Raw genomic sequence first — 144179 nt, 5'->3', positions numbered from 1 at the left:
TGAGTCTCTCAGTTTGAACCTCTTGGATTGTAGCTAGCGGAGTGCGCCTGCTACATTGTCGGAGTCCACTTGGCCTACTGTTTAGTATCGGCCACATAGTGTGGTTTGATCTGGTCGATGGACACAAATCTTTTCTCCTTTTTACTAGCAAGGGGTGGCAAAACTACTGTTCTTGATCTGTGGATTGCTAGGATAGGTACTGGTTGTCTGTAAGAAGGCACAAATTCCTTCTTGTCCGTGATCTTTTCTCTGACTAGATCACCAAGCTTTGGGATCCAGAGAGGCCTTGCTGGGACGGACGGTTTTTTCCCCAGTGATGGTTGGCTTCAGGAGCACGTTGCTTTGTTTCGTTCTTAGTTCATTTAAGTCCTGTAAAACAGCCAAACAATCTTTGATATCAAATTTCTTATTTTCCATCACTGTGCCTTGCATATCAAGGTCTGGTACCAACATTCTAGTTACAAATAGAACTTCATATGGAGTGACACCCCCTAGAGAACTTCTTGGCAAGTTAAGTGCGCGCTGGACCCCATAAAGGTTTTGACCCACCCGTCACACAAACCTAATACCCTAGCTGTTATAGACTGTTTTATGTCCCGTTTTTTTTTTTCCACAACAGAATTTCCTTCAGGATGGAATGGAGAAGAATACCCCGATGCTACACCCAAACTGGCCATGGCTTCTTTGTAAGCTCGAGAGCTAAACGCAGGACCCTGGTCAGAATGTAGTGTGCCAATTGCGTATGTGCCGATAAAGACTCGCAAATCTTTTATAACAGTTCGAGCGTCAGCCGAGCGCTGAGGACACATCCATAGAAACCTTGATTTAGTGTTTGTTGAACTGCATTCGTCCACAGGGATGGCTGCATGTAGATAGTCTAATGCTGTCTAACAATGGTGTCTGTACTGGGCTGGCTACGTTGTAGACAGGTGCCTGGTGGCGTTCTGTATTGCGATCTCTATTGCAGTCTATGCATTCATTGATAAAAGTGTGAATCAGTGTATTAATTCCTGGCCACCAGTACATCTCTTTTAGTTTTAAAATTGTTTTAGAGATCCCCTGATGTGTCAGACCCTCTGCCAGATGTGCTTCGTAAATCAAAACTGCTCTTCGTTCCATATTTGGTATTACCCTGTCCCCCACTCCAGGGATTTGAGCAAACGGAACGCTGTTCGCATCAATTATATATGAGTGGACATTTTTTAAGTAACACTGCACCGCTGCCTTTGCTTGAAGCATTGACAGCCAGGATTATTTCACTGTCTATTTTTGTTTTTGAACGAGTGATTGCAGCTACGGAAGCCGTTTGCACAGCCCCTTTCGCTGCTTCATAAGCCAATGAATTCCCTTCAACGTGAACGCCATCACGTTGATGACTCAGCGTGTGTATCACGTGAGTGTTTTGTAGTCCGTTTCGCAACTGAACTACTTGTTCCCAAAGCATTATATGCTTGATTGTGCCACCTTTTGCATCTTTGAAACCATTTTGAAGCCAATTCTTTAAATATTCATTGTAAGATTGAACACAGTAAAAAGAATCGCACAGTATGAGTGTGGCAAATAATTGTCTCTGGGGCTGAAGCGAGAATTTCCTGCCTACCTGCCTGGGTCCCCCCTATCTCGACGTCCTTGTTGCAGTGTGGGTCTCCCTCCCGCCGCCGCGTCTGGTGTCCTCGCGGCCGCTGTGTGGAGGGGAGACCACAACTCCCAGGATCCTTTGCCCCCAATACCGGAACCTGCCATACCGACATTCGCACCTGGAGGCGCTTTAAAAACAACTACACTTTCAGTGGAGCGGGTGCTGGCAAATAATTGCCTCTGGGGCTGAAGCGAGAATTTCCTGCCTACCTGCCTGGGTCCCCCCTATCTCGACGTCCTTGCTGCAGTGTGGGTCTCCCTCCCGCCGCCGCGTCTGGTGTCCTCACGGCCGCTGTGTGGAGGGGAGACCACAACTCCCAGGATCCTTTGCCCCCAATACCGGAACCTGCCATACCGACATTCGCTCCTGGAGGCGCTTTAAAAACAACTACACTCCCCGCATCGCGGGACCGCGCGCGGGCTAAGCCCGGGCAAAGGGCGGGCCGTCTGTGGCCGTCAGGGGCAGACAGAGGCAGGGCTGGGCCATTCCTCTTATCGCCCCAAGAAAGACATTGAGTTGCAGAGCGTTGACGACCGCCCGGCCAGCGAGAACTGCATTCCCTAGGAGCCCTCGGGGCAGGACGTTGTTGGTGCTGTGCGCCAGGAGGCTAGGAGGCGCTCAAGGCCACGCCTGTAGCCGTTAGGGGCTGAAGGAGGTTGGGCTGGGCCTGCTTTCTAACACATAAGTTTAATTAGGACTAGTGTGAAGTGGAGGTGTGTTGTTTCTTGGAGGCTTCTGTCTTCTTGCTAGTCGTTATATAGCGAGTTCTGATTATTGCTCCTGCCCTTCATATACCATGGTTAAAAACAATAGTAAGTGCCCTGCAATGGGGGGTACGGGGACATAAGACGCTTTTAAAAAAAAAGCAGAAACTGTTGTTTCCAGGGAAATTGAAATGGTGGAAAGGAGGTTATCTTTGGAGCCATTAACCCAGATTAATCTTGTAAAACAACCTGGTGATATTACCTTAGGGTTAGGCGCCGTACAGTCTGTATGTCATCTCTCCATTGGGTCTGTGTTAGAGCCTAGCCTTGTAATTTCTACTGCTTCTACGAATATCTCTAGTCCCCCTCCTTCACCGCCAGTCACACGTACTAGGCAGTTACACGCCCCGCCTGTCACTGTTACTAAAATAGCCAAGGGGAAAAGAAAAGCTAATAACGCCCCCAAATGAAGTCGGCAACAAGCCAAACAACCCAGGAACAAAGATTCCGTATATGGGTTGGACAGACAGGAAGGTAGTGTGGTTGTCCAGGCCACGGTTGATAAGTTTCACGGGTGTAATGAGTGTACTGACCAGGGGGAAGTAGATATTACGGGGGTTAAGACGGCCGAACTGTTAAAGCTTATGGATGAGCGATTGAGAGCGTTTATATTGCCAGTCATGGATAGACTCAATAAGATTGACGACAGACTTGTTCTCATTGAACGTCATATAGCGGGCCAGAATGCATCGATGCCAAGGCAAAATCCACCCGAGATGCACCCTTTAAGTGTAGTAGCAACTAGAGTTTCTGAGTTGGTTGAGCCTATGACGACCCCTGTCGTAGGCCCTATAAATCCTCCTCCACCTGCTTTAGGAACTAATGGTGGTGATAGTTCGGGGCCTAGGGGCCCGACAGGGAGACTAAGTCCTCTTGTTGAGTATCCTTCAAGGGAATGTCCTCTGCACTTGCCACCGGAGGCCTGTCCATATACTGTAATTTTGGCAAATGTTCCGAAAACTCGTGATGGTAGGGAAGAGCATTGGTCCTCGTTAAAAAATAAAGCCCTCCACTACTTAGCCGGTAAGACAGTATTAGGGAGCCACCTTTTAAAATGGTAAGAAGGGTCCCATGGGTGGGGAAGACCAACAAGTCGTTGAAGGGTGACTGCGTTGTTGTGAGCTTTAACTCTCCCAACTTAGTAGACCACATCTTGAGGCAGGCAGGGTCGATCAGAATACATCAGGACTATGTAAATGTTCTCCCGCTGGTTTTTTTTTATCCACCTCATAATTCGGGGTTTGCTGGAAATAGAGGGCACATCTCTCAGTTTGTCCCTGCAAGTAGTACATTGGTTCTTAGTAATAGATTCGAGGCCCTTAGCACTTTAGATGTCAATGATTGACTCAGTGCTGATAGAGTTCAGGCCCATAATAATGAACTTAGAGTGGTTTTTTGAAATGACTCTGGTTCTCTGTTACCCACGGTGTTGGCTGTGAAAGACAGTATTGACCTTAATGGCTTCAGCGACAGAATTTTACCCCTAAAGAGAGCTTGTGGTAAAGGAACTAGCCAGTTGACCACTGAGGAGGTTCAAGTGGATGGGAGTGATATAGTTCCTCCTATCGTAACTGGTAATTTGACTGTTACGGTACCTGTAAGTAGAGAGGATGTTGATTTTCAACTCCTTTCACTGAATTTGGAGAATATCGTGTCACAAGAGATGGGGCATGGGGGGGGGAACCCCAATAACTAATAAAATTATGATTTTATCATGGAATATTGCTGGCTTGCGATCTAAAAGAGGCGATATAAATTGGAAGGCTTTTCTCTCCACCCACCATATAATTGCCCTCCAAGAAACGTGGGAGCCTAAAGACCCCTATTATTTGGATGGGTACCAGTCTTTTAATAAATATGCCGTGCCTTCCACTATGGGGAGATCACGGGGGGGTCTTTTGTTATTATTTAGTCTCAAGCTATTATATAGTACAGAGTTGTTAGTGACTAGTTCTCCAAATATTTTGGCGGTTAAACTTGAAGGTGCCAACTTGCCGTCATTATTAGTGGTGAATTTTTATAACTCATTCACTAGGTCTGATGAACTGGAGCACCTAAAAGCACTGTTTACATTCTTCGACGAGTATGATGCAAATAATGTTACACCTTATTCTCTTTTACTTTTTGGCGATTTTAATATCCATGTATGTCATCTCAATTGTTTTGAAAATATTAATTATGATCTTTGTCCTCAAGAGGTTACCCATTTTGAACACTCTAAGGGTGGGATGTACCTAGAGAGTATTGTATCCGCCCTTCACTTATTTGCCCCTGTACAAGAATCTTTGTCTCCTGCCCCCACGTTCACCGGACAAGGCCATTATAGTACGATCGACTATATTTTTGTGTCTTGTCTTTTGAAGGACTTAATAGGTGCCTTTTGTGTCACTCAAAATGCCTTAAGTGATCACAATCCTCTCACTATGGAAATTAAAGTCAAGGCTCTAATAAGGGATAATCCATTGCCCATGAATTTAAGGGGGGCAATAAAGGCTGCAGAATAAATCTGTTTTGTATTGGTTAACATATTTTTTGTTCCTGTCTTATTCACATTTTTAAAGTAAAATGTTTCTGGATTAGACAAATTGTATCCTGAAAAATATGTAAATTTCATTGCAAAAGTTTTCAAACTACCCTTTGGAGGTGTAGGACAATGTTCCCATTGGTTATACATAAATACATGTCTAGGTGATGCAGTTTTATGCAAGAAATGATGACCATAGTGGTTATAACAATACATTTGTTCATAGTCTGATGAACCCTCTAAATATTTATGATTTGTGAATACTGTAGACATCTTTAGATCAGACATCATGTTATTAACAGTCTCGAAGTCTCAATCATCAGTAAAGGTACTGGAGGTAATAAAGTCACTCAATGAAATCTTACATAAATGTGGAATCTTCAAAAGCTCCGACGGGCCAAAAATTTCATATTCAGTTTGGCCCCAAACTATACCATCATGTATAGGAACGGCTGCGATGTTCACTGCTGACAAGTCTGTTGCTTCACAATGGGATGATTTGTGTGGCTGGAGAAGTAAGTTCACTCTTTTACTTGCTGTGTCCATTTGAATATATCTTCCACTTATCAGCATACCCAAAGTTTTTACCAGAACTAACCATAGTAGAAAGAATAATATTCCCAAAACAATCCATAGTTCAATCCATGGTGAAACCAGATAAGTCTTTTTCAGGAGATGAAAAAGTCTGTTGCTTGTTCTTTGAAAGTTCTTTGTGCTGGCGTGGTTTCAGGTTCGCCGGGATCCTCAGAAAACGTATCAAAGTTCATGAAATAGCCAGTGGCAGTTCTGTCAATGGTTGGAATTGCATCAGGATTTGTTGAATTCGCTGGAACCAGTTGATCACTTGTTACTTTGTTGTAGACAGGTGTATCAGGACGAACTGTTATTTGGGTTTCAAGAGGGACGAGTTCCATAGCTCTGTTGCTTAATCCTTCATTTCTCACTGCAGAATCTTCAAAGGTGATGAGTCTCTCAGTTTGAACCTCTTGGATTGTAGCTAGCGGAGTGCGCCTGCTACATTGTCGGAGTCCACTTGGCCTACTGTTTAGTATCGGCCACATAGTGTGGTTTGATCTGGTCGATGGACACAAATCTTTTCTCCTTTTTACTAGCAAGGGGTGGCAAAACTACTGTTCTTGATCTGTGGATTGCTAGGATAGGTACTGGTTGTCTGTAAGAAGGCACAAATTCCTTCTTGTCCGTGATCTTTTCTCTGACTAGATCACCAAGCTTTGGGATCCAGAGAGGCCTTGCTGGGACGGACGGTTTTTCCCCAGTGATGGTTGGCTTCAGGAGCACGTTGCTTTGTTTCGTTCTTAGTTCATTTAAGTCCTGTAAAACAGCCAAACAATCTTTGATATCAAATTTCTTATTTTCCATCACTGTGCCTTGCATATCAAGGTCTGGTACCAACATTCTAGTTACAAATAGAATTTCATATGGAGTGACACCCCCTAGAGAACTTCTTGGCAAGTTAAGTGCGCGCTGGACCCCATAAAGGTTTTGACCCACCCGTCACACAAACCTAATACCCTAGCTGTTATAGACTGTTTTATGTCCCGTTTTTTTCTTTCCACAACAGAATTTCCCTCAGGATGGAATGGAGAAGAATACCCCGATGCTACACCCAAACTGGCCATGGCTTCTTTGTAAGCTCGAGAGCTAAACGCAGGACCCTGGTCAGAATGTAGTGTGCCAATTGCGTATGTGCCGATAAAGACTCGCAAATCTTTTATAACAGTTCGAGCGTCAGCCGAGCGCTGAGGACACATCCATAGAAACCTTGATTTAGTGTTTGTTGAACTGCATTCGTCCACAGGGATGGCTGCATGTAGATAGTCTAATGCTGTCTAACAATGGTGTCTGTACTGGGCTGGCTACGTTGTAGACAGGTGCCTGGTGGCGTTCTGTATTGCGATCTCTATTGCAGTCTATGCATTCATTGATAAAAGTGTGAATCAGTGTATTAATTCCTGGCCACCAGTACATCTCTTTTAGTTTTAAAATTGTTTTAGAGATCCCCTGATGTGTCAGACCCTCTGCCAGATGTGCTTCGTAAATCAAAACTGCTCTTCGTTCCATATTTGGTATTACCCTGTCCCTCACTCCAGGGATTTGAGCAAACGGAACGCTGTTCGCATCAATTATATATGAGTGGACATTTTTTAAGTAACACTGCACCGCTGCCTTTGCTTGAAGCATTGACAGCCAGGATTATTTCACTGTCTATTTTTGTTTTTGAACGAGTGATTGCAGCTACGGAAGCCGTTTGCACAGCCCCTTTCGCTGCTTCATAAGCCAATGAATTCCCTTCAACGTGAACGCCATCACGTTGATGACTCAGCGTGTGTATCACGTGAGTGTTTTGTAGTCCGTTTCGCAACTGAACTACTTGTTCCCAAAGCATTATATGCTTGATTGTGCCACCTTTTGCATCTTTGAAACCATTTTGAAGACAATTCTGTAAATATTCATTGTAAGATTGAACACAGTAAAAAGAATCGCACACTATGAGTGTGGCAAATAATTGTGTCTGGGGCTGAAGCGAGAATTTCCTGCCTACCTGCCTGGGTCCCCCCTATCTCGACGTCCTTGTTGCAGTGTGGGTCTCCCTCCCGCCGCCGCGTCTGGTGTCCTCGCGGCCGCTGTGTGGAGGGGAGACCACAACTCCCAGGATCCTTTGCCCCCAATACCGGAACCTGCCATACCGACATTCGCGCCTGGAGGCGCTTTAAAAACAACTACACTTTCAGTGGAGCGGGTGCTGGCAAATAATTGCCTCTGGGGCTGAAGCGAGAATTTCCTGCCTACCTGCCTGGGTCCCCCCTATCTCGACGTCCTTGCTGCAGTGTGGGTCTCCCTCCCGCCGCCGCGTCTGGTGTCCTCGCGGCCGCTGTGTGGAGGGGAGACCACAACTCCCAGGATCCTTTGCCCCCAATACCGGAACCTGCCATACCGACATTCGCTCCTGGAGGCGCTTTAAAAACAACTACACTCCCCGCGTCGCGCGACCGCGCGCGGGCTAAGCCCGGGCAAAGGGCGGGCCGTCTGTGGCCGTCAGGGGCAGACAGAGGCAGGGCTGGGCCATCCCTCTTATCGCCCCAAGAAAGACATTGAGTTGCAGAGCGTTGACGACCGCCCGGCCAGCGAGAACTGCATTCCCTAGGAGCCCTCGGGGCAGGACGTTGTTGGTGCTGTGCGCCAGGAGGCTAGGAGGCGCTCAAGGCCACGCCTGTAGCCGTTAGGGGCTGAAGGAGGTTGGGCTGGGCCTGCTTTCTAACACATAAGTTTAATTAGGACTAGTGTGAAGTGGAGGTGTGTTGTTTCTTGGAGGCTTCTGTCTTCTTGCTAGTCGTTATATAGCGAGTTCTGATTATTGCTCCTGCCCTTCATATACCATGGCTAAAAACAATAGTAAGTGCCCTGCAATGGGGGGTACGGGGACATAAGACGCTTTTAAAAAAAAAGCAGAAACTGTTTTTTCCAGGGAAATTGAAATGGTGGAAAGGAGGTTATCTTTGGAGCCATTAACCCAGATTAATCTTGTAAAACAACCTGGTGATATTACCTTAGGGTTAGGCGCCGTACAGTCTGTATGTCATCTCTCCATTGGGTCTGTGTTAGAGCCTAGCCTTGTAATTTCTACTGCTTCTACGAATATCTCTAGTCCCCCTCCTTCACCGCCAGTCACACGTACTAGGCAGTTACACGCCCCGCCTGTCACTGTTACTAAAATAGCCAAGGGGAAAAGAAAAGCTAATAACGCCCCCAAATGAAGTCGGCAACAAGCCAAACAACCCAGGAACAAAGATTCCGTATATGGGTTGGACAGACAGGAAGGTAGTGTGGTTGTCCAGGCCACGGTTGATAAGTGTCACGGGTGTAATGAGTGTACTGACCAGGGGGAAGTAGATATTACGGGGGTTAAGACGGCCGAACTGTTAAAGCTTATGGATGAGCGATTGAGAGCGTTTATATTGCCAGTCATGGATAGACTCAATAAGATTGACGACAGACTTGTTCTCATTGAACGTCATATAGCGGGCCAGAATGCATCGATGCCAAGGCAAAATCCACCCGAGATGCACCCTTTAAGTGTAGTAGCAACTAGAGTTTCTGAGTTGGTTGAGCCTATGACGACCCCTGTCGTAGGCCCTATAAATCCTCCTCCACCTGCTTTAGGAACTAATGGTGATGATAGTTCGGGGCCTAGGGGCCCGACAGGGAGACTAAGTCCTCTTGTTGAGTATCCTTCAAGGGAATGTCCTCTGCACTTGCCACCGGAGGCCTGTCCATATACTGTAATTTTGGCAAATGTTCCGAAAACTCGTGATGGTAGGGAAGAGCATTGGTCCTCGTTAAAAAATAAAGCCCTCCACTACTTAGCCGGTAGGACAGTATTAGGGAGCCACCTTTTAAAATGGTAAGAAGGGTCCCATGGGTGGGGAAGACCAACAAGTCGTTGAAGGGTGACTGCGTTGTTGTGAGCTTTAACTCTCCCAACTTAGTAGACCACATCTTGAGGCAGGCAGGGTCGATCAGAATACATCAGGACTATGTAAATGTTCTCCCGCTGGGGTTTTTTTATCCACCTCATAATTCGGGGTTTGCTGGAAATAGAGGGCACATCTCTCAGTTTGTCCCTGCAAGTAGTACATTGGTTCTTAGTAATAGATTCGAGGCCCTTAGCACTTTAGATGTCAATGATTGACTCAGTGCTGATAGAGTTCAGGCCCATAATAATGAACTTAGAGTGGTTTTTTGAAATGACTCTGGTTCTCTGTTACCCACGGTGTTGGCTGTGAAAGACAGTATTGACCTTAATGGCTTCAGCGACAGAATTTTACCCCTAAAGAGAGCTTGTGGTAAAGGAACTAGCCAGTTGACCACTGAGGAGGTTCAAGTGGATGGGAGTGATATAGTTCCTCCTATCGTAACTGGTAATTTGACTGTTACGGTACCTGTAAATAGAGAGGATGTTGATTTTCAACTCCTTTCACTGAATTTGGAGAATATCGTGTCACAAGAGATGGGGCATGGTGGGGGAACCCCAATAACTAATAAAATTATGATTTTATCATGGAATATTGCTGGCTTGCGATCTAAAAGAGGCGATATAAATTGGAAGGCTTTTCTCTCCACCCACCATATAATTGCCCTCCAAGAAACGTGGGAGCCTAAAGACCCCTATTATTTGGATGGGTACCAGTCTTTTAATAAATATGCCGTGCCTTCCACTATGGGAAGATCACGGGGGGGTCTTTTGTTATTATTTAGTCTCAAGCTATTATATAGTACAGAGTTGTTAGTGACTAGTTCTCCAAATATTTTGGCGGTTAAACTTGAAGGTGCCAACTTGCCGTCATTATTAGTGGTGAATTTTTTTATAACTCATTCACTAGGTCTGATGAACTGGAGCACCTAAAAGCACTGTTTACATTCTTCGACGAGTATGATGCAAATAATGTTACACCTTATTCTCTTTTACTTTTTGGCGATTTTAATATCCATGTATGTCATCTCAATTGTTTTGAAAATATTAATTATGATCTTTGTCCTCAAGAGGTTACCCATTTTGAACACTCTAAGGGTGGGATGTACCTAGAGAGTATTGTATCCGCCCTTCACTTATTTGCCCCTGTACAAGAATCTTTGTCTCCTGCCCCCACGTTCACCGGACAAGGCCATTATAGTACGATCGACTATATTTTTGTGTCTTGTCTTTTGAAGGACTTAATAGGTGCCTTTTGTGTCACTCAAAATGCCTTAAGTGATCACAATCCTCTCACTATGGAAATTAAAGTCAAGGCTCTAATAAGGGATAATCCATTGCCCATGAATTTAAATTTAGTCTCTAAAAATCAGGGAAGACGATTGAGATGGGATGTTATTACCCCGGATGATTTCCTCGAGAATTTGTATAACAGTAATAACGAGGATCTAAGTCTATGCTTGTCGACAGAGTCACAATCAGTGGAAATCCTTGGTGCTTTCGAGAGAATAACAAAACAGGTAGTGGGTAAATTAACCTGCCACGGGAGACCAAGGCCTAAGAAACTAAAAAATTGGTTTGATCATGCTTGCTCTAGTGCTCATACCGCACTCCTGTCGGCACTGAAAGAAAGTGGAAAAGACTTAAGTAAGATTGTAGAGGCAAGAAGGTCCTATAAAAAAGTAATAAAGGCAAGGAAAATCCAGTTAAGAAATATGGCATGGGATGAATTGTCAGAGGCAAGTGTTTTGAAAAATAGCATTCAATTCTGGAAGGTGATCAATAGTCCACTTTTTGATGAGTTGGAGAATACAAATAAAGACTGTCTTATCCCGCCAGATAGATGGGTGGACCACTTTAGTGGCCTTTATTCTGAGATTCATCTACTCAATCCAGTAAATCACGGGGATACTAAACAGGCCTCAAAAATTCATTTTTAAGATGATGAAGTCCTGGAGGCCATAGTGTCAATGTCAAAAGGTAAAGCTCCAGGTCCGGATGGCGTCCCTGCGGACCTTTATAGGGCAGATCCAAGGTACTGGGCAAAGATCTTAACTTCTGTTTTTAACGCAGTATCAAAGGCGGGTGCTCCTATGTCATGGGGCAAAGCAATTATAGTCCCATTATTTAAAAAAGGGTCAAGAGAAGATCCGGCATGTTACCGGCCCATCTCTCTCTTGGACTCTGCTATGAAGATAATGGGTAAAGTAGTTCTCGTTCGTCTAACAAATTGGTTGGAAGATAAACTCATAATTTCCAACTTACAATACGGGTTCAGACAAGGAAAGGGCACAGTGGGTCAATGCCTCAATTTACATCTTATCATTGGGAAGTACACGGTCGCTAAGCAGGGGGACTTACATCTAGCCTTTATGGATTTGTCCACTGCTTTCGATCTTGTAAATCGTCAAAAATGATGGGCCTCCCTAGTGGTATTGGGGCTTGATCCCGTGTTGATATCATTCCTGGCGCTTATTCACGAGGACACTACCGCAGTCGTCCGCTACAAGGAAGACGGGAGTCTGTCAGAAGCATGGCAGGTAAAGCGAGGGGTAAGACAGGGGTGTATTCTTGCCCCCTGCTTTTCTCGCTCTACATTCTTAATCTGGGTGTGGCTCTAATTTCGATCAGTAAGGATATTCCCAGAGCCGGCTCAAAATTGATTCCCGCATTATTGTATGCCGACGACACGGTTCTGCTGGCAAGAACCGCGAGAGGCCTACAAGCTCTTTTAAACGGATTTCATGATTTTATGGTCTCTTTAGACTTAATAATACATTTTTAAAAATCACATTCCATGTCAATTGGTTGTGGGAGGGTGAAAAAGGCTAAATTCTACTGTAATGAGCAGGAGCTCACAAAAGTGCAGGCTTTCCCATATTTGGGGATTGTCTTTGATGACAGGAGATCGTGGGTCATGCAACGCGCCCAGAAAAAGAATATTCTTGCTAGGGCGACAGGAGCGTTGTTGGGCTTTGCAAAACGTTTGGGGTGTAAACCCCTACCCGCTCTTATGAAGATATATAGAGCTAAGTGTGTTCCTATGGCCCTATATGGTAGCGAGGTATGGGGTTACAAGGCTACGACTGAAATCCAGACAGTAGAAAATGCCTTTTTTCGGAAATTGTTGTCACTCCCCCCATCTGCTCCTATTTTTAATATACACGAAGACCTGGGGGCAGGCTATCTTATTGATCAAATTTCTGTGGCTCCATTATTAGGTTGGTTGAGAATTTGGGCACAGCAACCTCCGAATTTAAATCAACTTATTATCCAAGACTGTTTGTCTCTTGACAAAGCCATGTCTATTCCATGGTTTCGTTATATTAAAATCAATTTGGAGTCACTTGGCTGCCTCGAATTGTTTGACAAACCAAGTGCGTTGAGTAAAGTGGAGATAAAGGCCTTTAAGACTCAGTTCTTGAGTAGAGCAATGTCACTGAGGGAAGGAGGTGAACTGGGAAAGCCGGCAGTCAGGAGGTTTGTCACGCTAAGTATAGGCAGAGAGATCCAGCCATACCTGACCTACATAAACAAACCATTTCATCTGTTTTTGTTAATAAGGTTTAAGCATGGCATGCTTCCCTGGCTATTGGCTTACCCTAAGGGTTTTTTCAAAGAGGGAACCCTGGGGCCCTGTCCTTGCGATAATACCTCAGAACAAAACACGTTGCATTTGGTATTTTTTTGTAAGTTTTACTCTTTGCAGCGCAAGAAATTTATTCTTCCTATTTTTAAGAACTGTAATTTTGAGCAAGTGAGGCCCGCACTGGTTTATCTGCAAATGCTTGGGTCACCACTGGTATGTTTCGGGGTAGCCAGCTACATCACAGGGGCCATTAGGTGTAGAAATAGGGCGCAGTCCTTTTAGTAACCTCCCCATATTTTATTAGTATTGTTTTTAATAGTTGGAGAATGTGGACTGATGAAGCAGTAATGGTTTTATGGTTTTGTAAAAATTGTAGAATTATTCGGATGATATACTTTTTATTGTGACCAGGTGCCAATCGTACTGTATTATTTATTATTCATGAAATGTTGTAAATGGTGTTTTAATCTGTTTTGCGTTAGTGGTCTTATTTGACTTTTGTAACTGTAACTATTTGCACTATGAAACATTGTTCTGTGCTTTGATGGTTTTAAAATTTTTAACCGAATAAAGCAATCTTTTGACTTTGACTTTGACTTTGAGTGTGGGGAATTCGCGAACCGTGTTTTCAAGTGCCATCTTGAATGCTTGTAGTTCAGCTCGCTGAGCTGTACAATCTCCTAGAGATTGCGTTTTTGTGACCATTGGTCTGAATTTTCCATTACACATACGACCTTTAACGATCGTGCATGCTGCACTGTAAGCTTGTTTACTCTCCGTAGCGGGTTGTGCAAATCTGTCAGTATAAATTATAAATTCGTACTGATCAAGAGGGAGAATTTCAGTAGCCAGAGGACATTCGTGTTCGTATTGCAGGAATGCTTGTGTTTTTAAATAAGGATCAAAAACATTTCCAACATCAGTTGCAGCAAGAGAATTAACCCATTGTATCCATCTTGGATGTAAAGCTTTTGCATTCGGAATGCTAGCTTTAGTAACTGTCTCTAAGGCTGGTACAGGAGTCACAACCATAATGCGTTTCCCCTGTGCTAGGGCTCTTTCTTTTGCTACAGCGGTTTGAACTGCTGTCAGAATCTTTTCTGTAGAAGTGAATTTCATTTCTGCTTGTGTATACAAGTGTGATTTGTACGCAATTGGTACTTTTTCACCTTCGTTAAAAGTTAAGTAGGTGAATCCACATTGACCCGGAATGATTCGGATCACTAAGTTGCGTACATTTACACGTGTTTGCAAGTGTTTAGTTGCTAACATGTCTGTTTGAAGAGAACGCAGAATTTATGTGTATTCTTGTGTCCAATTTGTGGCTTTGAAATCAGGTTTGATTAATTCGTAGAGAGGTTTAACACTCTCTGCGTAGTTTAGAATGTATGATCTTCCAGAATTCAGGAAACCTATAATCGACTGTAAGTTTTCAGCGTTTTTGGAGGTTGGAGCAGCGCACACTTTTCTAAAAAGTTGGCTTCCAGTCTTTTGCCTTCACTTGAAAGTTCATATCCTAGGAAAAGGACGTTGAGATGGGCAATTCTTGACGTTTTTAAAGTTGAATTTGTAACCCTCAGAGGCGAAGCCCAATACAATGGTGTTCACCCTGTTCAAGTGTCTGTCCAGGTCATCGTCTGTCAGATATATATCATCTACATTTTTTAATGGACCTGAAGCACACCCTTCATTGTGCACAAGTTCCTTTACATCAGTTTCTCAATGTTGGCGTGCATACACTCTTTTTGCGCTCCGTCCCAATTGCGCAAATTTAAAATTCATCGAAGAGTAGTGATACGCAGTTTTCCGAATCACCGAAGAGTTTCACAGCGAGATACACATTTGTGAATCAAGTAAACACGTAATCAGTAGTGTAGCAAAAGTTTATCCATTTATTTCCAAAAATTTACAGTCCTTGTCCGTCACGTCAAAGGTTCAAATTTCCATTATTTCACACATTTAATTTGCACAAGAATTGCCCATCCAGGCCTATTCACAGGCATGTTTAAGAAACTTGATTCCTCTATCTTAATAAATCCACCCAATGCATTTCGGTCATTCAGTGACCTTCGTCAGGGGTATCTATGATAATTAAAAATATGCGTCAACTTCATAATGCTCTCATACGGCAGACATTCCACTGTAAACCTTTTGTTATGAATCTAATCCCCTTAAAGTGATTTGTGCTCCATACTCCTGAAACTAGTGTTTTCAATACCATCAGCTATAAACGTGCTCCCCACTCCTTCCAACCCAAAACCTCATATTCAAATATGCTCCCCGTATCACCCCCAGTAATTTGCAACCTTTTGTACCTCTAACACCTCATCAACACACTGTGACATAAGTGCTACACACCATTACATTCCCGATACTACTGAAATTCTACCCCATTATTTATCCTGCCTCCCTACAACCCACACATTATAAACACCCCTAAACTACTATGAAAAGACGTCTCCATCCCGAGTTTTTACCTGCAATATTCGTACGTTCTTCCAAATAGTGTGACTACACCAGTTCAGTTAAAACACCTTTCAGACTTCAGTTGTGCACAGGTGGGGAAGGAAACGCCCGATTCAAAAACAGTTACGTTGAGCGATTGTGCTCAGAAAGGTGTTTTAACTGAACTGGTGCAGTCACACTATTTGGGAGAACGTACGAATATTGCAGGTAAAAACTCGGGATGGAAAAGTTTAGGTGTCTGTAATCCAAAACTAGACGATATGTATTGTCTGGTTTGGAGACAGGAAACAAAGGATTGTTCATTGATGAGGTGCATGTTTCAATCACCCCTTGGTATTCAAGTTTATCTAAGATCTCCCTGACCTTTTTTAGCTTCTTGCTTAACCGGGCACTGCCTTTGTGCAGTTGGTTGATTTTTTTAATGGATTTTGTGGTCAGGTGTGTCCTCATCCCATCCTACATAATTCTTACATAATGCTGGGGCCTGGGCCACTGCCCATTTCCTGGCATAAGTATATTTTAATCGCATTTTCATCGGTTTCATCAAAACCTGTATAATCAAAAACTGCTGCGACTTCGTCGGGTACAGCTCCACCAGTATCGGTGTTTCTGCTGTTTCAGAGCAAGTTTCAAGGGAACAAAGATAAGGTGCACAATATTTTGGAACACTGTATCCTTCAACGTTGAATAAACCAAATAGCTAATACATAGGATTTTTGTCCTACTCAGCTATGGCGGATATTATCCCTACCCACTCCAGACATCCTATGGAGTATTATGAGCAGGGGTCTCTGAGAAAAGCACGACTACGTTACTTCAGTATCTAGCAATAAATTAGTGCCTTACCAAATCGTTGGGCGCCATGTAGTGTAGTTTCTATATCCCTGAAAGGCTCTGTGCATTGGAATAATATACACTATAGTTTTGACATAGGACTGAGGTCAGTATGTCTCTATCGAGTACATTAAACGTAACTACTTGCGTGTGCCAGCTAACTCAGAGGTCACTAGAAACTTCTCGAATATACAAGAAGGTATTAGTTTCTGACAACCGCATAAACATGACAACTTTGTTTCCCTTAGAGTCGGAACAATCTCAGAACCGTGGAAACAATAGATAACAGTTTCACTCAGTCAATCGTGTATGCTTAGTTTCTACAGAGTTGCACAGAAATAGAGAGACGGGCGCTTCAATAAAAAGGGGGTTTATTGAACAGTCTTATTTCTCATGCAAGAGATATGAACTGCTACAATCGTAAGACAGGATGCGAAGTACAATACGTATGTGGTTAGCAGTAAGATAAAATAATACTGCAATAGCATGGTTTGTAGGTATGACATATATTTATAAAATACATACATAAATAACACAGGCTAAAATGTGAATACTCATCTGATGCTTTTAAATAGTTCTACCCCAATGTACCTAACCTAAGTGTAGTACGAGGTAAGAAGTAGGTGCTGTTTTCTAAAGTATAGCTAGCTATAGTTTTAGTTTTGCCAAAAGTTGCCAAAAGTTTCTCTAAGTTCTAGTCTGCTCCATACCTTAGAATGTGTGAGGTTGGAATCTCTTTCCGGGACTCGATATCTAACACCTCGCAAGGGGAGTCAGAAAGACTGGAGCTGGATTCTCTGCAAGGAGGATGACAGCATCTGGTCAGTGTATCAGGCGGGAACTCGATCTCCTTCTGAACTTGTCGTGGCGAACCGCAAGTAGGCAGTCGGACTGGACCGTACCGGAACCGTATTTTGCCAGGGCAAGTGCAGGTATATTTATACCTTGAAGGTGTTTAGGAATGCCTGTATTGACATAAAAGTCGGGCATCGGAACTTCATGAATGAACCCCTAAGGAATAGATGTTCATGCATAATAAATGAGTTCTTGGAGAAATCAATATCCATGCAAGGTAAATACCTAAAGGCTTAAGAGTCTGGTTTTCCAAGAACTCGTTGTGACGTGTATTGACGGATGTAGGAGACCATGCCTGTATTTGGTTAGCATGGACAATGCCTAAATAAGGGCTGGATTTTCTATGCCTAAATAAGGGCAATATGAATTGTACCTATATAAGGGCATAAATCGGGAAACCTAAATACGAAATCTAAATCTACACACAACAGGGGAATCCACCATCAATTTTATTCTATTTTCTTCTCACCTATCCCCCCTTTAGTTCTGGAATCAACAATCAAGTCATCAAATATCAGTGATTGTAATCCCGTTGGTATTTGTGTAACTTGTCCTACTATTTAATTGCCCACTCTCATGGGCCTTGCCACTTCACAACAAAGAGGAAACAATGGGATACCTATCATATGGAAAAATTTAGATCAGGAAAAGTTTTTTGCTGACCTCCTAAATGATAGGAGAGAGTACGTAATGTGTTGTTTTACTGAGCTAGCTGAGCCACTCTTAGTTCTGGGTTGTTTTAATGATCTGTGTAAATCAATGTTCAAATTGATGATTTCCAAGAAAACTTCAATTGAACCCCTCATCCACAGATGGTTTAATCACTCCTGTTCGGTTGCTTCCAAGAATCTAAAACTGGCAGTTAAGATTCTTCCCGGAAACACTGAGGATGTTAGACAAGCCGGGAGGACCCACAAGACAACTCTTGAAAACAGGAAGAGGGGAATTAGATAGAAGGCTTTGGATGACTTACTTTCAGCTGCAAAATTTAGGGATTCTAAAGCCTTTTGGAATTTGATAAATCACCCCTATTTCTCAGATGAGAAAAATTTGAAAATGTATTTTCATGTCTCACCTGAAGCCTGGCCGTCCCACTTTTGTGATATCTTTGAAGATAAGCTATCCAAGCCCCCCCCCGTGTTAGCCCCCCTCACCGCTCCCTTGGCAGCGATATTTCCTTTGTTTCTCTCAAGAATATTTGTAATTCTCTTTTTGCCTCTGTTCATGTGGTGATGTAACACTGCCTATTTTAAAGACTACCCCTGGTAAGGCATTGGGCCCAGATGGGATTATAATTGACGTTTTTAGGCAAAACACAACTTTCTGAGCTCCCCTACTTCCGAATGTGTACCGAGCTACCCTTTTCTTCAAAATACCTACTTCTTGGAGGAAATCCATCATAGTCCTGATCTTTCAGAAAGGCGACAGAGGGAATCCAACATGCTAGCATCCGATCTTGCTGTTGGACTCCTCTGTCAAAATATTTGGTAGGGTGATTCCTGAGAAATTGGAGGATTGGACAGAAGATAACGGTTTCCCGTCTGATGCACATTTTGGATTTTGGCCTGGGCTCAGTGGGGCAGTCGCTTAATCTGCTCCTGCTCACTGGGAAGTACGCTAAGGCCAAGGGAGGATCATTGCATCTTGTTTTCATGGACCTTGCTAGTGCTTTTGACCTTGTGGACAGGGGCAGGTTGTGGGACGTAATGGATAGAACTGGGGTAGATAGCTCCTTGATTGATCTCCTTAAGTGCCTACATTGGAATACCCTGGCCTAGGTTTGGTACGGTGCCCTTTTAAGGTCCAAAAGGGGTTTAGACAGGGGATACATTTCAGCCCCCTTTCTATTCCTCCTTTACATTAATGCTTTGGAACAATTTTTGCTGACCAAAGGGAGGGACCTGCCTAGAATAGGGGATAGATCAGTGCCTGAACTCTTTTATGCAGACAATGCTGCCAATGGGCTTCAGCTTCTCCTGGACTCTTTTAATGAGTTTATGGGGGACTTGATGCTAAGGGTCAACCACAAAAAGTCAGAATACTCCCTCTGACAGGTTTGCCATCAATGAGATTCCCATTACCAAAATTACAAATGCTTCTGGCCTAGAGGGGGCTTAAAATGGAAAGCGCAGTCAAAGCTATTTTCATTTTTAAAAAAACAAACAAAAACACATTAAAGAGCTGATTTCCCTCTCTATAGCTAAATGCTTGACAATGGGTACTTACAGGGCTGGAGGAAGTCTGGGGTATGTGTACTGTGGCCACTTACAAATCATTGAAAATTAAATTTTCGCCAGACTCCTGGCAGTCCCTAGAAGTATTGCCATCATTATCACCCACACTGAGGTTGGTATTTCTTACATTGAGGATGTGAACAATATGGCAGCACTCTTACTGTGGGCAAAAATCTGGAGTTCCCCCTTCATTATTATTATTATTATTATTATTATTATATTATTATATAGGATTTATGGAGCACATGGATACCCTAAGGTTTCCCAGCGCTAAGAGACACGTAGCTGGTGGGTTCATAAACTGTTTACGCCAAGTCCTCGCTGACTGCTTTAAATTAGATCACAGAGATAAGATTGTCTGGCTTATATTACAAAATCATTTGTAGACATTGGTGGCCCACATTTATTCCATTCAGCTAATGAAATTCATGGTAACTTGAGGACCCTCATATGCTCCCTCTTTCAAACCAATAAGGATTTAGAAACGGCTAACATATCCCAAGAAATGGACACTGTACGCCACCATCTGGAAATGACATCCACCAAAAGTCCTGAACTATATTTAGCCTGGATCCCCAATCAGGAGAACACATTTTACTTAACTTGTTTCAGGTTGTGTACAGTTCACTTCCTAACCACATTCCCACAACAGAGCACATGGTTATCTTCCCTGCCCTGTTGTCCTTACCATAACACCAAACACCTATCTCTTATCCATTTTATATGTTTTTGTAGTTCTTACATTACACCCAGAGTTTAATTTTTACACCCCATTTTATGTATTACTATTTCTGTAGTGTTTGAACATCGAATTAGTTAAATATCCTACTCCCTTGGGATTAGGTGAGACGTAAGGGTCTTGGTAAATGGCTAGTGTTGACCTCCTTTTCTTGTGCCTTTTTGCACCATTATTGTATTGTTGCTCTACTCGTACTTGAATTGTATGTTATTATTTGTTTTTATTGCACCATAGTCATATTTTATTGATGTCTTGTTTGTACTGTTCGCATTTTGTTATTGCTTGTTTTTACTGTGTTTTCATCTTTTATGGCTATGTTAGCTGAATAAAGTATACTGACAGACTGGTGTTGGAATAGTAAATGTGGCCCCTTTAATATTCAACACCTTCCCCAAGATGTGTTAGATTAGTGCAGGAATAATAAATATTGCCCCGTTAGTGTCCAACACCTTCCCCAAGTTGGTTTACATTGGAGTGACAATAGTAAATATGGCTAATTTAGTGTCCAACACCTTCCTCAAAATGGCTTAGATTGGCGTGGGGATAGTAAATGTCACATCATTAGAGCCCAATTAGGATGGAGGCCGGACTGCCACTGACAGACCATCGGTGGCGGTCCGACCGACATCCAGCAGGGCGGTTTGACCATCGCATTCTGATGCGGTCGGTCAGACCGCATCTGTCGGAGGGACAGACCGGCGCTTCCGACAGGTTCAAGGTGCTTGACACACGGTGAATGGATGTTTAACAACATGCCTTTTTCAATTGTGGCTTGTGCTGCGGCCCTTTCCGGGCTGCAGCAAAAGCCGCAATTGAAAACTGCATGTTTCCGACCACCTTCACAGCGGTTGCATCATAATGAGGCGGGTGGAGCCGCCAACTACATGTCGGGTGGTCTTCATCCTGATACGATGGTGGTCTGACGCTTGTCAGACCACCATCGTAATGAGGCCCATAGTCACATTTGAAAGTTGAGTGAAAGGCAAAACAAAGCACTAAAAAGTACATGTAAGAACACACATGTAAAAGAAGAGATGAAAAGGTAATATTTTTCCCGTTCACTTTCAAACTGAAATAGATAATGAACTTTTTAACCAAAGAAATGTAAAGAAATGACAAATACTTTAATATTCAGCAGTGGGCTCCTTCTCAAAACCAGGAAAAGAGCCACAGATGCTCACTTCCTAATGACCTTCAATATCAATCACAGGTCTAGACTCGCAATACTCATCACAGAAAAGTAGTGACATATGTCTTGGATTGCCTCATCTGACCCTATGAACCACTTTAAGTCTCCTCTGTCATTCATGCAGGAACTCGAGGAGTAAACCAGATTTCTGTTATTAAACATTGACTGACAGCAACCTATTTTTTGTCTAAGGAGAAGAGCTTTGGAGATGTTTCCTTCAAAGATATTCTTGACCTAATGCCCAATGCTTTGAGGCTTCCTTCAAAGACACATGGATATTGTACGAAAAAGGAGTCACCGTGATGGCAGCCAAACATCCCATGAAGTGGGGGGGGGTGTCATCATTGCAGCAAGCAAACTGAAAGCTGCGAAGATGCATGAGAGTAGGCCTTTCTTCTTCCCTGACCTAAGACCCGTGATGCTTTCAAGAAAGACACACAACCGTCTGGAGATTCACGAGCCCTTGGTGTCTAAAGGCCTGAAATCCTTGGTAAGCTTCCTGTAATACTGAATGTACAACAGTAGGGGAAGCATACCTGTTCACTCAAGTTGAGGATGCCAAAGTATTTGATGAGACACAAGGTGACTAATTTTGTGGTACAAATGACGCTGTTGAGGGTGTCTGTAAATTCAAGAGATCTGAGTCTACATTAGGGGCCTCTCTTCTGCGGGAGGTTGTGGGTAACGTTTTGTTGTGCTGAGAGAGTGTGAGTGTTTTTTCTTTTTTACGTTGCTCCTCTGCTTTCCATTTTCACTTTCTGGGTCATCTATGTCCATGTTATTTTATTGTCTGGGATTGTCTGGTATCTATTGCAAGATGTAGTGGTTCTAAAGCGAAATTATTATTTTTTTACTGTGAGTGGTGTACCTAAATAGACTGATGCCGACGCCTTGTGGCAATTAATTGTGCTTCACACACTTTCCCCATGGTAACTTGATCACAGAAAAAAAATATTTAAATCTAAAAATGAAGAAAACGTTTCACATAAATCTGTTGATTCAGTCAAGAAGTAGACAGTTTCAATAAAAATTGTGGAGCAGTCATCTATCATTGTATACATATATTTAACCATTTTATTATTTTGCTAATTTCGGACCATGCCAAAGTTGGCTTACAGAGCGTTATTCAATATAATAAGTAAAAGTATTTGATAGAAAATTGTAAAAGAAAAAAAAAAGTTTCAAATTCCTTTCTAAAGGAAAAGTGAGAAGGTCATACAACAATGTCAGAGCAAAATCATTCCAAAAAAATGTGGCTGCTAATGAAGCAACTTTAAAGGAAGTATGGCTTTTGGAAACTGTCAATTTGAATCTCCAACTATCACAAGCAGAGAAGTCAGTCATGCCTTTGTTTTAGAATTAGAGCTTTAAAAATCAAGTAGCCTGTAAAATAGGACCCATAACTTAATCAACAGCCAATGAAGTGAGATAAGGATGGGAGTGTTTTAATCAGTCCCAAAAGAATTAGATGATATTTCCAACATGATCCTGGAATCAAGCGAAAATTCTAGGGATCTTGCTCAGTTTACCAAGGTGTGGGAGGTTCCTTCCTTGGGTCGAAGAGACAAGATTTGTCTGTGAAAGGTGTAAAAAATCTGCCTTTGTCCAACCCTCATTAAATAAAAGGCAAACCTTCAGGCCCTGGCAGTCAGTTTCAGATTACATTCGAAGATATAATGGAGTGTGATCATCATCCTGATGCCTGAACAACCCACAGCTGGCCACCATATCACCAGTGGCTCCATATAAAGTCATTCTTTCTTAATGCTGAGTAAATGTTGGTTTGGCCACAAAAAAGAGTTTGCACATCAATTTTTATTCCGAGTTTTATTGTAAATGAGTGCATATCAACAATTTTCCCCAGACAGATTTCGCTAGGAAAACCTGCCAAAATGTCCTTAAGAAAAACGGTTAGAAAAGAGGTCAAGCGAGCAGTAATCAGGTGTGTAAACTCCAAAACAGTACCCTGCTTGATTAATATGTCTTGGATTATTCTACTCAATAGCTTGAGGCACTTAGAATGAAGCCCTACCATTTTTATTTATTCTAGAATATTTTGAAGCCCTAACATATTATCCATGAACGCATCTCATACACCATTAGCTATCACAGTTTTGCAGCGCTCTACAGGGTATATTCACAAGAACGTGTTATAACATGGGATTCACAACAAGGCGGTAGCATGCGATAGTCTTTCTAAATTGCGAACAATGTCTGCGATACAACCACCTTGATGGAGATAAAAACACAAACCACAACACCAAAAAACCTGCGATGGGCCAAAGCGCGATGAGGTAATCAGCGATAAGCAGTGCTAGGCCCGCAACACACACCTGGCAGGTGGGAAAAATCTCCAAAAAAGCAGAAAAAACACCCACACCTAAACTGACCTACACCCAAGCTCCATGGAAGCAGCTGGAGCAGGCGCAGAGGACGAGCACAACCTCACAAGCTCCCCGGACAACCAGCCTGGGACCTCGGGGACAGGGAAGGGCAAGGACAAGAAGACGAGGAAGACGAAGTTCAGTCCACAGGCGAACAGGATCATAGTCACGGAGGTGATGGAACACCATCAACAACTCTTCTTCACATCCAACGTGTCACTGGGTACCAAAACTGCAATATGGCGGGACATCGTCGACAAGGTGAATGTCGTCGAAGAGCACAAGCGGACAATGGACGAGGCAAGAGGCGATGGAATGACATCATGTGGAAACTCTCTGCCAACCAGAAGGCAGCAATGCAGACTGGAGGTGGGGGCCCAGCACCACAGTTGGAGCTGGATGACATGGAGGAGCTGGTGTCGACAATCATCAGTGTTGAGACTGTGGCTGGAGTCGGGGGACTGGACACTGCTCGACAGAACACAACACAACCGCAACAGGGTGAGTGACCACCAGGTACTGGGGGGATGGGTGGAGATGGGCACAATGGCACACATGCACAATTAAGCAGACCACAGTGCACATCCACAATGACTCTGGGTCATCGCCCAGATCTACAGACTGTCACAATGTACAATGCCATTCTGTCTGAATGTCAACCTGTACCTTGCGTCTACACACATGTGGACACATTGTAATACACCATCTCCCCTTCACATCGCAGGGGCACCGTCAACACCTCCTGCAGAGCAGTCCCAGCCACTCTTCACGGATGGCGAGGAGGACAACGCCAGCATCGACACCCAAACCATCCAAGACATCATTGACCTCATCCGCCACTCACCTCCAGGCTTAGGGCAGCCCAGCTACATCGATGAGACCCCACCCACCACCCAAACTACCCAGCAGGAGGCATCCACAGCTCCGGCATCCTCCCAAGACCTCCAGGAGCAACACATGGCCTTCCAAAGCCGAATGCTGGAGTGCCAGATGGAGACGGCTGAGCAGGTGTGGGTGGGCTTCGGCATCATGGCTGCCAAACTGGACGCCATCCTTGGGTGGCTATGTCCGCCCCATGGTCTCCAACGAGCCCTGACTGACATCGCTGGAGTCATGATGTGGAGAGAAGAGCAGCTGTCTGCTCAGAGTGTCTCCAGCGATGCCAGCCGTGAGCTGGCACACATACGAAGGCTCATGGAGGACATGGTGCAGATGGAGGCTGAAAGGATGACAGCTACCGCTGAACATCATCGAAATGTAGCTGGGATCTATCATGCCCTACAAACCTCCACCATGGCATTGCTGCCACAAGGCGTGGCGCTGATGAATGCTGCTGCCCCCACACCATCCACATCCCTGCCCCCTGGTGTGTCAGTGCCACCCAGTGAAGCAGCCGGATCCACTCAGGCCCCTGATGTGTCAGGGGGACGAGGATGTGGATGGGACTGTGGTCAGAAGGACCAGGCACCAGCATTCATTACCGCTACCTGGCCAGTTTCTGCTTGGTCCCGCACATGGCCTCATGACCTTCCACTGACCCACGATACACTCTGATGCACTCACCTTGGACAGCGACATGGACTGTGAAGAACCGGGGTTTAACCCAGCGGCGTCAGGGACACGCCTAAGATCTTCGAATTCACCTGTCTTGGTATACAGAGACACAGAATACTTCTGGATGGCATCAGAGACCAAGTTTATTAGCTGCAGCTAGTAACAGTGATCCTAGAATTACATCACGGTGTAAATTCTCAGGAGACTGCTCGTTTTACTAAGGCGAGACGTCTCCTTTTATACCCAATATTCACATTATAAATGTACACCCACTGCACAAAATTCTAGCCAATAAGGTACATTTTCAAACAAAGTGTCACATAACAAAAACTCAATTTACAGTCTCCCAACCCAAAAGTTAATTATTAGGAATGTCCCAAATTCAATCTCCACAAGCCGGATAAACCTATAATTGAAAGTATAACCCATGTAATGAAGAAACATAAAAGAAGAAACGGTAACAGATGCTGAACAAGATAAGGCATGTGCAAGGAAACTAAAAGTTAACGATGTCCTGAACATTGATTGGCAATCTCAGACAAAGATCGATCAGGGTAATTGACTTTGCGGGTCAGTTTTGGGTGCAGAGGTCAGTTTCTTACAGTTCATTTCAGAGTCAAAAAGAAACCTAGTTAATGTATACATGAACTAAGAAGGCCAGGCCACTTTATTCGCCAGGCTACCTTCACAGGCCTACATGAGGGCAACACAAAATGGTGGCACAGAACAAAATGGAGTCAGACTCGAGAATTACAGAACCTCAACTGCCACTTCCGGATTGAAGACCAATGACACGACGACCAGGCTGCGAACTGTACCCTTCCCTTCAGCAGGACTTGTCCTCCCCGGATGGACTCTGGCTGGCCCTCCACTCGCCCATATTGTGTAGTGTGCTGGGCATTGCCCTGAACCGCTCCAGCTGCATAACTGCACTGGATGTGCAATAAACATCCATTGATGCACTGCTTCATCATGTCTTTCATCAGTCATGCATGCATGTGTGGATGAATGTAGGGGCAGTGATTTCCCTTGCATCAATGATGCTCATCCTGTGGGATGCCAGTCAGAGGGTGCTACATTGCATTTTGTGTACTGGGTCTCGTGGACACTACAACAGGGACACACGCATCACTCACTTCCTTGTCCGGACATGGACTGAACCATGCCCAGAGCCCACGTGTCATTGTGGCAAGCCCTGCACTGGTCTGGCGTATGGCAGGCCAGACCACTCTGCTTATGCTCAGAGGGGGGACCTCATTGCTCCCTGTCGCAGGCAAACTCGCTGCTGGTGTGCTGGTCACTGGTCTAGTTGTCAGCATGTCACAGCCACTCCCTGAGGGAAGGTTTGCACGCACACCACACCCATCCGGCACAGGCGTCACTGGCCATGTGACTCTGCCAACATAAGGGGACGACGACGTTACATTCTCCTCTGCCCGTGGTGACTGGATGGCGGACGCCACGGTTCCCAATCATGAAGGGCACAAGAGTTTTGTTGCGCACAGGGTTAGTGGGAACCCAGGCCTGCGTACGGCACGGGCCGACCACCACGTAGCGCTGACTGGGGTTGCACAGGGTTACTGGCAACCCAGGCCTGCGTACGGCAAGGGCCGACCACCACGTGGAGCTGACTGGGGTTGCACAGGGTTCATCACACCCAGCGCATGGCGGCAGGCACAGGCACCCCGCCACGGGACGGGGACTTTGGGTGCACTGAGTCAGTGGCACCTTAAGCTGCTGAGCGGGTGGGCACCCTGCGATGATGCCCCGTCCCAGAAGTCTGGGCAACTCCGGTTTCGTGTGCCCTGCTTGACCACAGTGTAGGCCAGAGCCAGCGGGCAGTGAGGGCCTACCACCACGTTGCCTCGCTTCCGGGTCACTGACTTAGTGGCACCCATTGGGCTGATCAGGTGTGCAAAAGACACACAACTGATGTACGTAATGCTGAACAAATCAAAACTGAGCGGGTGTGCAGCCTGCCATGTTGCCGGGTACGCTGGTATGTCCTCTGCCATGGAGTATTCAAGACCCAGCACCAAACGTGAGACCTGTTGGCCTGCGGAGCGTGGCTGCATGGTGTGGAGGGTGCCATGTCCGTGGGCCCCGGGCTTGTGGCTTGCAGCGGCACGTGGTGGGACATCCAGTCTACACGCCGGTGGCGGAAGGTGAGCAGTGAGGCCTGGGTGTGCATGGGTGAGCATGCTCAGTGGGCAGCGGGTGCCTTTGTGATGCCTCTGCTTGGGTGTGCATGGGCGGGTAGGCAATGTTATCTTGTGCAAGTGTGTGTACTGTGCCAGTCATGTATCTGGACTCTGTTTCAGATGACGGCTCTGAATCAGATGTGTGTCCTGGTATACTGCTATACATACCGGCAAGTGGTTGGAGACACACCGGTGGCAGCAGGTGAGCAGTGTGGCCTGGGTGCGCAGGGGCAGCTCTCTCTCTTTCTCTCTCTCTCTCTCCCTCTCTTCTTCTCTCTCTCTCTCTCTCTCTGTCTTCTCTCTCTCTCTCTCTCTCTCTCTCTCCCTCTCTTCTCTCTCTCTCTCTCTCTCTCTCCCTCTCTTCTTATCTCTCTCTCTCTCTCCCTCTCTTCTTCTCTCTCTCTCTCCCTCTCTTCCTCTCTCTCTCTCATTCGCTCTCTCTCTGTCCTTTGATGTGCGCAGGACACACCTTCTCATCATGTTTTTTGTCTTGCAGGCTGTGACCTACGGACTGTCCCGCAGGGAGCCACCATGTGTTAATTTCAATAAAGTTTTATTTGTTGCTTCGAAAGTGAATGTTTGATGCTCATTTCTGTGACGACACATGCATTTCAACTGTTGTGATTGTGCGACATCATGCAGATTATTTTGTACATGTTTTTATGTAGCTGATGTGGCATGTCTTTGTTGGGGGGGTGCCAGAGAGGGGTGGTCCAGGGGGTGGTGTCGGTGGTGTTGTGGCCCTCTTGGGTGTCCGGGCCGCATGATGTGTGGCTCCATGACATCTGTTGATCTTCCAATGTGGCCCTGGGCTGGTCTCCCTTTTATGGTGCTGGCTGCCATCCGACTTAACACCAGGTCAGAGCAGGTGTAGATTTCTTGGTGCTAACGTGCCTTATCGCCGGTTTTGTGTTTTTATCGTCGATCGGGCTGGTCATTGAGAATGTTGAGGTGTGGTGTTGTCGCGGCTTTTGGCACAGGAACGCCTACTTTGCATCTCATTAGCGATAGTTGCGGAGATCCTCTGTGGCGATGTTTTTCCAGCTGCTATTGTGGGTAAACTGGTGCTGTGGGCTTTTAGCACCAGCTTGTGAATGGGGAGGTACATTTATCATGACTTTGGCTGCTATAAAATGCCGTTAATTCGGCGACAGCTCCTTGTGAATATGGCCCTAAGTCACATGAATGCCCAAATCAATGGCTCTCGTTTTATCCACCACAGAAAGGTAATTCTCTTGGGTGGTCTTGCCACAAAGAATTCAGGTGTTACACATATGCCAGCAGTGAATACTGAATTTGCCAACCCTCTTAAAAGCCAGATAAACGTAGGTTTTCTGTGGTCACTTAAACTTTTCAGACCCTTCTTACTTCCGTCAGCCATCACTCCTGCCTCCCTATGTTAAAGGGGACATCTTGTGAATGATGTCAGAATAGGTTAATAACTCAAACTTGTGTCCTCGAACAAAGAAGGACCCCAGAACTCCCATTGAAGATGAGTGTTGATGCTGTAAGATTAAGTAGGACCAAAACATTTTTGCGTTTCTCTGGATGGCCTTTTAGCATCTACATGTCAAGTTCAGTGCACTTAAGTTAGAAGTGAAAGATAAATCACAGGGAAGGGAGACAGGGAAAGGGTGTAAATGCACACAAGAAATAAAATCTTTCCTGTGAGCATTTACCAGTACTAGTATAATCTTTCATTCTTCCTGTCACTTGTGAATTTGTAAGGTCAACTGCCCTGCAGATAGGCTGCTGAGAAAGGCGACCCCGTAGCAGATTAACTCATCAAATAACCAGATGAGTTGATTACATTCATGCATTTTTTACATTGGTTTGGAATACGTCAGGGTGGTTATTTATACCAAGACTCTAACTTTCATTTAGCTAATATATCAGCGCGTCAGGATTATTTATAAAGCTTTTTCACATTTTGAATGTTTTATGTTTATTGATGTGTTTGGTTAAGAAACACCTAAAGGACATGCTCGGTTTTCAGAAGACAGCGGGATCGATATATCCTACACCTGAGAACAATACCTCGAGCTTCTTAGCTCACAGTAATGACTCCCTGAGTAATGTCCTCCGAGACTCGGAGATAATTGCTATTCCACACAGTCAACACTCTGTTTAGATGCACATCATCGCAGTCTTTAGATGGCTTCCTTTCTTCTCTGGCAGCCATCTTTGCGATGCTCAGCTTTCCTTGTGATCAAAGGCTGTTCACTCGCTCACTTTAGCACTCACCCTTGGAGGAATTAGGTTGAAATTCCATGTACATTCGATACCATCCCAGGCTTTGAGTAGGCTGGGCAATCACCACCAAAAGAAGAAAAAAATGAAAAGGGAAGCAATGGTGACATTCCCTCATTTAACTACATATGAACGATATGTGTGAGCAACATTTCCAAATGACACATTGATCTAAACACATTGCCCAAGACAATAAAATATTTCAGTTAATCATTAAATGAGAAGGAAGGCAATGCAAAATAATCCCCTGAAAATGATTTAAAATTGTAAACCAATATAGTGCAATTGTTTCATTTTTTTATTTAAAGTTCATTAGCGCGCTTGTAATGGATGACTTGTTCGAGACTCTTTAACATATGGCATTCCCCTCCCCACCCTGCACCATTTGCCATGCACCAAGCACCACTCCCCCTTACATTTACTTACCATCTGAGCAGACCAAGTAATAAATGTGAGCCTTAAACCCAACAGAAATGTGCAGAAATCCGGCCTTAAAAAGGGTCAGTACAGTCATTTATCATTCCATGGGGTTTAACTCATTGTAGGGAGGACATATGTGTAGACATATCAGTTGCAAACAGAAAATCTGGACATCAGCTATCTCCACATGTATATTTGCCTGTGTAGTAATCAGTCCCAAGGTGTGTTCAGAAAAGATAGTTTTTAAGCGCTTGCTGAAGGCTAACGGATTGGAGTTAAGTCTAATGTAAATAGTTGTGTATATTATTCACTGCAAAAATGCCATTTACATCCAGTCGATAGGTTATTGTTATTCCAACTCTGGCCATCACCTCGTGTAATTGAGTCTTGCCCAGTGTTCCCTGGGGTGGATTTAACTTTGTGAAAAGAGATAGGTCACGAATGCGCGAATTAAGGACCCTACAATAATTTCCTCCCGCTTCTTACATTACACACATGTTACAGACTGTATTGTGCATAAACCAAGTGAGGCATTTGCCAGCTAAGCATGGTTTCTCAAAGAATGAAAAACATCCCACTTATAAATATTCAGAACTTCCCTGTGTGTACTTGCAGTTTACAAAATAAATCGAAAAGAAGTTATGTGCCTTTTTATTTCCAATCTGCGAGGAAACATTGGCAGGCATGTTCTCAGTTCCACTTTATGGAGGACTGAAGTAAGATTGCAACTGGAAAGCAAACGCAGTGACCTTTAAAGGAGCCGAGAAGAAGCTGTTCCCAGGCCTTCACTAAATGCTATATGTTAAAGGTGCTAACCTTATTTGCTACAAGTGTATAATATCTGGAAACCCTTGCAAGCAAAGCTCTGCATTCAACATATGGCCTTAAGTCACATACAGGAAGATGGGAAAAGTTATTACTCTCTCACCTTACTGCAGACACCAAAGTTCAAGCCCATTCCCGCTGTGTGTTGTTGCATTAAATAACGTTAAAAGCACTTGGGGGAATTGGAGTTCTTCCCGATGAAACAAACTGTGAAGTTTTTTGAAAAATCTAATGGAGTTCCTCTTGGAGGAGAACAATTTATAATATAATGTCACACGGGGCAGGTGCCCTCTAAAGCTTACATAAATTGCACATTTTATGTTTTTGACTTTATTTCTACCCATAACAATGGGAGAGTACATTGAGACAGTGCTCGCTTTATTGTGTGGACCCTGAAAAGTGATATTATCAATACAAATCCCCCCGAACTCTATCTGACAACCTCATATATAACCATTAAAACCCGTTCAAAATATTTTAGTCAACACTTCCGTCCTCAAAGCACTTAGGCCCTGGTAATAAAGCTATAACATCATAAGGCCTATCATCTCCCCACCTTTGACTTTCTTTCTCATTCCTCTCCACTTTCCTCCCTGCACTCCCTCCCATGCCATCCTTTGCTATTGCAATATAGAATTCAAGACTGTCAATTGATATTGTAGATAGTGCAGTCCTTAACGTGCTGTTGCATGCTGTCTGCCACGCTGCTATGGAATGTGTTTAGCGCTGGGATGCCTTCGGGTAACCAGACGCTTTATAAGTGCTTCCTCATTCATTCTGCAAAACCGCTGTGCTGTTGTATTTGCCGTGTCTAACATAACGTCTGCATAGCCTTCGGCTTCCCTCTGCACAGTGCTCTTGCCTGTTGGGAGCTGGTTACGAAAAAAGCATAACAAATAAACAAAAAATAAATGGACACTGAATCAGCAAAAAAAGAAAACCGAGAGAAGAAACAGTTATTCTCAGTAGCCCTTGGGATTGTATGAAAATAGATAAAAACATAGGATCTGAAACTTCTCAGAATGTTGGCATACTAAAGCCAACTTCTTTCTTTGGTGTCCCCACCAGATATAATATTTATATTTCCCATCGATGCATGGAATTTTTCGAATGCTTAAAAAATTATACTATTCAAACAAACATTTGACTGTGTCTTGTGAAAGTACTGTAAAATATACAAACACAAGCAAAATAATAATACAGCAGATAAGGTTAAGAGGCAACATAAATAATGATAAAAAGTCCATTCAGGAGCTATATTAATGACGAAAGTTACATTGTTACATATAACGTTTAGGCCAATCATATATCTGGCCCTATGTATCCTTTGGAGTCATCTTTCTGGAACCCCCTTTGACCAATAAACAGCAGCTTCTTTTTCATTTGTGTGCCATAGTATGGACCACCATTGCTCAAACTTTGATGGTGCCTGGCTCATCCATATTTTCACAATGTGTAAGTGCACAGTCGTGATTACATTCACGTAGAAACCACCAGGCCTTGCAGGAATATTTTCATCAGTACCCATTACAATTGTGCTTATTGTCAACACAAAAACAAATTGCATAATAATCCTCAGTTTCTCTGTCACCTTTTTTTCAAATATCATACAGCAGTTCAGTTGGCAAACACATAAATCTCACCTGGGCCCTTGGCCAGGCACCTAACAATTTTTTTAAATTCCATAAAAAAAAAATCAACGGCTTAATATATAATCTGCTACTAAATATATAGTGTTGTAATGATAAATCATCTACTTTAAAAAAGTAAGCCCAAAATGCATAGAATATAATACATTTCTTTAAAAATCTCTACGATCATATCTCATGACCGCCTAATATCTAATTGATTGAGATCAACACCAATTGTTAAGAGAAATAATTTTTGCAGAACACAAATAGAGGTTGTTAGACCTGTCATCCTTAGGCTAGTCTTTCCCTAGACTTTGTGCCTTTTACCTCTTGTTTTTGATGATTCTTGTTGGCTTTAAGACTCTGAGCACTTTACCACTTCTAACCCGTGCTAAAATCCATGTGCTTCTCCTCAAAACGTGATGACATTGGTGTATACCTGATTGGCATATTTGTTGTACTGGTAAGTCACTTGTAAAGTGGTATACCATATACCAGGGCCTGTACTTCAATTGTTGCTAGTGGTCTGCATCACTGATTGTGCCACCCAAAGAAGTAGCCTTTCATACCTGATTCAGACCTGCCACTGCAATGCCTGAGTGTGAGGTTTAATGACACTTTGATTTGGCATTTAAAGCTACTTGCCAAGCCTCAAACCCCCTTTTTATTACATATAAGTCACCCCTAAGGTAGTCTCTAAGTAACCTGAAGGGCAGGATGCTATGTAAATAAGAGGTAGAACATGTGTCGTTCTGTTTTTCATGTCCTGGTAGAGACAAACAGCCTATTTAGTTTTGCACTACTGTGAGGCCCTATCCTCTCATAGGCTAGCATTAGGAATTACTTAAAACACTTTAAAGCTGTAATTCCTGGTCAGAGAGGAGTCGCGTTTTCATGTTTTATATGGTTGGAATAGTAACGATAAATATCCTTACTGGTGAAATTGGATTTAACATTACTGTTTTAGAAATACCACTTTTAGACAGTGGACATTTCTCTGCACTTACTTCTCTGCGTGTCTGACAGTCTGTCTCCAATACACATTTGGGGTGGGTAACAGCCACACTTTGTACATTCCCAGTAGACAGCCACAAAACAGGAAGGATAGGTGTGTCTGAATACCCATCTATATTCTGATGGCCTTGCCTGGGCAAGATGGAAGGGAGGGGCTAACACTTCAATTGAATAGGCAGTGTCCTATCTCCACACAAAGGACTAATTACCCCTCACAGATAGCCTGGCGGACAGGACTGGGTTGAAAGGGATACTTCTGCACTTCAGAGAGCTGCTTTAAAGTCACTCCAATGTCAAAGGCACTTTTGGGTATAAGTACTGGGTCTCTGACCCCCTAAAATCAGGCATTACTGTACTTGCAACTGTAGCTCCGTCAGAAGAACTGCTGTGCTGCTTAAAGAACTGAACTGGACTGCAGATCTGGAAGGACTGTTTCTATGTTTGTTGCTCTGCTGCCTGTAGTTCTCTGACGCTTCTGAAGGAGAGTTGGCCTCTGCCTTCACTCCAAGTGATCTCCAAGGGCTTGCTGGCCTGCCTTCTGTTGCTGTAGACTAATGGATATCAAAGTCTCTACCCCTGGAGGTGGCCCAGATACTTGTAACATGGATTTAACTGCATCCCCTGTCTGCGTGTCGCAGAACCCGGTCATCGACCCAGTTGCGGGAATAAAATCGGCGCATTGCATCAAAATCAGTGCTTTGCCTCCAGAGATCAATGCATCAAAAGCATATCGGCGCTGCTGCAGCTTGGTGAGATCAACACATCCCCTCAACTGCGTGGCAGAATCTGACGCATCGCTCGATGTCTCTTGACTCCGCCACCCGTCTTCAGAAATGACATATTGCCTTCACTGCATTAAGAAGATCGGCATGTCTCATTGTTTCCGACCAGGAAAGGTACTTTGTTCATGGGTCTTGTAGCAGGCTGGCGCTCAATTGTGGTCAGTCAAAACTTTGACTCAGTCCAGCGTGACCTAAAGTAACCTTTTTAGAGCTACTTGCTTATAGGCGCTTTACTTTTATAATTCAATATCTCAACTTCTGTACATTGGAATTATGTCTTTTTGGTCTTGTTTTGTTCAGAATTTAATAATCTATTTTTCTAAACCTGCGTGGAGTCTTTTTGTGGTGTATTCATTGTGCTACTGTGTTTGTGTGTTGCACAAATACTTTAGCAATGACAATATATCCAATTTAAACAAGGTTAGACATTCATATTCAAATCTTCCATATTTTATTGGCAATGTGGTGATTCCAAGGTGTAAAACTTCACAATGGTTGATTCATACATTTGGATGAACACAACTTTCATCCGTAGTTCAATGTGCCCAATGCATTTTGAGAGGAATCTCTTCTTCAGGGGTAACTACAAAACAAAAGGTTTAAAAATCCCATTATAATCAATGCTGTTAAACATATCCCAACTCATAAAAAACATTCTATGTAAACTTACATAATGTCCCCATCCCACCATACTCAAAATTACCTCTAGTTACCATATAAAACAAAAAAATAAAATACAACCAAACTAAAGACGTGCATTATCACCTGACACTTATCAAAATTAAACTAAAGCATTCATATCTTTAGTGAACCACGTGCCGGTGTGTTAGACCCGGCCCTCGTAACATAGTCAGACCTGACCCCTGCACCTCACACCAGCCCGAGCCCACGGCCTAGCCGATCCTTCCCACCAGAACACACACACCCGACCCGGACTTCCCCCGTCCATGGCCTTCCTCCTTCGGCCACCCCGGGCCCGCGTGCCCACTGCATGCACCAAGATGGCCGCCCGGCCCCAGCGCGACCCTAGCCTAGAGGCGCCACTCCGGCTGGAGGACATCGTGCTCCCCTTGGGATGAGAAAGGGAGGAGCAGTTTCCATCACACCTCTGCGCTTCCCTGGGAAGGTGGGTTTCGATCGACCCGCCGGCCTCCCCGAGGGCTGGCTCCGCGCCTGCTGGGTGTCTGGGGCTCCTCCCGACCCGGCCCTGAAAGGATCAAAGGACAATGGCAGGAAACCCCCAACAAGCGACCCCCAGGTGACAAGACCCCTGCCTGCACAGACTCCGGACATCAAAGAGGAGTCGCCCTATAACAAGGAGTGCTCTGGGACTGTCCGGCAGATTCGCCTTGGAAACACCTGAGCCCTGCTGAGTGACTCGCGGCTCCCTGAAGATCGTAAGACCTCCGAACTTGTGCTTGAGCCCTGCTGAGTGACTCGCGGCTCCCTGAAGATCGTAAGACCTCCGACTTTGCGCTTGAGCCCTGCTGAGTGACTCGCGGCTCCCTGAAGATCGTAAGACCTCCGACTTTGCGCTTGAGCCCTGCTGAGTGACTCGCGGCTCCCTGAAGATCGTAAGACCTCCGAACTTGTACTTGAGCCCTGCTGAGTGACTCGCAGCTCCCACAGACTCTCTTGGTGCCGCCGGACCCCACGACGACCAGCGTATCCCCCAGCTCGAGGATTGTGAGCTGTGCGCCGGGTACGCTCCTGCATTTGATTCCTATCCCCAAAGACTGTCCCGCTACCTCCTAACCCCCCTCCAAGACTTTGTGAGCCCGCGCTCTACTTGTATATATTTTGCCTTGCTGATCATAAAGATCCTACCACTCCGATCTGAGAAAGATTTGCTCTTAAGAACTCCTCGTGTAGTGTCTCTCTGTCGTGTGGTGCCGAGTGTACAATCCTAGATACGAGGTTCCTCCCCTGAGGAGTCTCCCGCCAGTGCCCGGCTACGATACCTCGAGGGTGGGTCTCAGGGCAAACAGGGCCCCTTCCGGGCCCCTCTGAGGTCGCCTTCTAACATTGGTGGCAAGCGACGGGATTCGGGCCCATAATCTAGAGATCGTACCGTGAACGGCTGACGCACTACCGACAAAGATGGCAGAAGGAAACGCCGTGGTTCTCAAAGAAGACGACGCCAGTACCGTGTTACAGGTGGAACAGCTGGAAGAGTACACTCACAAAGAACTAAAACAATTCTGTAAGGAACTCAGAATCGCTACCACTGGTCTCAACACCAAAGAAGACATGCAAAAGGCATTGAAAGCTTGGGTGGATTCTGGAGCCTCCCGCCCAGAAGGAGCGGGGGAGCCCCACGACGAAGCTGGACCCTCCCAAGGAGAACGAAGCAGCAACCAGGTGTGAGGCTTCTTACCAGACGAGGGCCCATCGCCGGAGGAACTCGCAGACAGAGAAAAAAGTCAACATCACGAGCTCGAATTAGCCAAACTCAAAATTGAGGGCGAGTTGAAATTAGCCGAGAAAAAGCTAGCAGTAGAACAGTTGCGAGTACAAGGAGAACTAGAAGAGAAGAAACTCCAACGAGAACACGAGGGAAGGAGACTTCAACTGGAACATGAACGTAGCTTGAAGGAAATAGAACTGAAAGCAAGAAGCGAAGAAGTGCGGCCCCCGGGGAACCGGGAGGCGGCCGCCCCGACGGAGCAGAAGGTCCACATCCCCAAGGATGTGGTCAAAGAATATTACAAGAATGATGACATTCAGCAGTGGTTCCGGGCCTATGAGGTCACCATGACCTCCCATCGGGTCCCGCAGAAGGATTGGGGGGCTGGGTTATGGGGACAATTCCTGAGCGAAGGGAGAGACACCCTGCTCGACCTACCCACCTCCATGCAGACCTCCTATGAACACATGAAAGCGGCCCTCCTCACAAGGTACGGCCTCACCCCGGAGATGTACCGCCAGCGGTTCCGGGACTGCAGGAAGATCCCGGGTACCACCTGGGTGGAGTATGTGAATTTCTTCAGCCGCGCCTTCGATGGGTGGATCAAGGGCAGCAAGGTAACCACCCTGGAAGAACTAACCGACCTTATGCTGTGGGAGCACCTGGCTGCCAACTGCTTTGTTGAACTACGCCAGCATCTGCTCGACAGCAAGCTCACGGACCCGAGAAAGCTGGCTGTCGAGGCGGATCGCTGGACTAACACCCGGGTCTCCCGGGGCCCTGTAGGAGAGTACCCCCGAGCCAGTCAGGGACCACCCCGCCAGAGAGGGGGAGGGAACCAGGGAGGGCAGAGAGAGTCCCAGGCTAGTCCCCCGAAGTCTCAACCTCCACCTTTCCCGGCACCCCCACCAGCTGTATCCGGCCCCCCCCTGAGACGGGGGCACCGGGTAACCATCACTTGTTTCCATTGCCAGAAGCCCGGGCATTACGCCAATGACCCTGAATGCCCCATGGCCCCACGCACCACCCAGGCAGCACCCCCCGCTAGACAGATAGCCAATGTAGCTCTGGGGGAGGAGGTTGAGGAGGCCGAGGAGTGGGAACCCGCCGCTATGGCCCTAGTGTCCTTAGGAGATAGAGAGATGGTCCCTGGGAGCCTCCTGCCCTCTAACACAAAGAAATATGGGCAGCTCGTAACGATCAATGGCCACCAAGTAGAAGCCCTCCGTGACACCGGGGCCAGCATCACCGGTGTCCTCAGCCATTTAGTCCACGAAGACCAGGTCCTCCCCAACGTATTTTGCCCTGTCATTTCAGCCGACAACACAGAAAGCCTATGTAAGGTAGCCCTGGTGCCCTTCGAGTGGGGAGGGGTGGTCGGTAAACTGAAGGTCGCAGTGAGAACCTCCCAGCCCGTCGACTGTCTTCTGGGGAACGACCTGGAAAGTTCCCTCTGGGGACAAGTTGAGCGCAAAACCCACCTAGGGATGATGGGCCTACCTGAGTGGGTGTGCGCCACCACTCGATCCATGGCGGCTCGACTGACCCCCCTGAGGGACGTCGACGACGCCCGACCCCTGAAGATGGGATGGTCCCGGCCGAGGGTCCCCACATCCCCCCACCAGAAGAGTCGATCGCCAGTGACAAACACCCGCCTTCCGACTCCACCCCAGACACCGAGTTAGGCGATCTGCCCAAATTAGCCCAGTGGCGCCACGAGGGGGGCCCCTCCCGAGAGGAGTTCTGCCGAGAGCAGGCTACCTGTCCCTCCCTGGTCGTGCCCCGGCAACAGGCAGAGGCCCAGGCAGCAGGCGACCAAACGGGGACGCACCGGGTGTATTGGGAGAATGACCTTTTGTACAGCGAACAGAAGTCGGTGGAGCTAGGGTCCGGCCGGGTGCTGGTGGTACCCCTACGCTTCTGAAACCTCCTCCTGGGCTTGGCCCACGACGTTCCCCTCGCAGGCCACTTGGGTCAGGACAAAACATACAGTCGCCTCGTGACTCACTTCTACTGGCCCCGAATGAAAGCGGATGTGGAAGCCCACTGCAAGTCCTGTCCCACGTGCCAGGCCAGTGGGAAGAGTGGAGGGAAGCGCAAGGCTCCCCTCCAACCCTTCCCTGTCGTCAGTACCCCTTTTGAGCGGGTCGGGATCGACATTGTAGGACCTCTGGACCCCCCAACTTCCCAGGGGCACCGGTTCATCCTCGTCCTGGTGGACCATGCCACCCGTTACCCTGAGGCCATCCCCCTGCGCACCGTCACGGCCCCCGTGGTGGGCCGGGCGTTGATGGGGATCTTCTCCCGCATGGGTTTTCCCCGCGAGGTCGTGAGCGATCGCGGTACCAACTTTATCTCCCGATACATGAGGTCCTTATGGCAACAGTGCGTGGTGTCCTACAAGTTCACCACCCCGTACCACCCCCAAGGAAACGGCCTGGTAGAGCGGTTTAACCGGACTCTGAAGGGGATGATCGTGGGCCTGGAAGAGCCCCTCCGGCATAAGTGGGACCTCCTGCTCCCCTGCCTCCTATTTGCATACCGAGAAGTTCCCCAGAAATCCTTGGGTTTCAGCCCCTTTGAGTTACACTACGGGCACCCCGTCAGGGGGCCCCTCAGCCTGGTCAAGGAAGAGTGGGAGGCGGCGCCCCGAGGCCCCCCCCGAGATGTGTTCCGTTACATCCTGGCCTTCCGAAATCAGACTAGGAGGTTCCGGGAGATGGCAGAGGCCAACCTGGAGGCGAGTCAGGAGGAGATGAAGTGCTGGTACGACCAGAACGCCACGCTGGTCGAGTTTCAGCCGGGCCAGCAGGTATGGGTCATGGCCCCTGTGAAACCCTGCGCCCTCCAGGATAAATGGACCGGGCCCTTCAAAGTGGTTGAGCCGAAGAGCCAGGTCACGTACTTGGTGGACGTCCAGTCACCCCGGGACATCCTCCGGGTCCTCCACGTGAATCGCCTCAAGCCCCACTTTGTGCGGACGGAGCTGAGCCTCCTACTGGCAACTGACGACGGGTCCGAAGAAGAGTCAGATCCTCTCCCTGATCTCCTGTGCACCAAGGAGAAGGACGGCTCCGTAGAGGGAGTGAACCTCTCCCCGTCTCTCACTCCCCAGCAACGTGAGGATTGCCGCCATCCGATCTCTTCCTGCCGGGTCCCATCTCTCCTCTCTTCCCACATACAACACCCAAGAACTAAGCACACTAGTCCAACTTCAAGTTATAGGACGTCCATTCCATCTCAAAAATTCTATCCTCCTTAAATACGAATAACCACTTTAATGACCCACTCCCCTCCAGCTGTGTGGTCGCGACCTCCCAATTTATCATTCCCATTTGGACTACAATAATCAACGCTTCCCTACTACAAGGTTCCATAACTGACTCTCTAAAAGCCGGTCAAGTCGTCCCCATCTTAAAAAAACCCACCATGAATCCTGCTACTCCAGACAATTTCAGACCAATATCCCACTTCTAGCGAAAGCTCTGGAGAGATGTGTGCCAACATATCACCAACTTGAATCTGCTAGACGAATTCCAATCCGGGTTCAGGCCTGGGCACAGCACGGACACTACTATTCTCCATATTGTGGATGATGCTCTCTAAGACCTTGACCAAGGCAAAACATGTCTCCTAATTCTACTGGATTTATCCTCGGCATTCGACACAGTCAACCACGAGAAACTACTTGAATGCCTCAAATTCAGGATGGGAGTAAGGGGAACCGTTCTCGAATGGTTTAGATCCTTCCTCCAGAACCGTCTTAGTCAACAGTAATCTATCTGTTCCTTCCCCAATAAAGATCGGAGTCCCCCAAGGTTCAACTCTTTTCCCAACCCTCTTCAATCTCTAACTTGAACCGAGCTGAATTACTACGTAGCGCCAACATCTCCTTCCACATGTATGCCGATGATACCCAGATCTACATCAAAATCTCATACCTAGAGGAGATATACTCTTTGAATGAGGCCCTAAAGCTGACTGTTCAATGGCTTGCCTGCAACCAACTCAAACTAAATGCACAAAAAACAGAGGTCCTTCTAATCTCCCTCCCTAAAAGTAACACTGATATCCGGGAATGGAACAAGTCGATCACAGCACTAAACTGCACACCGACCATAGTATAATCTGCCAAATCGCTCAGAATAATCCTAGACAGCAACCTGAATATGCGAGACCACATCAACTCGATGACTAAAACTGCCAGGTTTCATCTGAGCTACGTGAGGAAACTGAAACCTTTCCTTGATGCCTCGGACCTAAAAATGGCAGTCCAGGCATTAGTTATCTCCAGAATCAAATACGGATGCTCAACCCTTTCAGGCCTGCCCAAGATCTCCACAGCCGCCCTAAAAGATTGCCTCAACGCAGCCGCCAGACTCTTAACAGGCTCAAAAAAATTCTCCCACATATCACCGCATCTGAAGTCGCTGAACTGGCTTCCTCTTGAAGCCAGAAACCAACTCAAACTGGCATGTATCACCCACAAAGCACTACACACAAAATCCCCAGAATATCTCGCCCAGAAAATCACAGTTTCTGGAGGAGCCAGAAACTTCAGGTCTGCCAGAGACTTTGTGCTCCAGTCACCCCGCTCTTCCGAAAGGAAAAAACGTACAATTGTGCTTTCTCTGGGGCCGCACTAAGAATCTGGAACTCGCTGCCATCTTTTATCAGAAAAATTCCCTCTCTGTCAATATTTAAAAAGGAAGCCAAAACCTTCCTAATGAGCAAGTTTCTCCCATAAATCATGCATTGCACACACCGTTCAGTGGCTTTGCTTATTTTTGTTGCCACTAGAGTTTGGACTGACTGGCTGCTATCCATCTTGTACTGACCTTGTACTCCCACAAATGTTTTTGCTGGATTTCTCAGCATTATGATCTGAACATTGTATACACCCTCTTATTCCCCAAATGTTTCATCTCCTTCTACTCCTACTTATGGTATTTTTTTTCTTTGACTAATGCATACTTGTATGCAACGTGTTATCCCTGTAAAGCAATCTGATACCCTAACGGGTCAGGTTCGCGTTCAATAAAACACTAAATAAATAAATAAACATCTTTACATGTCTTCCAGGCCAGATCCATGATGCAGACTCTCATTTGGCTGGAGGGAAATGTTGATTCTACCAATGTAAATTCCAGCATTTTGCATTTCAGCTATTTCTCAAAATGCCCAAGATTCCACGTTCTGGCATTCCAATCATTAGTGTACCATAAAATATACTGTCATGCAATTTATATAGCTGCATAATGCAATAGTTTTTTTTTATTGATTCCTCTAAAACAGTTTCACAAGAAAAGTGCTAGGAGTCAAATTTAAGATTATGGCGGAACTCAGTGACGATACCTACCTCTGTGCTTAGAAATATTCTCAGAGACTGAAAGAGTGAAGTGGTACCAACCGGTTGAAGGTATGCTTGCAGGGTTGCTTGACGTTATGATATATGACGTGGGAGCCCTCAGTGAACCTTTGTTGTGCCTAAGTGGGTCAAGTGGACTAAGGGAGGCTGACGTAACATGAATGGAAAAGCATGTTCCCTGTTGTCTCTATAATTATTTTCAGGAGCACAATAGCATACCTCCCACCAAATTAACACTACACACTCCAGTACATTGCAAAACATACACAGCATACTGTGGTTTGAATGTTGGTTTTAAAAGTATAAGTAGTCAAAAATCATAGAGATAAGATTGCATGATCTAATGCAACAAAATACTCAGGCCTAGCAACACCACGGTGTGTTCGTCTCTGGGAAATAGCAATATTTGTCTTCTAAGGAGATTCTTGCCTCAGAATGTTTAGCTACATGCAATGTCGGCTTACTTTTTTATCCATAGTCCTAGTTGTCCACATCGCAAAAGGAGGAATGCCAAATCTAGCAAATAGTCCATGCTGCCTTTTTCCTTACTCTGTATTCACTAATGATGCCTGAGTAAATTAGAGGAATTACAGAAATCTAAACATGCATAAACATATCAGAGCCACAACAAAAGGAGCAAACGTACAGATGAACATTCTGAGAAAATTAAAACCCTTCCTTCCTGCTGATGACTTTAAATTGGCAGTACAAGCTCTAGTAATCCCCAGACTGGATTATGGGAGTGCAACTCTCTGCGGGCTTCCCAGGTCTACAACGGCCCCCCTAAGAGCCTCCCTCAATTCAACTGCCAGGCTCATCATGGGTACTAAAAGAAACTGCCACATTTCCCCCGACCTTAGAGCTCTCAATTGGCTCCCATTCGAAGCAAGAATTCAACTAAAAATTGCTTGCATGACTCACAATGCCCTTCACTACAAGACCCCGAGATATCTGTTACAGAAACTGGAGCTCTCATGTGGTGACAGATCCTCCAGAAGTTCCAGCACTCTTCTTCTGAAACCACAAATATTTGTCAAAAAGAAAACATACAACCGAGCCTTCTCTGGAATTGCCCGAAGGATCTGGAATGCACTGCCCACAGAAACCAGACTGAATCCCACTACTGCCTCTTTCAAGAAAAAAGCACAGTTTCTACTCATGAGTAAGCTTACATGAACAACGAATTTGATCCGCATAACGGATGTTGTCTTACATTGTTTTAGATGTCTTTGTATTTTATGTCTCTGCACATTCACCTTTGTGACTATCAAAAGCAGGATACATTAATGGCAAACATTGTACTTTTGCTCTATGTTTCCCCCTGTAAAGTGCTCCGATACCCGCAAGCGTCATGTTCGCGCTATATAAAACCTTCAAAATAAAAATAAATAAATTATTCAACAAAATACTCAGGCCTTTGCAACACCAAGGTGTGTTCGTTTCTGGGAGATAAAATTTGTCTTCTAAGGAGATTGTTGCCTCAGAATGTTTAGCTAAATGCATTTTCAGCTTACCTTTTTATCCTTAGACCTAGTTGTCCACATTGTAAAAGGACGAATGCCAAATCTAGCCCATGCTGCCTTTTTCCTTACTGTGTATTCACTAATGATGCCTGAGTAAATCAATGTTAGTCCTGTTCTATAAACCAATGCAAGTCAGGAGTCCGAATATGAAAGAAGTAAGTGGACAGTTTGTGACCTATTGTTGGGACTGATCCAAATACACCCAATCACAGAAAATGAGGCCTTATCCATTGAATCCTAGACCAGAAGAGTGCATATTGCACCCATCGAAGCTGTCCCAGGAGTGAAGTTACTCATTTAATAGGTAATTGGTGCATATACAGGTATAACATATTTTTCTGCCAAACAGTAACAATAGTGCTCTACTGAAAGCCGTACAGACATATATACATACAACCATACTTTCATTAACATTATCTGCACACATACACTAATGACCCACCATGGTATATGACAAATAAACCTTTACATTTAAAAACAAACCATGAGTTTCTCGATTGAGTAGTAAAGGATTTTATCCCCATTTCTGATCTAATCTTTCCAGTTTCTTGAATTAGAGGAAGGCTAAAAGAAGAAATTGTTCTATATGTCTTTCTTCTAAAAGAGAAGCACCTGTTGGCTGAGCCAAAAGAGCTTTTCAGCAGCAAGTGGTCGTCTTCATTAGCCACATTGTTAATATGATGACATAACAAGTGAATATCATAATATGCAGTTCAGAGCACAAGGGAAGTGTCAATCTTCCTAATGAGATTTCCAACATATTCGCAAAGTTTTATGGCAAGTTATAAGGCCCTCCATATCCCTCTCTGCATTAAACCCTGGTTGGATACTTATAGAGCATTCATTTACCAGGTGCCGCGACTGCAAAGAAATAAGTCTTTGATAAAATCCTGACCAGAAGAAGTCTTTTTGGGCCAATTCACAGCTGTCATTGAACAAAACATGGGGCTTCCATGGATTTCTGGTCAAATTCTTCAAAGACCTCTTGAATTATCTGGTGCAGCATTTGAATTACTTGAATTTAAGAGAGGGTTAGTCACTTGAGATACCTTGAGAAAAGCCCACATCATCATTTTGAACACAGATTGCCCAGCAGATCGATACTCATTATACAGGCTAATCTTACTCTTCAACATTGAAGTGAAGAAAGTTCAGAAAAATCGCATCACTTAAGTGATCACAGATCTGTTCCATACAGACAAGTCAACCAAACACCATATCAGATGAGTGTTCAAAGCTTTGGCACTCTTTGAAAAGTTGGCCATTTATTAATAGACTTTTAAAAGGCTATTGATAGCCTCTCATGGGATGACCTATTTTCTCCCATAATATATTTATGGTTTGGCCCCAAATTTATCTCAGACACTTGACCACTATGTAATGGCCTGTCAAAATGAGTTGAAGGCACCCTCTCAGAACCCTTACCTATTGGACAAAGAATAAGAAAGGGCTGCCCAATAACGCCTTGCTTTTTGCCTTCCCCATCGAGCCCCTAGTGCAGAAAGTGAAACAAGATAAATAAATTGCAGTATTTAAATGGTTCGAATACATTAAAAATAAAGTATTCCTGTAAGATGATAACCTCGTAATTTACCTAAGCAATCAATTCTAAATTAATTTGGGGAATACTCCAGAGTAAGAGTAAATTGGAATAAACAAGATTGCTCCCATTTGGTCAGGCACTTAGTGATACGATCTGGTCCAACCAAACAGCAATATGAACAAATACATGCGTTTTCAAATATCTGAGCATGCAGGTAGACTCAAATAAAACAATAGAAAGAATAGAAAATATACAAACCAAGCTTGAGGAAAGACACACACCACTGGTCCACACTTCAATTTCTATACTCAGGTGAATTGTCTCAACTAAAATTATAACTCTCATAAAAATCATATATACACTAAACAATTAGCCATAATGACTACCCAAAGTGTCCTCAGTATGCTCACCTCTCAAATGAGAGCTTCCATCTGGTAAGATGGATCCCCTTGGTTTGCCAATGCCAAATTCTGCAAGTCCACGTATGGCAGTGGACTTGGAATGGTTGATCCACAACCTATTACACAGCAGTATACTTGTTATTGTTATTGAAAATATGATTGAGTGAATATATAGATTGCAACAGACCCAGCATACAGAAGTGAACTATGAGCCCTATGCAGTACATCTATCTTGCACCACATATATGGAGGCAAACTCCCTCAACAGATTCAATCCTCCAACTAGGGTTTTGCTTGTTTCTGGGAAGACTGAACTCATTAGCTAGGTAAACAATTCCCTTAAGTAGCGGTAGTCAGTGGCTTTTGAGAATTGCCCCATCTGTGTATTTCAGCCTTTGTAAACACGGTTGTGCCTAAAGTAATGAAATCCTTTGCAAAACTAAATGAGGCCTGGAGAACTCTCTATGCTTACTATACTTCCAAGTAAGACATACCTTGACACCATACTTTGCAAACAATGAAGAGATCGCAGACTTTAGCCCTCAAGACGCCAAGCTATCAATATCTCAAGTGACCTCTCGGGGGTCAAATAATAGCTTTAAAAAGACACCTCATTACATATATCACCAACATCTTTGATAAACTGAGATTGGCATGGTAGACAGGTCTGGCCCCACTGAAAGATGAAGAGTGAGCATTTGCACCAAGGGAAAACACAATATACTCTAGATTGCACTTTATGCAACTTAGATTTTAAATTCAATGTAACACCATCATGTCTGTGGCTGATGCAACGTAGCTCGGACCTCAGCATGGTATCAAACAGAGACCTTGTGGAACAGAGATAGAGGACTTCCTATACATGGCCTGGACATGAAGAATTATCTGCCGTTTTTGGGAAGCTGTTGCAACACTCTATGGTCAGTTTTGGGCGGTCAAACTGACTGAAATCCGAGAAGGCCCTATTAAACATCATAGAGGGTGACATTTCACACACACACACACACACACTGAAAAAAACAGGTTGAAACTGGGCTTTGTCATTGAGAAAAGAGATGTAGCACAAAACTGGAGAAACCTGGCTGCCCCAGTATCTCAGAATGTAAAGCAAGCCCAGACACAAGCTACACCCTAGGACTGCCTACATATGAAGTTATTGGGGGTCCCCAAAACAATTTACAAAAATCTGGAGAGCATGTTTGCAATTTAGGGAGGGAAGAGAGACCCAGATGAGTGAGGAATCCGATAGTCAACCGTGACCTGCAAAAATAACTCTATTACTTTCCTGGGTGAGGTCGTATGTTAATGCAATAATGATATAAGTGAGTAAACATATTTGTGGTATGGTGAATATACCTGAACCGTGATGGATAATGATCCTCATTGATATACCATCATGTTCCCGTTATAATTACATTTCAAACGGCAATAAAAAAATTGATTAAAAACACAGTGAGTCTAACAAATTCCTAGGGAAGGATTACAATCCCATTTCTATTCTAATTTTCCCAATTTCTTCAAGTGAAGGGTGGTTGCAAAAGATACTGCATGTCTTCTTTAGAAATTGATAAGCCATAAAGTCTTTTGGATTTATATTGTTCTATAAGAACTTCTAGACAGTAAAGAAACAGACACAATAATATTAAAGGTATTTGTATTTATATAGCACTTACTGCCTCTGACGAGGCATTGAATGGCACCTCTTTAACTAGCTCTGAGGGAGTGGTGCCATTTCTCATAGATCCATGCATCTATTTCCCAGATCTCCTTTACTTTTTCTTTTTTGCTGTAAAGTCCAACCACCCAAACCATGAACTACTACTTGCACATTTGTTACTAATAACCTAGTTTATCTCAGGGGCGGTCAGTTAGTTTCAGGATGTTTGGAAGTCATGTTGCCCATTATAAAAATACATTTCTCTACAGATAGCCAGACAAATTATAAATCATCCAGTTCACTTTGGTTTTGGTGGTGGATGAGATGTTGTTTGTGTGCCTGCGGTAGAAAAATGCATTGTATTTTTTCTTTCTATAATGATGGCCAGATTCATCAAACCATAAGCATTTATCGATTTATCATTGGTCTATACTTCAATAGCCAAAGTCTCAAACGTATCTCAAGCAATCATGCATTTATGCCACATTTATTTAATTTCAGCATGTTATTTTTGAGTTTAGAATTTCATGCAAGCTTTATTTGAGCTTATTATGATGACTTTACTGCAGAAAAGGCGGATTTTTATATTCATGAAGGAAACACAATTGCTTTATTTATAATGTCTATCCTGACACTAAATTGTGTCTGGTGTGATGCTTGCGAACGACTTGAATAGAACAACAGAGCCCGCCAGTTTCAATACAGAAGCACCAGCCCGAGTTTCTCTCATTTCTTTAGCAAGACGAGTTTTAACAGAATAAAGAGCCAGCTTCCACTGAGACATTTATTTTTAGGACACGTTCAGCTTCAGTTGCCATATCTTACTAATTATTTCCGGTTTCTGAAAGGCTATCCGATAGTCTCCCATCTGCTGACTCTCACAATTCTATTTTAAGAATTTCAATTGTAAACGAAATAGATATATTGTAATCTGTTTGGCAGTTAGGCATACAGTATGAACATTATGAAACTATTGGCCTTGTGCTAAAATACCCAGATTGTTAATATAAGGAAGGAAGGTTGGTAGCAAAATTGTAGCTCTTAATGTTGTCCGTGTCCTGTCCGTTTGTTGTGTATTTTTATGCATCACAACTGTGAACATTCCAAAGGATACTAGAGCATTCACAGGAACAGCTAGCCTGCTCTCGAGTTCTATACCATTGTGAACATTCCAAAGGATACTAGAGCGTTCACAGGTGCAGTTAGCCTGCTCTCGAGTTCTATAATGTGAACATTCCAAAAGGATACAAGAGCATTCACAGGAGCAGCTAGCCTGCTCTCGAGTTCTATACCATTGTGAACATTCCAAAGGATACTAGAGCATTCACAGGAGCAGCTAGCCTGCTCTCGACTTCTATACCATTGTGAACATTCCAAAGGATACTAGAGCATTCACAGGAGCAGCTAGCCTGCTCTCGAGTTCTATAATGTGAACATTCCAAAGGGTAGCAGAGCATTCACAGGAGCAGCTAGCCTGCTCTCGAGTTCTATACCATTGTGAACATTCCAAAGGATACTAGAGCATTCACAGGAGCAGCTAGCCTGCTCTCGAGTTCTATAATGTGAACATTCCAAAGGATACTAGAGCATTCACAGGAGCAGCTAGCCTGCTCTCGAGTTCTATACCATTGTGAACATTCCAAAGGAAACTAGAGCATTCACAGGAGCAGCTTGCCTGCTCTCGAGTTCTATACCATTGTGAACATTCCAAAGGATACTAGAGCATTCACAGGAGCAGCTAGCCGGCTCTCGAGTTCTATACCATTGTGAACATTCCAAAGGGTACCAGAGCATTCACAGGAGGAGCAGCTAGTCTGCTCTTGAGTTCTATGCCATTGTGAACATTCCAAAAGGATACTAGAGCATTCACAGGAGCAGCTAGCCTGCTCTCGCGTTCTAGGCCCCTCCATTCGGGGGATAATACTCTGGAAAACTTCAAGTGGTTTCGTGTTTCTGGACCCGGTAATCCTGGTTCTGGAAACAGTGGATCCGATTTTACTGGGTTTTAACCCGCACCCTGCAAAACCGCAAATGAATCCGGATAGAGGTTGGAAGCAGAGGTGCAACCCGGCTCTCACCCATCAATCACCCTCTTGAGCCAAGAGAGTGGAGATAATGCTCCCCAGCATGGTTCTACCTTGCTGTGCCCTTTCCTCACATCCTGACCTCCACCGCCAGGCCCCAAACTCCCAATAAGGCCATTGGTAAATGACATTGGTGGGAGTGCTGGTGACCAGCGGCCTGCTTCTTGGGGGTCAGGATGCACAAAGCAGATGGTAAAAGTTAGGGGTAAAGGGCTCATTATTGGGTTTGGAATTTGGAATGACTTGCAGAAGAACATCCGGAAATCACGGTCTAAGTGTTTTTCCGCATTCTTGGGTATCCCTAAATAATGGGCTATCTATAATGAGACCCTCAGCCACTCATGAGTCAAAACATGTAGCCCATCATGAGTGCTGCTTATCCACACACACTAAGCGAATGAACTGCCAACACTCTCCAAATCCTCTATGTATGTTGTAAAACTAGTTATAAAATGTGTGCACCAGATATAGGAGGTTTTCTGGTTTCAATAAGAGTCAGCGTTTACATGAATGAAAAGCAATCGACAAGGTCTAAAGAGTCAGCTTTTCGTTATTGCACTTTAATTTGCTTAGGGCCGGATTACAAGTATAGGTGCTATTTATTGCAACTGGGTCAGCAATGAGTGGGTCAGCAAATCCCGACTTATGCTTGAACCCCTGTTTACCGCTGTTTACACACAGATCGGAATTTCTAGCTTGAAGGTATTTAACAAATACGGATGCATCAAATAACTCAACCTTTGTTTGAAATTATGCGATTCAAACCTGCTGAAATTTAACAGTGGAAAAGCATATGATATTTACCATATAATGCATATTTTGGTGCGTTACACACCAAAGTCTGCATGCTATTCCCCACAGATTCGAAATAGATGTTATTTATCACACCCGATAAATAATGGACTCTGTGGTCTTGTCATTTATCAGGTGTGTTAAATAACACCTAACCTCATAATCAGGCCCCTGGTAAATAATGTTACCACGGGGTTCGTTATATATCGGGGGGTGATAAATAACACCCATTATGAATATGTGGGGAATAGCATGCAGATTTTGGTGTTTAACACTCCAAACTTTGCATGATACGGTAATTACTGTATGGTTTCCCCTGTTAACTCTTTCAGCTTTGGCATGCTGAGAACATTGTCCAAGGGTATTGGATCATTTTACATGCGCACCAAATTACATTACAGAAAGTCAAAATTATTTATATTTTTTCAAATACAGGAGATTACTGATTTTCTCAGAATCAGAGAATGTTGTGACAGCACCTGGATTCCAACCTGGTTCTTCTGTTTCAAAGTCAGTAGCTCTGGCCTTTAGGCCACATCTCCTCCATGGGATAAGTGACGTGCAATGCTAAAGTAATGTCAGTGTCATTCAAGATGGAAATGGGGGAGGGCATGCTGCAAACACCAAACCTATTACCTACACCTGAGCACATCCCAGGAGCAAATAGGGTCGCTGTGGGTCCCAGGGGACTGCATGGTGGAAATAATACACGGTGATGCAGAGGCACTTGGGTGAAGACAAGAGGCACTTTTAACATTTAAGGCCTGATTACGAGTTTGGCGGTCCAATCACCCGAACGTTGCATCCACCAGTAGAACACAGCACTGGCGGTCTTCAGACTGCCATATTACAAGTGTACCATGCTGCCAGCGGTGTGGCTGTGGAGATCTTGCGGCGGTGGTGACTATTTTTCCAAATGTATCAATGCCTGTGTGAACATTTCAACCACATAAGTATTGAATGCACACATATGCATAATAAATGTGGACAAATACCATCTACCCATTACTGGAGTCTGGCCCATATGTGTTTAGTCCAGGCAATGGGTATATGGCACAAAAATGACTCACTAATATATCACCGCAAACAGGGTCGAAATCCTTGTGGTGAAGATGTTGCTGTGAAGGGGGGCGTGAAGAAAGGGATCTATGTCAAACTCTGATGGGAAGAAGGAGGTGAGTATGCACCTCTAATCCTTAGTTTCTGCCAATTTAAAGTTGGCGGTCCCACTACCGCAGTCGGCTATTTGGAAAGCCAACTCGTAATAGGGACGGTGGTGAAACTCCTCTGCACCGTCCTATGGCCGCTGCTTTTGCCCAACCGCGACTCCGGTGCTCTGCGGTGTGCTGGCACTGTCAGTGGTTCAGCCACAGTCTTTGCAATAGCAATCTGCCCAACTCGTAATACGGCGGTCAGACCACCAAGCTCGTGACAGTTGGACTGTGACCGCAGGTACTGTAATTCACGGATCACCATACTTGTAATAAGGCCCTTAGTGTTTATTGGTGTAAGATTTAGCAGATTTTAAAAATGGAGAGGCCTTTTGGAAGAATGTGGAGGACCATTTGACTGTGTGAAGGGAATCTGAGGCTGAAGTTGAGGCATATCTGGTATGCATGTGTGGATAGCGTGAATGGTGAAGGTAACTAGTGGAAGTAGTTTTTTAAAGAGATACAGGCAACTGTGAGATGTCTGTAGAAAGTGTCTCTGGCACAACTGGAAAGTGCATCTGGTTTGTTTGTGATCGGGCATCAGGGTTCACAGTGGAAAAGGAATCTCAGGAGTAATGCAAGTGGGCAACTCAGTTGTAAGTGAAGGATCTCTATGTTGCAGTTGGGAGGGAGACTTTGTGCACTCCCTCATGTACAAACACATTCAAAAGTAAGTCCTCAGATGGAAAGTTCCTTTGCTTTGAGTCCCAAAACCAAACCGGTGCATTTTTCACCATGAACCTCTGTTATAATGAAGCAACCTGTGCATGTTTACAGCTGACGTACCCTATTCCATGTTGGCTGATATTCTGTCAATTATATCAAAGATATTGTTACTTGCAACATACAGGACAATCATAGAAAATAACCGTTAGTGTTATTTGTTCACCTTGCATACTTACATCTGCAGCAAGGCATGCTAAGATACACATGCAGTAACACACACATACAAACCCATATACACAGACAGATTCACACATGTGATCGCACTCTTGTACACTTACACCGACTTTAACACAAATACAAATGCACATAAATGCATACACATAGACACACAAATACATGTTTACGGACACAAACACCATCTCGCTTACAAATACGGCCATATATACACAGACATACTTGCATATGCATTAATTCACATACACACTTACACAAATATATACACATTCATACAGAAGCACGCATCCACACAAACACAGACACACCAACATAAACACACTTCAACAAGCTTTCACACTCATAAACAAACAGCGGCGGTCCGGCACAGGTAAATGCGGTAGGGCGGAGCGGGAGGGGTGGAAGTTGACAGACGACGTAATAGGTATAATTAAATAAATTAATAATTCCTATTCCGTCATCTGTCGGCTTCCCCCCTGCTGCGCCCTGCCCCTCCCCACCACCACACTGCACTTACCTGAGCCGGCCGTTTTAAACAAATACATCTAAAGAGACACAAACACCCACACCCATTGCATGTTAGAAGGGTAAGTCAAATTTTTATCAGCCCGCACTACATCCATTGAAACTATTGTAATAACATAGGAGTTTTCCTACTTTACCGGTTTTAGTAATTTAATTGGTAATGTAGGTAGAGTGCTGAGTCCACTTAGTGTCTATGTATGTGCACAGGTGAAGTGGGCCATGGCTAGCTCTACCACACATCACGTACTCACCTCTGTGTGGTCAGAGCTAGAGAGCAGAATCCATGGCTTCAACCCTCTTTTTAATGTGCACAGGTGAAGAGGGCCATGCCTATCTCTGTCACACAGCCCTCGGCTCATCTTTGTGTGGTAAGAGCTAGAGAGCAGCACCTATGCCTTTAACACTCTTTTTAATGTGCACAGGTGAAGAGGGCCATGCCTATCTCTGTCACACAGCCCTCGGCTCATCTTTGTGGGGTCAGAGCTAGAGAGCAGCATCTATGCCTTTAACACTCTTTTTAATGTGCCCAGGTGAAGAGGGCCATGCCTAGCTCTGTCGCGCAGCACTCTGCTTACCTCTGTGTGGTCAGAGCTAGAGAGCAGCACCTATGCCTTTAACACTCTTTTTAATGTGCACAGGTGAAGTAGGCCATGCCTATCTCTGTCACACAGCCTTCGGCTCATCTTTGTGTGGTCAGAGCTAGAGAGCAGCATCTATGCCTTTAACACTCTTTTTAATGTGCACAGGTGAAGTAGGCCATGCCTATCTCTGTCACACAGTCCTCGGCTCATCTTTGTGTGGTCAGAGCTAGAGAGCAGCACCTATGCCTTTAACACACTTTTTAATGTGCACAGGTGAGGAGGGCCATGCCTATCTCTGTCACACAGCCCTCGGCTCATCTTTGTGTGGTAAGAGCTAGAGAGCAGCACCTATGCCTTTAACACTCTTTTTAATGTGCACAGGTGAAGAGGGCCATGCCTATCTCTGTCACACAGCCCTCGGCTCATCTTTGTGTGGTCAGAGCTAGAGAGCAGCATCTATGCCTTTAACACTCTTTTTAATGTGCACAGGTGAAGAGGGCCATGCCTAGCTCTGTCACGCAGCACTCTGCTTACCTCTGTGTGGTCAGAGCTAGAGAGCAGCACCAATGCCTTTAACACTCTTTTTAATGTGCACAGGTGAAGAGGGCCATGCCTATCTCTGTCACTCAGCCCTCGGCTCATCTTTGTGTGGTAAGAGCTAGAGAGCAGCACCTATGCCTTTAACACTCTTTTTAATGTGCACAGGTGAAGAGGGCCATGCCTATCTCTGTCACACAGCCCTCGGCTCATCTTTGTGTGGTCAGAGCTAGAGAGCAGCATCTATGCCTTTAACACTCTTTTTAATGTGCACAGGTGAAGAGGGCTATGCCTAGCTCTGTCACGCAGCACTCTGCTTACCTCTGTGTGGTCAGAGCTAGAGAGCAGCACCTATGCCTTTAACACTCTTTTTAATGTGCACAGGTGAAGTAGGCCATGCCTATCTCTGTCACACAGCCCTCGGCTCATCTTTGTGTGGTCAGAGCTAGAGAGCAGCATCTATGCCTTTAACACTCTTTTTAATGTGCACAGGTGAAGTAGGCCATACCTATCTCTGTCACACAGCCCTCGGCTCATCTTTGTGTGGTCAGAGCTAGAGAGCAGCATCTATGCCTTTAACACTCTTTTTAATGTGCACAGGTGAAGAGGGCCATGCCTAGCTCTGTCACGCAGCACTCTGCTTACCTCTGTGTGGTCAGAGCTAGAGAGCAGCACCTATGCCTTTAACACTCTTTTTAATGTGCACAGGTGAGGAGGGCCATGCCTATCTCTGTCACACAGCCCTCGGCTCATCTTTGTGTGGTAAGAGCTAGAGAGCAGCACCTATGCCTTTAACACTCTTTTTAATGTGCACAGGTGAAGAGGGCCATGCCTATCTCTGTCACACAGCCCTCGGCTCATCTTTGTGTGGTCAGAGCTAGAGAGCAGCACCTATGCCTTTAACACTCTTTTTAATGTGCACAGGTGAAGTAGGCCATGCCTATCTCTGTCACACAGCCCTCGGCTCATCTTTGTGTGGTCAGAGCTAGAGAGCAGCATCTATGCCTTTAACACTCTTTTTAATGTGCACAGGTGAAGAGGGCCATGCCTATCTCTCTCACACAGCCCTCGGCTCATCTTTGTGTGGTCAGAGCTAGAGAGCAGCATCTATGCCTTTAACACTCTTTTTAATGTGCACAGGTGAAGAGGGCCATGCCTATCTCTCTCACACAGCCCTCGGCTCATCTTTGTGTGGTCAGAGCTAGAGAGCAGCATCTATGCCTTTAACACTCTTTTTTATGTGCATGGGTGAAGTGGGCCATAGCTATCTTTGTCACGCAGCAGTGTTCTTACCTCTGTGTGGTCAGAGCTAGAGAGCAGCATCTATGTCTTTAACACTCTTGTGTATGTGCACAGGAGAAGTGGGTCATGGCTAGCTCTGCCATAGAGCACTGTGCTCACCTCTGTGTGGACAGAGCTAGAAAGCAGTATCCATGGGTCAACACTGAACTAGCAACGGACGTCGCATGTTCCCCCTACAGCTGGGAGGAAGTAGCGTACACTCTTCATATAGCTTAAAGTGCAGTGCAACCCAACAAAAAGCAGCATTCAAGGACAACCCATCCTGTGGTCTCTGAAACTCTCAGTGGGTGGAGCTACTTCCCAAGGCTCCAGGTAGTAGCTGCAACTATTTAAGCTTTCATTTGTCAGTCACCTGTACTCTTATCCATGGTGCAAGACTACAGAGCGAAGGCTGACATTGGTAAATGGACAGGTGCCAACCATCATGGATGCGTGCACAAATGAGTAAGTAGGAGCTGTTGAACCAATACAGGGCCTGGGGCCTGGGCAGAAAGTGTGGACTACCGCAGGCTCTGTAAGATAGCACTGTAGATGCATTGTATTTTCACGCATTTGGTTGCCAGATTTATTTTCGGCTGAAGAGGATTTTATAGACCTACCAGTTCATTCATTCACCCAATCTGGGGGCCTTCATTTTAGTCTCCTCTTTCCTGGTCAGATTCGCCGATTAATCCACCCTTGCAGTCTCTCTCATCTATTTATCTGTTGAATCATTCCCAAATTCGTTTACTCACCCATGCAAATAACCACACACACAGACTCGCTGGTCAATGCAAAATCCAAGATGTTGCCCACAGTTTGTTAGACCGCTTTTCCCAAACTTTACATTCATTCCTTCATTTTTTGTGTTTTTGCTACTGGGGGTTGAGGACTTCAATATACCACACAATAGACGCTAGACGCTGGGGCATCATTCATGAGATCACAGCTTCCCTTCCCGGGAGTTACGAAGAATGTGAAAGATCACCTGGCAGCCAGACGGCAGCCGAGAAAGCAGATCCCCTATGTTCTATCTTACCGTAATATACTGCATACGAGAGGCCACGGTTCAGATTGCAGTTCTTTGTTTGGCGTTTGACAGTAGGACTGCGAATGCTGATTTCAAACAAACACTGCTGTGAAATTTAAAACTTCACTCTATCTAAGTTATCTTCAATAAACATAATCGCTAGTGGCCCTGCGGGCTCAAAACGTTGGGTATCGCCTTGAAGGCTGCAACAGAACACCGTAAATCTTCGAAAATCCAAGCTGACCTCTGCTTCATTGTGCAGTGTGTCCAAACAAAACCCAGGCCCATTGTTCGTGTTTTGAATGTTACTTGAAGTGCAACAGAGCACCTGCTGGCTGTTACCTCTCTGCATGCAGCAACACCGGAGACTGCTGCTGGCTGATATTTAGGTTAACTGAGATGTTCTAAAATGCATTAGATGAGGCCCTGGAGCAGAGTATCTGGTAATCGCTATTAGCTCGCTAATTAAATAAGGTCCTCTGTGGAGGATTTCACTAAATGGTTTTGCACTTCATGATTTCTGATGTGATGCAACTAATTCACACATCAGTCTTTGTCTTTGCAGTTATAGGTTGCCTGGTGTGGACGAGCAAGTACTTGAGATGTTTCATGTTTCTGGAAATGTTCTGTGTGTTGTAGGAGGGAATACTTCTTATTTAACAATAACCAACATGGAGTAGTACATCAGCCGTTGTTGGAGCACTGGTCCCTTCCTGATCCAAGAGCTGCTGGTGAATATATATAAAATAAAAGGATATACGACATAAATTATGTTAAAAGAAGTTATAAAAGCGCTCCCACACCAGTGGTTTCATTGTGCAAGCAAGATCATCACGACATATTAAGGCGCTCATTACGAGTCACCCAATAACTTTTTAGATGCAGTGCTTAATTTGTGAAAGAACGAGTGCGAGTGTCCAAAGATCTTCTCAAAAACCAGTGGTGGCTGGCATCTACAGGGGTTGGGGAGAGTGGGGCATGTGCATGAGCAAATAAAACAAAATAAATAAAATGAAACACTTAATGAGGTCTTCCTCTTCTTTCTTCATCTGCAGCCAGGAAACTCCCTTGACCAATCCTGGCACTGCTCTTATAACATTAGAGCAGCACCTTGATTGGAGGGAGCAGGATCACTCAGTGCTCCACAGGGCTCTGGAGGCCTGCACTTGCTCTAACCCAACTGTCTTAAGATGTTCAATCATGGTATCGCTTTCTATTTGGCATTTGTAGATGTGTGCACTTGAGGAACTATACTTCTTCAGACTTTATAAACTTTGCATTCTTTTATAACAAATTACAGATAGGACAATTTTCAAAAATAATTTTTGCGGAAGACAAATTCCACGCATTAAGTTTTTGAAGATTGTTTTACATTAATGTAAATGATCGATCTTTAAGAGTGACTTCACCTATTTTGCTAAATCATCCCAGCCTGATTCAACAGCAAAAACGTTTTTTACAATATTTAACAATCCTGATCTCTCACGGTATTTTGTCTGGATACCCTACGTGAAATGGTTTAAAAACTTTTGTATTAACAATCTGAATCCAGCAGGCTGATGATCAATGGTTCTATCTGTTGCAGAGGTCTCTTTTGGCAGCAGGTCAAGTCTTCATGATTCTGTGTGACGCAGCAAACACTGTGTACCAGTAATGACAAACGCTTTCAGAAGCTCAAAATGTACAGATTAGCTTTTTTTGTGAGTTAACCAGCCATGGGGCCATTGTTTAAGTTCTCCCCCAGGTATCCAAGTACCAGCTTTTATATTCATGTGATGGACAACCCTACAGCACTTCCCCCTCCCTTCTGCTCCAAATTACTACTTAGTAAGCATGTCACTATTTCTGTTCGGAAGTGTATTAAATCTACAAAGCTTGCAATACTTTTGCAAGTAATCCTAATTGTATAAGTTTGGTTCTTTAGTTCCCCAGAGCAGTCGTGCTTTACTGTCTATCCAGCAAGTGAGTTTAGCTGATCTACTGCTTCAACTTAAATGCGGGGGAGTGCTTCCATGGGCGGGGTTCTGATCAGGCACATCTGACACGTGATGTGGTGATCCGTGCAGTATCTTAGAAACAAAGAATACGGTTATTTGAGCTGGTGCTCATGCAGAGATACATCATATGAGTTTGGTAGTACATCAGTTGACACTCAGAACAGAAGTAAAGGCTACAGTGAAAAGAGATAATAGCATAACCATAACCATGGAAGACAATGTCAACCAACTTGTTTTATAGGGCACACTTAGGTATCCCTTTCACATGCATTGGAATACATTGTAAACATATATCCACAATATGTCATCAAAGCTATAATAGGACATAAAAATATTAGTTTAGCAACTTCATGAAGAGATAAATGATACATTTGCCCCAATTCCACTATGAGAATGAACATTTTGCACATACCTAGATTGTAGAACACCCAGAGCAGGCTTCTCTAACGAGTAGCTCGTGAGCTTCTGGTGGGCTCTCCAACTACTTGTAAGCAGCTTTCCTATGTGAGTCCCAGCCTACTAAATTAGAACTTTTTTGAATGAATGTATGTAAGTCAAAACAGTGCATTCAAGACAAAAATGAGTGTATTTCAGAACTTATATGCTGACGGTTGGAGAAACATTGCTGCATTTCCAAGATAATATTAAAGCTGATTTCTCAGTGATAAATCACGTGGGGAGACTTTTTACCACTATTATTACTTTTTGTGCCAGGGATAGTAGCACTGTGGCTGTTATGTATACCCTATGTAGAGCCATTCAAAATTGACAAATCATTTTTATAATAATTGTGGCAACCATCTCTGATGCACTGAGGTGATCACTGCTAACAATCCTGCATACGATAGGCACGAATGTAAGCTTGCCTGAAATGTTCACTATTACAACACTATCACTATTAGTAGCTTACAATGATTTTCATTCATTGTAGCTCTTATTACCGAAAACGTTGGTGACCCCTGACCCAGACTCTTGATAACAATAGAGGAAAGTCTACAAATGAGTTAGGAAAAGTAGGTTTGTAACAATTAGTTGGTCATATAGATGTTGGAGAGGTAGTCTTTGTAAGTAGGCTATTGAGTTAATGCCCCCCATCGGGAGCCTGAAGGTTGGAATCTTAGCAAGGCTAACTAAAACATTCATTCATCTGATTCTGATACGTTGAGTACAATTGAGTTGAATCATAGCAAAACGTATTATCACATTGCAATAATATAGAGCACCCTGTATGCAAGAAAAAATGTGTCTTTATGCCAAGAGATTGATTTTTGTTCTGAGCTCTAGGTCACTGCTCTAAAAGCCATGATATTCTCAATAATTGCAGTTTAATTTAGAAATTGCCAGTTTGAAGACAGAGACTTGATGGCAGTTGTTTTACAAGATAGTTGCAATAATCTATTATTTAGATAATTGTGGTCTTCTCTTTTGAAAATAATTAGGAACCAAAACCAATCTTGAAAAGCAGTCAGTGGTTGTGTATCTTTTAAATCAGATGAATTAGGGATACTTCAGTTGTAACATATATGAATGATTGGTCTACGCTCCTGTTATTGTATTTTGGTCCACTAAGGATAGATCAAAAATGCGATTTATTAAGTCAGTGGACTCAACACATATTACAAACATTATTTTAAAGATCTTGATTACTCAACAAGCAACTTTTCAAGAGTGTTCAAATTTGTTCATAGTATTTTTGTAGCAGGTTTTCATAGTATCTTCAAAGCTCATTCTATATGTTTTGCATAATTGTGCAGGCCTAATTTACTGTTCTGCTTTTCTTGTTTTTTGGTGAATTTTATTTTTTCATAACTTATTTTTGCAGTTTCTCAAATAAGATTTATACCAAAAGTGGCAACTAATTCATACAACCACTTTCTAAGAGCTTCATAAAGTGATCACTGACTGCATGGATAAATTGGATATGTCCTAAATTCAAAATGGTTAGCCCTCTCTCTATCCCAATGTAATCCCAACATGTTAGCATTGTTGAAATGTAAAGCGCTCTCAAACCGTTCAGTTTAGGTGGGCTATGTATATAATACTATATATAACTGGAGGTACAACATACATAGTATAAAAATGTTTTCAGCTGAACACCTTGTCAAAATTTCATATCCACAAATCAAGCCCATAGGGCGCGATTTTCAAAGGCGTTTCCACTTTTCTTGTCATAACTATAACTTATGTGTGGTTATCTCAGAGTAAACCATACTTAGCTGTTTAAATATAGGAATAATGTTTGTTATCGTACCGAATAGCGTATGTCTAATAGTAGAGACTCTAGTCCCTGTTCTTGAAAGTGGTGAATAAAGGTATTTGTTGGAGTTCAGGTGGGAGAGAAGTCTAGACTTTCGTGCAACCCGTTGAACCGGAATGCAAGAAACCCAAAATCAGCTTCACCCTAATTAGGGCTCATCAGCCAGATATAGGTTGGTCCAAGTGACATAGTTTGCACGGGACCCACGGCTGGCTATACTCATCCTTCTTAGGGTGACACACTAAAGTACAGAAAAAAGGGATGGATGGATTGCTTGAATTAATCTCAGCCACTGGTAATCACTTTGACCACATCTCAGGACATTGTTATTAGGCATATTTCAACATTGTTATTTTTTTTATGCCCTTGCACCGTTCAACAGCATGATATCATTCCATTCTGTTGCTTTTATCTAACAGCCTCCTTCCCCACTGCATTCTTCTTCTTCTTCTTTTTTAAAGATAATGTTCTTCAGTGACAGATGTGAAATTAATTAAAAAAGGCTTAATGTTTTCAGACATGGAGGACATGTTTTTTCTTGACAGTCTTTAACCATGTAATTTAATACTGCTGCCATATCAGCCCAAAATCATCTCTGTCCTTGATCAAGAGTCTGCTTAATTGATCAGTTGCCATTGTGTTCCACATTCTATGATGCTGCAGTTTCCGTGTGGCGGAGGGAATGTTGCCTGTTTCGATAGCCGGGCGATTACTATCTTTGTGGTCAGCAATAGCTAAGAAATTAAGGGCCATTCCCTTGCTGTGACTCTTTCCCATATTGTTGGTTTCATGGACAGAACAGTTAGCATTGGGTCTGCCAGGATAGGGAATCCCACGATCTTCCTTATAGTGGCTAGTGTTTCCATGTAATAGGTTGATCATTTTGACCTTTAATAGGTTGATCATTTTGACCATGTCTGCCAGATATGTGTAAGAGTTCCTCTTTCGACACATGTGCCTATCAACAGCTTCTTTAGTTTTTTGAAGTTGAGAATCAATATGTCATTATTATAATCATTGAAACTGGTGTAATACTATTTTGTTAAACCTCACTGTGAGGCTTATTAACAAGCTCCTTGCGCCACCTGTGCGTCACTTTTTCCCATATAAAAAGGGACATACCGGCGACGAAAGAGGCTTTTAAATAAGCCCCTGGGTCTGTTCAAGATGGGTACGGGTCAGTGGTTATTTTAGCGAAATTTGTGTTCAATAAGAAATCATCTTAATCTTGGTTGTGCAACAATTGTGTGTGATTCAAAATTATGATTACCCATATTTTTGAATGTGTGACATGTTCTAGCAGGCCGCCACACATCAGTAAAATGTCTATCCTTGAAAATGATATTCATACATGTGAATAGAAGGTGTAGGCTCTACCGTCTGGGTCCAGTTCTCTTCAGGAATCTGTTAAACCTAAATCTTCCATTTTTTCAATCATATCTTGGGACATCTGGTTTGATTTGCTACTTCTTAACCTGAAACTGTCTTTATTTACATCGGGTATCTGATTAAAGTCTCTTCCAACAACAATTCATCCTTCAGCACAAATTGTCATTGTTCTAAATATTACCTTGGTGAAACTATCCTTGTTTTGGGTAGGTGCGTATATTGTGACAATTGTGCATAACTGGGTTCTTAACTTGCACTTCGCAAATGCCTATCTACCCAATTTGTCTACTATGATTTCCAAAATTATTGCCTCCAATGTGTTATGAAGGATTATCCCTATTCTTGAGTTTTGTTCAGTGCTGAGGAATGAATCTGGGCTGTGTAGTGTTCAGTATCTTTACATTAAATGGCAGTATTCTAATCCTCACAGTTTTCTCAATTTGCCATTTAAGACTGTTTGTCATCTGGGCAGAGTACCCTGTGCACCGAACTCTCAGTCCTGTCTCATTCAGAGCAAGGTAGACCATAAGATTTCCATCAACAGAGTCCCAGTTGGCTCAGTCGATGGAAAGCTTAATTCAAACACCCCAAAGAGTAGCGGCCATCGGAGAAAGGGTATTACACCACCTGCCCTATTTAGGGTGGACAGTTTGATGTATTATTTTCTGGCTGCCACCACCAATATAATCCTTGTAGTGCTGGGGAGAAAAGAATAATGATCTTCACACCCCGGAAGTAAAAACCCCCGGGCTATGGGGCATGCAAGTGTTCTGTTATGTTCTGTTTGGTGGATGGCCATCAAATCTGAAGGCGGACATCCAACAAACATTTTGTGCCTTGAAGGGAATGCTATACCCACCATTCCGCTTAGCTTACAGAGATGACCACAGGGCCAGTCGTCATCTTTAAATTTGGCTGACAGCAGTCCATCAAGGTGAAGGTGCTAATGTCCTCTTCCATCTTGGCGGACTGTACTCTAATTTCCAAAATCTAAGTTGGCCTCCAAGTTCTCTCCGGCCTTGCAGGTACAGCCTGTGAAGCTCATTGCGCTCCTTAAACACACACCCCTGTCCCCTTTTAATCCTTTGTTCTATTCTTGGTGAGTATAAAGCAAATTTCCCAACAATACTTACTGCTTTTTAGTCCCACACTTTAGTTCTTTGCTGATCATCACACTTCTTTTGTTGAATGGAGGGACATTGTCTTTCTTGCCTTTACATGGCGCTGCATTCCATCAAAGGTCCTTTCTGTGTTGACTGTTACCTTTATTGTTTCTCTCTGGTCTGCCTCTAAGCTGCTCATGCTTCCTCTTCTGTGTTGTTTGCCTCTTGTATTGGCTAGTCTTTCTTCAGGGCCTTCCATCCTCCTTTCTCCAATTTGACTTAGTAGTTCTCTCCATGTACGTGAAACTGGATGCCGGACTGAAAGGTCCATCAAAATCTGATTCCTCTTTTGGAGAGCTCGTCCACTGTCTGGTGGACTGTTTTTGTTTTCACAAGGGTTATTGGGGCTTAGTCGTGGACGGTGCTTCTGTTGTGCTGCCCATATTAAGCATTCTGTTTACTTGTAAGAGGAAATTTCTGCCTTTATGTCTCTTGGGCTAGTGACTGATTCTTGTGTTTTAGCTTTACTCTGTGTGCTCCTCTACCATTACCAGTTCTTCCTTTTTGCGGTCTAACATTTGAGAGTAACAGGTGTGTATGGTGTCCATCACTTCAGAGTCCTCTGTTTCATCCAGGAAATTTTGGATCTGTATATTTTCTTTTTGGGCTCGATTTTCTAAATCTTTGAATTTGTCTTGCAGCAAGTTTGTGCTCTCTTTCACAGTCTCTGTTTTCCCTTGAACGTCATTGTTTCTGCCAATGATATCCTCATTTCATCCAGTGATTGTTTTAAAACTTTCTTCCTTTTGGAGTGCAGGGTTTGAAGCAAGGAACACAGTTCATGATTGGTCAGCATGTAATCTTCTTTTTTGCTTTCCATTTTAGCTGATGCCAACTCTTGCTTATTTAAGACTGCAACTTCCTGGGTTGCATTGGAGTAAGGCTTTTGTGGGCCTCTATCTTTTGTGAGTGTGACATTTAGCAAATGGGCTCCAAGTAGTTGATATGGGACCACGTATTCAATGGATGTGAACTTTCATGTAGATGTCTCTTTCTGAGAGTCTGGCTCTGCCTTTGCTTTGTGTCGCATGCAACTTATTGAGTCTCCAAAGTAGAACCTATCATATAGTCCTCCAATTTCCTTGCTGTTATAGGTTTATTCAGCAGAAAGAAACTCACACTCCCTCTCTCAACACTGTGCTGTTTTGTGGGGGAACACAATTTTATAGTTTATGTTGCTACGGTTATATTATAGTAGAAAGGTGTTATTTTCAACAACATTGCTTGTGCACTTTCGTATATTCTTGGTATTGCCTAGGTGGGATAAACTGGCCGTAGCGGGTATCAGGCGTTTCCCCGGGAAGCTAGGAGGGTGGGGCTGGTTTTGGAGTGGTAGGGGCTGGTTTTGCTACTGGGGACCAGTGTTGCAGCGGTGCTGCAATATCGGCTCCCTAGTTCTCAGTCTAGACCTGTGCCTAGGGCTCTAGTACCTGGTGATGTATTGTGCTAGAATTGTATTCAACTACGTTAACCTCAATCATAAACCATTTAGAATACTGTTTCATATTCCTTGTGGAGCCAGGGCAGTAAAGCTGTTGGAGAAGCAAAAGAAGAGACAGCTAAGGGTAGAAGATCCAATAAGATTCTCACAAAGCCATTTTTTATCTGCATTCTGTGATCTCAGTTATGATCTCTACTAGACCAGAGTTATATACGCACACACGTATATATATATATGTTTAGTTCTAGGAACTATAACTCGCACCCTCACCATGTACTGCCTAAGACCTCACTAATTACATCACTCATGACATGTTCTATCACATCCTTCAATTAAACAAATTTACACACACAACACGACTCTTAACAAACGCAATCTTATATAAACATAAATAAGAGTAATTTCATCATATTTATAGTCTTCAATCTTTTCTTTAATTGAGAACGGATCCTTCTGCCAACCAACACGTGTTTCGTGAGTTGGTGTTTCACCCTAAGACTTCCTTGGGGCTGTAATCTCTACTCTATGTCTCAGAATAACCAGTAAGTCCATGTGTGTAAAATAATAGGGATTCCAATTTGCCAATGATATTCTTAGTATAGATATAGTCAGTATAGTCTGATTGCCATCTGCACCTGTGTACGGGTCAGAAAATGTCTTTCGGCATGTGCGTCTGTATCCATGTACGGTCCACAGAAAACCACTGGAAAATAAGTTTTTTGTCAGTGGGTGTGTCACCCTAAGACTTCAATGGGGCTGGAAAATTAAATTAAGGTCTGATTTTACATGATTGTGTATCGCAAATATATTAAAGTTTACATACATTGTATGTCCTAACCGATTCCCAGTGTACAATATGGAGTGATGGTGGAGATATTAGTTTATTACATTTAGAGCATTGCTTTTTATACCATGTGAGTACATTGATTTGTAACATGCCTGGTGCTTCTAAAAGCTTATCCTTTTGATTGCCCCTAAACCCAGTGAAGCACCTTAATTCGTGTGGTGATAGCCGAGTACAGTATTCTCACAGCCATGCGGCATCATGCAAATCTTATGTAAACTACACCATGCATCAATATCATATCAGTGAATTCTAAACTCCCATACCACTGATAACCAATGTATTAGAGAATCAAGAAGAGTCAGGTTACCTGTAACTGTAGTCTCAGTCTGTAAATTAATAGTACAAATATACTTATTTCTAATGGAATATTTTCATATAATATCCCTTCAGATACCCATTATTTGTAATGCAACATACTTCAGAATAACCAGTAAGTTCATGCGTGTAAAAGAATATGGTTTTCCAATTTGTGAATGATATCCTTAGTACCAATATAGTCAGTATAGTCCAATTGCCATCTGGCCAATATAAGTACAGGGAATACTAAGTGCCGTGCATATCCACACACTGTCTACAAACCAAAATCACAAATTGATCAATGCATTGTCTAGCTTGTTGCCCCGATATTAATATCTTACCCATGTACGGTTCAGAAAATCCTCTGCCTGTCTTTTGGCATGTGCGTCAGTACCTGTTAAAAAAAAAATCCACTTAATCCAGAGTTCGTACCACTGGTTAGTATGACCCTAGCCCTTAACCATTATATAAGATTGCGTGTGCTAAGAGACTTGTTGTGAATGTATTTACATCTGTGTTAGGGATGTAGGGATTACATCACCTCTCTTATAGCACCGCACCAATATATCACACCTTAAAACTTTGTGTATTGTGTCACGAGCACTTGATCGCCCTAATCTCCCCCTAGTTGACAAATATATACACACAGGTGTGTATATATATTATATATATATATATATATATATATATATATATATATATATATATATATATATATATATATATATATATATATATATATATATATATATATTTCCATTACTCCGTCGACATCCATTCCAAAAAGACGAAGATAGACCCAGGTTTGTGTGCTCATTCAGAGATTTATTTTCCAAAGCCCCTGCACCATCGCCATTACGCGTTTCATCCTCACGGAGGCCTTGATCACATGATACGCTGATAGAGAGTTTTTTTCCATTTTTAAAGTGCCAGTGCGCAGAAACGTGTGTTTAGACACTCCAACATAGATTCATAAACATAGAGAACAGATCATCCCCACGTATGCAGTGTGTTCCCAGGATTGTGCAAATAAAGCAGCGTAATACAGTACTATGATAAAATACCAAAGTGCAAAATGACGCTGAACATAGTAAATATATACAGATAAATATATATATATAAATACTCATGGATAAAATCATAGCATTGATAAAATATCATAAAAATGCTAAAAATGATCCACTGCTAAAATGTTATACTCGTTAAAACCAATGCACCTTGTAGAGTTTGGCAGCATAATGCCCAATCCTATCTCTATCTAGGGTGAACAGTTAAACATAAACATCATATTCATTTATCAAGGAATCGATTATTAGGCCTGAATGCCCCTTGTGAATACCAACAATTAGGGAACAATAGTCTCCGTCTTACAGCATTGTGAGCTCATTGCATACAAAGAATGTCCAGCTGTCTGCCCCAGTGGGCCTAGATCTTCAAACGTGGGAAAGATAAAGTGCAAAAATGTGCTGTGCAAAGTATAGCAAATTACATCCTATCACAGCCGTGATTGGGGTATATAAACATATACAGAAAGGAAATGAGAATTTGATTTCATTTTCCCGCAACTTATACACAGAATTGAAATCATCAGTTTCATTAAAAGAAAGTTATCTACAATCAAGAAGCAGCAGTGTTTTTCTATATTGATATCAGCCAATAAATATTCATTTTTATAGACAGGTAAAAAAGTCTTCACTTGCATTTAAACCCTGTGGTGCCTTACTGTCCAATTTGAGTATATACCTGGTTTCCATCTGTCGTAATAACCGTTCTCGGTTACCGCCTCTTCTTAGTGGCAACACTGAGTCAATGACATAGTATTTGAGGTGTGCCAAGTTATTTTATATATATATATATATATTACCTACTGGCAGTTGCCAGTAGGTAATTATAGTTAGTACCTATTTTCCATAGGAAATCCGCAACATTCTATTTGGAATAACATTGGTGCAGATTGACGAATCTTCGCAACATTTTCAAAACTTTTGCCCAGCTCCGGTCCACTCCTATCCTGAAAATTTCACGGTGATTCGTTGAACGGGGGTCGAGAAAAAAGGGGGGTCCCAAAACACGTTTTCCCCATGCATTTTCGCATAGGACCTGTTGACGCAGCTACAGCCCGAACTGCTGAACAGAATTACACCAAATTTGGCAAAGAGGTAGTCCTCAGTTCAGACTCGTGCCTTTTGCTTAAATGGTGTAAATCCATTCAGTAGTTCCTGAGAAAATTAGAGTTAAAAAGATAGAAATATCTGGGCGGAGCCTAACCACACATCTCATCGTGAGATCTGATTGGCTGTCAGTACTTCATCTAAGAAGTGTTGGCAGCCATCTTGGGACCAATATACATGATAGCACCTCATTAAAAAGCATTGCAGTTAATAGAAGGTTTTAAGACTTTAGTTACATTATAAATCATTTGTTGATGGTACCATACTCATTTTAGGAAATGTGGTGTGTTCTAAGTTGATTTTACCATGTGAAAAAGCCTTCTGCTGTGATATCATGAATCATGTTTGAGAGAAAACTATTTTCTCATGCTTTTCCCACAGAGGTTTGGAAGGTGATCCATAAGCTAAACTGAGAGCATATTTTCTGTAAATTCACATTATCTTTCTCAGTCATGTGAGAATGAAGTCTGACATTCTCAGTAAAACATGTACATCCAACAAGGGCAGAGACTGTCAGTTGATTCCTTTGTGATCTACTGCAGCTTCCCAGAATGTTCTAAAGAACAACTAGAGCGCTAACAGTCCTACTTATGACAAACGTATTGCACACCTGAAGCCACCTTGATTGGAATAAAGTGGTAACTCTTAAAACATTTAATTTAAAAAGGAACAAAACGAGGGGGTTCATTTTGCCATAGAAAGTATGATTAGTTCTGCAGAAAGAAAAACTTAGGGCACATTTTGAGTGACTTCTCAAATCCTCTTCTATTTCATTAAAAAATTCTGACATGCAGACTGAAACATGCACTTTCAATACCAGCAGCAGACTTCCCTGGTGAGCAGTAGGTTTACTACAGTGATCTAATGAGCAACTAAAGTGCTAACATTCTGAATTTATGGCAAATGTGTGACACTTCTGAATGCCTTCTTGATGGAATCAAAGTAAAAAACTGAAAGTATTTCCTACTGAGGAGACTGTAGTAAATGAGGAAATTAGGAAACTTCATAACAAATAAGTCTCCCAAAATGGCCACCAGAGACAAAAGAGCCCAAATGTAGCACAAATATCACCCAGATGAAGCCAAGTATAGCCCAATGACAGAATGTCCCAGAGTGTTCTAACGAACAACTAGAGCACTAACAGTCTTACTTAAGTCAAAAGTATGGCACACCTGAAGCCATCTTGATTGGAATAAAGTGGTAACACTTAAAACATTTAATTTACAAAGGAACAAAATGAGGGGGTTCATTTTGCCATAGAAATTATAATTAGTGCTGCAGAAAGAAAAATTAGGGCACATTTTGACTTCTCAAATCCTCTTTTATTTCATAAAACAATTCTGACATGCAGACTGAAACATGCACTTTGAATACCAGCAGCAGACTTCCCTGATGAGCAGTAGCTTTACTACAGTGATCTAATGAGCAACTAGAGTGCTAACATTCAGAATTTATGGCAAATGTGTGACACATCTGAATGCCTTCTTGATGGAACCAAAGTAACAAACTGAAAGTATTTCCTACTGAGGAGACTGCAGTAAATGAGGAAATTAGGAAACTTCATAACAAATAAATCTACTAAGATGGCCACCAGAGACAAAAGAGCCCAAATGTAGCCCAAATATCACCCAGATGTAGCCCAAATATAGCCCAATGACAGAATGTCCCAGAGTGTTCTAATGAACAACTAGAGCGCTAACAGTCTTACTTATGACAAAAGTATGGCACACCTGAAGCCATCTTGATTGGAATAAAGTGGTAACACTTAAAACATTTAGTTTACAAAGGAACAAAATGAGGGGGTTCATTTTGCCATAGAAATTATGATTAGTGCTGCAGAAAGAAAAATTAGGGCACATATTGACTTCTCAAATCCTCTTCTATTTCATAAAAAACTTCTGACATGCAGACTGAAACATGCACTTTAAATACCAGCAGCAGACTTCCCAGGTGAGCAGTAGCTTTACTACAGTGATCTAATGAGCAGCTAGAGTGCTAACATTCTGAATTTATGGCAAATGTGTGACACATCTGAATGCCTTCTTGATGGAATCAAAGTAAAAAACTGAAAGCATTCCTACTGAGGAGACTGTAGTAAATGAGGAAATTAGGAAACTTCATAACAAATAAGTCTCCCAAGATGGCCACCAGAGACAAAAGAGCCCACATGTAGCACAAATATCACCCAGATGTAGCCCAAGTATAGCCCAATGACAAAATGTCCCAGAGTGTTCTAAATAACAACTAGAGCGCTAACGGTCTTACTTATGACAAAAGTATGGCACACTTAAAGCCATCTTGATTGGAATAAAGTGGTAACACTTAAAACATTTAATTTGCAAAGGAACAAAATGAGGGGGTTCATTTTGCCATAGAAATTATGATTAATGCTGCAGAAAGAAAAATTAGGGCACATTTTAACTTCTCAAATCCTCTTCTATTTCATAAAAAAATTCTGACATGCAGACTGAAATATGCACTTTGAATACCAGCAGCAGACTTTCCTGGTGAGCAGTAGCTTTACTACAGTGATCTAATGAGCAACTAGAGTGCTCCCATTCCGAATTTATGGCAAATGTGTGATACATCTGAATGCCTTCTTGATGGAACCAAGTAAACAAGCACTGAAAATGCAATAGGTCTCGCCCTCGTTTAAGTTAAAGCAATTCTGTTTGTAATTAGGTGGCTTTTTAGCTTTGCTTGTATTAGTGTTTTTCAAACTTTCATGTACATAACATGTATATGCATGCATATATGTATATGTATGCATGCATTTATATTTGTATTTATATAGATATGCAGATTTTATTTATGTTTATAAATGTATGTATATGTATACACATACATATATATACATGCATATGCATATATATGCATATATATATGTGCCTATGTGTGTGTGGAGAGAGAGGTAGAGAGGTAGAGGTGTAGAGGTAGAGGTATAGAGGTAGAGAGTTAGAGGTAGAGAGGTAGAGATGTAGAGAGTAGTAGAGAGAGAGGTAGAGAGGTAGAGAGTGGAGAGTGAGTAATAGAGAGTAGAGAGTGAGTAGTAGAGAGTAGTAGAGAGAGTAGCAGAGAGTGAGTAGTAGAGAGTAGTAGAGTGAGTAGTAGAGAGTGAGTAGTAGAGAGTGAGTAGTAGAGTGAGTAGTAGAGAGTAGAAGAGAGTAGTAGAAAGTGAGTAGTAGAGAGTAGTAGAGAGTGAGTAGTAGAGAGTGAGTAGCAGAGAGAGAGTAGTAGAGAGTAGTAGAGTGAGCAGTAGAGAGTAGTAGAGAGAGAGTAGTAGAGGATGAGTAGTAGAGAGCAGAAGAGAGGGAGAATTCGAGAGTGAGTAGCAGAGTGAGTAGTAGAGTGAGTAGTAGAGAGGGAGTAGTAGAGATTAGTAGAGAGTAGTAGTAGAGAGAGTAATAGAGAGTGAGTAGTAGAGAGTAGTAGAGAGTGAGTAGTAGAGAGAGAGTAGTAGAGAATGAGTAGTAGAGAGTAGTAGAGAGTGAGTAGTAGAGAGTGAGTAGCAGAGAGAGAGAGTAGTAGAGAGTAGTAGAGTAGTAGAGAGTGAGTAGTAGAGAGTGAGAAGTAGAGAGTGAGAAGTAGAGAGTAGTGGAGTAGTAGACAGTGAGTAGTAGAGTGAGTATTAGAGAGTAGTAGAGTGCGTAGTAGTAGAGAGCAAGTAGTAGAGAGCAAGTAGTAGAGAGTGTGTAGTAGATAGTGAGTAGTAGAGAGTAGTAGAGAGTGAGTAGTAGAGAAAGTAGTAGAGAGTGAGACGTAGCGAAAGTAGTAGAGAGTAGTAGAGTAGTAGAGCGTGAGTAATAGAGTGAGTAGTAGAGAGTAGTTGAGAGTTAGTAGTAGAGAGTGAGTAGTGAAGAGTGAGATGTAGAGAGTGGTAGAGAGCGAGTAGTAGAGAGTGAGTAGTAGAGAGTAGCAGAGAGTGAGTAGTAGAGAGTGAGTAGTAGAGAGTAGTAGAGTGAGTAGTAGAGTGAGAGTAGTAGAGAGAGAGTAGTAGAGAGTGAGTAGTAGAGTAGTAGAGAGTGAGTGGTAAAGAGTAATAGAGAGTAGTAGAGCTAGTAGTGAGTAGAAGAGAGTGAGTAGTAGGGAGAAGTAGATTAGTAGAGATTGAGTAGTAGAGAGTGAATAGTAGAGAGTGAGTAGTAGAGAGTGAGTAGTGGAGAGTGAGTAGTGGAGAGTAGTAGAGTGAGTATTAGAGAGTGAGTAGTAGAGAGAGAGTAGTGGAGAGTAGTAGAGAGCGAGTACTAGAGAGTGAGTAGTAGAGAGTGAGTAGTAGTGAGTAGTAGAGAGTGAGTAGTAGAGAGTAGTAAAGTGAGTAGTAGAAAGTGAGTAGTAGAGAGAGAGTAGTAGAGAGTAGTAGAGAGTGAGTAGTAGAGTAGTAGAGAGTGAGTGGTAGAGAGTAGTAGAGAGTAGTAGAGAATATTAGAGAGTGAGTAGTAGAGAGTGAGTAGTAGAGAGTAATAGTAGAGAGTAGTCGAGAGTGAGTAGTAGAGAGAGAGCAGTAGATAGTGAGTAGTAGAGAGTGAATAGTAGAGAGTAGTAGAGAGTGAGTAGTGGAGAGTAGTAGAGTAGTAGAGAGTGAGTAGTAGAGAGTAGTAGTGAGTGAGTAGTAGAGAGAGAGTAGTAGAGAGTGAGTAGTAGAGTAGTAGAGAGTAGTCAGTCAGTGTCAGTCAGTGTTAGTCAGTGTCAGTCAGTCAGTCAGTGTCAGTGTCAGTCAGTCAGTGACAGTCAGTCAGTCAGTGTCAGTCAATCAGTGTCAGTGTCAGTCAGTCAGTCAGTGTCAGTCAGTCAGTCAGTGTCAGTCAATCAGTGTCAGTCATTGTCAGTCAGTCAGTGTCAGTCAATCAGTGTCAGTCAGTGTCAGTCCGTGTCAGTGTCAGTCAATCAGTGTCACTCAGCGTCAATCTGTCAGAGTCAGTCAGTCAGTGTCAGCTAGAGCAGCTCTGCTGACCTGGTTCCCTGGCTCTACAGCAGGTCTGCTGACCTGGTACTTTGGCTCTAGAGCAGCTCTGCTGACCTAGTTCTTAGGCTACAGAGCAGCTCTACTGATCTGATTCTCTGGCTCTACAACAGCTCTGCTGACCTGGTTCTCTGGCTCTAAAGCAGCTCTGCTGAACCGGTTCTATGGCTCTAAAGCAGTTCTGCTGACATGGTTCTCTGGCTCTAGAGCAGCTCTGCTGACCTGGTTCTGTCCCTCCAAAGCAGCTCTACTGACCTGGTTTCTCTGGCTCTACAGCGGCTCTGCTGACCTGGTTCTCTGGCTCTAGAGCAGCTCTGCTGACCTGGTTCTTAGGCTCTAGAGCAGCTCTGCTGACCTGGTTCTCTGGCTCTACAACAGTTCTGCTGACATGGTTCTCTGGCTCTAGAGCAGCTCTGCTGACATGGTTCTCTCCCTCCAAAGCAGCTCCACTGACCTGGTTCTCTGGCTCTAGAGCAGCTCTGCTGACTTGGTTCTCTGACTCTAGAGCAGCTCTGCTGACCTGATTCTCTGGCTCTAAAGCAGCTCTGCTGATCTGGTTTCTCTGGCTCTACAGCAGCTCTGCTGACCTGGTTCTCTGGCTCTAGAGCAGCTCTGCTGACCTAGTTCTTAGGCTCTAGAGCAGCTCTGCTGACCTGGTTCTCTGGCTCTACAACAGCTCTACTGACCTGGTTTCTCTGGCTCTACAGCGGCTCTGCTGACCTGGTTCTCTGGCTCTAGAGCAGCTCTGCTGACCTGGTTCTTAGGCTCTAGAGCAGCTCTGCTGACCTGGTTCTCTGGCTCTACAACAGTTCTGCTGACCTGGTTCTCTGGCTCTAGAGCAGCTCTGCTGACATGGTTCTCTCCCTCCAAAGCAGCTCCACTGACCTGGTTCTCTGGCTCTAGAGCAGCTCTGCTGACTTGGTTCTCTGACTCTAGAGCAGCTCTGCTGACCTGATTCTCTGGCTCTAAAGCAGCTCTGCTGATCTGATTTCTCTGGCTCTACAGCAGCTCTGCTGACCTGGTTCTCTGGCTCTAGAGCAGCTCTGCTGACCTAGTTCTTAGGCTCTAGAGCAGCTCTGCTGACCTGGTTCTCTGGCTCTACAACAGCTCTGCTGACCTGGTTCTCTGGCTCTAAAGCAGCTCTGCTGACACGGTTCTATGGCTCTAAAGCAGTTCTGCTGACCTGGTTCTCTGGCTCTGGAGCAGCTCTGCTGACCTGGTCCCTTGGCTCTAAAGCAGACATGCTGACCTGGTTCTCTCCCTCTAAAGCAGCTCTGCTGACCTGGTTCTCTCCCTCCAAAGCAGCTCTACTGACCTGGTTTCTCTGGCTCTACAGCGGCTCTGCTGACCTGGTTCTCTGTCTCTAGAGCAGCTCTGCTGTCCTGGTTCTAAGGCTCTAGAGCAGCTCTGCTGACCTGGTTCTCTGGCTCTACAACAGTTCTGCTGACATGGTTCTCTGGCTCTAGAGCAGCTCTGCTGACCTGGTTCTCTCCCTCCAAAGCAGCTCTACTGACCTGGTTTCTCTGGCTCTACAGCGGCTCTGCTGACCTGGTTCTCTGGCTCTAGAGCAGCTCTGCTGACTTGGTTCTCTGGCTCTAGAGCAGCTCTGCTGACCTGATTCTCTGGCTCTAAAGCAGCTGTGCTGACCTGGTTCTCTGGCTCTACTACAGCTCTGCTGACCTGGTTCTCTGGCTCTAAAGCAGCTCTGCTGACCCGTTTCTACGGCTCTAAAGCAGTTCTGCTGACCTGGTTCTCTGGCTCTAGAGCAGCTCTGCTGTCCTGGTCCCTTGGCTCTAAAGCAGACCTGCTGACCTGGTTCTCTCCCTCTAAAGCAGCTCTGCTGACCTGGTTCTATCGCTCTAAAGCAGCTCTACTGACCTGGTTTCTCTGGCTCTACAGCAGCTCGGCTGACCTGGTTCTCTGGCTCTAGAGCAGCTCTGTTGACCTGGTTTCTCTGGCTCTACAGCAGCTCTGCTGACCTGGTTCTCGGCCTCTAGAGCAGCTCTGCTGGCTTGGGTCTCTGGCTCTAAAGCAGCTCTGCTGATCTGGTTCTCTGGCTCTAGAGCAGCTCTGCTGACCTGGTTCTCTGGCTCTAAAGCAGCTCTGCTGACCTGGTTCTCTCCCTCCAAAGCAGCTCTACTGACCTGGTTTCTCTGGCTCTACAGCGGCTCTGCTGACCTGGTTCTCTGGCTCTAGAGCAGCTCTGCTGACCTGGTTCTAAGGCTCTAGAGCAGCTCTGCTGACCTGGTTCTCTGGCTCTACAACAGTTCTGCTGACATGGTTCTCTGGCTCTAGAGCAGCTCTGCTGACCTGGTTCTCTCCCTCTAAAGCAGCTCTACTGACCTGGTTTCTCTGGCTCTACAGCGGCTCTGCTGACCTGGTTCTCGGCCTCTAGAGCAGCTCTGCTGGCCTGGGTCTCTGGCTCTAAAGCAGCTCTGCTGATCTGGTTCTCTGGCTCTAGAGCAGCTCTGCTGACCTGGTTCTCTGGCTCTAAAGCAGCTCTGCTGACCTGGTTCTCTCCCTCTAAATCAGCTCTGCTGACCTGGTTCTCTGGCTCTAGAGCAGCTCTGCTGACCTGGTTCTCTGCCTCTAGAGCAGCTCTGCTGACCTGGTTCTCTGGCTCTAGAGCAGCTCTGCTGACCTGGTTCTCTGCCTCTAGAGCACCTCTGCTGACCTGGTTCTTTGGCTCTAAAGCAGCTCTGCTGACCTGGTTCTATGGCTCTAAAGCAGCTCTGCTTCCTGGTTCTCTGGCTCTAGAGCAGCTATGCTGACTTGGTTCTCTGGCTCTAAAGCAGCTCTGCTGACCTGGTTCTCTCCCTTCAAAGAGCTCTGCTGACCTGGTTCTCTGGCTCTAAAGCAGTTCTGCTGACCTCGTTCTCTGCCTCTAGAGCAGCTCTGCTGACCTGCTTCTATGGCTCGAAAGCAGCTCTGCTGACCTGGTTCTCTGGCTCTACAGCAGCTCTGCTGACCTGGTTCTCTGGCTCTAAGGCAGTTCTGCTGACGTGGTTCTCTCCCTCTAAAGCAGCTCTGCTGACCTGGTTTCTCTGGCTCTAAAGCAGCTCTGCTGACCTGGTTCTCGGCCCCTAGAGCAGCTCTGCTGACCTGGGTCTCTAGCTCTAGAGCGGCTTTGCTGACCTGGGTCTCTGGTTCTAGAGCAGCTCTGCTGACCGGCTTCTTAGGCTCTAGAGCAGCTTTGCTGACCTGGTTCTCTGGCTCCACAATGGCTCTGCTGGCCTCGTTTCTCAGGCTCTACAGCACCTCTGCTGACCTGGTTCTCTGCACTCACGATGCATGCACCCGACTTCGCGAAAATTCATTTAAAAATAATATAAGTTTATTATAAGTACAAATATGTTATTTTTATGACTATCTTAGATAATCTCTTGCCCTAATATGTATATTAAAGACACATACATATAATTTTGGAACATAATTTTTTTTTGCGGGAGTTGCGCACCCAGCGCGCCCCAGCACGTATATGACATCACGCGGGACACACCACCGCGCAAGCATCTCATACCGTAATGTGCATGTGTCGTGAATGCGCTGGATGAGGAGTAGAGAGTGTGTAGTAGATAGTGAGTAGTAGAGAGTGAGTAGTAGAGAGAGTAATAGAGAGTGAGAAGTAGCAAGAGTAGTAGAGAGTAGAGAGTAGTAGAGAGTGAGTAGTAGAGCGAGTAGTAGAGAGTAGTTGTGAGTAAGTAGTAGAGAGTGAGTATTGGAGAGTGAGAAGTAGAGAGTAGTAGAGAGCGAGTGGTAGAGAGTAGTAGAGTAGTAGAGAGTGAGTAGTAGAGAGTGAATAGTAGAGAGTGAATAGTAGAGAGTGAGTAGTAGAGAGTGAGTAGTAGAGAGTAGTAAAGTGAGTAGTAGAAAGTGAGTAGTAGAGAGAGAGTAGTAGAGAGTAGTAGAGAGTGAGTAGTAGAGTAGTAGAGAGTGAGTGGTAGAGAGTAGTAGAGAGTAGTATAGTGAGTAGTAGAGAGTATTAGAGAGTGAGTAGTAGAGAGTGAGTAGTAGAGAGTAATAGTAGAGAGTAGTAGTGAGTAGTAGAGAGTAGTAGAGAGTGGGTAGTAGAGAGTGAGTAGTAGAGAGTAGTAGCGAGTGAGTAGTAGAGAGTGAGTAGTAGAGAGAGAGTAGTAGAGAGTGAGTAGTAGAGAGTGAATAGTAGAGAGTGAATATTAGAGAGTAGTAGAGAGTGAGTTGTGGAGAGTAGTAGAGTAGTAGAGAGTGAGTAGTAGAGAGTAGTAGAGAGTGAGTAGTAGAGAGTGGTAGAGAATAGTAGAGAGTAGTAGAGTGAGTAGCAGAGAGTATTAGAGAGTGAGTAGTAGAGAGTGAGTAGTAGAGAGTAATAGTAGAGAGTAGTAGTGAGTAGTAGAGTGTAGCAGAGAGTGGGTAGTAGAGAGTGAGTAGTAGAGAGTAGTAGCGAGTGAGTAGTAGAGAGTGAGTAGTGGAGAGAGAGTAGTATAGAGAGTGAGTAGTAGAGAGTGAATAGTAGAGAGTAGTAGAGAGTGAGTAGTGGAGAGTAGTAGAGTAGTAGAGAGTGAGTAGTAGAGAGTAGTAGAGAGTGAGTAGGAGAGAGTGAGTAGTAGAGAGAGAGTAGTAGAGAGTGAGTAGTAGAGTAGTAGAGAGTAGTCAGTCAGTGTCAGTCAGTCAGTGTCAGTGTCTGTCAGTCAGTGTCAGTCAGTGTCAGTGTCAGTCAGTTAGTCAGTGTCAGTCAGTCAGTCAGTGTCAGTCAATCAGTGTCAGTCAGTGTCAGTCAGTGTCAGTGTCAGTCAATCAGTGTCAGTCAGTGTCAATCTGTCAGTGTCAGTCAGTCAGTGTCAGCTAGAGCAGCTCTGCTGACCTGGTTCCCTGGCTCTAAAGCAGCTCTGCTGACCTTGTTCTCTCCCTCTAAGGCAGCTCTGCTGACCTGGTTTCTCTGGCTCTACAGCAGGTCTGCTGACCTGGTACTCTGGCTCTAAAGCAGCTCTGCTGAACCGGTTCTATGGCTCTAAAGCAGTTCTGCTGTCATGGGTCTCTGGCTCTAGAGCAGCTCTGCTGACCTGGTTCTCTCCCTCCAAAGCAGCTCTACTGACCTGGTTTCTCTGGCTCTACAGCGGCTCTGCTGACCTGGTTTACTGGCTGTAGAGCAGCTCTGCTGACCTGGTTCTTAGGCTCTAGAGCAGCTTTGCTGACCTGTTTCTCTGGCTCTAAAGCAGCTCTGCTGACTTGGTTCTCTGGCTCTAGAGCAGCTCTGCTGACCTGATTCTCTGGCTCTAAAGCAGCTCTGCTGACCTGGTTCTCTGGCTCTAAAGCAGCTCTGCTGGCCTAATTCTCTGGCTCTATAGCAGCTCTGCTGACCTGGGTCTCTCCCTCTAAAGCAGCTCTGCTGACCTGGTTTCTCTGGCTCTACAGCAGCTCTGCTGACCTGGTTCTCTGGCTCTAGAGCAGCTCTGCTGACCTAGTTCTTAGGCTCTAGAGCAGCTCTGCTGACCTGGTTCTCTGGCTCTACAACAGCTCTCCTGACCTGGTTCTCTGGCTCTAAAGCAGCTCTGCTGACCCGGTTCTATGGCTCTAAAGCAGTTCTGCTGACCTGGTTCTCTGGCTCTAGAGCAGCTCTGCTGACCTGGTCCCTTGGCTCTAACGCAGACCTGCTGACCTGGTACTCTCCCTCTAAAACAGCCCTGCTGACCTGGTTCTATCGCTCTAAAGCAGCTCTACTGGCCTGGTTTCTCAGGCTCTACAGCAGCTCTGCTGACCTGGTTCTCTGGCTCTAGAGCAGCTCTGCTGACCTGGTTTCTCTGGCTCTACAGCAGCTCTGCTGACCTGGTTCTCGGCCTCTAGAGCAGCTCTGCTGACCTGGGTCTCTGGCTCTAAAGCAGCTCTGCTGATCTGGTTCTCTGGCTCTAGAGCAGCTCTGCTGACCTGGTTCTCTGGCTCTAAAGCGGCTCTGCTGACCTGGTTCTCTCCCTCTAAATCAGCTCTGCTGACCTGGTTCTCTGGCTCTAGAGAGCAGCTCTGATGACCTGGTTCTCTGCCTCTAGAGCAGCTCTGCTAACCTGGTTCTCTGGCTCAAGAGCAGCTCTGCTGACCTGGTTCTCTGCCTCTAGAGCACCTCTGCTGACCTGGTTCTTTGGCTCTAAAGCAGCTCAGCTGACCTGGTTCTATGGCTCTAAAGCAGCTCTGCATCCTGGTTCTCTGGCTCTAGAGCAGCTCTGCTGACCTGGTTCTCATGCTCTAAAGCAGCCCTGCTGACCTGGTTCTCCCCCTCTAAAGAGCTCTGCTGACCTGGTTCTCTGGCTCTAAAGCAGTTCTGCTGACCTTGTTCTCTGCCTCTAAAGCAGCTCTGCTGACCTGGTTCTATGGCTCTAAAGCAGCTCTGCTGACCTGGTTCTCTGGCTCTAGAGCAGCTCTGCTGACCTGGTTCTCTGGCTCTAAAGCAGTTCTGCTGACCTGGTTCTCCCTCTCTAAAGCAGCTCTGCTGACCTGGTTTCCCTGGCTCTACAGCAGCTTTGCTGACCTGGTTCTCGGCCTCTAGAACAGCTCTGCTGACCTGGGTCTCTGGCTCTAGAGTGGCTTTGCTGACCTGGGTCTCTGGTTCTAGAGCAGCTCTGCTGACCTGCTTCTTAGGCTCTAGAGCAGCTTTGCTGACCTAGTTCTCTGGCTCCACAACTGCTCTGCAGACCTTGTTTCTCAGGCTCTACAGCACCTCTGCTGACCTGGTTCTCTGCACTCACGATGCACGCACCCGACTTCGCGAAAATGTATTTAAAAATAATATAAGTTTATTATAAGTACAAATATGTTATTTTTATGACTATCTTAGATAATCTCTTGCCCTAATATGTATATTAAAGACACATACATATAATTTTGGAACATAACATTTTTTTGCGGGAGTTGCGCACCCAGCGCGCCCCATCACGTAAATGACATCACGCGGGACACGCCACCGCGCAAGCATCTCGTACCGTAATGCACATGTGTCGTGAATGCGCGGGAGCAGGAGTCGGGGACTGGTCACATACCAATCGCACACATCACGTAATATTAAATGTATATGATGTAACTGAAAAACACGCAGCCATCGCACACCGTATGCGGATCCTTCACGACTTTTGTAAAACAGCGGCTAGAATCCGCGCACCCACCGTGATGTGTACGCTTTGAGTGCGCAACTCCAAATTTTTTTTAAAAAAAACATTTTTTTAAACAAAATAATATAAATATATTAAAATCATTTTTTAATGTTTTTTTGGGCAATTTTGAGAAAAATATATAATGTTATTTAATGAATAAAATATTTATAAATTAACAGTAAAAAACTGTAGAAAATCAGTACAAAAAAATAGGTATAACTACTATCACAATTAAAAATTAGCATTCAAAAAACCTTTGAAATTCACTGAAAAAAACGATAGGTTTCAGAGACGTTATAGATAGAAATTAGCATTTAAAAAAGCTTTGAAATTCACTGAAAACACCATAGGTTTCAGAGACGTTATAGTTAGAAATTAGCTTTTAAAAAACCTTAGAAATTCACAGAAACAAACATAGGTTTCAGGGTTGTTATAGTTAGCTGGCCATTTCACTCGTACAAAATCATAGAAATTCCTCTGTTATAGTTAGTTCTGCTAACTATAACTCGCACGCCCTCAATGGACTGCTGATGATGTCACATATTGCATCATTCATGACATGGTCAGTGACATCACTGATGACATCTCAAATGACATCACTGATGAAATCACTGATTACATCATCCACGTGACAATCTGATACACCTCGTCATACACTAGTATAACCTTTTATCACTCACTGTAAAATACAGCGTACCATATTTGAAACCATTGACACACCAATACCAGTTACTACATACTCACTCACTGATTCCTAAGTCTACACACACAACTACACATTACACAACAGAATCATTTATACATGCAGTCACTAATTAATAGAACACTATCAAATGCACTTATACACATATATAGACATTGACACATCAGCATTCATCTTAGTCGGTTATGCAGTCATCCTACTCACTCACATTTACATTTACTTACTTACACAATTATCCAACAACACCTCCTTCATTCAAACACATAGTAACTCATAGTTAATATGTTAAAAAATCACCATCACAATTATACACTCATTCATATAGTTACTCTCACAATCACTGACTCTTACACATACTTATTTATATACACCAACTCTCACATACAATGCCTTTTTTTTTTTTACTTTGTTGAAGATGTAAGACTAAAACATATATTCACTCACCAACACACAAATAAATACACTCAGTCACCCAAACAACTGTTTCCACATGCACTCTTAAACCTATACACCTAGTCAATCAACCATTCACACATCTATGCATAGAGTTAGACACACCCCATCCAACCACACACAAACTCAGTGTCCCATACAAATACTCACCCAACTAATCAATAACTAAGATACACACTCATGTAGTTAGTGAGCAACTGATGCAGCATGTTATACAACAACAGAGACAGTGATGCACACATTCACATAGTTTAGTTACTAATCCATGTATTAAGTGAGACACTTTTAATTACTCACTTAGACAGTCAGACAGCTACTAATTCCTCCATCCAGACAGTTATATATCCACTCAATCTTCAATACAGATTGGTATATATATAATACATATTTCAATTTCAAACTAAACTACACTCACTGGATGATGTCATCAGTGATGTCATTTGAGATGTCATCAGTGATGTCATCAGTGATGTCACTGACCATGTCATGAATGATGCAATATGTGACATCATCAGCAGAGGAATTGAGGGCGCGCGAGTTATAGTTAGCAGAACTAACTATAACGGAGGAATTTCTATGGTTTTGTACGAGTGAAATGGCCAGCTAACTATAACACCCCTGAAACCTATGTTTTTTTCTGTGATATATATATAGATGTGTTTGAAAGAGGGGTAATGAATGAGTTCAAGAAGTGGAAAAGAAAAGAATCTTCACCCACAAAAATCTAACTTCACAACAATATGGTGCAATCAGTGAATTACGAGAAAATAATTTAATAGTGATCAAGAAGTCAGACAAAGGAGGAAATGTAGTAGTTTGGCCTTTAGAGATGTATTTGAAGGAGGACAAAAGACAGTTAGATGATGTAAGTATGAGAAAATCGATAGAAATACATATGAGAAATCTAATGAAAGTTATAGAACAAACCTGATGAGGTGGAGAGATGAATGTCTGATTGAATGTGATGAGTTCAAGTTTCTGTGCTGTGATTTCCCCAAACTGTCAGCAATGTATATGCCACCCAAGATACACAAGGACAAAAATAATCCCCCAGGTGGACCTATAGTTTCCTTGAGAGGAAGTATGTACGAAAATACAAATTACATTGACTACTTTCTAAGACCTTTTGTACATTCACTTCCATCATATATAAGAGATACTGGGGGCTTTCTGAGGCTAATTAATAACATAGTATGGGAGGATGACATGTTATTAATGGTTCTGGATGTAAACAGCCTCTATACATGTATACCACATGAGTTAGGTATGCTAGCATGTCGACACTTTTTAGGAGCACTGTCAATATCATATTTATTGCACACTGAGATGTTGTTAGGCATGATGTACACATGTCTTACCAATAATTTCATCATTTTCAATCATGAGCTATATCGACAAATCCAGGGAACGGCGATAGGGACCTGCTTCGCCCCCAGTTATGCTGGTCTGTACCTCAGCTGGTGGGAGGAGAAGTTGGTCAGTAACATTGACGAATTTGAACAACATGTCATTCTCTGGGTTCGATATATATCTTTTGTATCTGGAAAGGAACAGAGAGGAAAGCACATAGATTTGTAGAAATTCTAAACAGGAAAGAGTTGAATCTGAGATTTTCAAGTGAAGTGCATTCTGACGAAATAGAGTTCCTTGATGTCAAGATAAAAGCTTGTAATAACTAGGGGTGGGCGGAATTTGCGGAATTAACCTTCGCAAATTATCGCGAAAATGTTTAAAATTATCGCAAACAAGCGGAAATATCGCGAAGATGCGGAAGTTTTTTTCCGGCATGTTCGCGAGATTTTCTGCATGGTTGCGGGTCGCCAACTTACCCATGTGGTTGCTTGCGGGCGCGGCCATCTTGTTTTGAGTTGTTCTCGCGGTGCATGATCGCGAGAAGAAAGACGTGATCGCGCGACGCATGACGTCACTGCGGGCGCGAACTGTCGCGAGACAGCGCAAATGGCTAAAAACAATACAACATCTCATGGAGAACGCGACCGGATCAAGAAAACTTGTCGGCGAACGCAGGGATTCAGGTAAGGCGATCACGCGCGCGCGAGAATGTATTATTTTACAGCGCGAGCAAGAAACAAATTATCGCCAAGCTGCGGAAACCGGAATTTTTGACATTTTCGCGCTCTCCGCGGAACGCGAAAATGTCAAATTATCGCAATTTCCGCGAACGGAACAAAATTTTTGCCCAGGCCTAGTAATAACAGGTTGGAAAGTACATTATTTTGTTAAAAAAACAGCTGGCAACAGCTTGTTGCATGCAGGAAGATGTCACCCCAAAAATACGATTAACAGCATACCACACGGAAAACTTCTAAGAGCAAGAAGAAACTGTAGCTTAGTTGTTGCCTTGTTTGATGAAATGAGCAATATGAGAGAGAGGTTCAAAGAAAGAGGATACTCTGGGTAAGTTATTGAACAGGCCTGTAGTAAAGTAAGAGATGTAAAATGGGAAGACTTATTTATTCCGAAAGCTAAGGACAAGACTGAAGAGCAATCAGTTAGATTTATCACCGCATTTAGTAACCAGGCATGGGAGGTAAAATGAAGCCTTAAGAAATTCTGGCACGTTTTGAGAACTGATGAGATTCTTACAAAACATGTAGGTGAGAACCCACAGGTCACTTTTAAAAGGTGTACATCATTAAAAAATGTTTTAAGTAAGAGCATGGTTCAATCAAAGAGCAACATAAACACAATACAAGGGTTTTAAGTGTGTGGGCAATGCAAAGCATGTAGGCACAGTACCAGCTGTAAATCAATTGAAATATTGACGAACAAAAAAACATATGTGATTACAAAACATCTAACCTGTAACTCTGATTTTTGTGTGTATGTGCTAACCTGTCCATGTTCATTGTTGTATATTGGGAGCACAATCCACATAGTAAATAAAAGAGTTTTGGAGCATTTGAGAGCAATAACAAGATAAGACACATTATATCCCATAGCGAAGGGCACTTTTTAGAATGCCATTATAAGGATGCGAGGTTCCTCAAATTGTTTGCGAGAGGAGGGAATAGAGTTCAAGAATTCCGAGGTCTAGAGTCTAGACTGATTATAAAATATGAGACAAAGCATCCTACAGGTTAGAATAAAGACGAGGAGCTATCTGTTCACTGAGGTTAAACTTTAGAAGTGGAGTAAGCGTATCTGCAGAAGAGTAATTTTGTATTTTATATGCATCTCTAAGTTTCAGGTTTGTCATTTTTAATGGTAATAGGGTTGATCTTAATTGATCATGCATTATGTTTTACTGTTGTAGGAAACATGGTGATCGTCATATGAAGAAGAGGAATGCAAACGAGCTGGATATATCTGGGTCGATCTTGTGCAGTTGGTTGACCAATTTGATAAATTGTTTGAAAATTAAGATTTTGTTTTGTGGTACATGATCAGAATGAATAGAGCCTTCTGGGGCAAAACAGAATATCAAAAAGGACCCTACCCAGGGTAATTGAAGTTAATTGCTCACTGGGGCATGAATATAGAATCTTAAGAGAGAACTAAAAATATGAGGACATGTAAACCTTGAGGTAGTCTGTCTATATTATGAAATATTATGGTTTAATGCTGTACAATTGAATCATGTATTTGAAGATCTCAAAATTAATGGATTATCAATTGCTTTAAAAATAAGCATGGAAAAGATGTTATGCTTGATTTTTTAGAACAGAAATTACCCTTTCAAAATGGCTGCTGAGTTGCATTATGATGTATAAGATCATGTAGTCCTACCTTATTTTTTTTTAAATTGTACACTATTTACCTTTGGAGATAACAAACGTGATTGACCTGTGAACAAGGAGCAGCCAGCTCCGAAACACGCCGGGCATTTTCGCTGCAACAAATAAACATATTCATGTCTAAGGTACTGGGCTGCAGCTTGTTTTCTTCAAGATTCATACAAGGGAATGATCGACAAAATACGGGGAGGGTCGCTACATCGCCGTGAGCCCGCTGCCACAAGTGACAGTATAACCAGCGATTTGAAGTGATTGAATATATATATATATATATATATATATATATATATATATATATATATATATATATATAATTCCAGCCACGTCTACCAAGTGGGGATGGTGCGGTTTCACGGGTCCGGGTCCCGGGTAATCAATACAACTATCGCACCTCCAGACATCCAAAGGACAGCGCAGAACTGCACACAGTATTCTTCAATCAAAGAAATGTATTGCTGCAGTAAATCTGTTCAATAGTTTGTGAGATAGTAAGGGAAATCCAAATTTGTATATCTAGACACGACTAGTTTGCAATTATTTCTCAACAATTCGCAAATGTGCACGCCAATAGGAATGTTGTAATTGGCCAGCAGAGATTTGTGGCCGCCATTTTAGTTTACTTGCACAGATCCCAGGGCTATACTGAAATGGTACAAAATTGTATAAGGGGTCATGATAGATGTACCCTGACCCCATGGGTGGGATATAGGGGAGTTTCTGGGGCACAGTATGGGCAGAAAATATAAAGAAACTGTTTTTTCTTTACCATATGTGACATTCATGAATACTTCACGGTGCTTAGCGTGGCCCAGTGTAACTTCACAAAGAATTCACAAATATTGGTAATAAAACTGAAAATATAGCACACTCACATAGACTCTCTTGCAGTCACTCACAGACCCTCTCAGACACTCATGCATCCACTCACAGAACCACTCAGACACTTACACACCCATTCACAGACCCACTCAGACACTTATGCACCAATTCAAAAATCCACTGAGACAGTTATGCACTCACTCCCACTCCCATTAAGGTGGTCATGCACCAACTCACAGATCCAAAGTGTTTCTCATGCACCCACTCACAGACTCACTCAGCAACTGATTCACTCATTCATAGACCCAGTGTGACCCCTATGAAGCGACTTACAGACCCACTCACACACTTACACACCCAAAGATCCACTGAGACACGTATGCACTCATTCACAGACCCACTCAGATACTTACGCACCAACTCACAGACCCACTGAGATATTTATGCACCCACTCACTCACCCACTGAGGGTCATGCATCCACTGACAGATTCCCCCAGGGACTCATGCAGCCATTCACAGATGCACTGTGACATTCATGCAGCCACCAATAGACCCACTCAGACACTTAGGCACCAACTTACAGACCCACTGAAATACTTATGCACTCACTAACACACCCACTCAGAGACATATATATGCACTCACAGACCCTGTCACACATTCACGCACCCAGTCACAGTCTCACTCAGACACTCACACACCGTCTCACAGACCTACTCAGAGACTCGCACACCCAGTCACAGTCCTACTCAGACACTCAGGCACCTACTTTTAGACCCACTCAAAGACTCACAGACCCATTTAGTGACTCATGCACTCACTCGCAGATCTACTCAGACACTCATGTACCCACTCACAGGTTCACTCAGACTTGTGCACCCACTCATGGACCCAGTCAGACACCCTCACACACTCTCATAGACCCACTCAGAAACTCAAGCAGCCACTCAAAGATACACTTAGACACTTTAACATCAACTCACAAACCCACTCAGGCACTCATGCACCCTCTCACAGAACAACTCAGACAAATTGACAGCCACTCACAGATCCACTCAGACACTCACTCACAGACTGACTCACACACTCATGAAGGCAGTCACTATCCCACTCAGACACTCTCACACCCAATGAAGGACCCACTCAGACACTCACACACTAACTCACAGACCCACTCAGAGACTCCCACTCACAGACCATGTTAGACACTAATGTACCCACTCACAGAACCAGTCAGTGACTCACGCACCTATTCATGGACCTATGCAAAGACTCATGCTCCCTTTTCACAGACCCACTTAGAGACTTATGCATCCGCTGACATTGAGATACACATGCACCCACTCACAGACCCACTTAAAGATTCATGCACCCACTGACAGACCCTGCGAGTCACTTATGCACTCCCTCACAGACCCAGTCAGACACTGATGCACACACTCAGAGACCCAGTCAGACATTTAAGTACTCACTTACTGACCTAGTCTGAGACTCATGAACCCACTGATACAACCACTCAGAACTCATGAACCCATTCCCAGACCCATAGACTCACTGATGCACCCAGCCACAAACCTACTGAGACAGTCATGCACTCAATCACAGACCAGTAAGACACTGATACACCCATTCCGAGACCCAGTCAGACACTGATGCACCCACATACAGACACTCTCAGAGATTCATGCACCTGCTCACATACCCACTTAGAGACTCATGCACCCACTGACAGACCCACTGATGTTCTCATGCACCCACCCACGACCCACTTAAAGACTAATGCACCCAGTGACAGATCCTGTCAGACAATCATGAACTCACTCACAGACCCACTCAGACACTGATACACCCACACAGAAACCCAGTGATACTCATATGCACCTACTTTCAGACCCAGTCACAGACTCATGCATTCTCTGATACACCCACTCAGACAGTGATCCACCCACTCACATACCCATTCAGATACTCATGCCCCAACTCACAAACCCACTGAAACACTTATGCAACCCACACACATGCTTACCCAGGCCCACTGAGATACTCATGTACCCATTCACAGATCTACTGAGGTACTGATGCACCCACACACAGTCCCACTTAAATACTCATGTGCCCATTCACAGACTCTGTCAGAGACTCATGCACTAACTCACACACCCACTAGACACTGATGCAGCCACTCAGAGACCCAGTCAGACAGTCATGTACTCACTCACAGACCCACTCCTTGATGCACCCTTTAGAGACCCATTAAGAGTAATGGGGTCACCCAGTATCCTTCAGAACCTGGGAGATCTAGTGGTATGCAACAACAGTTAGTTCTGTAGGGGAGGTTATTTCTTTAACAAGAGAAATATTTACTCACAAACATTCTTTGTGGCATTGAAAATTATTTGCACCTATGCCTGGACAAATTATTGTAGGACATCAACGAGATAGAGTTTGTAATTACACTATATTATCAATCATATATCGTAAAGTAAAGTACAAAGTACAAAAACAACAAGCCACAAAATCACACAGGACTGTCAAGAGACATGTACATTAATGAAGAAGAAAGACAAACCATGCAAAAATAGGGGTACAGGAATTTGTAGACTTAAACACACATATTTGATTGGATGTTGCAAATATGAAGATTAATAACGTTAGGTAGTGTATTTAAAGGATAAGTAAGTAGATCTGGCATTGGCTCTGCTTAAAATAATAAAATGCAATGCAAATGTGGATATGCTTTAAATTCTGAATAGTCAACCAGACCTGTTGCAGTTCATTTTGTCAATAGCATGCTCCTTCTGGAATGTGCTGTGAACTTCTGACCTACTGGTTCTAGTGGGTTGCTATGGAGACTCTGCTAAGACAATGCTGGTGGAAGGGTGTTAAAGAGAGTTCTACCTGTTTTTTAAAACAAAATTAGAGGTGTTTAGACTTATTGTTGAAGAATGAGAATTACACCCAATTTCATTTTTCACTACTGTAAGGCTACCTGTTCCCCATAGGCCAGAACGGGAGGTTTGGCTATTACATTCTATAGTCCTAACTAACCCACAGAACATGGTAGAAAAACGAATTTAGTAAGCCTGAGCTCAGAATATTAAAATACATCTTTTAGTGAAGTTTATTTTTATATTCTGTGTTTGAAAATACCTCTTTTAGAAAGTAGGTATTCTCTTACCTAACCCTTCCAGTGTGCTCTGCTGTTATGTGTATTGGCTGTCTGCTTTTGGAGGGACAGGGCAGGCTGAGTCAGACCTGGGTTGAATAGAGAGATCTGCATTGGAGTATGGGGAGGGGTAGCTCCTGGACCTGAATAGGGCTGTGCCTGGCAAGGTGAATGCTGGCTTCACCTTCCACTGTGCGTCTGATGGCAGACCCCCTCTTTCTGAAAGGAAGGATGCAGTCTGGTAAACAAAGTGCTCCAGGGCTGGGCAGAACTAGTTCTGGCTGGGTTCAGTGACTTGTAGCTTCTGAGAACAAAGACTTTTGGGGTATAAATATCTGTGCTGAAACCCCTACAATATGTATTGCTCCTGGACAACAACAAGAACCTCTGTCCATGTAACTAAAGGAATCTGCAGCAGAGGACTATTCTTGTGCTTGTATGCTGTTTCTTGGACTGACCTGCAGTGGTTACTACTGGACTTGGAAGAAGAGGAAAAGGACTTTGAAGGAACTTTTATATTTGCTACAGCAATCACCCAAGAGCTAGAAGAGAGCTAGTCTCCTGGTGGAGTCTCAGGCACATCAGACTCCACCCCCAGCCTCCTGTTTCCTCCTTCTACTGTGGAGAAGAGAGTGCTGAAAATCGTCGCTAACGCCCGTTAGCGAGGCGCCGCAGCTGAAGAGCGTAAGGAAAATCATTGCGCTGCTGCCGCTGAGTGCTCGCTACCGGAGATCATCGCATCACACGTTTGCGGCCTGCCAAATGCTTGCTAGCCCGAAGATTATCGCATCGCATGTTTGCAGGCCTCCAAGTGCTCGCTAACCAAAAATCATCGCATCGAGTTCATCGCTACACGACATCGCAGCGCGGACGCCGAGCGTTCACAAATTTCATCGCATCACATCAAGATCGTCGCTCCCTCGTGGGGCGCCATTTCTTTTCATCGCAACAAGATCGCACACGCAACAGGCTCGGCGCATCATCCTCCCTTCGCGGCAAGGATTTCAACGCATCACCGGCTTAGCGTGGAGAAGTTTGTCGCTTTGTCCTGCACACAGATCAGCGCATCATCCTCCCTTGCAGCAACGATTCAACGCATCGCTGGTCATGCATGAGGAAAATCATCGCTACAGCTCCTTAGCGACATTTTGGTTGCTTTGCTACAGGTATTTTGTAAGTTAAAGGGTCGCAGAGATCACTGCCTTGAACTGAACTCCTCTTTGCACACTTTGAACTATTTTTGAAGCATTTCAAGAGTAACCCTATTTTCTAGTACTGTGGCTTTTACCGTTATTGATCTCGTGTTAAGTCTATATGTAAAGATACTTATTTTTTATAACTACTTGTGAGGTGTCCCTTTGTAGTTTTCTTCACTGTGATACTGTGTATGGTCATAAAGGCTTCACACACTGCCTCTGAGATAAGCCTAGCTGCTCGTGCTACGTTACCACAGGGTTGAGCAGGGGTTATCAAAGGGTGTAGCCTGCTTACTCTGACTTACAAAGAAGGGTCACTACTTGGACAGTGGCCAGCCATTGCCAATTAGAGACCCCCATTTCTAACATTGATGGTCAGCGGTGAGGATCTGGACTTGCATTTATGATCGCATACAGCAATTATAGTGTACACTACTAGTGAGTGCAGACCATAACATAACCATGTACGTTTTTTGAGGTTTTGATTCTATTTTTATATTGATATTGCCAGTTATTGCTACAATTGTCAAGCCCAGATCCAATGCCTCTGAGGATCTCTCCTGGGAAGAAGAGAAATTAGAAACCTACAATGCCAAGCAGCTCAAATATTTTTGCAAACGCTTCACAGTCCCTATCACAGGTCTCCCTGGAAGACTTAGAGAATGACAACAGGCCTCGCTGAACACGACCCACGGGCAGTTCTTCTGCCTCCGCTGCGGCCAGACCCTGACCGCCACCCCGGGCGCCAACACTGCCAACGCCAGCACTGGCGACACCCTAAAATGCATTCTTCTCAACGTACGCTCCGTACACAAACATACCATGGAAATCTGGAACCTACCTGACTCTCTCTCGCCCGACATTGCCTTCTTTACAGAGACCTGGACCAATGCATCCTCCACCCCCGACATCAGCACCGCCATCCCAGACGGATACAAGATCCAGAGGAAAGACCGCCCCAACCACCCAGGAGGGGGCCTCACCATTGCCCACAAGAGCACCCTCCGCCTCACCACCTCCAGTGAATCCTTCCCCTCCGCCCAACACCTGCAATTCCAGATCCAGACCACCCCCAAAGCCACACTCCAAGGAACCCTCGTCTACAGACCCCCCGACCCCCGAACACCCTTCGCCACCACCATCACCGACTTCATTGTACCCTACGCCATAGCCTCAACAAACTACATACTCATTGGAGACCTGAACTTCCACCTCAAAAGCCCCAGTGACCCCAACTCCACTATCCTTCATGACAACCTCACCTGCATCAGACTTAAACAACTCATAAACACACTGACCCACAGAGCAGGACACACCCTCGACCCCATCTTCACGGCAGGAAACAGCGTCCAATTCAGCCACACAATGCAGCCACCATGGACTGACCACCACTGTATACACTTCGCCATCAACAAACCCAAGGCACCCAAACAAGCCCCATGCCCACCACAAAGGAACTGGAGCAAGGTTACCAACGAGCAACTTAACTCCACCCTTACCCGAGACAACCACACCTGGGCACCCGACGCAAACGACGCAGCCAGAGAACTCCACACCTGGATCTCTGACTGCGCAGACAAGCTCGCCCTTCTACGCAACCCTGACAGACAATGCCCCAGGAAAGCCGCCTGGTTCACCACCGCTCTCCAAGAAGCCAGACGCAACTGCAGACGCCTGGAGAAGAACTGGAGAAACACCAAGACAACTGAAAACCACACCACCTACAAGGATGCCATGATGGACTACCACAACCAGATCAGAGCCACCAAGAGGAACTTCATCCACAACAAAATCCTGGCCAACTTTACCAACTCCAAGGAACTTTTCAGTGTCATTCAAGAATTCACCAACCCACACAGCGAAGCCACTGACATCACCCCATCCGAAGATCTCTGCAACAAGCTTGGAACCTATTTCCACCTCAAGATCAAAAACCTCTACAACAACTTCATCGACCATCCACCAGGCACCACAGACGGCCCCCAGTAACACCAGCCAGCCCACCATCTCCATCTGGACACCAATCACGGCCAAAGACACCGCCTCGACCATGAAAAGCATCCACTCAGGGGCCCCCACGACCCCTGCCCCCCTCACATCTGCCACAGAGCCACTGCTGCCATCGCACCCAAACTACAATGCGTCATCAACACCACCTTCAAAATAGGCACCTTCCCAGATGACTGGAAGTGCGCAGAAATCAGACCTCTGCTCAAGAAGCCCACAGCTGACCCCACCGACCTCAAGAACTATCAACCCATCTCGCTCCTCCCCTTCACAGCCAAAGTTGCAGAGAAAACAGTCAACAGGAAACTGACACGATTCATTGAAGAGAACGCCGTACTCGACCAGTCCCAATCCGGATTCCGAAGCAACCACAGCACAGAGACCGCCCTACTTGCTGCCACAGATGACATCCGCACCCTCCTGGACCAAGGCCAGTCCACAGCCCTCATCCTACTCGACCTATCAGCGGCCTTCGACACCGTCTCCCACCGCTCACTAGTCGCCAGACTGCACAACACAGGCATACAAGGAACAGCCCTGGACTGGATCCGATCATTCCTCACCGGAAGAAGCCAAAGGATCAGACTCCCACCCTTCTTCTCCGACCCCACGAAAATCACCAGCATGGTCCCACAAGGTTCATCCCTGAGCCTCACCCTATTCAACATCTACATGGCCCCCCTCGCAGCCATCGTCCGACAACACAGCCTCAACATCGTATCCTACGCCGACGACACTCAGTTCATCCTCTTCCTCACCAAAGACCCCACCACTGCCAAACTCAACTTCCAGAAAGGAATGCAAGACATCGCAGTCTGGATGACCAACAGCTGCCTGAAGCTCAACACCGAGAAGACAGAAGTCCTCATCCTTGGTACCACCCCTTCTGCATGGGACAGCACCTGGTGGCCGACTGCCCTCGGAAGCCCACCTACCCCCTCAGACCACGCCAAGAACCTCGGCATTGTACTCGACTCAACACTCACCATGAACCGACAGGTCAATGCCGTCACCTCCAGCTGCTTGAACACCCTCCATATCCTCCGCAAGACCTTCAAGTGGATCCCCCTGATTCAAGGAAGACAGTCACCCACGCACTCATCACCAGCAGACTGAACTATGGAAACACACACTATGCCGGCATAGTCCCTTCTCCGCAAACTCCAGACAATACAGAACACCGCCACCAGACTTGTCCTCGGCATCCCCGACACAAACACATCAGTCAACACCTATGAAGTCTACACTGGCTCCCCGTGGAGAAAAGAGTCACTTTCAAAATCCTCACTCATGCCGACAAATGCCTACACAACAACGGACCCAAATACCTCAATGACAGAATCAACCTCCACATACCCAAAAGAAACCTCCGATCTTCCAACCTCGCACTGAGCATCCACAGAGCCAGAGCAGGTGGAAGATGCTTCTCTCACATTGCAGCCAAGACCTGGAATGAGCTACCGGCAGACATCAGACACGCCCCCTCCCTGAACACCTTCAGGAAGACCCTCAAGACCTAGCTCTTTGGATAAACAGTTCTGCCCCCCCCCCCTCAGCGCCTTGAGACCCTCACGGGTGAGTAGCGCGCTTACAATTCCCTGATTGATTGATTGATTGATTGATTGATCTGTTTCTCGTGCACGTTGTGGTACCATGCAGCGGTCAATGTTTGCTCTTGCAGCATCTCGGGTGCACCGCCGTTCTAGCTTCAAAGCCATGGTTCATCTCATGGCATCCCACATTGATTGCAGGAAGCTCAGATCTCCTACCTGGTGCCTGGACAGCCAGGATATCAGTCTCCCCAGTTTTTCTGGCAGACATTCTTCTTCTTGGGGGCTATCTTCATGCTTGTGTTGTTACCAGAATGCCTCTGTCTTGTTCCCAGAATGCAGCAGGAAGGGTTTCACCACTTTCTATGATGGTGACATTCCATATCTTTTTTCATTGGTCTTTCCCAAACCAAGATGGTGAATGCTCATTTCCTTTTGCATCACTTCCTGTCTATGGGTATATAAGTGGCTGAAACTTCCATCTCCTTGCATTGCAACATTTCTCCCTCCTGCTGGTGTGTTCTCACTCCTGTTGTTGTGTCCTCTCTCCAGTTGGTGCTTCTTCGCTCCTTTTCAGAATATCTGTTGGATCCATGTTCCTTTTGGAATTCCTTCCTATGATTCTGTTTCCAACTTTCTGTTCTGATATTCCTTCCTTCTGATCCTCTGCATTCAGCCCTGAACCCTGCTCCTTGCGTTTCTATTGACTAAATTCTGCTCCGGGAGTCTCCGCTTCAACCAGAGGTTTTTTTCCCTTTGGGGTTTTTCCTCTTGGAGACTCATTCTGAAATGCATTTCTCTGCCTTGGTGTTTCATTATCACCAGCACCGTGGATATTGGAAAGGGTCGCCGCTGCCTTGGGCACACAAGAACCTTGAAAACTCAGAACCAGGGACCATCTCTTTGTATCAGACAGAGAAGTCCCTACAGAGATTAACCCGACAGACAGTAGCCCTTTAAAGATGTGTTGGACCTGGTACAGCAGAGCACAGATTTACTGCTAGCTCAAGTTGTATTTAAAAGTCCTTCATTAACCTTAAACTTAATTTCTCCTACATATGTTACCTCTAACATAGGGTGTATATATGCCATAGATATGATGGTGGTCCTTGTCGACCTCTTTATTCCATTATAAGTGAATACTACAAGTCCCAAAATTCATAATAAAAAATACTACAGTGCATCAGTATATCAGGCATTTACATATGAAATTTGCCAGCTATGTACTCGATACTCTTTAGTTAGTATTATCAAAGGCAGTTGAAAACACGCTTACTATAACACAGTGTCATATCCTGGCATGCTTGCTTAAACATCTGATGGCACTCCTACAGGTGGATTCCTACACTCACTCAGATAAGTAGGCAAGTACTAACACAAGCTAGTCACCCATGCAGACAAGTACTCCTATAAACATGGATTAGGCCTACTACTGCAGGGTCTGTCTCTGTACTGTTACTGCCAACTCCACTTGGCATGAAAAACTCTGTGCCAAGTCTTAAAGCCACCATTCACTACATAGAACTCACCTCTGACATAGGCTATAGGTATGCCATAAAGCACATTGCTTCGTGCTTAAAAGATAGGAGATGTCCTTTTGAATCTCAATAAGTTAGTTGTGGACTTGCAGACCCTTATTCCAAGTATTACATAGAGTATACCTCTTGTAATAGGACTGTCACACATGTTTTCAAAAGCAGAACGTCTCTCTCAACCAGTCACACAGCGACAGATGCAGTTATACATTCACTCACATACTTAGAAAGTAGTTATGCATCCAGCAGTATCAAAGGCAGTTGCAGAAACACTTATGTAACCTGTATTCACCAACACAGGCACTGATCTATTCATACCTAGCTACATACACATTTAAAGAGCCACAGAGTTACTAAAAGAGACAGTCATATACCAGCATACTTGCTTAAACATCTGATGGCACTCCTACAGGTGGGCTCTTACACTCACTCAGATATGGAGCCAAGTACTGTCTCAACCTAGTCACCCATCCAAACAAGTAGTCCTTTAAATATAGGTCTGGCCTACTTCTACAGAGCCTGTCTGTGCACTTTTAGTGCCAGCTCATGTTGGCATGAAACAGCCCTTTGCAAAGCCTTAAACCAATATTTTAGTACACATAACTCACTTCTGAGATAAGTTGTAGGTGTGCTACAGTGCACAGTGCTTAAAAAATAGGAGATGTCCTTTTTAGTTTCAGTAAGTTACTCTTTCAGTTGCAGATCCCTATGGCAAGTACTAAATAAAGTCTACCTTTTGTAACGTTAGTGACACACATGTTTTCAAATGCATAGAGCCTCTCTCTTGTCCAATGACACAGCGACAGAGGAACTTATACATTCACTCACATGCTCAGAAACTATTTTTGTATATAGCAGTATCAAAGGCAGTTGCAGACAAACTTACATGCCCCTATATTCACCAACACAGGCAGTCAGCTATTTGATCAGCCACTTATATACACAATTATAGAGCCATAGAGATACTAAAAGAGACAGTCAGAAACCGGCATACTTATTTAAACATATGAGACTCCTACAGGTGGATTCCTACACTCACTCAGATATGTAGCCAAGTACTGACACAACCTAGTCACCTATCTAGACAAGTAGTTCTTTAAACATGGATCAGACCTACTACTGCAGAGCCTGTATATGCACCTTTACTGCCAGCTTGACTTGGCCTGAAAAAACCCTTCACCAAGTCTTTAACCCACCTTTTGGTACTCATAACACACCTCTGAGATAGGCTGTAGGTATGTCATAAAGCAGGGTGCTTTGTGCTTAAAAGGTAAGAGATGTCCCTTTGAGTTTCACTAAGTGACTTGTGTACTTGTAGACCCCTATGGCAAGTACTACATAGAGTGTACCACTAATAATGCAACTGGCATATATGTTTTTAAATTTATAGAGCCTCTCTCTCACCCAACCAGACAGTGACAGAGGCACGTATACATTCACTCACATACTCAGGAACTAGTTATGTATTCAACGGTATCAAAGGCAGTTGCAAGCACACCTACATACCCTTGTATTCCCCAATACAGGCACTGAGCTATTTGTTTAGCCACTTACATACACATTTAGAGAGCCATGAAGTTACTAAAACAAGCAGTCATCTACTGGCAAACTTACTGAAAAATCTGATGGAACTCCCACAAGTGGACTGCTGCACTCACTCAGATATACATCCAAGTACTGACACAACGTAGTCACCCATCCAGACAAGTAGTCCTTTAAACATGGGTCAGGCCTACTACTGCAGAGCCTGTCTATGCACTTTTACTTCCAGTTCGACTTGGCAATGGAAAAGCCCTTCACTAAGTCTTAAACCCACCTTTTAGTATCCATAACTGACCTCTGAGATAGGCTGTAGGTATACCATATAGCATAGTGCTTTGTCCTTAAAAGGAAAGAGATAAGAGATATCCTTTTGAGTTTCACTAAGTGACTCATGCACTTGCAAACCCCTATGGCAAGTACTACATAGAGTGTACCACTAATAATGCAATTGGAATACATGTTTTTAAATTTATAGAGCCTCTCTCTCACCTAACCAGACAGTGACAGAGGCACGTATACATTCACTCGCATACTCAGAAACTAGTTATGTATCCAGCAGTATCAAAGGCAGTTGCAGGCACACCTATATACCCCTGTATTTCCCAACACAGGCACTGAGCTATTTGTTTAGCCACTTACATACACATTTAGAGAGCCATGAAGTCCCTAAAATAAACAGTCATATACTGGCATACTTACAGAAACATCTGATGGAACTCCCACAAGTGGACTGCTGCACTTACTCAGATATACATCCAAGTACTGACACAACCTAGTCCCCCATCCAGACAAGTAGTTCTTTAAACATGGGTCAGGCCTACTACTACAGAGCCTGTCTATGCACTTTTACTGCCAGCTCGACTTGGCAATGGAAAAGCCCTTCACTAAGTATTTTTTAGTACCCATAACTGACCTCTGAGATAGGCTGTAGGTATACCATATAGCATAGTGTTTTATCCTTAAAAGGAAAGAGATGTCCTTTTGAGTTTCACTAAGTGACTTGTGCACTTACAAACCCCTATGGCAAGTACTACATAGAGTGTACTACTAATAATGCAACTGACATACATGTTTTTAAATGCATTGGTGCCTTTCTCTCACCAAGTCAGACAGCGACAGAGGCACTTATACATTCATTCACATACTCAAAAACTAATTAAGTATCAAAGGCAGTTGCAGACATACTTACATACCGCTGTATTCACCAACACAGGCACTGATCCATTTGTACCTAGCTACATACACATTTAAAGAGCCACAGAGTTACTAAAAGAGAGAGTGATATACTGGCATACTTACATAAACATCTGATGGCACTCCTACAGGTGAACTCCTACACTCACTCAGATATGTATCCAAGTACTGACAAATCCTAGTCACCCATCCAGACAAGTAGTCCTTTCAACATGGTTAGATACACAGGAACACAGTAATGGGTACGGTAGCATATCCAGGGAGACACTAATGCATACACTGACCCAGAGAGTGACACAGAGACAGATACATGCAAATAAATAGAGTATGGTAAGCTATAATATAATAATACAACTGTTTATTTTGGTAGTTAAATATTTTAATCTGATCGTACCTAATGAGAAACTGGATGTATTTTACTTTTCTTTCCAGACATCAATTTCTACTTAAGTGCAGACAGTTACAATGCTGCCAAAAACTGAGAGAAAAAAGAAACAGGAGCAAGCATATTCTCTCCTTACAACTGAGAAACAAAACGGTCAAAATGCAGAGAAAGTGGTGAAAGAGAAAACAGCTGCTGGTAAGAGAAGAAAGATGTTTATAAAAATAGTATGTGGATATCTAGAAAGGGAGCAAAATCAAATGAATAAAAAAGAAAGTTTCAGATTAACTAAGATAGAAGGAAACTACATGACATGAAGCGAAAAAAATTGTCCAATAAATCAGACACTTTAATTAGAAGACAGAGGCAGTTTGTGGAAACCAGAGTTAGAATGTTATGTAGGAGAGTAATTCAGAATATGATAAGAACTATGAAGAAGTATAAAAGGAGTAGACAAGCAGTCAGACAAAGGGAACGTGTTGAGGCTGTAATCGATAAGAAATTTGCTCTCAAGAGGAAGCTATTTATTTTAATTCTAAACAGAATGAGGACACTGGATAGAATAGTGTTGTCTATGAGGAAAAGAAGCCAAAAAAAAGACTTATCAATAGAAGTAACTTTTGCAAAAATGTTCAGTGGTGAGTGGAGACATACCTCTAATACTGAGCCTTTCTTTAATGAAGAAAGCTACTCCCAAGAGAACACATTAGTGCATGCAGTTGAAGAATCTGGACAATGTTATGAGGTGAAGGATGGTAGTCCTAATCGAAAAGAGGGGATGGTACCGAGAAATATAGAGGAAGTGATAGTTGAAGAAGTACAGGGAAGGCGTAGGCAATCCTCTGTATATAAATGGAATTTTAGTAGTATTTTTTTAATGTTCTGCAGGAAACTATTCATATATTCAGAAATTTCTCACGTATGTTTCCCTACAGAAGTCTGAAACAGAAAATAGGTATGTTGCAAGGATTAGATCCATGCAAAGAAAGGAAGAATACTAATTTACAGGGACACTCACTAGCTTGTCTATTAAAGAAAGTGTGCCAAGCACGTTTCATAATTTCAGAATGTTAGCTGTACACCACTCGAAAATGCGAACTTTATTTGGAAGCTTTACTATGTCAAAATTCCTGCATTATGTTTAGGAGAAGTGAATCGAGGTCTTTTGCATTGTGTTGTAGCAGAGGTAGAAAACATTTGTGATGATGTTGTTTCGTTTCCTTGATCCTGAACAGGAGTGTAGAGAAAATGAGGACTTGTAGGTGTAGAGGAACATAACACAGTTATTACTGTTGAAAACGTTTGCGAAGAGATTACAAAGTTTACCACAGTTTCTTCTGAGAAACCAAACTGTGTTTGTACATGTGGTCTATGCCCTCACTACAAAAGTCAAACTAATTATGCAGTGCTGTTTTTTAAAAATGAAGAAGAGAACAGAGATAAGTGGCACACTTTGCAGCTTATTTATTTGTAGAGGAACGCTTTGATTGTTCGACACTATAAATTATATTTAAGCACTGTTATGACAAGTTAGAGTATAATAAAATGCCAGCTAGAGCAATGCATAACAAGTTAGAACTAGTTTCTTATTCAATGTATATATCCATTCCAAGCTACAGTTCGTATGGAACCAAAACATGGGAAGTTACCTCAAACAGAGTTACTGAAAGGTCATAGAGGTAGAGTTGTGTACTTGTCATTAGATTTCAAACAGAATATTGAGAATAAAGGGGTGCAGAGAGATTTTGAAGAACCACTTATTATTCTAGTCAATAGTGTCCATACTAAGAACATCTAAGAACAAAGAAATATCGCAGGAGTTAGTGGAGCTTAGTAAAGTAAAAAAAAAAGCAACATTCTATCTGGTACAAAATATTGTTTATTATAAAAATGTAGATGTTTTTCAAGATATAATACATGTGGAGGATGACAAATTATCATCAAGAGGTCTGATTGAAAAGGTGGATCGATCCAGATCAGAAGAAATTTAGGAACACTTTGGTATCCATCCTCTGCATTTGAAAGAGATTATTGGTGATGCTATTGATCTCTTTCAAATGAAAGAAGCAAAAGGGGCTCCATTAACTGTTTGGGAGTAACGTTTAACCCCTTCAGTGCCCATGACGAGCTGGACTCGTCATGGGCCGCGGTGGCGCTGTGCCCATGACGAGTCCAGCTCGTCATAGACCCCGCCCGCTAATGCAACGGCCGGCACTGGGCGGGGAAAGGGGCGGGCACTGAAGGGGTTAAAAGTTCACTCTTTTCCACATCTATTTACCACTGAACTAGGTGGTAGGGATGATGACTGGCCTGTACACATAACAGCAGCCAAGCACAGATCAACAAGATTATATTCTGAGGACCCTAGATTTTGCCAGCATATTCCATATATATTGCAACTATTATTTAAGAATAAATTGTCAGGACCATCTTATGCAATGAACTGTATTATAAAGACAGAAGTGAATCTGCAAAATATCTCAGCAAATGATTTTGTTGTGAAAGCTCAAGGTAAAGACGAAAACCTGGAATACAACCCAGTCAATTTGATGGCATGCCAATGTGGCATCAACGAGTATTGGTATTGTCTTCCTGGTGAGCTGAAATGTATGTTAAGAAACCTGGGTGCACCTACTTGGTTTCTAACACTCAGTTGTGCTGAGTATGTGTGGGATGACCTGCTTGAATTCTTGTGAGAAGCAAACTCAAACATAAAGGACATCAAAGGGAAGACAACTGGAGACCTTTGCTCATTGGATCCTGCAAATGTTTGCAGATATTTTAACCGCAGGTTTCAAGCCATGATGTCTTTCATCTGCAAAAAACTAATCCTCCTCTTGGTGAAGTAACAGATTTATTTTAGCGTAAAGAGTACGAAGCTAGAGGTGCTCCGCATATTTACATGCTGTTATGGATAGAAAATGCACCAAAATTTGGAACAGACAATGATGAATCTGTATTCTGTTTCATAGAACAGCATGTAACATGTGCCATCTCACAAAACAGCAGTGAAAAAGGCCTGAGACAACAAGTTTTGCGGTTTCAGACATATAGATGTGGCAAGTACTGGCGATGAAAATATAGATTCAAACAAAATTCCTACAGAAAATGTCATTTTGGATTCCATTGACCCGTCATTTCAGAAGGAAGACTAAACAGCTTTTTATCAGTAGTCAGACATACACTTACATGGAAATCTCCCAAAAATACATAGAACCTGCGAAGAACAGTGACTTTCAAGTTTATTAACGACTATAATCCTGTCATTCTAAAAATGTTGAATGCAAACATGGACATACAGTTTGTTGCAGACAACTCCATCACTGTTGCTCGCTACATGACTTCATATATAACAAAGTCTGAGAAGATAGAGATGAAAGAGATGTGGGAGGAGATTTCTGCAGAAAAGATTGTTAAGAAGAAATTGTACAGTTTCAGCTTAAAAATGCTTTCCCATAGAGAAATCGGACCGTATGAGTGCTCGGACAGGTTGAGCTCAGCTAGTTAGTTCTCAAAATCAGTAAGAATTGTATGGGTAAGTCTAGTCCTTGTAAGCAGTTGAAATAGTAATAAAGTTTTTCACAGAACTTCAGTATCTAGCCGAATTTGATCCAGAAAGTAGAGACATTTTGAATTCTGGAATGTTGGATACATACTACCCAAGAAGTAGTCCACATCTAGAAAAGATGTGCCTCTATGAAGTACTTTAACACTATAGATATAGAAGTAATCTATCTGAAAACATACAAGAAGGGAGATATGCAGTACTTGGATGTGATGGATGTGTGGTGAGACACACCAAAGGAAATCTAATTAGTCACAAAAAGCTTAGTTGCCAAACTCAGGAGAGAAGAGAGTTTTTCTATTTGCCACTTTTGCAGTTGTTCAAGCCATAGCGTGCTGAATCAGAATTTCTTGGACACTATGGGCCTCATTACAATGGCAGTTGGATGAGCATCTGACCACCATCGTATCGGGCAGGTGACTAACTGACTACATGTCGGTGGTTACTGAATGAAACACACCGGTGGTATTTGTTTTAGGTAAGGCGCCACAGAGAAAGTTCACATTTACAGTTATTCTGAATTTGTTACTTGACGGTGCGCAAAGGTGGGAAGAACCACCCTACTTCCCAGAATCTTGGGCCTTGGCCCTCTACAATAGAAAACAATCCTTAGCACACGTATTAATTATATATGCAAATAAGTATAGCGCGTTTCCACATAAGCTGCATACAGATACACACAAAAAAAGGGAAATTTGTCCTTCTTCTTCTTGGTTGTTCTTTATTATGTGCAAATCTCCTCAGTTATTCTTTAACAGCCACAAGCCAACACGTGTTTCGTCGCTACAAGGGAATGTTGTCCCGCGACTTTTTCAAGGCTAATTCCTGCTTTGAAAGTAGCATTTAATAAGCGGTGATAATTCCAAACCGCCAATGGTTTCTGGTGTGGCGGCGTCACACGTATCAAAACGACTCTGGTATCCTGTCTCTGTGTTTTCAATCAACCTCTCAGTGCTTATTCTACTGATGAGTAAGTACCAACGTGACGCCTGCCCATAATTTATAATGCCAAGTGTGCGACTACATGTCGGTGGTTACACCTGTCCAATTACAATGTGACCGCCATGCAGGCAGTCGGAATACTGCTCTTTTGCACTGCGGATTATGCTGTGGCCCTAGAAAAGGGCTGCAGCACAAGCCACAATGCAAAACAGCAATTTTCAAACATCCATGCTCCGTGTGCCAGGCACCATGTGGTGCCTGATACACGGTGCATGGATGTTTGAGGGGGCATCACATGTGCCCATAGTGAAGGAATGAGGCCCTGCTAAGTACCCCCAAAGTCCAATTCTGTCTGCCTTTACATGGCGGTCGGAACACTGTGTAAAGGCAGAGAACAGAGAGCCATTGTAATCTCTACAACAGTGACTCCGCAAGCACCACCCCCATTGTAGGGATTAAGGTCGGACAACACTCCAAAGGGCTCTTTGAGCCGGTCGGAGGCATCAGTCAGTTCCTCGATCCGCTGTCGTTCGCCCAACTGCATCGTAAAGCAGTGGTCAGACTGCTATGCAGGATGTATGTGGGTCTGCCACTGACGATCTGACGGTGGCAGGCCCATGACATCTTAAAAAAGCCCTATGACCCATACAAAGACTCTTTCAAAGCTGTGAGAAGAAACAATTTCTGCTGAGATAGCCAAGGAGAGTTCACAAAGCAGTCTCTTGGTGAACCAATTATTCAAAATGAAGCAACTATAGTTATGACTGAGGTGAAGAGTGCAATTCAGCAAGCATGATAGGAAACTGTTCATATTGAACACTCAGTAGAACAACTGAACAACGAACAGAAAGAGATTTACATCGAAGTTAAAGATAAAATAGAGCATTGATTTCTGTATGCGAAGAAACAATGTGAATGCTCTTCATTTAAACCAATACTACTATAAATCAGTGATCAGGCTGGCACAGGAAGAAACTTATTAATTACAATTCTCAGTGCTTATCTGTAGAGGTTTACAGAATCAAATTTATCATGTGTACTAACAGCACTAAGACGATTAGCTGCAGATAACATTAATGGGATTTCTCAACATTGACTCCTTATGCTACCTGTTGAACATAACAATACATTGGAATACCTGAGACTATCTGGTGAAGCTTGTCTTGTGGTATCAAGAGTATTGAAGAAATTGTAATTTTCTATCATTGATAAAGTGAGCATGGTATCAAACGTAATGCTTGCCTTCATACACTTAAGGAATGAAGTTAAGAACAGACTATTATGTACTCTTGGAGGAAAGCATTTAATTGTGTTCAGTGGCCTACTGCAACTTACCCCAATAAAGGGCATCTTGTTTTTAAAATACATACCCATAATGAATCAAAGATATTCTTTGGGGAGTACTGACAATGTAAATATTTGGTTAAACTTTTAATACAAGGAAATAGTGAATAATATCTGCCATGCATGTGATGTGAAATATGAATATATTCTTAAGGACGTTAGAATAGGAGTTTTAACAAAGGAGGAAAAACATGCTTTAGAAAATCAACTTATCAAGAAACTATTTCCATCAAAGATTACAGCAGCAAAATGAATGTACAATTTCATTGAAGAACAGAAATCCAAAGTCTGTTTAATGCCTACACTTCAAGAGTGCTCCAACTTCAAAGAACAATTACTGAAACTTGGAGAAAGAAGATATTTGGAAATTACAGCTATCAATAAAATGGAACATCAGTAGGTGCAACACTACTCACAATACACAGAAAAACTGCAAGGAACATTGGATTCTTTGAAGAAGTCTGTATCCAGGACTGTAGGATTAAAACCATTAACACGTGTGCAAAAACTGATGAGTAATTTTACGGCATAATTTAAAGGTTGAAGAAGGGTTAGTAAATGGTGCAATTAGTAAAGTTATTGGTTTCATTAATTTTCCAAATAGAGATGAGGTTGAATATTTGGTTATAAATTTGATCAGATTGATGACGTGAAGCAGATTGGCCGATGTGTTCTATGTTTTTTGCTTGTAAAGGACGCATTTGTACTGCAGTAGTAGTTCCCATTCTTTCCAGCATATGCTGCAACTATCCATGAATGCAAAAAGAACAATTGATGGACAAAATGCAGAATGATGTCATACATTCACCCCAGTACAGAGATCTGGGCCTAAATCCATTGGTTTTTTGCTCATCATGCCATTCCAGTTTGGACCTAGCCATATGCAAATCAGTCTTGACCCTGCGCCCAATGGGAACAGTCCAGCCCGAACTGCCAGGCCAGGTCCTCCTTGGACTGGAAACAAGCATCCTATGACCGGTTTCGGGCTTTCATCCCTCATCAGCCAGGATAGCTTGACTCCAGTGGCATGGAGAGCACGGGACCCACGTCTGGGCATACCTGTCCCACTTGGGGTGACAAATGCAAAAAGAATAATTGATGGACAGAATGCAGAACAATGTCATACATTCACCCCAGTACAGAGATCCGCGCCTAAATACATAATTTTTTTGCTCACCATCCCATTCCGTTTGGGACCTAGCCATATGCAAATCAGTCTTGACCCTGCACCCAATGGGAACAGTACAGCCCGAACTGCCAGGTCAGGTCCTCCCTGGACTGGAAACATGCATCCTAGGACCGGTTTTGGGCTTTCAGCCCTCATCAGCCAGTATTGATTGACTCCAGTGGCATGGAGAGCACGAAACCCATGTCTGGGTATACCCATCCCACTCGGGGGGTGACAAATGCAAAAAGAAAAATTGATGGACAGAATGCAGAACAATGTCATACATTCACCCCAGTACAGAGATCTGGACCTAAATCCATCGTTTTCTTGCTCACCATGCCATTCCAGTTTGGACCTAGTCTTATGCAAATCAGTCTTGACCCTGTGCCCAATGGGAACAGTCCAGCCCGAACTACCAGGCCAGATCCTCCCTGGACTGGAAACAAGCATCCTAGGACCGGTTTTGGGCTTTTAGCCCTCATCAGCCGGGATAGCTTGACTCCCGTGGCATGGAGAGCACAGGACCCACATCTGGGCAGACCCGTCCCACACGGGGTGACAAATGCAAAAATAACAATTGATGAACAGAATGCAGAACAATGTCATACAATCACTCCAGTACAGAGATCTGGGCCTAAATCCCTAGTTTTTTTGCTCACCGTGCCATTCCAGTTTGGACCTAGCCATTAGCAAATCAGTCCTGACCCTGCACTCAATGGGAACAGTCCAGCCCAAACTGTCAGGCCAGGTCCTCCCTGGGCTTGAACCAAGCATCCTAGGACCGGATTTAGGAATCAAGCTATCTTGGCTGATGAGGGGTGATACCCCGATACCGGTCTAGGATGCTTGTTTCCGGTCCAGGGAGGACCTTGCTTGGCAGTTTGGGCTGGACTGTTCCCATGAGGCACAGGGTCAATACTGATTTACAAATGGCCAGGTCTAAACCTGGGGTGGCATGGTGAGCAAAAGAATGATGGATTTAACCCAGATCTCTTGACTGGGGGTGAATGTTTTGATTTGTTCTGCATTCCGTACATCAATTGTGTGTCTTTTGCTTTCTCGTCCTAAGTGTGCCGGGTATGCCCAGAAGTGGCTCCTGGGCTCACTGTGCCACTGGAATCCAGCTTTCTTGGCTGATGAGGGGTGAAACCCCAAAACCGGTCCTAGGATGCTTGTTTCCGGTCCAGGGAGGACCTGGCTTGGCAGTTTGGGCTGGAATGATCCCATGAGGCACAGGGTCAAGACTGATTTGCATACGACCAGGTCTAAACTGGGGTGACATGGTGAGCAAAAGAATGATGGATTTAACCCAGATCTCTTGACGGGGGGTGAGTGTTTTGATTTGTTCTGCATTCCGTCTATCAATTGTGTGTCTTTTTCTTTCTCGCCCTAAGTGCGCTGGGTATGCCCAGACGTGGGTCCCGGGCTCACTGTGCCACTGGAATCAAACTATCTTGGCTGAGGAGGGGTGGAACCCCGAAACCGGTCCTAGGATGCTTGTTTCCGGTCTAGGGAGGATCTGTCTTGGCAGTTCAAGCTAGACTGTTCCCATGAGGCACAGGGTCAAGACTGATTTGCATATGGCCAGGTCTAAACTGGGGTGGCATGGTGAGAAAAAGAATGATGGACCCAGATCCCTTGACTGGGGTGAATGTTTTGATTTGTTCTGCATTCCGTACATCAATTGTGTGTCTTTTGCAACTATTAATAAATCACAAGGTTTAAGTGTAGATGCCGCTTTTATTAATATCGTAAGTACTGTATTTAAAGAAGGAATTTCAAATGTAGCATTAAAGCGAGTTAGAAAATTGTCACATTTGTTTTTGATTAACTTTGATGATAAGAAAGTTAGTGCCAATGCAAGTTATGTGAGAGAGTACAATCGGTTAAGAAGTCTATAGATTCCTCATTTGGGAAAGTATCCTATTTTTGAGAAATGGATAATCTGTCCTAAATGAAGCTTACAAAAGTATTGATGGAAGTTCCTCAAAAGAAAGAAAAGAAGAACAAGAATGAAGAAGTTGAGAAGAAAAAAGTGCAAAATGAGGGAGATGTTGTAGGTTACCAGTTGGAAAATACTAATGGTGTCAACTGTCATGCTAATGCTGTTCTCAATGTACTCTTCCATGTGCCACATCTCATAAATGCAATTCAAGAAACACCAAGTTACACTTGTTCAGCACTCTGCAGTTTGTTCCAACTTTACACAGTGATAGGACTATAGTACATTCTGCTTCAGGCAATCGAGAACTAGTAGACATATATACTGGAATTATAGTATTTACTCTCAATACTCAGCAAGATGGACATGAATTTATTATGGTGATCCTTGGAGTTTTAGAACAAGAAGAAGTAAATATTGGTGCACTTTAGCACTGATCAGCCATGGTAAAGTGTCCAGAATCCTATAACCAAAGAACACAGGTTCAGAAAAATAGGAGGCAAAAGGTTTGGGGATAAACCTGCAAAAATGGCCAGGTCTAACAGTGATCCTTTGAGTTTCAGAACAAGAAGAAGTAAATATTGATGATTTATTTGGACAGAGTCATATATGGAACCATGACTGTAAAGATTGTTATTTTTCACCTGCCACTTGAATACATTATGAGCGGATTTTTTAATTTAAAAATACTAGATTCCAAAATGTTTTCTTTTGACAGATTGATGAAACGGCTAATCATAATATGACCTGCCTAATTGCGGATCAGATGTTATGTCTACATTGATTCTAGGAACAACTGAAAATACCTTATATTAATGCTACAATGATGCAGAGCAGAGGGATCTAAATTGGAAGCTGAAATTACAAACTTCAAAGCTGGACAAGTATTAATTTCTGGAAGAACTTTTACTACTTTGGCTATTATCTTTCACGAAAGACTTAATAAAACATCTGGACACTGCATTGTCTATTTAATGAGTGAAACTGGATGGACGGAATGCAATGACAGCAATAGTAAATTCAAACCAAAACTTCCTTTTAAGCTACCAAACTTTTATCTTTTGTTTTTTCAACCAATGTTCTTAAGAGGAGTTCTGAAAAAAATGTGGTTTACTATGTTTTTTCTACATGGATTATCAGTGTTATAGACATCATTTGGCCTATAAGGGGTGATGTCTTTAAAAATTTCTCCAAAATTCAAGAATACTTTTCATCTTCCACAAAGGAGTCAATATAACGTCTGGATACTACACTAACCAATTAAAGAGCGAAAGTGGATGAACTCAATGCAATCACAGGAACTTTAAATTGAAACTAAAATCTACCTTTCAAACTACAAAACTGTCACCTTTTATTTCTTCAAACAAACTTCTGCGTACTATTTAGGGATGACATTTTTTTTAAAAAAACTTTAGGTGTGGTTTATTATTTATTATTAGTATTGTACCAGGTATAATAATAAAACATACATTTTTTAGATAGGTTTGATTAGATTAGTATAGCACCTTTAGGTGAAACAACTAATTAAGAAATTGTAGAGAGTGCATTTCATAGTGTGACTTTTTTATATTGATATACTGTTTTTTTGTGTGCAATCTATGCAATTGTTTTCCCCCCACTGTTCAAGGATGAAGCTTCATATAGTACATCATTTATGGTGACCATGTATGAAATTTGAGAACAGCACAAAAGAAAAAATGACATGTTTTACTATATTGTGATATACTGTTACAACATAACCAACGTGTACTGTTATGTTTCTGCACTTTTGTAAATAAAATACTAACTTATATTTATGTTTTTTTCTTTTTCAATAGTGGTTGGACCTCTACGTCTTTAGATGTCTCAAGATACTCATTGTATCACACATATATTTTTCAGACATACCCCTGGACAGTGCTTTTATGCATAAAGAGGATTTGCCATGCTTTGCTACCACTTTGTTTTGCCCATTTTCTATTACTTTCTATGTAATTCAGCAAATGACACTATAAAACTATACACCATGGTAGGGTCTCATAAAGCCACTGATACATCCAGAGACACCCTGATTGAACAACTCACACAGCTAGTCACTAACACACCCACTAAATCACACACCGACTCGCTTACGAATACATCTACTAGTACATGATCTTACTTACGCATACAGATATTCATACACTTAGTTAATTATTAAACCATGTACAAAAATATGTACTCACTCACCTATACGGTAACTTATACAACCAGTCAGCCATGAATGCAATCACTAACATACTCAATCACTCTCCATGTAACTACTGATACACGCAATCACTACCTATAAAGCTAGAAAGATAACCACTCACTTCTGTAAACAGTCATGCATACACTTACTTACTTACCAGAACATCTTTTAACACAGGCAACCAGTTACTTATACAGCTACTGTCATACATATTTAGTATTACATAGAGGCATTGACTAAGGGCCTAATCATGAGCAGTGGTGGCGGTCCCTGGACCTTCAGCCTGGCGATCCACCCACTGTATTACTTCTACAGAGGTGGGACTGCCACAGGACCACCACAACTGCTGGGGATCCCTGATCACAGGGTGGTGTTCCAGTGGTGTGAGGTTGTGATATTCTGGCAGTACCGCTGTGGCACCACCAAGCATATTACAAGTTTCTTCACTGCAACCCTTTTTATGGCGGTGAGCCTGCCATGAACAAGCAGGTGGTGAGGAAACTAAGGATGCCATACAGGGCCCCCTGTTGGCTCTGTGAACAGGGGAGCATGAAGGAAGGCACATGTGCCCCCCTGTATTTTTGCACATGCATTTCTGTCCATTAGGGAATGGGCTGTGGTGCTCCTACGGAGGTGCCTTTCTAAGGCTCTCCTAAGAGCCTTAGAAATGCACCGCCGTGGGACTGCCAGCTCAAGACTACCCGCCAGATGTTACAACTCATAATTTGGTGGGCAGACTGACTACGGGTTTGGTGGTCTTGGAGTGGGGTGCTGGTGTAGCAGCCCGCTCCAAGATCGCCAAACTAGTAATCAGGCCCTAATTCACCTACTCACCCATAGAGGTACTCTCACAGACACTTAGTCACTGTTACAGACACTCATGCACCCAGTAACCTATATATACTTAGACAGCTATTCACACACAGATACAGACTATGGCACACCCAGTCACACACTGTTGTATAGACTATCACACCCAGGCACCCACTGATGCAGATACTAACACACCCAGACACACACTCCTCCATACATTGACACACCCCAGAACGCAATAATTCATACACTAATACATCCAACCACAAACTGATACATGCAGTAGCATACCCAGGCATTCACTGACATACCCAGAGACACTCTTGTGTATACCCTGATACATCCCGGCACACACTAATACAGACACAAAGACTACACCAGACACACACTGATGCATACACTGACATAACCACGTATCCATCCTTACAGCTACTTGCACACACATTCACTCAATGAAATAGCTAGTCACAGTTACTTGCTCTCCCAGACAGATACTGACACTGCCAGTCACTGACTCATACAGTCACTTACACATTCATTGTGTCAGATATATAGCCATTCACACACTCAGTGGCTAACTTGTACAATCACCCACCCAGTCACTGACCCCTATAGCCACTAACACACCCAGTCACTCTCTTATACAGACCCTCACCCACTCACTAACTCATACAGACATTAACACACCCAGTCACTCACTCATATAGCCAATTAGCCAGTCACACAATCAGTCACTGAATCATACAGGCACTAACACACCCACTCATTCACCCATTTAGACACTCATACACTCAGTCACTTACTCATACAGGCAGTGACACACCTAGTCTCTTCCTTATGCAGCCACTCACACAACTACTGACTTAATCATATAGACACTCGCACAGTCATTCACTCACCCATACAGCCACTTACTCACTCATACATTCACTAACATACCCACTATCTCTCTCATACAGCTCACACACCCACTAATTTACTCATAAACCACCTAACACAGCCACTCACTCACTCATACAGCTACTCATATACTGAAATAGCCACTCACACCCAATCACTCACTCATACAGCCACTCACCCACCCATATAGACACTCACACACCTAATCACTCACTCACACAGCCATTCACACACCCAGTCACTCACCCTTACAGACACTCACACCCACTCCCTCAAATATATGTACACTAACACACCTAGTGGCTCACCTATACAGCCACTTACACAACCACTCATTCAATTACACATACATTCACCTGCCCACTCACTAAGCAATTTAGACACTCTCACTCACATAGGCACTAACACACCCAGTCTCTCACCTATGCAGACACTCACACAACCATTCACTCAAACATACAACCAGTCATGTAGGTTTTCACTCACCCATACAGCCACTCACCCACCCAGTCACTCAGTCAAAACAGGCGCTAACATACACACTCACTGACTAATACAGCCACTAACACAAACACTCACTCTATTATACAAGCACCTACATTTACTCACCCCTACAGCCACTTACACACACAATCACTCACTTATACACACTTACACAGACGCACCTCTATATCTATCTATCAATCTATCAATCTATCTATCTATCTATCTATCTATCTATCTATCTATCTATCTATCTATCTATCTATCTATCTATCTATCTATCTATCTATCTATCTATCTATCTATCTATCTATCTATCTATCTATCTATCTATCTATCTATCTCTCTCTCTCTCTCTCTCTCTCTCTCTCTATCCATCCATCCATCCATCCATCCATCCATCCATCCATCCATCCATCCATCCATCCATCCATCCATCCATCCATCCATCCATCCATCCATCCATCTATCCATCCATCCATCCATCCATCCATCCATCCATCCATCAATCCATCTCTCTATATATACACACTGTTTTTCTGGAAGTGATTTTTTTTTAGTTTTCTAACCTTTTGTATTTTTTGTGTTTTTTCTTAAATAAAACAGCAACTTAGAAAAAACATAATTCTCTCCAGAAACTCAAAAACAGTGTAACTAGTGGCATGAATAAAAAACATAATAACCTTCATGATTTTTAGCTCTCTCCAAAACTACAGGAACTCTGTTCGCCAAGGGTAAGCACTGTGTTGCAGTCTTGACAAACCGCTCCCACTCTCATGAGTTCTGGAGTCTTTTCATGCAGATGTTTCTCTACTTCAGCAGGAATTTTCTCTCCTCCAGCAGCTGGTATAGCAGCTGAAGGTGGTGGTTATTCAGCACTTCTCTCCTACTGTGCTCTCTTCAGCTGTGTGTTATGGTAGGTTTTTAAATGGTACAACATGCTAGTTGTCCCAGAAGAATATTTTTTAAGTGCCCATTGAAAGAGTTTTGTCACACAAGGAGCACTTGACGTATCTGACTGCAGTTTTTTTTTCACCAGACAGGCTTGTAAAAGAATCCCAAGCGATGGGCTGGTGTTTTGGTGATGGTTCTACATCTGAAGACTTTCCTTGTGAAGGGAGTGGGTCCTGCTCCTCACTTCCTCCAGATGCCATTTTATGAAAGATAAAAGACAAAGAAAATCAAAAGACAGTTGTATCACTGTGAAGTAGAGGACACCTGCCAATATTCTTCCAATATATCCACTGGAAGGTTGAGAAAGAGAGAAATGGGTGGGAACTTCCTTTGAAGAATAATAAAAAATATATTCGTTATATAGTCAAGTGATATTAGCAAATGCCAAGCTCATCACAAAAACCGGGTCATCGCAAAGACATCAAATACAATTAAAAAGTGTTCTACAATAAAATTACTTGCGCAAATTCAAGTTTAAACACTAGATCAGTAAGGTACTGTTCTCAAACATTAATTACAATATGTGAATATATGTGTGTTATACATATTTGATAAAACACGCTAACTTCGCGAATATCTGCGACACCGGAAAAAATACGTAGCACGATGTTTCATGATGAATTCACAAATATTTGTTTTTTTTTAATTTGCAGTGAGCAAACCACTAAAAAAGCTCTTCAGTAACACAGTATAAGCACATAAATGTGTGTTACATTTGTGGCCCCTTTCACAATCACAGAAACTTTAGGCTGCAAGTCTGACTAAGGGTCCAGAGGAAAAATAGTTACTAGGGGGGTTACACTACATGCTATGATTTAGCACATAACCTATAAGCCAAGGCACAATACACACTAATTTGGGGTCACTTTGGATACAGAGAAAAAGCATTGAGCTGGTCTTGCAGTGATCAATGACAACCAGAGCCTTCTTGGGAAAAATGTACCTGTATACCCAGGTTGAAGTGGCGTACGACTGTGTTGTTGCGAATGCTGGGGAATGCTTGAAAGAGAACAAATGTTTCCTACCCAACAGCCACACTCCTCCACATATATACTGGCCCACAGCCAACCAGGCTAAGTGCACATTTCCCTGTTCTAAAAGTGTTTTGTCATGTCCAGAGGCTATGGGAGAGTGTGTACTGTAGTCATGTTGAAGCAAGGAGACAAGCGACCTGAAAGCCCACTACATGCCCGGGTAGGGGCGGTCTAACAAACAAATGTTGCACCATGGAAACTCAACGTAACATTAAAATATATATATAGAATGGCAGACTGAAGAGGTGGCAATAAAATAAAACAGCACGGAATTTGGGTCTACGTTTGTTTTTTCCGGGTGGAGGAATTGGAGTGGTAATAAGTTTCTGTGCACATATATATATATATTACCTACTGGCGGTCGCCAGTAGGTAGTTATAGTTAGGACCACGTTTCCATAGGAAAACCTCAACATTCTATTTTGAATAACTTTGGCGCCGGTCGACGAATCCTCGCGAATTTCTCAAAATAGGTGGGGCGCTACGCTCCGCTCCTACCCTGAAAGTCTCGGGGGGATTCGTCAAGCGGGGGCTGAGATAAAAGGGGGGTCCCAAAACGCGTTTTTCCCATGCATTTTTCCATAGGACCTTTAGAACGAGCTACAGCCCGAACGGCTGAACAGAATTACTAGAAATTTGGCAGAGAGGTAGTCCCTAGGTCAAGGAAGTGCCTTTTGTAGGTTTGGTGTAAATCTGTTCAGTAGATTCTGAGAAAATAGCCTTTAAATCAATATATATATCTGAGCCCGCTTACGGTACGCTTACCGTACGCTTACCGTACGCTTACCGTAAGCTTACGGTGGCGTGCGCGAGCGCGATTCTGATTGGCTCTTAGATCTTAGTAAACATTCGAATCGGCCGAAACCAGGAAGCGGCGTCCGCCATTTTGTCTCTCGCACTGAGTGTTGTTTATCAAACATGATGGCCAAAAACATGTTACGGGGCTGTTTTGACAACTCCCTCCCACATAGTCATGTTGAGGGAGTCCCCAAACATCCCCCAAGAGCAAAAACGGTTTTATTTTTTTTTCGGCAATTTCGCGGGGTACGCTTACCGTACGCTTACCGTACGCTTACCGTAAGCTTACCGTACGCTTACGGTAAAAAAATAAAAATAAAAAAAACACTATCCACACTTACCCCACCCCCTGTGCTTTTGGTGGCCGCAGGCCACCAAATGTGCAGGGCTTATTAATAGAGAAAATAAAACGTAATTTTGGCAACATGAAATTATAAAATCGAAATAAAAATAACACTATCCACATTGACCTCACCCCCTGTGCTTTTGGTGGCCGAAGGCCACCAAATGTACAGGGCTTATTAAAGTTGATAAAAACCGTGCACGGAACGAACTGCGTTAAGTGGGCGCGCACGCCACAAATGGCGTAAAGTAACTTAGCATTTAAAAAACCGTACAAATTCACTGAAAAAACCATAGGTTTCACACACGTTATAGTTAGGAAATAGCATTTAAAAAACCTTGCTAATTCACTGAAAAAACCATAGGTTTCACACATGTTATAGTTAGCTGGACATTTTACTGATAAAAAACCAATGAAATTCCCCCGTTATAGTTACTGTAGGCAACTATAACTCACGCGACCGTAATCCTCTGCTGATGACATATGTGTCTTTATGAAAAAAAAATATTTGTAATATATGTATAGCTAAAATTTAATGGAAGAAGATATGGGCAAATAAGTGTCTAAATACAGTATTAGCATCAGCAGAGGATTGCGGTCGCGTGAGTTATAGTTGCCTACAGTAACTATAACGGGGGAATTTCATTGGTTTTTTATCAGTAAAATGTCCAGCTAACTATAACATGTGTGAAACCTATGGTTTTTTCAGTGAATATATATATATATATATATATATATATATATATATATATATCGTTGAAGTGCAAAAGTACGTGCGCTCTCAGGTAAGTAAACGACACATCCAAGTTGTAGTAGTGATCAGGTTTATTCCTGATCACTACTACAACTTGGATGTGTCGTTTACTTACCTGAGAGCGCACGTACTTTTGCACTTCAACGATAGTATTGCCGGTTGCTTCGCCGGCGTGTACGCCACTTTCCTAGGGTGCCAGCTGTCCGGAAGAAGCGTTTGCAGATTTTGGATATATATATATATATATATATATATAAAACGACTAAAAAAGCAAATAATATATTTGGGGATTTAACCCATCATTAGTATGATCCATATGTGTAAGCACTGGAGGTAATGATTTGCTCATTACTAATGTTGACTTTTAATCATGATCTGCATTTAGGCAGACCATTCAGTTTACTACAGCGTATTTTGTACACTTGCGATTTGCACGGTATGAGCATATTTGCACACTTAGGCTTACGGGTAGAAAGCAGGCAATGGGTAGTGAATAGGAATGTTTTTATCCAAGGTTTTAAACTTCCGCGTGTTCCTCAACATGATTTTAATTATTTAATTGACTAATTTCAATGATGTATTTCAAGAATGTATTTCGGGATTTATCCTAGTATTCGATTGATACATACAAATTTGTACTGTGGAAACCAGCCTGCTCATTACAAATGCCGACCTGTTATTCATTGTTTGCACATATGCAGACCAGTGAGTTGACAAAAGCGTATTTTGCACTAATGCCATTTTGCATGACATGAGCAAATTTGCACTATTTACACAAGGGTACTAAGTGGATCATGAATATTGGTTCTCAGTAACTTTAACCATGGATATAAATTGTTTTATTTTACGCAACAAGAATCAAAACATTTACATAAATATTTGCGATTAGGTTTGGTCTGTTGTGTAATAACAGAAATGGCCTAAGTAACTTTTCCATGTCCACGTGGTTCGAACTGCAATAGGCACTGTCACTTTAAATTTGGAAGTTTCTCAAAAACACATTGTCATGTGAACAAGGCTCGGACGAGCCGAAACTTTATGGCTACATATAGCAAATAAAAATATCTGCACCTACCTACTGGTCCTTGTCCGTGTTGCTGTGTATGAGGCAAGGGAGAGTTGTCTACTGCCCAGTTGCGGAACTTTGTATATATATATATATATATATATATATCATGATGGTATCACACCATGCACAAATGTTCTTCCTCTGAAATGAGAATTGGGCAGCACAATTGTGAATGACACAAGTCTGTAATCATGGAAGAACAGCCCAAATAAGGAAATATAAAGCATTCTGTGTTTAACCAATTTGAACATGTACAAAATGCAAATATTTGAAACCCAAACATGGAGCATGCTATCTGGCCTGCCTTGTGCCATACCACCAAAGTTGCAGAATGTAGCAGAAGATGACACTGAAAAACACAGACACTGCATCTTCTCACACACATGAATTTATTGAATCCCCTTCATTTGAAAGTGTTGTTGTGTGCTTAACATTTTTTAAATCTAACTGTATACATATATGTATGAATATATAACTAGATGTAGTTCTATATGCACACATATGTACATCATCTGATTTAGAGATTCTAAGCAAACATCATATATCACCAGTAGGTAGTTATAGTTGGACCTAATTTCTATAGGAAAAGTGTTTTTTTATTTGCAAATAACTTTGGCTCCAGTTGACAAATCTTTGCGAAATTTTTGAAACTAATGAGTCAGTCTCATCAGCAGCTGTCTTGAAAATTTCACAGTGATCCATCAAGTGGGGGCCGAGAAAAAGGTGGGTCTCAAAACGCTTTTTCTCCGTGTTAATTTCTGTAGGAAACTTTCGACACGGCTACAGCCCGAACTGCTGAATGGAATTACACCAAATTTGGCAAAAAGGTAGCTCTTGGTCCAGAAAGCTCTAGTTTTGTTAAATGTTGTGAATCTATTCATTAGTTACTGAGAAATGTAAAGATTTCTCAGATATACAACTGTGGCCGTGGTGGATACGTGAACCGTCCCAATCTCGTGCCTAAGATAGCCATCTTGTGTCTTGGTTCAACCGATTCACAAGAAAAATATAAAGAAAAGAAAAGGGGGCAGGGTAGAAACACTCTGAGCCCCTAGGCCTGTTCAGGGGACTCCCACAGGGACCCCGGGGGCCAGAAAAAGCATTACAAAAAAAAAGAAAATCTGCGGGAGTTGCATTGGATCCACATATCCCACCAAATTTCTTTTTTTAAAGAAGCACAGGTTGCCACACTTCGTTTAATTAAGTCCCCAGGTGGGCCAGGTCCCGGGGCAATACATTAATAATAATGGGGGCCCCTGCGTGGGCACCCCCAGGGACCTCCACCTCCACGAGGCTTAATCACAGAAATTGGGGTGACCACGTGCCCCCCCGCAGTCCAGGGGACTGCACCTCCCTGGGACTAATATCTTGGAGTGTAGGGGGGCCACGTGACTGCCCACAGACCCGGGAACCGCCACCTCCCCAGGGCAATATTTCAATAAGGTGCAGGGGGGCTCTGCCCCTCCACGCTGCCCCAGGGACCACCACCTCCCCGGGGCTATTTTTCACATGGGAGGGGGGCCGTGCGGCCCCCCTCCTGGAGTCAAAATGGCCGTGGGGCCCCCAGGGCCAGCTCCAGCAATAATCCAGGGTTCCCATCCCCGGTGACATTGCAGTTTGCCATGGGATGGCAGGAGCAGTGCTCCACTTTGAACAGGCGCTTGGATCACAATGAGCGTCTGCGGGTAGGTGGTAAAGGAAGGGGAACACACGGCGGAATGAGGGTCACTGAGTGATGTTACTTGTGCAGCAACTAACTGTCATCATAATTTTTAATGTTTGCCCAAAACCATTGTGGAGAAACACCTACCAAAGGCAATAGAATATCAGGGGCAACAAAACACATTGTTTTCAACTACATGCAAAGATGGCAGAGACTAATATAGACTATTCATTGTGAACTAATAGTCCTTCTTCTATGATTTCACCCAATAGGAGAGGCAAGCTGCTTTTAATTCGAAATGTGACATTAGCAAGCCATACAAACATTGATAAAGGCAAGGATGCCAAAACGTGTCTGTTTGGGCCAGTAAATCTATACTTGGCACCCGCTGAGTGCTCCGCCTTTGGTGATTAATTTAAATACGTATTGCCACACGCGCTATGGAGGCACCCATTCACGAAGAGATCGACAGCAGCCAGTGGCAATTTGGTGAATCTTATTTTTGCAGTCTGTCAGAGCCGCAGCAACTCCAATACTGAGCCACAACGCCAACTGATTGGGACATTACAAAATGGACAGGTGCTTGGATCACGATGATGAGCGTCTGTGGGTAGGTGGTAAAGGAAGGGGAACACATGGCCGAATGAGGGTCACTGAGTGATGTTACTTGTGCAGCAACTAACTGTCATCATAATTTTTAATGTTTGCCCAAAACCATTGTGAAGAAACATCTACCAAAGGCAATAGAATATCGGGGGCAACAAAATGCATTGTTTTCAACTACATACAAAGATGGCAGAGACTAATATAGACTTTTCATTGCAAACTAATAGTCCTTCTTCTATGATTTCACCCAATAGGAGAGAGGCAAGCTGATTTTAATTCGAAATGTGACATCGGCAAGCCATACAAACATTGATAAAGGCAAGGATGGCAAAACGTGTCTGTTTGGGCCAGTAAATCTATACTTGGAACCTGCTGAGTGCTCCGCCTTTGGATATATATAAAGAGAGAGAGAGAGATGATTTTAAACGAAATGCAAAAAATAATTAAAAAGGTTTAACCACAGGAAGAGTGAGAAGCTCATGGACACACAATTACAACAAGTATATAGAAATAGAATAAACTAAAGTGTGTAAAAAGGACCTTGGTATCTAGACAAAAAAACAACTTATCCTGGCTGATCTAAGAGATTCATTCAAGTACGGGTGTTATAACAGTGAAGTGAAAGCAGGGTTGGTTGTCAACATTTGGATCGCAAAGGTCAAGAGTGCATGAGACCATCGTGCAGGACAGAGGGAAGTCTCTGTAAATTAGTCATCCTGTATTATGAGGACAAGAATAAAACTAATACTTCAATGACCGAATCAGGGTCGTTATGTAAGCTCCACATCAGCGAACACAAAGTCCAGGAAGACATAACCGCCCAAAACTGTTGTGGAATAGTGACCGACCGAACTCTGGTGAACGGTCCCAACCGCACCATTACAATGTGACAGCACATGGTGCGGTTGCATACTCCCTTTTCTCTATGGGAACTTGTGCTGCAGCCGTAAACTGGTCGTAGCACAAGCTCCCCTAGGTAAATGGGAGAATCTGTTCATCCCTGCACCATGTGGCAGGCACCTCAACCTGCCTGCCACACGGTGCAGGGATTAACGGTAGGCACCATAATGCACCCTCAGCCCCTATCTGGAGTCCGCAGGGTTAATAGGGCTTGCTAGGGGCCTCCATTGTCAGTTTCCGACAGGCTTTCTATGCCGGAAAGCCAGACATGGAAAGCCTGTCGGAAACCGACATCGTATCCCTACAGAGGAAACACCGTCCATAGGGATTACGGGCAGGCCTTCGACTGGCCAAAGGGCTCCTTGAGCACATTGGAATCTAGCCGGAATGACCGGCTGGTTTCACTTTCGACTGCCTGCATCATAATGGGGCGGTCGAAAGTGAAACCCTAAATGAGACTTGGAAAGCCTCTGACCTCCGGTCGGAGGCTTTCCGGGTCTTATCGTAATGAGACCCATAGTGTGCAGCCAATTTCACATTTCAAGTTATTAGTCCATAATATTTCAAATTCCAAACCTGGAATACTGCATAAGTAGGTGTGCATGCATTCAAATAAAAACTAGGAGCGCAAAAGCATCAGGCACACTTAAAACGTCAGGGGGCGTACCCTGTTATGAATATATTGAAATACTCTCCAAACCAAAAAAACACGGGCTTGGAATAGCCACTCAAACAAGGTTGCATGCAACAACAAAAGTGGTCTGACATTTGAATTGGTGCAAAAAATATTCACCCTCCATTTTATGTTCATTGAAAGAGGTATACCACGACTATTGTATAAAAACATAGAGTTTTCTGTATCTAAAGTAAAAAAAAATTATCAAAGTTTTTAAAATGAGAGCATTTTGGGGACCCGACCTGCTTACCTGCCTACAATGTGTGAGAGAAACTCAGCTTGTACCTAAAATCCATATCGCTCATTGCACCTTCTTAACAAAAATTAACTAAATATTTTTTGCCGATCCCCAGACAACGTGGCTACGTTAAAGATGATTATGCCACGTGCAGCCAGAAAGAACTGTAAAACATCAATAACCATGTTGTAACGCACGTGTTACATCTCACCTAAAGATTTGCATCAGACACTTAAATGTATATGGACAATTCAAATGATTCAATAAATCGAAATAAAAGAGTCAATTAAATTACACATTTCATAGACTATTATGAGGTATGAATCTGTTTTTCAATAGGTTTTTTCTTTCTGCATTGCAATCAACACCAATTCAAATGTATCATACTGTTCAGTTTTTTCCTACAAACAAATAAAGAAATTTGGCAACCGAGAGGGAAAAAGTATTTTTCATTTGAAAGTGCTGCCTTCGCACTTTGCCCATCAGTTGAGATTTCCATAAAAGCATCCAAATGATCATATTATTTTGGGAGGTAATGCCACACCCGCCTAATACGGTATTTACTGGGTGTTGGATTACTTTTCCATTCCAGGTACTGCACCTCACAACAGTGGATATGGCAGAATTACAGCAGGGTTTTCCATGGTTCCAAGATACCAAACTGAGAAAGGCACTGTTATCTAAACTAGAGCTCGTGCTCAGAATCAGTAGCCACTCTTGAGAGCCACTACGGATATAGAGTGGCAACACTGGAGCCTGAGATCAGAACCAGTACCCACTGTTGTGAACCACTATGGACCTAGAGCACCATGAGTAGAGACTGTGCCCAGAATCCATAACCAATGTTGAGAGCCACCATGGTGGACCTCCAACAGCAGGACTAAAACCGGAGTTCAAAATCAGTAGCCACCATTGAGAGTCAACTTGGACCTCGAGCTACAGGACTAGAACCTGGGCTCAGAATCACTAGGCACTGTCAGTCACTGTAAGTTTTCCAGATATGGAGACATTGTTGAGTAGTCTCCATACACACACCTAAGAGCATTTAAGCGTGCAATAACTCAAATATAGCATTATGGATTGGTGGATGCAAAGATCACAGGGACACAAGGTATGATTCTCATCTGAGCTTTATTTGAGAGCTGCCTATGTTGCATTGTTCTTATAGGTCTGGGGGAACTTGCCTCTATGTAAATGTACAGATATTTATATAGCGCAAATCACCAACCGGTCTCTAAGCGCTTGCTTAGGGAACCCGTCCTGGTATTCCCCTGTGAGATAACCCAGCAGGACATCCACAAGGTGAAAGCCAGGCATCCCGCCACGAGGGGCCATTGTGGAGATTAAGCAAGCTATTGCCCAGAGTCGCAGAGTGTGAACCCATGAATCAAGTATGCACTGGAGCGAGAATTATCGAGTCCATGGACAATTTATGGACTCAAGACCCAGCCGAGCCGGGAATTGAACCCTGGTCCCGGGCTGACCTCTGCTTCCAGGTCTGCCTACTCTAACCAGTGAGCCACACTTCTCCACTATCCAGGAAGGTCTTGTGCTGCCATACCCTAGACTGTCCCGCTCTCATACACATTTCCTATTAGCCCTAGGAAGAGGAAGGGGTGTCCAGTGGCCTGGGAGAATTGGGCCTGCAGGGTCCTAATATCCTCCTCATGACACAACATTCACTCACCGTTCAGATCCAAACTAGGCTTGTGGGCGGCTTCCATTTATAATTAGCCAATGCATTAATAAAGATGAGTCATGTTTGTTTTTCTTTCAGCTTGGTTTCTCGAGGGCATGAATGGTGAGTTGACTCTTTGTAACCACAGATGTTGTTTTGAGCACACATACACACAAAGCAAGCTTTAGTTTAAAAAAAGTGTCATAATCCTCTTCATACAGAGGTAGAACAAAAAGTCCTACAAAAAACAGGTCTGCGCTGTGCAGTAATCTTACAGGATTAACACTTCTGGCATACCTTTAACAATCGTGTATATCTCACCAGCTCGCGATGAGTGATCTTTTTCATTCGGTAGGATTAATAATTTGACAACTGGTGATGACACCGAGCCTGGGTCAAAAACTTGCGGATGTGAGTTATGGCTCTGATGTCAGTCATGCGGGATAAAGCGCATATCCGCGGATCTCACCTCCTTCACCCTGCCATCTGTTGTTTCTCTAGCCTTTCCCCTCACTTTAGTCCTCCGTTGCCACCTGAACCTCGGGCCTCTCTCCTTGCTCACCCTCCCTGAAGCACTTCAGATGCCGCCATTGTTCGCTTCACTTCAAAGGATGAAAGGCACAAAAAAGCCCCGGAGTGAGGGCTGGATGCCACACCACATTCTTTCAGTGAAGCACGAGAAAATGTGCGCGGGAAGAACCTGCCTGCTTGGAGAACGAAAGCAACCTGAGAGAGCAGCCTTCGAAATGTTTTGCAAGAGAACAAATGTAATTTAAAGATATGTTTTAAGCAAAATCGTTACATCTGGATGAGCGCGGTTCTCTCTAAAAATTATGATATTTTATTTAGTATGTGGCTATTGATTTTGGAAGTGCCTGAAAAGGGTTTGGATTTCATGATTTTTAAAGATACACAGAAGCACATAGTACTCACCATGATTTATGTGCTTTTATATAACATCAATAAACGGGTTGTATCAAGAAACAGCAGTAATGTGGTATGTTACATGTTTATCGAATGTCCTATAATTTAAAAAAAAAAAACACGTCGGATTGAGCGGTGGGGTGTAATATAAAATCCACCGATTCCCATGCGATGCAGAAAATCCACTATTACCACACTAAATGGACGACAGAAGAGTGGCACGAGGCGCAGTATTACAAACGCTTGTCATTGCTGCCAGGACAAAGTTTAAGCAGAATTCTTACTAACATACTACAGCATGGCAGCATGAATTCCGCCGGCGGTCCTACTGCAGGGGGTGGATTGACCACGACACCAGAAATTAGCGGAAATTACATTACCATCAGACACATACATCAGACCGACCCTAAGTGCTGTTGTTGAATTACACTCACTCGTACACGCTTGCGGCTTAGTGAGAAAACTACCTCTCATCAGTCATTAGTCTACTGGTAATAGATAATGAAACACCTTTGTAGTTTTGTTGAAACTTTGTAGACAGTCTTAATTTACATGTCTGTTCCCTGCTTGTTTACAGCACAATATAGTTCACATTGTGTATACTCTGCTGCGTTATCAGATGACGTGAAGTTAGCAACAACTGATTACGTAATTTGTAACAACACAACATGTGGAATAAACGATTGAATTATATGAGCAGGTACCAGCCAGTTTAAAAGGATACCAATAGGGTATCTGTATTTAGATACCTCAGTGCCATTGAGGAGTCGTGAAGACTTGGTAATAAAGAATGAAGCTGCTTTCTAAATGTCACCAGAATCCTCATATGATAAATTTTGGAAGATAATACACATTTCCTGCTATAATTTTATATTACATGTAAAAAATGACCTAACTTTATGTAAGTTGACACCTGATATTAAAGGAAAGTGAGGTTGAATGTCGGAAGCTTTATTGTTAGGACAACCAAACCATGCTATTATGTGGTTGTTACTCACAAGAACTTATGTTTTTAATGTACGGTTTAGTAAGACCTCAAGGTAATTTTGTCCATAAAATTGGTGACTGAAACCAGTTGGTTGAACATTCTATAGAATTTTTTTATATGTGTTGTAAAAGTAAAAAAAGATGTAGGTTATACTTGTTTGAAAGTGGTTAGGATTTTAGTGAGCACATTTTCTTTAGATTTTAAATTGCTGTTTCAAAACAGGTTTTGTCTGCAGGAGTGCGGGTTGCACTGTTAATTAAATTGGCTGCTGATTATATGGAACGAATAGGATTAATTGTGATGTGATTAACGCAAATAACTCACACGTAGAACACAATGGCTTATTAAATAATGTGAAGGGAATGAGACTGAAGCAGGACCCTTGCAATGACTCTTGTCTCCTTAGGCAAAGCAACATTTTGCCACCTGCTCGCCCTTGAATGAGCCCTAAAATGCACATTATAGCATCAATCTGGCAGCTTCCTTCTGGAGGAATCATAAATCATACATAGCTGTCTAGTAATGCAGTGTCTTAGAACTGACCCTGTACAGAGAAACTCATTTTCTAAGCTTCTTCGGTGAGAGTGTCTGATTGGGTCTGGTAGTGGCAACATAAGTGTTTCGCTGGGTGTATGAGTGGGTGCATGAGTGTCTGAGTGTGTCTGTGAGCGGGTGAGTGAGTGTCTTTGTGGGTGTCTGATTGGGTGTGTGAGTGTCTGAGTGGGTCCGTGACTGGGTTTCAGAGCGCCATAGGTATGAGCTATTCATGTTCATTATGCTGGTTGTGCATCAAGGATTGCCAAACATTCTTGCATTTATTTTACATAGGATGAACATAGTTCGAAGGAGAAGTAGTGTGCTGCATAGAGAACATATTTTGGCTTTCAGCTGTAGAATGTACGAATTCAATGTGCTAGGTTGATGGGATGGGAGATTTAATATCCTGCTATGTTACCATGCTTTCTAACCATCTGGTCTGGGGAGCCAGGCACGCGGAAAACTAGTCTTTCCTGATAAAGGTGCACTGTGGGCCACCTTTAGTAGCTTGGCCCACCACAAAGACTACCTTACAGAGTTAGATAAAGGCTGAGGGAAGCTACATGACATCATCTAGTAATACGAGTAAGAGATACGGACCTAAATCCGCAAATCAAATTGTATTAAAAGAACATAAATGAATTTACTGAATGGAAAATATGAAGTAAAATATTAAAATATGTTCCTGTATTCCCATAAATAATAGTAATAATGACTTGTGTTTTATAGAGCACTGTATTGCTCACATCTGTCTTTTCTAAGCACTGTAAATGATAGATGTTAAATGTACACAATTTATGATACTCAATTTACCGACCTAAGGAAAGATAAAAGGGTTAAAGGGTCATTTTGGTGGGCAGGTTGCCAGGCAGCCATCAGGTTGGAGGAGGCAGTACCATCCATTCCCCTGACCGAGGACTGCCCACCCATACCTAAGGATCACTGCCTGCCTGACCAGGCTCTTTGTGCCTTCAGTGCTCTCACTGGTGTGTCAGATATACCGAAGGCACACATATATCCTTAGTGGGCACTATGTTTGTTTGGCCCTTTCTGCACGTCTGGGCCACTGTTTGTTTGCCTTGCCCAGCTTGCATTGCAGAGCAGCGCAGGGAACATCACTCCAGACTATCCCACTTTCAACTGGGGGCGTCCTTTGATGGATTGTTGACCCAGAGGTGTCACCGACACTAAATGATGTGGGTGAACCATGATTTTCACATACTAGGGGTCAGGAGCGCAGCCAAACCCTGAATAGTCTGCCTTGTCGGAATTCTAACTCATTCGGTCTGGCGCATTGCATTGTCAACAGGCCTGAGCCACCCTGCTGCCATATGAAACAACTGAAGGGAAAGAAACAATGGGAATCACTGTTTACACGGAGGTTGTTGTAGTAGGGACACATCTCCAAAAACGTACTCAATTCTCTTTTGGGATTTTCAGCAGGAACTAGGCATCAAGTGATGGTTCACACAATCTGACATCTGACATTTTTCAGAACTTTTACCTTCTTACTTTGTTGTCTATTATTATTATTAATAATTAAATTTGTAAGGCGCAACAGCTACCCAAAAAGGGTTTCCCGGCGCAGGCCAGTCCAAGGAATAGGTAGCAGCTTAATGATTATTGGTTGAAAAGCCAGTTTTTTAAGGATTTGCGGAATTGGACAAACACGTTTCGTTCCGAATTGAGGTGGGAAGTGAGTTCCATAGGGAAGGAGCGAGGTGTGAAAACGATCGTCCGCTCATCCGAGATAGTTTGACTCTAGGCACAGTAAATTTCCCTTGAGTAGACGAGCGAAGGCAGCGAGAAGGCATATAGGGGCAGACCAGAGACTGCAGATACTGAGGGCCACACCTGTTTTCTAGATGGATCAGCCTAGTGAGCGTTAAAAGACGTCCGCAGATGGACAACCCATATCTTTATGGATACGAGTCCCCTAGTGCTAACTTACACTGGATGTTTTTTGCAAACCTAAACTTTCTCTGAGATGGTAGAGGCACCTTTTATTTTGGGGACAATTTGCATCATTTTGGTGTTTGCAGTCTTTTGGTCCTCTGATGATTCTGAGCAACAGTGAAAGTTTTTTTTCAAGTGGTAAAGCAAACTCATTCTGCTTGGGTACAACTCTGTAAGATCACAATAGTCAAGTCAGCAAGCTCAGAACTTGTCAGTTCGACAGGACTTTTATTTTAGGGTTCAGATTTCTCATCTACTAGGCAGATACATGCAGTTCAGGCTTGAAGTTCTGGGTCTGAAACAAAAGGCTGTAGGCACGAGAGTGGAACTGTGAATCCACTGCACCTGCAACTTAAAATCAAGAGGCTAGCTTTTCCTAGTCCAGTAGTGAGAAATAAAAGCACATTTCCAAGTTTTCTTCCAAAGTCTTCTACACGGTGAGAAGAACCAGCAATGTTTTTCAATGGCTCAAGATAGAATCATTTTAGTCGGTACCTAATAACCATATCCTGCAGTACCTCAGGTGTTCCATATCCCACGTTACCTGACCAGAATAGGATGTCACGAAGAGCCTGTGAGAGATGACTTCTGGTAAGGTAACTCTCAGGGGTGACTCACGCCTTATCAAAGAGTGCAGAGGCTAAACCTTGAGAGCAGATCACTTTCTAGGTGAGTTACTACACCTATAAAACTTCAAAAGGCTTCCCACCCTCACAGGAGATCAACAGGCAAGACTTACTCATCAAAGATTTAGATCAGGCCCTACTATCTCAAAATACGACTGATTTGTTATCATTGCCTCTGTGGGTAGATATTGAATCCTCTTTCATTTACCCTCTCTCATTTGATGATTTTTTATCCATATCGAATACTCCTCAGAAATTCTCCCTTCCTATTCTTAAACATATTCGTAAAACTCTTCATCCTCTTATGCTGGATGGTTTCGATGACCGTACCCATTTCTTACAATCACCAATTTGGTATAATACTCGTATTAAGATCAAAAATCGGACCCTTTTTTGGAAAGAATGGTTCAATCTTGGTCTTAAATGGACTCATCAACTTTTCATAGGCGATACTTGCATTCCTTTCCGTATATTGCAACAACGCTTCTCTCTTCCCTCCTCATTTCTTTCTAAATATAAATTACTGACCTCAGCTGCCCAAAGTTCCTATGATAAGCTTCCGGCTTCCTCCACACAGATCATTTCTTCTCGTGTTACGATTTCATTCTTGAAATCGAACCCCTCAGCCTCTCAAATTTACAATAAATTGAGACATACTAATCAGACTCGAGACAAATCTGCAGTTGAAACTAATTGGGAATCCGACTTAAGCACTTCCTTTTCCACGTCAGTATGGGATAACATCTGGATTAAGATAAGGAAATCTTCTAGGGCAGCAAATACTACACAAACATTATTTTTTATATACAATAGACTATTAATTACTCCAGCCAAATTACATCAGATTAACCCTATCTCTCCCTCTGCTTGTTGGTCATGCCCAGCTCCTGTTGCAGACCTTAAGCATATGTTGTTTACTTGCCCAGTCATTCATCAATTTTGGATTAAAGTTTGGCAGCAAATTAACAAAATATTTCACACACAAATCCCCTTTTCTTTCTCTCACATTTTTCTAGGTAGTGTTGCGGAAGTTTGGCCTTCATCCACTTCCCTTAATACTCTTATTATTGACTTACTCATTGCTGTTGCCTTTCAACAGATCACTAAGTCGTGGAAAAATGCTTCTAATGTCTCTTTTCAAGCCTGGTGGTATGGCGTTTGTTATAATCATAGGTTAGATAGAGCTTATGTTTACCCGATTACTCTGGCTATTAAACGTGACTTGTTATGGCTTCCTGTTACCGTTTTTTTAGATTTATCTGCTCAATCATTGCCATCCCATGTTCCTGCCATAGAAGAAGTTTCCAAGCCTCCTTAAATTAAGTTTAATTCCATTAAGGTAACTTAAATGTTGTTCTATTTTATATATACTCTCAATATATAAGTGAATTCGTGGTAATGAGTTCATTACAATGTACCTGTTATACTTGGTGTATAATACTGTTCTATGGTATTGTTATAGGACTTACATATATTTTTCTTTTTCTCTCCTTCCTCCCCTTCTTCTCCCCTCTTTTCTTTTTCTCTCTCCTTAGTATATATAGTTTATTTTCTATTGATATTACTTCTATATGCTAGATTGTATTATTGATGTATCTATTGCTTATTTTCAATAAACTTTCTTTAAACTCAAAAAAGATTTAGAGCAGGAGCGGCCCGTGCAGGTAAGAGCAGTGGGGTGGTGGGGCGGGTGTGGAGGAACTCGACAGACGATGAGGGAAAATTAAATAGATTATAAATTTTCCCTCGTCGTCCTATGTCGAGTCCCCCCCTTTAACCTGCCCCACCGCACCACCGCTTTTACCTGCACGGTCCACTCCTGATTTAGATGTCGGTAAAACCAGGGCATCATAAGCACAGATGGAGGGTTACTGGGGTCGTTCACACATCTTTGCTATGTTCAGACGGTTGTCTTAGAGCTACCTTGGAAGTCTATTTGGTAAAGGCCAGTAAATGCGTATGTGTTTTATAGTAAAATAGTGGTAATTCATCCAGTGAATGGATACAGTATAAAAAGCATATATTCTAAAAGGAACACATCCAGTAAAGTTAATCCATTTCTGATTTCACTCTTTAGATTTTTATTCCCATGTGCACAGCGCATCTAAAAATTAAAATTCCGCTGCCACATTTCCCTTGAACATTTTTAAAATATTATTTGTAAAGAGGGTCATCTGGGAATTAGTAGACATCAAAGGGTTGTAACTGTAATGGAGTTATATGACTCCAACAATAGGTCATGCATAACAATGTTGCATAATACTGCCAGACTTACGTAACACACATATCAATATACAGTGGTAACCCTTCTACACGGATGATCCACAATATAATTATTATTGATTATTTATACAGGGCATAAAACATCTTAGTGGTACAAACGGCATTCCTAGCATCGCTAAAACAGATCACGCCACAACAGAAACATTAGGTCATTCTGTAAAACTAAGGTGATTATTATAAGGCTTTCAATAAGCCAAGAGACTGTGTATGTTGCAGAATTGGATTAGCAATCCATTCCACAATTTTGGACCCAGGTATCTGAGAGAAGTCCCCTCCACAAACGGCATCCCAATCAAGAATACATACAGCAACACGGAAGAATCACAACACAAGTTCAACTCAGTGGAGTACTTAGTGAATCTAGTCTTGATGCAATAATTGCATAGCGGATTGCATGGTCTGTGCCATGGCAGATTGTGTGCCAATGGCAGGCTACTTTGAAAAGAAGCTTGCATTACAGGCAACCAGTGTAGCATTTGCCTTACTTGTGTCACATGATGGAATTTTCTTAGCCCAGGGACTTTCAGAAAAGCAACATTAGCATGATTTCTAGGATGCCCACTTACATGCATTTACAGTAGTCAATTTCGGAAAGCACACACGCTGAGATGACCTTTGCATGTGAAGACTGAGGTATGAGGTGGAGAAAAGTCTCTGCCAGTTACGGTGCAAGAAAGCAAGAAGTCTTGTGCCTTAGATGAGACAGAAGGTGGAGAAGCTAAAGATAGAGGACAGATGGAGATCTGCAATAATTGTTTATTTTTCCTGACAAATAACAGCTTAGTCTTAGTTTTATGAAAGTTTCCTATTGTTTATAACTGTTTTCACTGTTTTTGTTAAGAGGAGATCCAGTAGTAACCAGTTTTGAACATTGAAATGTATATTTTTCTCAAGTCATAAAATATCTCCCTAGAGACTCTAGACCTGAAAGGGCCTATCGACTTGCAGTGAAAAGGAAGATGAGACAGGTCACCAGTTCTTGAATTATAGCTCAATATTTATTTGAAAGAAGCAATCCTAACTTATGCATCCTACACAAAGTCCACAGTGTACCAGAGGGCATCCTACACAAAGTCCATAGTGTACCAGAGGGCATCCTACACAAAGTCCATAGTGTACCAGAGGGTTGTGAGATGCCTTACTCTTGCAACATTAACCATAATTGTGGCTGTGAAGGCCAATTTGCACACTCTGAAAGGACTCTGTAGAGTAGAGATGTAGAAGTCAGAGCAGAATGCAATGAAAACTTGTTTTAAAATCTTGAGTTCGCAGTTACATGCATACGAATAAAGATGTGTAATAGTAAGCTCAATGTCTGGTGTAGTCATTGGTGGGTGCCCAGGCTGGGGAGGATGCTACAAACCATAGAGAAAAAAACTAGTGGGCATATTCACAAGAATGTGTGATAACTACCGCAAGAGTAGCTTAATGCAACACTCAACGCCGCAGCCTATCGCGGGAAAATAACCCTGTGTCAACGTGGAATTCACAACAAGGTGGCCCCATGCGACAGTTTGCCGAAACCGCAGCCAATGCTCGCGATACAACCACCTCGACGGAGATAAAAACACAAACCACAATGCGAAAAATCCTGCGATGCGCCAAGGCGCGATAAGAAAACAGTGACAACTAGCACGAGGGCAGCAATACTCACGCATAATGCAGGAAAAAGCACAAGAACAGCATACGGAAAATGCCACAGAACAAAATACATCAACAGCGGAGTACCACGGATGCACCCTGACCGACTGCAGAGGACAACATGTACACCACAACATCCAAGCACCGTGGAAGAACAGAACCGACAGGCACACTGCATGAAAGAGACCAGTGGCAGACAAATCAGAGCCGCAGGAGCGACTCACCCTGAGGTTCTGGACTTTTAAGAGTCCAGAGGTGTCAGGGAAACAACACCCGAAGACCCCTGAGTTCCTTCCTGTCTCGGTGCACAAATAAACAGAGACGCGGGTTTGTCGATGGTGGCGTCAGAGACCAAGATTTATTCACTGCAGGGACACAGAAGTCATAGGAACCACACAGAGGCAGAATCTACGAGACTGTTCAAATTGCATTAAGTGGGTTGTTCCTTAAATACACGAAAAATGTCTTTAGGCAACATTACACAAATATTTCTCATGCCCAACCCGGTATCCCAAACAAACAGTAAATAGACATCAAACAATAATTAGTCGTAGGTTTTCGTTATTCGATCAGGTCCCCTTGTCAGTTTTCCATTCTTTGCCCGATCCTCCCCATCATAAAAATCGTAACCTCCCCATTGTAAAAGCCCAGAAGGAGAGGAGCAGAGCCAGGTGCAAAGGATTGAAAAGTAGGATAAGAGGTGTTTATGGATCATAAACGGGCATGGCTACCGTCTTCGGCCTTTCAGTCAGGACAATGGACACGAGAACCAGTATAGCAGGACTGGCCTCAGGCAAGGGAGGCAGCTTGATTCTGCCTAGTCATGCAGCGTCAGCCTTTCTCGGGGCTCGAGCTTACGTGTCCTTAACAAGGTGATTCTGCCGGGGTCATTGCCCGTTCATTGACTATGTGAGGGCAAAAAACAAAATGGATGCGGTAACTAAAATGGATGCCATGACTTAACAACAGAATGCCCTATTTTTCAGTGAATTCATGCTAGTTGCGTAGCGAAAACACTGTCATGCATATAATGGATCATTTACGGTTCATTGGTACCAAAATCGTGTCAGTACTACGATACCGAATACACGGGTTCGGATCGCTACAGAACCTCAGACCGTCCTTTTGCCCTTACATAGGCAATAACTTACTCTATGTCAGAGTCCATTTCTATGTTCATCAGGTCACTGATATGTTGTTGAAGCATTACTCTATCCCGTGGCGTATCTCTAAAAACAGGTGGTCTTCTTACGCATGTCGAAGCACAAAGGCTACATAAGGCAGGACCACACTGAACAATGAGACAGCACGAAAATAAAAATACCAACGCAACACCAGTGACTATTAGAACCTTCCATCCCCACGCAGATAACAGACTCCAGAACCATCCCATTAATGACCAGTCACCTTCCTCTATATGAATAGAGTCAGAGATTTTGTGTAACTTAGAGATGGCCTTGTATACCGTTGGCGCATTATCTGGGATAAAAACACAGCAACTCGATTGGATCATCTTACATACCCCACCTCGATCTGCAAGTAACACATCAAGGACCATACGGTTCTGTAACGTCATGAGGCGATCCGCTTGAAGCTCAGCTGTCAGGTTACTAAGGGCACCCGCAGTTTCGGTGATAGTGGATTCAACTACCCGTGTTAGTTGACGTAAGTTTCTACTGTTGGCCATAGGCCCCCAGAATGGAAGGAAACCTTTGAAGAAGTCTCCTGCTTCTTGGCCAGCAGTATCTTCTTTACTGAAAACACCTCTCACAACTCTAGTTTTGTGATAGTCCGGTTCAGCAGTGTATGTCGGAGGTAACAGTTGAGCGATATAACATGAGCCTGAGAAGTCAGCAGGCAGCCATGTGTATGCTCTGTCTTTGCAAACAAAATAGGTGCCCTTAGCAGCTAAAAATGCAGGGGAAGACTGTGACGGGAAAACGTATGTTTCGATACAGTCACTCTTCCCTAGTCGAGCTTTCGGATTTTTCCCATTTCCTTGCAAACAGACCTGACCTTGGTGGGGTACGACCCAGATCGGAGTCGAGCTTTTACGTTTGTTCTCACCCAAAGTAATGCCATATTCCGTAACATTCCAACCCATGTAAACTCGCAATTCATCCTTGGGAATGAACGGAGTGTTATTGACGTCTCTAACCATGTCAGTGATTCCTTTTACCAAGGCTCTATTAGCGGAGTTATACCTAGTGGAACGCGGAGGTCGTGGAGGATAGGTCTCTAGGGCATAAGCGAACATGGTCTGAAATGCCCAGAATGATCCATTATAACTAAAGGGCAGAACCAGATAAGGGATGCCCTTGTCCATGGTATGTGGTATCAAGCCACACACCCAGCAGTTTGTTGTGTTAACCACTAGTTGATGTTGGTGCAAGAGCTGAATGAAAGTGTTATTTATAAACTCAGAGCGTCGAGCTTGCTCGTGGGCAGGAAAAGGATGGAAAGAATGAAGAGAAACAACAGTCGGAGAAACGGGAACATGGGGAGATACTGTAGATGTAACAGGTGTAAAGATCAACTGAATACCAAAAATAATTCCGCCTACCAAAGTTATTAAAACAATCAGAAGTGTCAGAGCACATTGCATTAGAAAACATTTGCTATACAACATGTCATATAGTTTTGTCTTGTGCACATTCATGACGTTAACCCGTCGCAGTTCAGGAAGCTCCATCTTCTACAACCGTTCGCAACGGATGGTTTGTACCTGTTAAAAAATTGCCTCTGTCTACCCTGGGAGTTCCCAAAGTAAACAGAAGAAACCGACCTTGTGTCTGGTTCCCTGCAAATTAAAACAAGGCACACGTTACGACCCTACGGTAACCCAGACGGCAAGGTGAGAGAACAACAAAAACAAAAAGATAAAAATTTAGAGCAAACTTCCTGACTGAATGGAATGCAATAAGATCAAAACAGTTTTCAAACAGAAAGGTAATTATGCAATGTCATTAGTTCATAGCATGAGAACGTAGATTATATCTGTACTTCCCGGGTCTTGTCTGATCTTGGAATAGCTGGTCTACAGGTGCAGAAATGTTCGACTCCACAGGTGACAAATGTTCACTTTGTGCAACACTCTATCCAAAGTTCAAAGGAGCGGTTCCTGCTGAGGTGTCAGAGTTCTGCGTTTCAGTTCGTGGGTCCGTTATGTACTCTGCATCACTGAAAGGGATGAGCCTAGGAACAGGTTCTGTCTCGGATACACCAAATCTCTGTCTAACCCAGTAGTCATAGGGGAGTGGGAGAGGGACACGCTTCGTATGGCTAGCGTGCACCCAATTCTTCCTTCCAGCTAGGCGTACAGCAGTTCTCGTTGTTAGGAGCACCTGGAACGGGCCCACGAATCTTGGCTGGAGGTTCCGGGTTCGCTCAAAATTCCGCACCACCACTTGGTCACCTGGTTTCAACGTGTGGCCTGGACTCTCTGGCAGTTTAGGCAAGGATTCGAATACCTGTTGATGAATAAGGCTTAGTTTAGCAGTCAGGTCATAAAGACCGGGGTGGTTATTCGGGCAGGACATTGATCCTAGGAGGCGCAGCCTATTTGGCACTCCTACCACTCGGTATTTGAGCTCATGAGGATACTGTTCTTTTTGCAGCAAGTTAATAGGAGTATCTAAGACCCATTGGGGCATTACCAACTTTTGGAGGCTATTTACTTCCATTCTGATTTTTTTCACTCATTATTTTTAACACATCACAGTGCGTCGTAGGAAGGGATCCTTAAGGTCCTGACGAAGAAGCATGGGGAAGCTTCGAAACATGTCGACACCAGGAGGCCTAGCTCATTGAGGCATACACCCTCCTCCCCCCCACCTTTTTACTAATACCAGCTTAGACGGCAGAATAAATTTTCCTAGTCCAGAGAGCCAGGTATTTTTTAAATCACTCTCCATCCACTCCTGACCCTTCCTTGCACACCCCTGCACTACACATAGTAGTCTCATTAAGAACAGTGCTCCCACGTATACGTAGGTTGTAGCACGCCCCGTCCCGTAGAGGGGCGGGAAGACCCCTATGATGAAGCATGACACCAAGGGCCCTTTTGGTGTGTGAGGGGTATTTTAACAACTGATGTGTATTCTCCACGACCGTGGGATACATATTGTATAAACGGGAGACTCTTGATTTACTGTACCTGCGGGTGGATCCCTTTGTTTATGTACGCTTTACTGGGAGGAAGTATCCACCTCCACCACTCGTTGAGTGGTACCTCTCCACTCCCTTCTTTGTTTTTCTTTCCATAAAGATATTCAATCAACATTGGATATTCAATCTGTTTGAATTCCTTTGACCTAGGGACTCCCCAAACATTAGCAGGGCGACCGAACACAATCTCATATGGGCTAAGCCCTACTCGAGAGTGTACAGTCGCTCTGGTGGACAGTAGAGCTAAAGGCAGTGCATCTGGCCAAGATAGACCAGTGGAAGCTTGAATTTTAGCAAGTTTCAGCTTCAGGGTACCATTGTACCCTTCAACCAAACCTGCTGACTGTGGGTGATTCGCACTGTGGAATTTCTGGGTGATACCCAGACCCGTACACACACTCTTCATGACTTTCCCTACAAACTCACTTCCATTGTCCGACCAAACAATCCGTGGCATACCATACCTGGGGAAGTATTCTTTGAGGACGATTTTGGCAGTGGACATAGCAGGGTTATCCTTTAATGGATATGCCTCAATCCATCTTGAAAAGGCACAGACTACCACTAGGACATATTTAAGATTGTTACACCTGTCCATGTGGATAAAATCCAACTGAATCACTTCAAAGGGACAAGAAGGGGGAGCAAAATGACCAGTTGGGGTTGGGGTTCCCTTGCCAGGATTATGCATCAGGCATATCATGCAGTTTTTCACCACTCTTTCCGCACACTTAGTAATTCCATCATTCTTCCATACTGGAGCTAACATTTTACAGATCCCTTTCGAACTGATGTGCGCCGCTCCATGCGCCATCGTGACTACTGCGAGCACATACGCATCAGGTAACATCCAACGCTGCTGCTCAGACAAATCAACCCAACATCCACTTGAATCCATTTTACCCGTTTTCTCCTTCCATTCATTCTTCTCATGTTCAGTTGCTTCATTCTGGATTGCTTTCACACTTTCAATCGTATTCTCACACATCCCTGATTCAGCAATCCATCTTGCAGACGTTGCAACGTACATTCGGCTCGTCATGTTCTTGGCCGTTTCTTTGGCGACCTCATCGGCGAACGCATTCCCACGGCCAACATCATCCGTAATCTTTCGATGTGCACTGCACTCCACAATCGCAACTTCATTCGGTAGGGTCAGAGATTCCAATAGATCGCTGACTAACTGTCCATGTTGGATCTTAGTCCCATGGGACGTGAGAAAACCTCTTTCTTTCCACAGTCGTCCAAAACTATGTGCTACGCCGAAGGCGTATTGGCTATCAGTAAACACATTCACTCTCTTTCCCTCAGCTAAAACACACGCTCTTGTTAATGCAATTAATTCTGCAGCTTGGGCAGAATTCTGACTTACTCTTGCGGTCTCAACAATCGTACTCAAAGTCGTAACTGCATACGCGGTCGTCACATCACCATTCTGTAGTTTGAAACACGATCCATCGACATACAAAGTACCATCTGGATCTAGTAACGGAGTATCTTTTAAATCAATCCGACCTTTTGTCTCTTCCTCAGTTCTGAAACAACAATCATGGGGCTCTGAATCACTCGACTCCAGAGTAGTCGGCAACAGCGTTGCTGGATTCAATATGTTGCATCGCTTGATCTGAATGTGACTTGCCAAAAGTGTCAGCTCATAGCCTGATAGTCTAGCACTGGTGAGGTGCTGAGTTTTTGTTCGATTCATGAGTGTATCCACAGCATGTGGAACCATGACTACTAACATGTTGTTCATGACTAGTCCAGCAGACTGTCGAATAGACACTGCAGCTGCTGCTGTAGCTCTCAGACAACTTGGCAACGCTCTGGCTACCGGATCTAATGTGGATGAGAAATATGCACAAGGCCGCTGTTTGTCACCAAATTGTTGCGTTAATACACTCAACGCGCAACCTTCTCTTTCATGGACATATAAAGTAAACGGCTTACTGTAGTCAGGAGTACCTAACACAGGAGCTGAACACAGCGCATCACGTAAGTCGGAGAAGCTCTGTTGACATTCATCAGACCATGGCAAAGGGCTCGGAACACCTTTTCCAGTCAGGGCTACCAATGGTTTCGCCATGAGAGAAAAATTTGGGATCCATTGCCTGCAGTATGATGTAATACCCAAAAACGCACGTACTTCTCTCTGTGTGCTTGGTACAGTCATCTGCGAAATTGCTTTGATTCTCTCTGGGGTCAACCTTCTTCCCTCCTTTGACAAAAGATGACCTAAGTAGGTCACTTCTTGGCAACAATATTGCAGTTTAGAAGGTGAAACCTTGTGATGCAAGTCTGACAAATGACGTAATAAAGAAATTGTAGCTATTTTGCAAGTTTCCTTGTCATCAGCAGCCAATAAAAGATCGTCTACGTATTGGATCAGAGCAACACCAGGAGGAAGTACAAGAGCATCTAATTGACTCTTCAATGCTTGGCTGTAAATTGAAGGGCTCTCACAATAACCTTGTGGAGCGCGTTTGAATCTGAAACTGCGACCTCCTAAGGAGAAACCAAAAATGTCTCTACTTTCCTCGGCTATCGGAATGCTGAAGAAGGCATTCTTCAAGTCGATCACTGTAAACCATGAGGCTGAGGCAGGAATCAATGTCAATAATGCAGTGATATCTGGTACCACAGGAAACTGCGGAATCACTATTTTGTTAACTTCTCAGAGGTCAATCACAAATCTGTAGATTGGAGGTTTAGACGGGTCAGTGCGTTTTAAAATCGGCAGAACAGGACTATTGCAGACATTTCCTCTAGTTTCCTCTATCACATCTTTCTGTATTAAGTCTTTCACAATCAGCAAGAGTGCACGTTCACCTTCATTCGAAATCCGATACTGGGGGATTCGTGGGAATCTAACATTCGCTTTCAGACTTACCACATAAGGGGGAATTTCCAAGAGGCCTACATCGTTAGGACCAGTCGCCCAAAGAGTATCAGGGAGAGAACGCAGCTCCAGTGGGAGCTTATCCATCGACATATACATTGGAGAGATGACTCTTTTGCCTAATGTGAGCTGTACTCCTGAAGGAGAACAGTACAGTGTCGCATGCAGGCGTTTCAACAGATCTAAACCAAGCAGATTTTCATTACAACCGGTTGTTAGGATAAGGGGTGCTTCTAGTTCGCATGGCCCAACAGAAATTGATAAAGGACTAGAAACAGGATTGTGAACAGGGGCGCCTGAGAAACCTACTGAAGTGTTCGTTAAGCCAGACAAAGGTGCGCCAGGGAGTTTCGCATGCATAATTGAACTTTTTGCCGCACCAGTATCCAACAGAAACGGTTCGACCACGCCTGATGTAACTACTGCGACATAAGGTCCACTCTGATCAACTGGAACTGATACTACTCCCTCTCTTTGCCTGTGGCTGTCCTAGTCCTCGCTTCTCTGAATCTCTTCATTATGATCATAATAATCTTCAACATGATACTGTGGAGATCTACCCGGTTGCGCAGGTTGTACATTTCGCTGATCGAAATAATTTAATGGGCGATCGGCCTGTGGTGTCATTGTACCACGTCCTCTACCTCTAGGAGCTTGCATAAACCCAACATTACCTCTCTGAGCTGGGACACCACTAGTCTGTGCGTGCAGTACCGGACACTCATTCTTATAATGACCCTCCTTTTTACAATAGGCACACTGATTCCATGCTAACTGTTGTCGGGAAAAACCATAATTAAATCTTTGGGACGTCCCTTGCTGGAATTGTGGCTGTTGCTGAAACTGGGGTCGCTGCTGTGAATCTGACTGATTCGAGCGAGGCGGATACGCCTGTTGCAATAGTACTTTAGTCTTCAAATCTTTTGTCTTCTTTTCTGACTTTTCCTTCTCTTCTTTCTCTCTATTCTCGTAAAACTGAGCAGTTGCAAGTATCTGTGCTGTCGTCGACACTGCCCATGCACTTTCAGAATCCTTTAACTTGTTACTAAGCTCAGGTAGTAAATTAAACACGAACTTGTCGACAAACAACCTCTGGCCTCCCTCAGTACTCATATCTTGCCCACTGTGGTCTACGAAGGTCTCTTCAAATCTAGTGAAAAAGTCAGAGACGCTTTCGTCCTTCTTTTGCTTGCATGCCGATAGTTTATCCCAATTAACTCGTAACGCTGACATCAGCGTTTTCATCAGATTAATTATTCTGCCAGGTAAGGCAGCAATCAGAGGTTCAGGTTTAGCACCGCCAACTTGTTGCGCATCTGCCGCTACAATAGCTGGCCAATCACCTCCTAGGGCAACTGGGTGGTTCTCTTGCCGAATCTTGGCCCATATAGGCTGTGGCACTACATTGCCAAATAGCATTTCAATGTCTGCCAAATTCATGACGCACGCTTGAACTGTCTGCGTTAACTCTTTATAATAACCAGCAGGATTTTTACGCGGGTCCGGCAACGCCTGTTTTACTGCTAATACTTCGGCCCGCTTCCAAGGGATGTGTATCCACACTCTCTGGAATTGTGCCGGAGCAGCTGCAATACCATTAGCCCCATCAGCTTGAACTGCATCACGCCATATCGGTGGAACTTCCCTCATCGGATATTGACCTCGTCTTTTCCTAGTAATCGGTGAACCATCAGGGTCCCTTGGCGTTCGAAGAGGGGAATCATCCCTATAAGCTAAAATCAGTTCTATCGCTCCCCTTACTTCTGAACCTATCACCATTCCTGCGGCAAATTTCTGCTGGACATTTATCAGATCAGAGGGAACGGAATCTAAGTCATCATCTTCCCATTCCTCACGCACAAGAGAACACATCACGTCAAAAACATAACGTTGAGTTGGTTCATTCCATTGCATAAAGGTATCTAACACTCTTCGTGCGTCATACTTCGCAGCTGTCGACATCCACCTAAGAGCTGTCGAATCTAACATTTCTCGTTCCTGGGGACCAGGAAGCTGGCTACGTCTCTGTATAGAGTCAGAAACGGGGGTCCCAATTAAAGACCTGTAGAGAGGAGTTAAGATATTAGTTACAGAGTCGGTTATTTTCCGACGAACGGAAAGCGGAGTCAGAATGTTCACAGGGTTCGGGAGCAGGGCAGCTGGAGCAGATGAAATAGTAAGGGTGGGAGTAGCAGGTAAAGCAGTTTGCGAAACGACAGGCAAAGGCGGAACAGGCGACCCAGGAAGAGGGGGTGCCGAAGGAACATTAACCACGGGAAGGACAGGAGCTGGAATCAAAGGAAGTGGAGCAACTATTCCAGGCTGACCAGCAGCTGGCTGTACAACAGGTAGTAACTGTGGTGCTGTAATACCCTGTGCATACGGTGGAGGTGAATTCAACAGGTAAGACAACAGAGGATCCTTTTCATGGTCCTCTATCGGCTTAGTAGGACAAGATGGCAATACAGGGTAGCATTTATCAATTGCCAAATTATATTTTCTATTCGCCATCTCCATTGCTTTCTCAGTCTCGTTGACATGCAGCTGCCTAGCAGACTCTATTAAGGTCAACCCTTTCTCTTTCTGTTCTTTCTTCGTCTTCCTAATTTCTCTCTGTTTGGCTTCTTTGCGCCATACGCGAAAAGAATCAAACATTGCCGGCCAGGCTTTTCTTTTAAACAACTTCATTTCTAGATTGTCTAGAATTTCGCTTTCGAAGCTACCATGCGGTGGCCAACTAAGGACACCATCTTTTCTGGTATAACGGACCCATACTTCATTATACGCAATAGGACCTACACCATGTTTACAATAGAGCTCATATGTAGGAGTTCCAATCGGAGGAACCGAACACGAATCCTCCAACCGGGAATCCCCGTTGCAACGTAACCAGGACAGGAAACAATTACTACTGTTAGTCATGACAAACAAAGACAAATTCCAACCAAAATGCGCAGAGAACTTAGGCCTACCAAAATGAACCAATACCAAAACAAAGATTATCTAAACAAGAGCAACCAATGATAATCTACGGATTAAACCAGAGCAACAAAGAACAACCAAACTGAGCGTAACCCACTTAATACTTAACTGAAATGTGGAAGACGTCACCAAGGAGAACCCGTCTACGTCTCGCCGTACTAAGGTCTGCACCTCGGGTCCAAGACAGGGCGACAGTCAGGGCAGCGGTCCTCTGTAGCCGTCTGGGAACGGGAACCCTCGTGGAAGAGATCGTCGGGCCACTTTTACGACATGCAGGGATCGATGAAGCGGGGTACCTCCCTCCGGAATCTTCACACGAAACTCCTCAAACTTTTCAGGCTTTGGACCGGTACCGGATGACGTCGCCCCACGTTGGGCGCCAATTTGAGGTTCTGGACTTTTAAGAGTCCAGAGGTGTCAGGGAAACAACACCCGAAGACCCCTGAGTTCCTTCCTGTCTCGGTGCACAAATAAACAGAGACGCGGGTTTCTCGATGGTGGCGTCAGAGACCAAGATTTATTCACTGCAGGGACACAGAAGTCATAGGAACCACACAGAGGCAGAATCTACGAGACTGTTCAAATTGCATTAAGTGGGTTGTTCCTTAAATACACGAAAAATGTCTTTAGGCAACATTACACAAATATTTCTCATGCCCAACCCGGTATCCCAAACAAACAGTAAATAGACATCAAACAATAATTAGTCGTAGGTTTTCGGTATTCGATCAGGTCCCCTTGTCAGTTTTCCATTCTTTGCCCGATCCTCCCCATCATAAAAATCGTAACCTCCCCATTGTAAAAGCCCAGAAGGAGAGGAGCAGAGCCAGGTGCAAAGGATTGAAAAGTAGGATAAGAGGTGTTTATGGATCATAAACGGGCATGGCTACCGTCTTCGGCCTTCCAGTCAGGACAATGGAGACGAGAACCAGTATAGCAGGACTGGCCTCAGGCAAGGGAGGCAGCTTGATTCTGCCTAGTCATGCAGCGTCAGCCTTTCTCGGGGCTCGAGCTTACGTGTCCTTAACAAGGTGATTCTGCCGGGGTCATTGCCCGTTCATTGACTATGTGAGGGCAAGAAACAAAATGGATGCCGTAACTAAAATGGATGCCATGACTTAACAACAGAATGCCCTATTTTTCAGTGAATTCATGCTAGTTGCGTAGCGAAAACACTGTCATGCATATAATGGATCATTTACGGTTCATTGGTACCAAAATCGTGTCAGTACTACGATACCGAATACACGGGTTCGAATCGCTACAGAACCTCAACCCCCCGTGCAGAATACGCACATAAGCAGAAGTGCACCTCGACATTGACAACATCCCAGTACAAACAGCAACCCATCCACAACTGAACACAGGACACAACTGGTTCCGCAAATGTGCACAACCTGGCAAATCACACCTGAAACCGCAGGAGAATGTAACATGAGAATGTACAAGTACAACTTGTAACCTGCAAATATGTTTTAATAACATATGCAGTGCAGTTGGTCATCTTCTATTGTCCCATGATTGTAATGTGACGTACTCATGAGAAGTAAGTGTCAATGATGGTGTTCCTACAGGCCATTCCTGCCGCAGCTGCAGTGGGATGTGGGCCACCTGCCCCATCATCACCATCATTGTCCGGTACCTCTGGAACTGGGATCCATGGGGCATTGGTGTGAACACAGATGTTGTGCAACACACAACATGCAACGATCATTTTGCACACGATGTCCAGGCTATACAGGAGCTTTCCACCTGTGATGTTCAGGCACCTGAAACGTGACTTCAACACACCAAATATGCGTTCAACGATGCCCCTGGTGCGTATGTGGGCCACATTGTACTGCCTCTGGGCGGATTTGTTCAGATCTCGGAGGGGTGTCATCATCCAAGGGCAGAGTTCATATCCTTGATCACCTGTGACAGTGCAGGAAGAAAAGAGTCAATACTTGGTTCGGCAGGATGTGGAGGCAGGCCCACTAATACAGTGACGCCTGTTCTGGCTGTGTGTGGGGTGAGTGTAAGCCAGCCCCTATGGAGTAGCTGGCGCTGTCAACAACTCCAACAGTCATTAGGCACTCAGAAATGCAATGTCAGAAATACAAGGGGGATTGACTCGAGTCGCACAGGGCTAGTGGCCCGGATGCCCAGCGGCTGACACAGGCCCACCGCCACAGGACGCTGACCTGCGGGAGACTGGGGCAGGGTCAAGAGGGCAGAGCAGGGCCTCACATGTGTCATAGGTGCCTTCCGCGGAGTGTCACAGGGTAGAATGGGAGGCCGACCCCCAGGGCATTATGCAGAGGGCACATGCCAGCTGTGTCCGGCAACATGGCAGATATGAATGACACAGACCCAGGCCAGACACCAAATCCGTACCTGTCCGTTGCTGATGACTAACCCCAGGCCACAGGCTCAGACACCTACAATGTACTGCCGGAGGATGATGGTCACTCATGGCGCACAGGGTTAGTGGCACCACGTGTCGCAGGCCTGCGATATGGGATTATGCCTCACTGATCGAAGGGAGTCTTGTGCTGTGTCTGCTGCCACGGACTTGGGGTCACTGCCATTCAGGACTCAGGACACTGTTCCATATGTGGGACCTACTGGCCGAAGCGGATGCGGGTGGAGCATGTAAATTAGTAAGGAGTGATGTGGACCAGCGTCGGGAGGGCCAGCGAGGGTCTGCGGAGGCTGCAGAGGTCGTGGGACTCGGGCTTGGTGCTTGCACCGGCACGTGTTGGGCCCTCTTTGACACATGACGGTGTCGGCAGGTGAGCAGTGCGGCACTGGGGTGGGCAGGCCGGGTGTGGGTATCAACGTCCTGGGGTGCAGCAGGCGCACAGGGTCACAGGCCCCACTGCTCACGGCGTCGGGCTCATGACAGGCTGCGAGGCGCCTCACTGTCAGTGACTTTGGCCTTCCCAGGAG

The 144179-nt window shown here is 43.7% G+C and overlaps 1 long non-coding RNA gene across 1 annotated transcript; it reads right to left on the bottom strand.

Moving 5' to 3' along the window:
* Window positions 1–34820: 34820 nt before the first annotated feature.
* LOC146821519 (uncharacterized) lies at window positions 34821–122717 on the bottom strand. Its single transcript, XR_014962733.1, has 3 exons — window positions 122546–122717; window positions 116494–116628; window positions 34821–34969 (listed from the first exon to the last, which is right to left on the bottom strand). It is a non-coding gene; the product is annotated as an uncharacterized LOC146821519 (long non-coding RNA).
* Window positions 122718–144179: the final 21462 nt, after the last annotated feature.

The sequence above is a fragment of the Triturus cristatus genome, chromosome 6, assembly GCF_964204655.1.
Source record: "Triturus cristatus chromosome 6, aTriCri1.1, whole genome shotgun sequence".
Lineage (NCBI taxonomy): Eukaryota > Metazoa > Chordata > Amphibia > Caudata > Salamandridae > Triturus > Triturus cristatus.
This window is presented reverse-complemented; position numbering and strand designations above follow the sequence as displayed.